Consider the following 130,002-nt stretch of genomic DNA (forward strand, 5'->3'; position numbering starts at 1 on the left):
TTAATCCTAACTGAGTTTCCAGCAGACACAGTCTCCTTAACTGATCTATTGTGTAACAAGATATTTCACAGAATACAAAGATCACCTGTGTGTGCAAACATGTTTAGTAGGACCAACTGTGCTCAATGTAATGCCTAATGTTTTGAAACCTGGATAATACTAGGGAATTCATTTTGCATATAGATACCTATGGAAATTTAAGGTAGTCCTTTTACAAGTGTGCAAGGAAGGAAGGGATTTTACTGCATCTGAAGCAAAGATTTCTCATATTCAGCAAAATTACATATGTGGTAATAGAAACATATCTCACAGCTAGGGAAGCCAGTTGAGATCCTAAAATAGTACCTGCAATGGGGTTCACTAAAATAGCAAAGGTATCAGATGTCTTAACTGCAATTTACTTAGAGATCAGAGATCAGCATCTCTATATGAATTTTGCAATATTTAACATTTCTTCTCTAGCTATTCACTAGGTCCCTGAGTGATAGCAGCCATTAGCACTTTCCAGCATAACAATATGACTCTAAATATATACATATTTACCTAATGTTTTTTATCCTGATATTTCACATGAAAGAGTTCTACTCCCATCCAAATTTTACAGCCCTTTCCTCTGCCTGATTTCTTACTGACTGGACTTCTAGTTCTACAGAGTTTGTTGGCTGAGAGAGACTTTGATTTTTCTGTCATAATATGGACCTTCTGTCCTAACAAGTAATTTATTACTGGGTCAACTCTTTCTGCTATGTTTGTGCAGCTTCAGCTACATAAGTTTTAAGAAGCTAACTATGCTCTCCTCCCCTTACTCTACCTTAAATGATCTTGAAACTAGTTGTATGGTAATAGTTAGACAGTACAGTCTATATGAGCAACAAAGGCTTGGTTTAGCCCCATGTAACTTTAGACATTTAAACAAAGATCCTACTCAATAAGAGTTCTCCCCAAAGCCATGTATAGGTTTATGGCCTAGGCTGACTGAATCAAAGTTTTACAGGTGCCTCTCTCTTTCCACTGATTACAGAGGAGAAAGTCACTAGACTGATGGATTCTGTGCTTAAATTTAAGCAGATGGAATTTGGGAAAAAGTATAGTTGGGAAATAATTTGGGGAAAAAAAATAGTCTGAAAATTAGGTTATTTTACATATATGTCCCAAAGGTACTCACTATAAAATTTTATTTGTCTAAGTTCTTTTTACATAACATTTATTTTAGCACACTGAACAAATCCATTGTTCATTCCATCATTTAAAAATATATTTTTTTCCCTCTGGAGGTTCACTTTCCCTAACCTTGATGCCATCAAGGTTAGGGAAAGTGAACCTCCAGAGGGAAAAAAAAAAAAGTTATTCTATTCATAACATTGTGAGTCTTAAATAAGTATGTGGAAGTGGCTGGTCTATAGTCAGATTTCATACATAATTGTTGCCTGAGTAAAATAAAACACTCAAAGATTCAATATTTTTATTGTATTTTGCACTTTTAATGCAAGGAAATCTGTCTTGGCGCAGATACTAGGACTCAGTATGGTGAAAGAAAGGGGATTATTAACCAAAGAGTGATCTCAGTTGAATTTATTGGCATTTTCAAGTCTTTTATCACTTCAGGTGGTTGCCATGTATTTCTCACTTTCTACATCTTTATATTTCAACACGATTCTATGGCTGATATAATTATAAGATCTGGTGAATGTAAGGCTGATTCACTGCTGTCATTCTCCAGCTCTTCAGTGGCATAACCCAAAGGAAACTGAGCCATATTTAGAATATCAACAGTTGTGTTGTGGTAGATTTCCACTCTCAGGAAATACTGAGTAGCAAGAATTCTTGAATCCCTTAGAGAAAGATAAGTGCTTCTCCTCAATACAAATTATATATATATATATATATATATATATATAAACCTTTAATTTATTTTTCCTTTTCTTAAAAAAAGGAAGAAAAAAATCAATAATTATCAAAAAATTCTAGAAGAATAGATGGGCTGGACAGAAATTATATTTAGTGAGCCAGTAGCCTCCAAACAGCTCCATGTAATATTCCTGCTCCCAAAGTGTTGTCAAGATGCTTGTTCTGAAATGAAAATTATTGAAATTGACATTAGAAGAACCAGCAGCACAAAATAATAACCAACAGCTAAGCTACTGAATTCTGAATTCGAACTTCTAATTCTCCATAAGCTCTTCTCAAATTCCTTTCAATATGGCCAAAGACATGCATAAATTGAAAAAACTTCAGCCAATGGAACATGGCTTATGGGCTTAGTTTGTGAAAGAGTCAGCACAGCTTCACAAAGCTCCCTCAGTGCTCTCTGAAGAGTGACCAAAGTGACCAAAGACAGTGGTTTCTCAGATACTCTTGTCTTAATAAGTAAATTCAATATTACTTCATCATCCCTTTAAGAGTGTTTGTGAATCCTCTAGCAACCATATTGCTCAAAAAGCTCAGGATTTTTGAAGCAAAGTGGATTTCTAATGGAAGCATATATTAGAAAGGCTTCAACAATTTGAATGTGAAAAAAATTATTTTCTCAGACGTGGAGAGAATAAATAACAAATTCTATACATCATGGGCACAGGATATGTGGAATTTTGGATGGCTCTAAATGTCCTTGCAGAGACTAGTTTCAGTTTGACAGCTGTGTAGCTCCATTGTCAAGAGAACTATTGTGCTTCTATTGTTATAAAATTTAATTATTCAATCCAGATTAGGTATTATACTGTAATGAGGCCTTTTACACAGATAGGGTCATTATATTATATAAATGGTAGCAGTAATTTCTGCCTGTGAGGCACTTACATCATGCAAGTTATTGCATTGTCACGGGATTAAGTACGTTTTCTGTTCCAAATCACTGGCCAATATAATTTATGACATGGAGGCTCCCTTTTGCTATATTCAGCATCTTCAAAACACATTAACTTTTCAGAAGATGCTGGCATTTTTTCTTCTGTACAGTGTTCCTCCCTCCTAGTTTTACTAATTTTGCTTGTCATGTAATTCACATCAATAATTTCAATATAAATAAAAGGAGAAGAAAAAAACAAATCTGTGCGAAGCAAAAAAAAAAAATTTAAGTAATTCTAATGATTTCTACAGAATAGAGTACTTGTGGCTCTGCTTTTTTTTGTGTGGAAATCTTCAGCATCATCTGGCATCAGATACCATCCTGAACTACCACCTACTGTCTCATAGTTTTGTGCTTTGTTTTAAAACATTCATTGTGGTAAGCATAATTTTTCATGTGAGGCCTTGATCCTCTTGAGAGTTGTTTTGACAATGAGTTATCCAGAATTCCCTGTAGAGCAGGAAGCTAACCCCTGAACCTACAAAAGGGACATGAAGGTGTGTGTACAGTTGTCATGTGTATTCCTGCTGTTTCAATGGAGTACTCATATGCTCTAAAGGTACAGACAAAATTGAATCGGATGAGCAAGCTGGAGTCAAGCTGGTAGGCAATGTGAACCATGTATAAACCAACATAATACCTTCTTGTGTCTACAGATGGCTTGAAAAAAAAGTCTTAGTGTGGGATGAACCACCTTGCTCACCTCAGTTAACAAGTAAGACGTTATTACCTGTGTAATCTTCCTGTATCTCTGCTAGGAGGGATTCAGCTCTCTATGGTTCAAGGCTTAGCTCCAGTACAGCCCAGCTACATGACCTTGGCCTAAACATCTGAGAAAACTGTTTCATTGTGAGAAAGAGCAGTGAGGAAGTGCATAAAGGCATGCAAGGTATGAAAGGTAAAGCTGCAAACTGATAGTTAGCACCTTGAGGGTTCAAGAGGAAAAATATCAATGTGGAGAGGCATAAAATCCTAAAAGAAAAAACAGGGATCCAGGACACAGCACTTTAATAACATGAAGGGTCAGCCTGTTCCAAAGAGCAATGGGGACTGACACGTTGCCACCTTGTTGATGACTGCCTGGCCAGCAAAGACTGATAGGGTTTCTTACTGGAGGTGGTGAGCATATTAATGCTTAGACTACCTGGGTAAGTGTAGCTGTCCATTATGAGGGTTAGCAAATAAATCATTTCTTTGTACTTCTAAGCTGTGTATGAAGCTTTGAGTACCTGGTAAAAGTTGCCTGAACAAAATGACCCAGAGAGAGTTACAACAATTACATTGCAAAGAACTTTGTAATTTGTAGTTTATTTTCTCCAGCTCAATGAATGGTGTTAGCTTGTAATTGTGATTCGGGAGGTCACTATGAGCTTTTGTATTCTACACTAACCGTTGACTGGTTAGATGGAAGCAGAAAAAAAATAAAGAATCAACCTTTTCAACTAAAAGACTTCACTATAGTCTTTTATTTTGTGCTGTTTCCTACAGTACTCTTCTCACCATATCTGCAACTTCCTATATTTATGACATAGTTTTCATTGTCATTATCTGTATCTACAACTCTTAAACTTGATGTAGAGTTCACAGATATGAACAAAGGTTCTAACATGGAAGTGCATACTCTATGCAGAAATAGGGGAAATATAAATGAAATTATACCTACAAAGATCTCCTTCCCGAGCCTGTGTGTGTGTGGGGGGGGGGGGGGTTAATGCTTATTTCTTGGTCTTGCTGGCCATTTCTGAAAAGTCTAAGAAGTTCAAAAGAAAATAGTTATTTGAAGCATAATTTCTATCTGTATAACCTTAAAGAAATGGTGAGAGAAGTAAAGCCCAGTCTTATTTAACTATCAGAAGCCCTTTAGAAAGACAACAGCTAAGCTCTGAGGAACTTATTTAACATTCAGACTGTTTTCTTTTTAAAAGATTTTTATTTATTTATTTGCTCAGAAAAGAGAAAGATGGCATAGGGAGGAGAAGGTGGGAGACAGAGGGAAAAAGTCATATTGTTTGGATGAACCTTTAAAACTTCTTAAGCTGAGTTGTGGAAGGAAACAAAAATGCTGCTTCAGGTGTAAGACATAAAGCACACCATGTGTCGTTTAGTTTAATGCAGTAGAAAATATGACAGAGGAGTTAAAGCTGCATATTATCTGCTTTGAGTACAGGTAATACCAACGGAAATATTAAAATGCAATAATGCCTTTATTGAAAAGTCAGATGAGAGAAGAGCTGTCTGCTGCTATTTTGCTCTCAGACCATTATGCGGTCTGACATTCCAGCCAGACTAGCAGGAAGCAGCTGCACAATGCTGGGAGATACGCTAACAACAATTGCTCTCCTGTAGAGCTGAGCTGTCAGGACAAGCTTCTTAATATTTCTGACGTGAAACGGAGACCTTTCCTAAGATTCCTCTAGAGCCTAGACACAGAAGAAGCTGACACCATGCAGCCTTCCTTTAAACAATTTTGAAGTACACTGCACTCACCTGTCTTTGGGCTTTAACACCATAAACAATGCACTTATGTCTTCAATTTTAACACCTCTGATACTCTAGGCCTGGTTACGATACATCCGCCTCTGATAACAGGTCGCACAGCTCCCCTCAGAGCCGCTTCTCTTTTGTCTTCTGTGTCCCCCCATGCCCAGGAGCCTTTCAAATGCTGTCTTCGAACTATCATGAAACCTTTATGTGGTTCAGCTGGGCAGTATAGCAAACACGTCTTGGTGAATTCCTCAATAAAAAGATACCGAGCAGTGTAACTCTACTGTGGTTATCCAACTTGCAAAAAAGGCATGTTACAGGGTGGATTCTTGGGTTTGATATGGTCACTGTGACCCATGCAATGAATAAAATCTAGTTCTAGAGACAGGCACACGCTGTATGGGAAAATCGCCTCACTATTACGAAGCCTATATCAGTATGGGGAGGGCATAGCAACCCCGTTTTTAACATAATTTTCCTGCCAGCGTCTAGAGTGTGACTGGAATTAAGGGAGTCTCTTTATGCTCAGCCAATGCCCAGAAGTATTTCCAGCTCATTTGGTCTGTTAGGGGTCAGGGTGACTTAACCTCCCAGACAGCATCCCAGGGACGGAACAGCTTTACAAAGTCCCCCTGACAGGTACAGTGTGCTTCTCAGTGATAATCAATAACCAGGTCTTACAGAGATTGCCCTGTTTGCATGACTCCTGCCCTGTAAATCTTACACACTTCAACATAACCATTTTTAAAGTAGGAGCCTTTTAGAAATTTTGGGGGAACTGTAATTTGTTTCCATTCTGTATTTGCACCCTTCTACCCCTTTACAAAAATAACTCTGTTGAAAAGGGACTTACAAGAGAAACCTTTCCCTTGCATGTCAAGAAAGACAATTCAAACTGTTTGTTTCATGAACTTAAAGATATCAACACAACAGCATTCTCTTATCATTTGCAAATAACATATGATGATGTAACTATGAGATTTAAGATAAATCTGGAATAAGATAAGTTTGTCTTCCTTAGAAATGATTCTAGAGATTTGAAGGAAAAACTGAATATGAGCTTGGGGTCATTTCACTGATACAATATTCTGCATCACTCATTCATAGTCAGATGAGTATTTTGTAGAATTTTCTTTCTGCAGATGGTGTATATCCTGAGATTGTTTTAAGATGCTTTGTTGTCAGATTTTTAAACAGATATGTACAGAGAAAACACTTTTTGAAAACAATACATTGTATATTTAAAATCAATGTTTTCCTTGATTGCATATCTACCCAGGAGAGAAGTTCAGGTTCAAAACAGAAATCACTGGATGAAATTCAGTGAGTCAGATGAAGTGGGAAGTCAGAATAGATAGTGCTTATGGCTTAAAATCTATTCAACTGTCTAGGAGAAATAAAAGTAATCTAGATAGATTTGTAACATGCAGTTGTTTATTTTGTTTTTTGAAGGGAAAGAGGGAAAGTTCAAGTCTAGAAACATAAGCTTCCTTTGGAGCTCTGTTCAGCTTATCAAGTTAACAGTACAGTTCTACATATTTTTGAAGGCCAAGAATAGGAGCTGAAAATTTGAGCACTGATTCAACAAGGTACTTAAGAATGAGCTCAGCCTTAAAATTGGTCTTATCAAAGACAACATTCCTGGTTCTACCGCCTGGTTTTAGAAAGCAAATTTAGCACTAATAAAAAGATGCCAGAATGAAACCAGTGAAGGCTGTCGTGCACAGAAGATAAGTCACAGGAAAGAGCAAGACAAGCTTCTTCAAGCTTTTTTTCCCACCTCATCTCCCCTGCCCGCATATGTTTAAAGTTCATTTTCTTTCTGATGCAGTCCTCAAGATGCTCAGCAAAAATTTTAAATAGTGCCGACAATAGTAATGCTTTATTGACACTGATTCAAACTAATAATGTAAAAGGCTGCTTGCAGCTCTAGCCAGTCCTGTCAACTAGCCAGTCCCGTCAACTAGCCAGTCCCCTTAATAGTTCAGCATCTTTTTTCTTCTCCTTGTCACAAATTCACTGCTTGAACTTGTTGCCCACAGTTCCAACATTAGCAACACCTCAGCACGATGTCGGCTACCTTTTCTCTCACTTAGAACATGTCAAGATATTTGCCTGACTGATGGGTTTAATTATGATTAGCTGGAGCAAGATAGGATCAAGGGCACAAAGGTGAAAAAGAGAAATGAGATTCGGGGTGTGTTATTGGAGGCCTTCAGAAGTAAGCTTCCAAAGGTGTCAGGCTGTGAAACCAAGGTTTTCTTGGTTTCATTTCATTCAAAATTTTCAGAAGAGGTGTTCTGGTTTCCTGGCTGGCAAATTGTTTTCATAAATAACACAGAGTTGCTTAACTGAGAAATAAGCTTTTATTTCTGCACAGTTCCTAGATCTTGGCAGTGAAAAACTTCTCATCAGTACCAATTATCACTTTCTCCCTGACGCACCATTAAAATGAAAATTCTTCTTTGTTTTATAGTATGGGAAAGAATTTTGTGTTTCAGAGCATGTCTTTTATAGTATTTTGCTGTGGTGAACAAGAAGTGTCCAACTACCAGCAAAATCTTTCCAGATCTTCATTAAGACTTCCTTCATATTGTCATGCAGCAGCAGTGGAGGACTAAGATTCCCCCATGACTTGCATGGGACACAGGAAGGCTGTCCTGAATTACAGTCCCTAACTAGAGAGGGGGCAGAAATACTACAGAAGTTCCACAGTCTCCTCAGAAATCAGTTCCCACAGGGAGAGTATAGAAAGATTCAGGGAAGGGAGGGATAAGAATGAGAGCCAGGCCCAGCTCTTCTAATGCAGCTGGAAAGATGTATAGTGAAAAACATAGCAGCAAAGCAAAGATAGAAAGATTCTTCTTTCATACAGTTTTCTTGTTTTCTTCTTTTATTCAGTGGCATTGTGATAATTTCTACTTTTTCTAATAATTCTGAGCTTTCTGTTTGGTCACACCTTTTTTTTTTTTTTTTTTGAGCTTATAGCTGTGTGTGTATTTATATATTTGTTTTTCTATGTCCATGTATATTACTTTGCATTTGTCAACATCGAATTTCATTTCGCTTTTTATATCTCTGTAACTCAATGTCATAGATCATTCTGAAAAACTCTAAACAGCTTTGACTTTTATTATTATGTCTAATTTTGTGTCAACAGTAAATTTTATCACTTCACCAATTTCTCCTTCTTTCAGGTCCTTTATAAATACACAGAATAACACAGGTTCCAGAAAAAGATTCTTGGGTGAAAACACCACTGGTAAACCATTTCCCATTGTCAAAAATGGATTTTCATTCTTGTTAATCTCATTTTACACCAGAAGAATTTGATGATGAATCTTTACAATAACTTTTTGAAAATCAAATAATGCAATATTTACCAGATCCCTTTTATCCCCTTGCTTTTTGACTGTTCTAAAGTCTCTAATAGGCATGACTTCTTCTATGAAAGCCATGCTGATTCTTTCCCAATATTTGATATTTGTACATAGGAAACTCTTTCTATTCTGTTACAATTTCTACCAGTTTTCATACTAGAGAAATCAGATGTACTGAGGTGTACTTATCTGAAACCCCTCTTAAAAACTGGCCTAGCATTCTCTGTCTTCTGGTACAAAGGCTGACTTAAAAAGTTAGATATATGCCTTAATAAGTAATTTTAGTAGTTTTTAGTAATTTTATAAGTTTGTTCTAAATATCTCTTCTGCTAATCTTTCACTTTGTAAAAGGTTTTCAGTCTTGTCTCGTGAATGTGGGAAACTCTTTGAACTTCTCCACAGTGAAAACCTGTGCATAACAACAAAATTTAACTTTCTGGTTTTTTTTGTTTTTTCTTTTACATATTGATAATTTTCTATCCTGACTGACTCTCTGGTAGACTTCCTGCTGTCGGTGCATTTGGAAAAATCCCATTAAGAGTTTTCATGTCTTTGCAAGTTTCTTGTGAAGGAAGACGATTTATTGTGCAGACCTGCCTCTTCGCCATTCTATGTTTCACATGCCAGTTTCTGTTCTTTCCTGTTTTCCTCATTTAGGCAATAAAGGGAACACAAATACTTACTTTTCCTTTGAGCATCTGTCAGTAGGAACTGTTGTGTGGCAGTACAGCAAGGGGAATACTCTGTCCTCTTGGAAGAAATCTCATAGAAAAGGTAGGGAAACTTGAGAGACTGTGTTTCTTTGAGGCAAAAGTAGTTTCTCCAGGAGTCAGCTGTCACCTCTAAAAGAGTACAAATCCACACAATTCCCAGCACTGCAACACATTTGGAAATATAGTTTATTTTAAACAGTAGGTTTAACCTTTGAGTAGAGATATTAAATACTGCATGAAATATGAGCTGCTGAGTGACATTTGCCTAAAATGTCACCTTTTAAAACTCTTGCGTTACGACTGAATCCTTAAAGAGAGCACAGAAAGCTCTCCATCAAACTGACATTCACATTTGCTACTGGTGGTGAGAGTCACTGCCAAAAAATACTTCAACTGGACACAGTGGCATCAGAAAGAACAGACCTACCTAGGGGGAAAGGACAGGTTCCTCATCACTCCTCAGACCTATCACAGTGGACACTACATGGCTCCTGTCCAATATAGTCAAGATCTTTTCAACTTACTTCACTTGCTGAATCTTCTCCTTCTTCTGAAACTAATCCTATCTTACACCTCCAGGGCTGGATGAAATTACTCTTTTCTCAGATTTCAATGTCATGTAATCCATATCCAATAAAATGCCAGAATAGTGCTTCATATTCTTGAAAACATTTTGCAAGCACTTTGCTCAAGTTATAAAATATGTTCATACTTAGTTGTATGTGGAAAATTGTTATCCTAACCTGAGAAACTCTGGTAATTACAGAAGTATCTCCTACAATGCATGAGGATAAAACCAAGATCTTCACAATGATTCCATGGTAAACAAACAAGCAAGAGAGCATGGTGACTAGAATATAACATTTGCAAAAGATATGGGAGACATGCCTTGAGGTTTGAAACTAGATCTTACATGTTTCTAGTGAGTCCTTTGGTATTCTAGAAATTTTATTCTACAGTAGATCTCTCGCCTTCATTTTAATCAAGCATTCCATCTTGATCCTTCCCAGAGGAAAAAAGTTTCTTAAAAGGACCCCAAACAACTCTGCAATATTCCTGACAAACTACTGGTTGCTGTCTCTGCCACAAGAATAGGAAACCTATGCTCAGGAATAAAGACTCTGGCTTGATCTCATGAAATTCTACAATAGCTTGTGTAAATGATGCTACTCTTTGCTTCAGTAAGGCAGGCTTTTGTGCCTTACACCAATTGAATGATATAGCTTTCACAGTCACAGCAATACGGACTGAAAATCCATTAGGAACGACAGGTTTTAAACTGTGCAAGTATCCACAGTGCCATTTCTGCTTTGTCTTTTGCTACCACAACCTGTGCAATTAACCAAACCAACTCACCATGATAAATCTCTCAAATCTGATGTACAGATCACATTTCAAAGAGGCATTTTTGCATCTGACTCGCTTTGCTTTTGGAAGCAGCACAAATTGATAGAAATCAAAGCACTTAATATTTTAGATCGCTTGGTGAATATTATTTTATTTGCACTGGGTCTTTCCCCATTTCAAAGCCAGAAAACAACCACATGCATTTTTTCCCCAAATTATACAGAACTCTTCAAATATGTGCTCTCAGAAATTCACAGATCATCTCACTGTTTCTTCAACACAATTTGCTGAACAGATGAATAAAACAGTCAGTGCAAAAAAGAACTGAATTTCCATCTCCATATACTCATTATCTCAGGTTAATGCAAATCACAGCCTATGAGGTCATGGCCACATTTCAGAGGCTGATGGATCACCTCCTGAGACTTACACTCAATACAAAGCTGCCTACTTAGATGATATAAGTCATCTGTGATGAAGACTGGAAATGTCACCTGCAGAGACTGATGGCTGTTCTGTAATCACTGCAAAACATAGACCTCACTGTTAACTTGACCAGCATCTGGACATTAAAGCATCTGGACTTTCTAAGAGATACTCTACATAGTCTATATTACAGAGGACACATTTTCAAAGAGGCTTTTTTCCTCTAATGAGATATGTCAGAGTTGGGAATTTGTATAATCTACTGCAAAACTTTCAGTGAGTAACAGATGGTCTCTTCCCTGGGGAGCTGGTTCCTCCTTTCCCATCCCATTCAAGATGACAAGCTAAATGATACCAGAAGAGAGAATGCGCAGGAGCAAAATGGGCTATATAGTCACTAAAATAATATCATCCTGGTGACAAGTGCATACATGAAAGAGATCACGTGTCACTTTAGTGGCATGTGGTTCAGAAATCAAATACCAAGACAGTGAAATAGAGTTTTCTCTGGGTCAAGCTACTGCTTCAGTGTAATGCTGGATGGGAAAAAATACAAAGTGCAGATTTCCTTCAGGGGAAATAATCTTTATAACTATCTTCAAGGTAAGCAAGAGGAAACCCCCACAGGAAATTTAGTGAAGGATGAAGAACTGGGATAGGGTGAATATGGCTAAAGAGCTCAAGGAGGAATTTTATGCTGACCCTGACTAAGCTTAATACTGGGACCTGACCTGATCAAGAAGTTGCAGTTAGGATGAGAGGGAAAATGGCAAGATCACCAGCCATGCTTCTGATAACACTGCTATACTCTAACCCTTTCTACAAAATCTAACAAATCCATTTTCAAATAATAGCTCTCTTTTATTTAAAGCAATATCTGAAAGAGTTTTGCAAACTGAGCTGCAGTTGATTGGATATGCTGACAGATTTGGATCTTTTGAAGGAGACCTGTTGCATTCTGAATACACTCTGACTCATTTTCTTTTGGCAGGCAAAGCAGCTTCCTTCTGTAGTTGCCTCTGTATGGGAAGCAGTACAACTGTTTGCTTTTCTACATGGACCCAGCCATGTAATTTCAGCAAGGAGATTGTACCTAGGGATACCTTGCATTGTAAAGTTGCAATGTTTTAGACAAATACAAAATTTATAGCATTCTAAATGCATTTCTTCTCCATGTTTCCTTATCTTGTCTAATACTGGCCCCTTTGTTAACATATTAATATAAACTTAGTTCTTGAATCTCCATCCACACTCACAGTGGTTGGCTGCCCTAAATCCTAAACAAATAGTGGACTTCTGAAGACTTAAAACTGTTAATTTGCTACTAGAAATACAATGACCTTGTATATAGATTATTCATTGTTGAACCTGAATGAAAAAAAAAAAAAGAGAGAGAATGTGCTGGAGGAAAGGTACTTCCAGCAGCTTTATCCATTAGAAGGAGAAGCGCCAAAGGTGATCCATTGTTGGGGCCCTTGCGGTGCTTCAGAACAATAATCTATATGAGATATAGAGCATGGAACTAACACTGTTTAGGATTAATTGCTTAGCACAACTTGCTTAGCATTAGTAGCTAAATTTGCTGAAGCCTTAGGCCTCAGGCTACAGCCACTGCTACGTGCTTTGAAGTAGTCCAGCAAGGACACTGGTGCAGCTGGAAATGATACATCCTGAGAAAGTACAGATAAACTAGCAGAAGCCAGTGGGAACCAAGGTTAAGGGTAAGATAGCTTTGCTAAATAAGTAGCAAGGTACAAGGCATGATCGCTGCGTGCGTGATCGGTGCCATGATTGGCTACCTGTGACATAATCTGCATGGTGACTGGCCTAGCAAAGTGTACGACTGCACAAACATATATAAGATGGGCAAATTGCTGAATAAAGTTGGAATTGAACCTGCATTCTGTGAATGCGTATGATTCTTTCCCGTCACTCCCGCGGACCGCGACAATCCATGTGTTACAGAGGCTGAAGAATTTCTAATAAAATGCAAGGGAAATTAGATTTGGATCCTTCTGGAAGAAAATGATAAAAAGCACATTTAGAAATCTGAAGGGAATAAACACAAGAGATGTTGCAAGGCTAGATGACTGTCAGACGACATGGAAACATAAACTACCATTCTAATAGAGCAGAATTAAACTTACAATGAAATGGGTTTATTTTGTAGAACATAAACATTAGCATAAAATATTAATAGTGATATAACAAGAGGGTTAGTTTTTTTAAAAAAAGACAAATATGCAAAGGGAAAAAAAAGTCCACAGGTTTACAAAGGAACCCTAAGAAATGTGGTAACAGATAGGGTCTAGCCTTTTGGTTTCAGTCATCTTCCAATATTCTGGAGCAGTACACAAGAGCACATTCATGGGATAACTTCTTTGAAAAAGTCAAGGTAAATGATGCATTGCATCTAGTTGTTTTGTGTATTACAGGTTTCCGGTGCGTAAGTGTAATTGTTGTTTTACTCCTGCTGAATACCTGCACAGTTTCTCTGCCCTTAGCTCTCTCAGTGAGAGCTGTAAGAATAAACAGCGTGAGTTTCAGTGGTGATCCTAACAAACATCATACTTGCTCCATGAATCCATTTCATTTGGAAACCGGTCTGTGACCCTCTATAGTGGGTGCCTTTTAAGAAAAGACCTGAACATTAAGACAATCAGAACTGAAGAGAGTGTAAGATTTGTGCTTTTTAAAAAGCCAAATTTTCACGATGATCTGGCATTACTTCTTCAGAGTACTGTCAATATAATGGGACATGCTTCATTTTATTCAGAAGACTTAATTCATCACTAAGTTCCTGAACTGCAAAGGAAAGAAAAGGAGAAATGCTCAGTTTCTTACTCTTATAAACATTAGCATAATCTGGGTCCAGTGGAAAATTCCTAAAATAAGTCTTTCCAGGAAGGTCAAGAAACTCTTGTATCAAGTTACAGCTATACAGCTTTTAAACTTTGAGACGATAGCACTGACAGAAGGAGAAACTGGTTAAAGTGAGTTTATTGTTTATCACCTGCAGTATGCCTTAAATCCAATCTTCCTGGAAACAAATAGGAAAGAATGTCTTTGTTTAGAAAGAAAACTCTACTTTGGCTTTCTCTCAAAGTGATGCTAACACTTGCTGCTCCTATTTTTGCCATGTACAAACATGCACACAACCTTCCATAATCCATTAGTACTCCATTGTCGGCATGGGCAGCCAGCCCCCAAAGACCCCCTCATCTATATTGTTTACCTTCTGCTCAACCTTATACTTCCCAGCGCTTCTGCCAGTGGCCTCTATTGCGCCAATGGCCTCTATTGCACCAGCTGAATGACCAAATGCAAATTTACACAGGGCTGGATGAATTTTGGGTCCCCAGACCCATTTGTGACAGCTGCTCTGGCATGTGCTGTGTTCAGTCATATGGGACGGCTGCTCAGCACCTCCCCTTAGGATGGGACTGCACCTCTCCCTGCCTACCCAAATGGTTAATTGTTCCTTTACCCTGAAAGGAGAATATTTATTTTATCTGTTGGCTTGGATTTAGCTTGGAACATCAAACAAGGAAGTTTGCTTTGTATTTGTATTTGTATTTTTATTTGTATTTATATTTATATATTTTTTGTGAAACTGTGGCTTGGGACTGCTCAGCAGTGTTTGATAAATTGAAATTTGGGGATTTAGGCACTTGGAAGAAGCCTACAGAGTTAATTGCTTAAGTTTCTCCTAAGCACTAAGCTCTCTAGTACTCCTAGGATGCCAATGATATTTTGAGATCCCTCAATGGTCAGTCCTGTACCGGTACCTTATAAACAACAAGGCTTAAAAAATCCTTGTGAGGCAGAAATCATTATATCTTTTAAATAGTTATATAAACTGGACAGCAAAGGGATCAACTGCCTTGTTCAGTGTTGTGCTGTGAATCAGTGATAGACTCAGCAATAGACCTGAGATGACCTACAGCAGTTTCTTTTGCTTTAACTGACAGGCTGTATTTTCTCAGATAAGGAATTATGAGATACACAGATCTTTTTTCTTTTCCTCTATAGAATACAAATTATCAGTACTTGGAGTTAGACAGCAGCTCTTTTTTTATAGGGTAGTATAATGTACATTTAGGCAGATTCCTGATGGGAAACTTCTTGTTTTTGCATCACTCAGTAAAAGCAATTATCAAGGAAGTTTCTAGACTCCATGGACCATTGGCCTATTCTGTCTTTTTAGTTCTTATTTTTTCTAAAAAAGCAGCAGAATTTGTGAGCTTCTGTGCTCATTTGTTTTGCCTCCCTACTTTAAAGACCTGGCCTAGAAAATTAAAATATAAGGGAATCTTCAAACATGCTCTTTTTCAAAGGTAGTGATTATGAACAAATTGGTTTGGGAGAAGAAGACAGAATAGTGATTCATTATAAGGACTTCAGAAGGGGAAACTGCTGCCTCAGAAAAAGTGAACGCAATTGTTTATTTCCGTCATTGTTAATATAATGAAAGTAATGTTTTACAGAACTGAAGGAAAAGAAGTACTGTCAGAAACCTGTCTTTACTTGAGACATCAATATAATGCATTAAAACAAATTTCTCATTCAGACCCCATCCTTTTCCCCCATTAGGATCAGCACTATTTTTAGATACAAACTTCTTCAGCAAGCACTTATTGACAGGGAAATAGCTGTTACAAAATGAGAGGCGAAGACCAGTGTCTCAACAAAGTATCGCACAATCTGTTCTGCAATAATGGTGAAGAATCTCCTTCACCTCATAACAAAGAAGCCAAATTTGTGGGAAAAAAAGCTTTATCACTGAAGTTGCTCAGCTTCTTAAGCACAGAGTGTTTGTTTCATATCCTTCAGTGGTATTTGTCAACCAAATTCATTTGTAAATTTTTACTAATAAATAGAAAAAAACACTGTTTTTACATAGCAGACTCAAGCTGTCTTGCAGCTCCAGTGACCATGAGCTATAAATACAATGGCTCCTCATTGCCTTCCATCTCATATCTCCTGCACATTTCCTAACTGATTGCTAACTTTATCGTCAAACAAACACACACTAACTCCCAATTGCTGTGAGAAGTATGTTCAGCACATCTGTAAGCTGTATTAGGATGATTCCCAGGCACATCCTCATGATGTGATGCCTTTTCCCCAACTGTCATTAGACTGCAAGTGCTGTCTATAGGCGTTTGCTAGTCCTCCACTGGACAAGAGGTATGATGGCTTTATTAACACATGGTCAGCTGCCTCTTTTGAGTATCCCTTTACTCCATCATTCACCGTCAAATAAAGAACCCAAGTTAACAAGTTAGCTTTTGTCCATATGATGCACGGTAATCCTGTTTAGTGATCAGATCAGTGTGAGATCACAGCTGCAAAAAGCTTACTGTTTACTAAGCCAGGAGAACTACTGTACAATGTTAAAAGCAAGCCTTAACCCTCATAGTACTGCTTGGCCTTGGCCTACACATCATTGCTTTAAGATACTCCAGTGATCAGTCAGGTTGCAGTCAGATGCAGGTATGCACAACTACATATCCTTAACTTTGGTTATTCCCCGGAGAAGGGAAAACAAATTCAATATACATTACCAGAGCCATTCCTTAAACTGCGGTTCAAAACTAGTGACCCTTTAATAGGTAATCAGATGCTTTGTTGGACTACAGCATTGTTTTGTCTGGGAATGTATCATCTCTTCATAAAGCCCTCAGTTTAGGCTTTTAAAAGATGACATTGCTTAGCCAGGTACCCTGTCTCAGTAACCCAATTTGTCATCTATTCTGCTCCAGAAACAGGACAGGACTGGAAACAGGAAGGAGAAGGGATTAACTCCCTGCCTCACTGTTCTGGGCTGCTTTGAGGCCTGTATGTGAGTTCTCAGTGGTGCTGGCAGACCTAGAGGATATGCCTACATTGTGCAAAGATATGCCTAAAAAACCCCAGTAACACTAGCTGCATAGCATTGCATCATGCACTTAGCTCATCTGGTGCTCTATTAGCTCATCTGAAGATAGACAGTCATGCACAGTGGTCGAGGCATATGCACAGAGGTTGGGATCTTAAAAGCACCACTTGGTACCTTTTGCTGCATGTGACTGACCTCTTTTTTACAGCAAACATCAATTCCTTTGTCTAAATCTTGCAGGTTGTCAAAGCTCCAAAAAATTCAAAGTATTTTGGTATAACACAGAAAGCTATACATTTCCCACATATACCCACTCCACAGTTCAAAAGAGTGATTGAAGGAAACTTGTCAAGGTATACCACAAATGGTATTAAGGCATTTAATATATATTTTAAAAACCCTGAATTTCAGCTAAGAGTTTTGGAGGAAAACACAGGCTCCTGAGTATTTAATGATAGTTTTCAAAAGGTCTGAGCGACTTAGGAGTCCAAGTCCCATTGATTTGCAATGAAAATTATGCACTCAAATATCTTGGAGGTTTTTAAAAATTAAGACATATGTTCCCAAATTTCTGGGGCACCTTTGGAAAGTTTTTCCTAAATCACTGTCTTGGAAAATTGCACATGTATCAGATCAATATTATTTTTCACATGTTTGCTTCTCCCGAATAAGAAAAAGATTTTACCTTTGTTTCTTCACTGCTATAAAAATAATGTGTCAGTGTAACTTATAGACGACAGATTTTTATTCTTACAGTTAACCTGTGGTTTAAGTGACTTATAAAGGAGGAAAATGTTGGCAATAATTCAGTTCACAGACCGCCTAGAGTTGCCCTATGTGGCATTTTAAACCTAGCATTAAAGCAAATAGTCTAGCTTTTATAAAAGAAAGATTATGGACCTTATAGTACATGAATTATTGAGGGAAAATATTCCAGCAAAGATAAATCAGAGCAATACTGGAAATCATCCTCTTATTCTACTTCTATCTGTTAAGTCAGCTTAGATCAAATAAGGTGATTTTAGGCTTTGATCAAAGATTTGTTTCTTCTAAGATATTTTTGCTGAAATATTAACAAAACCATACCTAGCCTTTCAAGCTAGATAACACAGAAGGCATCACAAACAATGAGGATTCCACACACTCCTGCTGTGCAGCTACATCTAGGGTTAAAATGGCACTCTTTCTGCTGATCATCATCTAACAGAGGAAAGGCTAGATTTCTCTTCTTAGTCATGCTGGTACCCCAGACTGAAATCTCAACTGACTCCAACAGGAAACATTAGCCTTGACAGTGTTGTTAAAGGGGAAAAGCAAAGTCCAACAAAATCAGGCCTTTTTGATCTAAAAATTAGGCTATTTGTTTGGATCCAAATCCTATCACTTTTGTGCATGTGGAACATTCTTGCCACACAATACCACAGATTTCATGGACTTCTTGGGAAGTACACTGCTACCCAATAAAGGTAGGAAAGCCTGTACGTGGCCAGTGCCTCATGCCTCAGTTTACCCATCTGGAAAAGTAATATCAGTAACATCTGCATCCCAGGTCTGATTACACTAAAATTTTGATAATACTTAGAGATCTTGAGAGGCAAAGATTCAAATAAACACAAGATATCATTACACTTTCCCATTTCTGCCATTTAGTTAAGTTTTCTAATTTCTGGTTCCAATAAGGGCAAGTAGGTAGAGCAAACAGAACAGAAAAATGAACTAGCTAGTCTTCTTCAAGCTACACAAAGAAGACAGGCCTCTGAAATCATAAATTTCTAATTTAGCTAAGGAAAAGACTCAGTCATGGAGATATTTGCTTTAAGTCAGACTTTCCCAATCTCTTTTTCCCTACACTGCAGTCCCGAAAGTGCACTCCTGTCTGTACCTCCTGCCTTATTAGCACAGTTGCAGCCCTGTGTCTGTGTAGCTATACTGCTCTGTGGCTTTAGGTGTCAGCACCTCCCCTACTGCCTCACAGCAGGGGTAATGTAAGTGCCTGGCTGAGTGGGTACCTTAGCAGTTGTGGCTGAATTTTCAGTTTCATAAAATGGTAGGTTTTCCCAGCATTATTTATTCATTATGAAAAGAGATCAGTTCTCTGAAAAGCCGACAACATTTAAAATAAAAATAGGTTTATTTTCAATGGAAATCTACCATGTCATTATCTTAATTCAGCAGTAAAATATTTTAAACTGCTTTTCGGTGAAAATAAATTTGTGTTAAAAATACATATCAGACATTTTCAAGAACAAAAGTTCAGGTGAGCTATGGATTTTCTTCTTTCTAATAAGGTACTTGCATGATCCCTCTCTGGAAACTGCATAATGAAGAAATGATTTGGCCAGACCCCAAAAGGATGGCTTGATTCTTGTTTGCAATTTTACTTCATACATTTGTATGTATATATTTTTGCCTTTTGCCTGAATGTCATGGTTTGACATATCTCCATAAACACAGATAGTGTGTGCCCTGTCTGGTCCATACACCCAGCACAGTGTTGTTCTTGAGTGCAAGGTGTAAAGTCCCCGCCAGCTTAAGGACAAGCTCTGTCTGACTGAAATGTCAGATACTATATTAAAAAGGTAGCAGATTGTGATGATAATGAAGTGCTGCAGCCCGTCGCTATGTTACCAACTGCTCTGAACTGACATGTCAGGAGGAATAGCAAGGAAAATGCCTAGAATCCCTGTTTGGATCCACTTCCCATACCGACTGCCGACAGAACCATTTAAAATATTTACAGATATAACCAGCATGTTTGTTTATCAACAAGGCCTAAAATAATAAATATCTAAATATATTACCCCAGTGAGTGTGCTGTCTAAAATCCTCTTCGCTCTCCAGCTTGCCTCAGACCACATCCTGCATCCTCCAACAGCGAAAGATTGTTTTGGGAATGGATACTTCTCTGGCCATTCTGTCACTCAAAGAGGCCAAACTCCCCCTGACTGATGCACTATGTTTAAAAGTAGATTGGAACAGGAGGGGAGATGTTTTCACGCTGGCCAAGGATGAGGTGAGGGCCGTGGTTACTCTTTAAGGGGAGGGGGGACATTCTCCCTCCCCTCAGCCTGCTGATTCTACCTATTATTGTCATATATTGTGTTGGCGTCACCATCCTAGACAAGGGACCTTGCTGGGTAATAAAGCCGGCTGCAGCCAACCCATAGAGGGGTGGGGGCAGGAGTGAGGAAGGTGGGCACAAGGGCACAGAGAAAACTATTGCTTTCATCCTGCACAGAGCAGTGCTCACAGCAGGCTTAAACCCTTCCCTTCCTCAGTAAACCTACCACTGTGCAAAGCAGAAAGAGCTCACAATCAAAACACTTTTGCCCTCGTAGAAATTTTGCCTAAACAAAGAGAAAAAAAAACAGCATCCTTATCATGATGCTAGGGCTGTACTGTGATTTGTCTGGTGATTTTGATATGACATAGGTCTTCATCACAGGGCATGTTTGCTGAGGTGAGATTGCACATGGAAGTGCATTGGATCTGGATGCGATTCTGTGCTCACAGAAGCCAGTGTCATTTTTAACACTGTCTGTCTAGTTAGGCAGGCAAACAGACTGGTTGGAGGTGATTGTTTCCTGCTACACACTCTCCAGAAATAGAATTCTTAATTATTTTACCAATCCATAGCAGTTGTAGCTGAATTTTCAGTTTCATAAAATGGTAGGTTTTCCTAGCATTATTTATTCATTATGAAAAGAGATCAGTTCTCTGAAAAGCCTACAACATTTAAAATAAAAATAGGTTTATTTTTGGTGGAAATCTACCATGTCATTATCTTAATTCAGCAGTAAAATATTTTAAACTGCCTTTCAGTGAAAATAAATTTGTGTTAAAAATACATATCAGATGCATTTTCAAGAACAAAATTAGGAAAGTAATTCCACTGTTTGTGAAAAATCACACTTGCATGCCAGAGGCTGCTAGCTGTTTAATTTCAGTGGAAACTTTTTCAAGATGATATGAAACTGAGTTTCAAAAGGAGATTGTCTGGATTTGTGCGGCATGTTACTACGAAGCTCTAGGTACCAGCTGAAATGGAGGAACCAGTGTGGTATGAAGTATGTTCTATTACCTGACTGGGTGCTCTGCAGCTAATGGAAAGCAGAGTTAAAAACAAAAATCCACCTATTTCTGAATGAGTTTGAAAACAAATTGCTCAGAGTGCAACCACAGCCCTAGACACACCGGAGAATCTTACTTAACAGCTGGTCCAGTCCTACTTCTGTCCCTCTCCTCCCGGTGGTAAGGCACATGGCAGTGACTGCCTCTCTGTTGTGAAGGAGCGGAAAACAGACATTTAACCTACTTTCTGGTTTAACAGTGTTTCATGCCCTGTGACACTCAATCTAATATGTATATCCTCATGCCACTTCCGAGTGTTTGTCATCAGCCTTGCCATAGGACTCAGCAAAAAATTGGCAGAGCTTATGCAGCAAATACAGGGCACACTAGTATCTTACAGATGCCAGCTTTCCTCCTATTTCAGCTTCATTTTCTGTTCCTCCCTTTCTCACCCACACTTTTGGATGGACAGTCTCTAGATCTAGCAGAAACAAATATCTGAGAAATATCTTCAGGCCACACTGCCCTACAGGCAGCTATCAGCTGGTACATATGACTAGTTTTATATTATATATAACGGAGAGAGAGTGATTGAGAGGACTAACTCCAGATTTTTTTTCTGCGTACCATGGTCCACAGTACCTTCTAGCTGCACTGAAAAGTCTATTTTTGAGTAGACCTGGGACAGGGCTTCAGGTAAAAAAAGTGTGTGCTTTCGCATCAGAGATATATTATTAATAGGGACAGTGAATAGACAGCCCAAAAAGGCTGTGGGATTGCCACTGCTAAAGGTTTTCCAGGTATCTGTCAGGAATATTTGGGGTATGAAGTGACAACATGATCCTGATGATTAACCTAGGTCCCTTCCAGGCCTATTTTCTATGACTGTATAATTCTGATGTACTTTTTTAAAATATATTTGCTGCCTCCTGGTTCTCTATAAGAAAGAAGAAATGTTGCTGTACAGTTTCTTTAACAGTGTTTGGAGTTATACTTTTATTGACATCAAGGCCCCCGGAGCCCAAGATGTCAGATCTTTTTTAATGTGCTGATTCAAATATAAATAATTGAAAAAATTTTTTTCTCCTCCATTAATTCTGCCCAGCCCTTTACTCCCATCCTCCAGATTCCTGATTAACTTAATTGGATGGAGAGCTTTGTCTCTCACTTTTCAGTAGAAAGTTTTGTTCTTTCTTCCCCCCACAGAAATCCAGTGCATGAGCTTGACAACATCAGCCCAGTTGATTGAAATGTGCCTTTTAACTGAGTCTTAAGAGAAAACCTGGAGGAAGTAGAACACTCTAAATGAAGAGTACAAGACAGCTACTGCTCCACAGCTCTTTCCAGCTCCTCTGCTGAATGGATCAACAAAGGGTCTGCCTGCACCAGGGAGACTTGTAATGGATGAAATTGTTATGGGGCTTCAGCCAGTTTAGTTGTAATGAGCAAAACTCTTGTGTGGTCAAGGCTCTTGGCTCTGGCCTTTTCTATCCATTTGCTAGTGGCGCATGTTTTATAGATGAAACATTATTGGCAGGATGTAAGCAAGCACGTGTGCACTCAATTTAACACCCAGGAGCCTCAGCAAATACTGAGATTATCTGTAATAAGCACAAATGAAGCATCATCAAGATAATTTTTGACTATAGCAAAATTGGTAAAGCATCAGTCTGTCATATCCAAATGGTTAATGATCATACATTACTGTGTACTTAGGAGGTGATACATATATGTTCTCTGTTTTCCTGAGACTGAGATGTGCTTTGCATTACTACAATTACTGGGGGCATTCTGAGTTGCTGGCAGATGAGAAGAAGCTTCATGGTTGTATCCCCATTTTTCCTTTTCTTTTCATGATGAGAGACTTATATAATTTGTTTTCTAGCTCATAATCAATAGCTATGTGATACACTACAGTGAGAGATAATTTTTTAAAAGAATTTCATAAATATAATAATTTCATGAATGTCATCTTACACTGTGTGAATTCCTTTCACAAAGCCAATGCTGTAGGATATAGGAGCCTGTGAACATTTTCTGCTGTGCCCAGGTGCTGCAGAGACTTGCATTCCTCTCCAGATCTCAGGAATGCAGCTCTTACTGTATGCATGAGAGAAGGAGAACATTTCTGCTCCTTGCTGTTTTCACTGCTCAAGCGTTTTCTTGATTAGTGTGCTGCTCTCTTTTTAAGAGGAGAATTTCACTTATATGGTTAACAAGTTTTCTGTTTCTCCCCTTCTGCCTTTGAAGCATCCAGAACACACTCCAGGGAAACAATACAGTGTGTTACAAAGAGATAAAATGGAGAGATGATAAATCAGATGCAAAGTTGGCATGGCTGAGAGCTGCAATTCTTGTCCCTTTATGTCGCTGGTAAAACACTCATCTTTTTCAGTGGAGCTAACTCTTTTTTTTACATGTTTTCTGAATTAGAAGCATGGCTACTTCTCACTTAGATACAAAGTCTTTTGCATTGACCACTAGATGGTAATAAGGCCATTGAAATGAGTTGTAGCCAGCCAGCCAGTGAGCATGCCAAAGTGACTGTTTCAGAAAGGAAATGAAAGAGGGTGTTTTTGTCTTGAGAGTACAGACAAGCAACTGCAATGAACTGAGCAGGAATTTAGCAGAGCCCTAAGGACAACACCCTACCAAACAGGGCAAAACTGAATGGCTTCGAGTGAGCTCAGCCTCTGACTGCCAGGCCCAAATCTGTCTCTTACCCCAGACTGACTGACTCACTTGATGCAAGAAGGAGAATGCCACCCACAATGCCTCTACCGCCACCAGCCTATGGATTTTACTTGGCTGAAAGTCCTCAGTCTGCCTCTGATAGCTCAATGGTGGATTTAAAAATGAGAGTTTCTGATTATTTAACTTTGCACTGTCCCCATTAGATGTTGGGATCAAATTATGTCCTCTGAACATTTCATTTCAGTGCATCTTTTTTGTAATATTTCATCTAGAGAAGTCCCTTAAAGATAAAAAGTGATCTCCCCAGGAAAAAAAAAAAAGTACCTGAGAAGTTATGCTGTGCCTGACTTTCCACAGTAGTATGGAACCATTATGCTGCCATTTCTATTGAAATCTTAAATAATCATCCTCAAAAAGTGGATAAAAAAGTGATCTCAAGCAGAAGTACTGCTAGCAAATTTCTAATCAGTTCTGCCTCTTGAAATAACAGAGGATCAAATTAAGTAGCTGAGAAGTATAACAGGAAAACTAGAACAAATCTGATTTGTTATTCTCCAAATTAATAAGCAAGTTTATAGTGCTGGTACAAAACACTTGGTCACATAGTATCATCCCTGCCTCCTTCTCACCCATCATTTCATACTTAAATGTATTCCTGTGTGACTGGAACGATGTATTAGTCTTGAAGGAAAAAGTAACTCAGTGACTTGCATTCAGTACCTACTAATGTCATTATTTCTTTATAGTAGCCAATATGACTTTAATTTCCAGGGCCTGTGATAATGGACATGAACCTTTAAAGAAGAAGAAGAAAAAGAAGGAAAAAAAAAAACATTACATTTTCCTTTTGGGATAATTTTAGGCAAGCTAACCTTCAACTTACCTAAATGGATTTAATGAAAGGATAAGTTACATTTACAAAAGTAGCCAGTGTACCCACAGGCTGGTGTTGTCCTTTGCTATATTAAGGTATTTTGTAAAAACATGATGGTCAATAATCAAATATTATTATAAAAATTATACAAGTTGCATGTTCATTTATCAAAAAAGCCTATTTCAGATTCTGCGAGAATCCTGACAGAAACCTGGTTAGAGCTATTTAGGAGCATATAAACAAATTAGCAATTTGGAAGACAAGCTCAGATCAATAAATGTCAGATCAGTAGGGTCTCTTGAAAAAAAAAAAGAGAGAGAAGGCACAACAGAGATGTGTTTTCTAATGCATTACAAAGGTGAAAGTGATTAGAGACAAGATCATTCTGAATCCTCTTTGATAAGTTGCTCTATTCAATGCGTTCCTGAGAAAGTGATTACAAGAGCTGTGTGAATGGTATGAAATTATACTTTTGAACATCTCTAAAATACCTTCTAATATATGTGTTTGTATATATGTGTGCATATCTACATGTACATATGTATACTCACACAGACACATGCTCTTTATATGAGATAATGTTGCAGAAAACATTGGGTTGAATGCCCAGATTTCTGGATTGCATTTGCTGTTGTACTGTCAGACAGATGAATGACCTTGAATCAAATATTGTTACTTCTCCAGGCCTTAGTTTCCCCATTTGCAAAATGATGCTAATCATACTGTTCTCCTCATAAAGTGCATTGATATCTGCTGATGAAAAATATTTTGTGCAAATAAACTAAAAATCATTTACAGTTATTTCTCATTAAAATGAGTCAGTTAAAGTTATAGTCAGAAGCTTAGTTTCGAAAGAAAAGCCTGTGTCAATGGCAATGTTTTTACCTCCTAGTCTGCATGCTGCTTTTCACTGCAGTTATCTTTTCTTTCCATTGGCATTCTGTTACAATTTAGACGTCTTATCAGGTCACAGCACTCACACACATGGCGCACAGAAAGGTTTCATTGCCCCAAAGATCTTGAATACCTATAATGGGAGTTTTCAATACATTTGTGTCAACTGCATTTGTATCCTTCAGCATTGCTTTCTCTGCAACATTCACAGTATGGCTAACTTTCATGTTGTTAGTGTTTTTTTCTCTGAGGGTCAGAGTTACAAGGGGAAAGAAAAAGAAAAAAGAAAAGCTTTATCTCTCTAGTAAAGGCCTACTGACTGACACCTCTTCACACTCCCACTCTGGTAGGTCCAGAACAGCTCTGTGCCTGCCTGGCCTGACGATGGTCATGCTCATCATAAGCTCTTATTGCTGGATGGTTCTCTGGCACCTTTTTTAAATGTTGCCATCTCTCTCTCTTGAAACACCAATGAATCTGTATAATACCTGGCAGCCAACAGATGTGCAGTCTGTAGACACAAAGCCATTTTGAAATTCTATTACCAACAATTACCAACAACCTAACAACAGCACAACTCCTCTTTGTCACAAGGTATGAAAAGGGAACAGAGTGAGAATATATGCATGAAATGGAGCTTCTTTTCAATACCAAAATTTTCCAAGAAATGGAGAGCCTTTTATTTCCAGTAATGAGTTAAACTTTGCAATTGTGTGGCAGAGGGATGAACTCAGAAGTCTGATTTGGTAGCTTTCACACTTACTTTATCCCTTTGCGTTATCAAGGAATCAAGAAACAAGAGGTAGATTGATCCACTTGCTGTTAAATGTGAGAGCAACTGTACCTAACAGTGAAGTTCTGTGATAGTTTTAACCTTCATAATGTGGTACCATCTCTGTCTTCCTCCTGGCTGCACACTCCCACCCTTCTGATCCTCTGATGATCTAGTTCAGAGAATGAAAACTAACCCTAAAAGGAAAGCCTGATTTGTTTTTGCCCAGTTTAGTTTCTGAACAAGTTCACGGCAGGACCAAATGAATGGTAATACCAATGCAAAGGAGAGGGTGCAAACTTGAAGCTGAGATAAGACATAGCACCCCTAAGCTGTTCCTGTTTCCTTTAGTACCCTAAAGGAAACCACACAAAAGCACTCCTTCTAAAGGAAACCATTCAATCTTCTTGTTCCTATCTCCCCAGTAATTCATAGGTTACTGGGAAATGACCCCTAATTGCAACAAGCTTTTGAGCTCACATCTTAAAGTGTGTGTTGAAGAGCTTTGCTAGACTGCTGTGCTCATGACTGCAACTCTGTGGGATCCTCAGGAGTTTTTTTTCTGTTTCTTCTTTAAGTAATGATACATGGGTCTGCTTGAAAAAAGAACTGAAGGACCACAAAAAGAACAAAAAGCATCAGAGCCATACTGCCATCTGTGGGAAGAAAGCATTGCAAAGGCACTTTACCTGTATCTAGTTTGCTGTCTTCATTTGAAGAAACATATTCAAATACTAGGGAAGAATGGGCTTGTTTTGCATAGTCTTCAACCTGGGTTTTTCAGCAAAGACTCCTCTCAGAGTTTTTGAGTTTTGTTTTAGGGCTTAACCTGTGCCAGAGAGTAAAGGAGGTGGAAACATTGAAGTAGAAGAGTCAGGGCAAATTGTCCAGAGTTCTCATGCAGAGAGAATGGAGATAATGATGGAAGAGAAGTGCTTAACTGGAAGGGAGTCAAAGATAATTTATGAACAATGGCAAAGAAACCTTTTCTGCAAATAAGACTTTTTCTTCTTTTTCTGCTGTGTCTATGGGCCTTTTCATTTGAGGTGGAATGGGATGATGTCTCGAAATCACTTAGCTTCTCCTGCAGCTTTCACATCATGAATAATATACTGAATGCAAAATAATTACATCTTACACTGAAAAATTAGGGAGTACTAGGATTAAAGTGGCCCTTTCAACCTTACTTCTTTCCTTTGTGTAATTCTGCTTCTGCATAGTCACATTAGTTTTTATTTCATGCTTGCATACTGTTTTTCTCAGCAGGCACCCTTCCTCCTATAAAGATGGCTCAAGGCTCTCTGAAGACTGTGCTTAAGCATTCCTGCCTGGAGTTCAGGCTATCAACTCAATAGACCAAAATGAACTTGTTTTCTATGTTGCTGCACATCAACAGACTTAACAGGGCCATATGGGACTACACAGCTGTGCTCTTCTGAGTGTTTTAGACAGAAGGAAAATGAAACTCTTGAAACTCCAAAACAAGATTCCAGAGGGGAAAAAAAAAGATGCAGATGTGATATAACTTAAATAACAGGACAATGTGCTTAGAGAGGCTTCACTGATGCAGGGACACAGGAAGGCAAAGTGCTCTGTTTGGGAATACAGCTTCACCAGATGTGCTTCATACTGTAAAACTGTGCACACAACCACTGCAACCTGCAACTCATTGAAGTGCAGTTTTGCTGTCCATAACTGCTTCTGTCCTAGGGATTTCTGCCAGCGCAGCTACGTCACTCAGAGATCACACCTCTTCACACATTTGAGCAATGCAGGCAACAATTTGTAGTGTAAACTTGGTTTCTGTGGAACTTGTCAGTGATTTGGCCTGATAGTCTTTAGGGGCTAGTGCAAGAAGACGTGTGAGGGGAGAGGATTTTAATTCCATCTATCCCATTGTATCTTTAAAATATGACTTACAGTGTAGTATGAAAAACTCCTGAAGCACAGAAGGCTCCAGCTTAACACTTCTGTTGTTTCTTTGTTTCTTACTTTAAGCTTTGACTTAATTCTCTTCATTGTTCAGTCAATGTGAACCATAATAATAAGAGCGAGCTTTTGGAGCGACTTGCAAGGATAATTGCCTGGGTACCCTGTGTGTGAAGAGAGGACTATTAAGCTGTCTTAGTCTGTCAGCTCTGAGGGACTGGGTGCTCTGTGGTGTTTATCACAGCCTTGGGCCAGCAGCCTCACAGACCTGGCATGATTCTTTCTGGCCTGCATGCTAGGATTTTCTTTCCCTGAAATCAGGTTCTTGAGAGGAGAATGAGAGGAAGGACTATTGTATAAGCTGAAAAATATTCCAGGTTCCACAGCTGCAATACAGAAAAGTCGGAAAGGAGAAGGGGACCCATGCATTACTTTCTTTTTGTGTCCTCCCTAACACTAGGACTGCCTTTGCTCATTGCCAGTTGTGGCCTGCAGTTTTCTGTTCTTCTATGGATAGCTGGTATTTGCTGAAGGTTGCACTGAAGGAAGATCCTAAAAAGTGGAAGAGGGTTATATTTAGCCATCCTTCTTCATGACGAGTAAGTTGATTTTATATGCAAGTCAGCCACTCAGTGTAAATAAGGGACAGGCAGGGGAGAAGAATCTTACCTTTGCTTTTGCTAAACACTTTTGCTAGTTTTTACTAGAATGCTTCAGTAGCCTTAGAAAAATATTTGTTTACCCATGAGCTCTCACAGAAGCTCAGCCTCAGATATAAACATATTTTTAGTGTACAGGGTTGTGTATAGGGTTCTTAAACAAAAAGCACAGAGGAAAGTGTCCTGTCCCTAGGGTATTTAACAGGAGAACAGTGAACTGAGCCAAAGATCTGATATAATGGTTCAAATTAGGCACCATTTCTTCCTGCAGTTTTATTCAGGCTCTAAGGAATGTTTCTATTTGCTATAACATATGGAAGAAGCTGAATAGTTGAGGGTTAAATTTACATTGACTATTGGGTTAAGTTAAATCCTCAGCGGGGAACGAATGGTTACTAAGGCAACAGGAGCATGCATTCAATACCTGTTATTCAAGTCCATACCCTCATCCTCATTAACTATCACATTGTTTATTAATATTCACTTTAAAATGGATGTTGCCAGAACCTCTTTGCTTTGACAGTAGCAAGACATGAATTAATGTGAAAAGAGCTCACAACTACTAGCCACATATTAAAATGCTTCTTAAGAAGCACAAGTCTTTGTATCTCAGGAACAACTTCTGCTACCATGTAATAAAATATCAAAAAAGCATTTGTAAACAGAATTCTGAAGGGAACTCTACAAAGAAAACAGCAGGACTTATCATGATGGGGGTCACATTTTCTACTGAAATCAGTAGCATGAAATCAACAAAATGCTAGGCCAAAATACCCACTTATATGCTAAGCACCAATATGTAAGAATTACCATGCAGGATCTAATTACCATGCAGGATACTAAGAGTATTGAAGATCAATGATAGGTGTTTTAAGTGAAGCCAGGGTATTTTTGTCTCCCTATTTTTTTCCTCTATGTTGAATGAGAATAATATGTTCAGAAAATATACACTACAGTGTTGGCCTACAATAGTTTGCAGAGGTCAGGAACATTATGATGATCATTTGCAAGAATCAGTACACATTGTACGATATAATAGCACTTCACAAAGCTTTTAAGACAACTTCATCTAGCTTCCCACAAAAACACAGAATCAAATAAGCAAAGGAATTCATCCCTTAGTTTATTCATTCCTTTCCCATTCTGAAATCAAATATCAACAGCAACAGACACTCAAACTGAAACAAACAAACAAAAATATTTAAAATGTTTCCTTGGGTGTGAAAATTCCAAAGTCTTCCCATTCAGAGTCATGAAAACATGTTATTTCATTTCATTTAGTCTTTCATACAATGTTAAATTATACACAATATTGTATAAAGCTTACATGATAATAGTATAAGAATGTGGCATGTTATTTTAATAGTGTACATATATGACAGTCTGCCTAACAACGTCTGTTCATGGAAAGTATGAGTTGCCTTGCTATTTCTTGGAACACTACCAGGGAGAAGTTAGAGTCAGCCAGATCACCTCAGTTTGTTAGTTCAGTCACCTTTCAGAAGGCCAGGCATAACATTATTCTGTTTGTAAATTTGGCCCTAAATGCCTAATGCTTTTCATGATTTGGAATTAGGCTTTTAAGATACTTCATAATTTGGCAGTTCTGTTGCATTTCCTTACTCACAGAGTTCACAATATATGTAGCCTCAATGCTCTCAAGCATAACAGAGACATATCTGTCAGGCCATCTTAAAAAATTATGCTACAGAAGTGAAGGATCTCATTCTTCACATCTAAAGGAGTCTATGAAAGTGGGAGCACTCAGTTAACAAAACAGGATTAAAATGCCTGTTCCAAATGATGTATTGCAGACCAGTGTAGAGCACTGAATTGATCTTCCATTGATCAATCTGGCCAAAAAATAAATATTTTTGTTTAAGCTAGAGTCTCCTATCCTACTGGATCTTTGACTTTAGCTGTCTGACATCACAGTCATTTATATACTCCCTGCAACACTACATTGGGCTAAGCAGAAGAATCATTGAAAGGATTAAAAAAAATCATTGCAGGAGAAATTCTGTACAAAGTATGTTTCAGACTTCTTGTATCATTTTTATGAAATTCTTGTAAATTTTTTATGCTATAAGGGTAGCTGTCACAATGGGCCTGGCACACAATGGAGAGCTATAGAGGAGAGGTCAAGTTGTCCTGAGGTTGCTTTCGAAGATCCCATGGGATAAAAATAAGGATTATCAATCAAACATTATAATCTAACAGGAAAAAGTATTTCTTACAGTGGGATTTAAGAAGTGTCCGAGTTTTATATTTGGAGAAGTTTTTCCTTCTCTCTTTTTCCTGGCCTTAGACAGTGTCTCTCTCAGATACTCTAGGGATGAGAATAGCTGTTATACTAAATACCCTTGTACCCTAAATAAGGCTTGGGCCTTTCTACAATTAAGACCAGGACCTGAGACAGGCATCTGAAGTCATTTGTTTTTAACTACCAAAAATCCTCCTTAGACTCCTTTAAAATACTTAGCCCAAATCCCAAAGCTAAGAGAAGGTCCGAGCCTCTGTGGGTCTGGACTTCCTGGGCCGGAGGGCTCTGGGGCTCTGAATCCTGCCTCTAACAGCAGCAGGAGAGGGTCAGCTGGCAAAGAGCACTCCGAGAACTTGTGCTTCCTAGATCAGGGCATCTAGGTTGTCTTATTCAGTGAGGGAAATTCAGAAAGCACTAGCACAAAATTTGTTGGTAACTTGGTAACTGGAAGCATTTGAACTCTGATTGCATGCCAGTGAGTATTATAGTTATCAGAGAAAGTGAATATCAAATAACTGTAATCAGGTAAGTGATGCGTGCAGGTTTTTCTTTTCCACTGTAAAAAGAGATACAAACAGGCCCAGTAAAAAGCATAACTATTGATCTTCTTGCACCAGAGATGGATTAAATACCTAGGGCCACAGTCCTCTGAAGGCATGAGTTCTGTGACTCGTCCTGCGAAGTCACCTGAACCTCTCCCAGTGCAAACATGGAAGTCTTTCTAGGACAGAAGTTTGCAATTGACTTTTGGACTTTGAGAGCGCTTTGAAAAAACTCCTCTTTGTGATATTGCTACTGTAAGGAGAACAGGTGGTAAAATGTTCTGACCCTACAATTGCTCTCCACATTCATTCAGATGATTTTAACAAATGGAAGAAATGGCTAAGAAAACAACACCAGATAATACTTTTTTTTCTTTTTCCTTTTTTTTTTTTGTAAAAAGCAAAACAAACAGCCTTATGATAGAAAGTGGAGAGCTAATTAGGCTGGGCAAATAATCTCATTCTTTCTGAAAAGCTCCTTGGCAAAGTTCAACACCATAATTAGATTATTCCACCAAGTTTAATGAAATGGCACAGTTAAACCAGGGTCTCTCTGTCTGTTATGAAATATAGTGAAAATCCAGAGTGACTTTTGGAAGGTAAAAAAGTGTCAGAAATCTAGTTTTTTTAATATATATTATCTTACTGTGGGATAAAAAGATCGAAAGAAGCTGATAATATTTTTGATACTTTGAAAATATTTCTTAAGTTCTTACTTGGGAAAACAGCACCATCTACTGATCATCACTGTGAAATCTTGATATAATATTTTCATTTATCAGGATTTTACTTATATACAACACCGTAACACTCATTGCAGAAGCTTTGGACAAATCTGGAACACATGCGTAAGAAAGATTACTTCTCTTCAGCTACCAGCTAACATCACCGTGATGTTTTACTCAAGAAAACCAAAAGCACCTCAGCAGCAGAAAGCATGCTTAAGAACTTCAGAAACTATGGTCATATTAATAAACCCATGTTACCACCAAAAGGATGGTCACATTATCCTACTACGGTTGCTTGTTACAGATGCCTGCTTCTTGCTGGCACAAGCAACTGTTTAGCCATGTGAAGAGCTAACCTAGGAAGGGGAAAGGTTGTTTTTTAAGCAGGACCTGTTTTTCAGCTGGCCCAAGGGGGAGAGGATGAGGACTGCGTTTCCCAGGCTGAGTACAGATTTATGACAAATTAAAGTATCCATTTAATATGGTCTTAAAAATGTACAGCTCTTCTACACTAAAGAGCATAGCAAGTTCTTGAATTCACCTCCAAAACTTTTTTAAACTTGCTTTTCTGACAGAGAACCAGCTGTGACAAAGAACATCACATTGAGAAGTACTCACCTGTGAGAGCAACATTCATGCAATGCCATAAACATCCTCTCAAGTTACACCCAGAAGACGTAGCTGTATTTAAATCACAGGTTATTATTCAGATGTTCTGCCAGACACATTCTAATTATATTCTTTTAATTGTATCACATACGTCTGCTTTTAATAGCTGCTCTGAATGCACTGACTTTTCTTCTGCAAAGGTTGCTCAGGCAAGTTCTTTTTTTTTTTTCTTTCTTTCTCTCTTAAGAAGAAATTATTACATTCTGGCTAGTTAGAACAAGATAACTGCCAGGGAGTAGCGGGGTCCATCTTTCCAGGGAACACAGGGTGGACCTCGGACACTGAGGGTGCCAGCTTGATGGTTACAGGGCAGAGACCTCGCAGACAAGGGCACCGGGCCATGATGGGGACCAGGCTCAGCAGCAGTCCTGCAAGGTGGGAGGTCGGGTGCTGGCACAACTGCAACCTTGCTCCAGTAGGGACTGAGGGCTGGAAAGCTGGTGTAGTCGCTGAGCCAAGGCACAAAATCCCCCAGGGAGGCTTCTCCCAGCTCTGTCTGGCTTTTTTCGCAGCAGTCTAACCCGAGGTCACAAATGCAACATATGAGAGTCGTCCTTGAGCACAGGCAGCCAAACCTCAGGGGCTGGGGAGATGGCAGTAGAGATAGCATAGCCTATTGGTGCACTCAGGGTGCAGGCAGTAGCAAACAAACATAGCTGTAAATATTGTTTTTTTTCCTTACTTAATTTCCTGTGCATTCTGTAGAACTTAAATTGTTAAAAAGCTCTAGTGCTATTCTGAAAAGCAATTCCAGAAAACTGGTGTGCTGGTGATTACTGTCATCCTATGAGTTAAGGGACTGTTTTTGCACTATCTTGCACCTGATGCGATTGTGACAATTGTCTCTAAACCAGCTGAACCAGGAGCTCCCACTGCTGCTGAACAGCTATTGCTTGAAACTTAAGACCTAAATCTTGGTGGCTGGCACTCCTGCCTTCTGCAGGTCCAGCACAGAGTGGAAATCATGGCACATGTCTATTATCAGCTCATGCTGTGGCAGAGCGCAATTACCCCCTCCTCCCAATCTCGGGCCCCAGCTGACAGCAAATAACTGACAGCACCCAGGGCTGACCAGAAGAAACTAAGTGATACTGGTTGCAACTGGTGAGGCCAGAAATGGGCATGAGATCAGCAAAAAGGTCTCTTTTCCCCAACAGGGCATGAGGTCAGCAAAAAAGGTACATCTCCACACCAAATATTATATGACCATGAGTCAAACTCTGTGCCCACAAATAGCGCTGCAGCCTATAGCCCATTGAGCTCTCCTGCACGGCAGCAGGCTGCACTGTGGTGAATCTCCCCTTCAGTTGGGATACATCTCAAGGTTACTCTCCGGGAGTTAAGAGAACCTCTGACAAAAAAACATTGGAGTGCTAAGAAACCAAGACTCGGGCAATAACAAGTGTGCAGTAAGATTCGCTTGCTATGACTACACTGTATAGTCATCTTCAATAAATCTGTTTGCAATAAACTCAGAGTTAATAATACCATAATACCTTCCCCCCTGCTACACATGCAGTTAAACATCACTGACCAGAGCAGAATTAAGGTCCTTCTCATACTACTCTTTTCTCAGGCCATAGCCCAGCAGGCAGAGCTAAAGGGTATCAGCGTTAAATAATTTACTGCTTGACTCAGCCTCTAATGTTCTTCTTGAATTCCAGATCCCAGGAGCACATGTCACAAAGTTGTCAGTCTTCATTTTGGGGGGGGTTTTCTTTCTTAACACACTGGGGTTTTTATTGGGGTGAGAAGTCTCTATTTTGCTTGGCAGGGTAGAGGGTTATTTCGTGATTTTTAGATGCAAGCTTTGGTGAGATTGAAAAATATGCTTCCTCCGTTAAAAGGAAGAAGAAAGGAGTGGCTGGATCTAAACAGAAAGCTAAGTGCATAGCTGAATCACAGGATAGGATAACTCAGGCTGGAATGGACCTCAGGAGGTCTCTTGCCCAACCTTCAGTTCAAAGCAGCAGCTCTGAGCTCAGATTAGGTGGCTCGGGGCTTTATCCAGTTGGGTCTTGAAAACCTCCAAAGATGGAAACAGCACAGCCTCTCTGGGCAACCTGTGACAGTGCATGACTATCCTCATGGTGAAACAGTTGAAATCTAGAGTGAGTCCAAGTCAGTATATAAATTACCTATACATACATCTGTGTAGAAAAAATGGGGAGAAAGGGATAAGGTAAAGTCCATCACATGTAGAAAGACAGAACCAGTGAGGTGAGAAGTCAGATGTTAGCCAGGTGAGCTAGAATAATCTGCAGGCTGGGCTAAGGATATATTACTGGGTAATGTAATCTGAGGATACATGGTAAATTCATAGATAGAACTTGCAGATTTTTTCTTATTTTTATGAGAAGGCAGAATTAAATGACAATGGTAGGGTAGAATGAATGGCAGAACTGACCAGGAAAAGCATCTTAATGCATCTACAGGAAAAAAAGGCAACTTTGAACTCTTCCCCCTCCTCCCCCCCCCCCCATTCAAAGTATTTCTTTGAAATTTGTATTTGTTTTAGAAGCATCTGATTATTATTTGTTTGACATAAAGAAGAGACAGCCGGTATTTTGGTTTAGTCAAGATACTTCCCAAGTCCCTCTGTGTTCCTCCATCCACCTTAGTGCCAAGCAACTTGGGGTGGCTCTAAAGAGGGGCAAGTCTTAGACTTTTAGGTTCACAGATTGAATCAGGACATCCAACAACCAAATCATGTTACCAGACTAAGGAGCAATTTTTATTTTAATGGAAAATGCAGAAACAATCAATTTTCAGCAAAGCTAGGCTCCACTCCTTGGTAGCTGTATCACCCCTAGAACTGAGACAGGTCCCTCAGCTCCCAGCTGGGAGTCGTGCTGCCCTTCTGTCCCTGCTGCTCAGAGACCTTCCTTCAAAGGGTTATATCCTCTTTGTTTCTCTTGGGGCTCACTCTCCTCATGCTCTGAAGTTTTCTTTTGTTCTGGTAAAGAGGACTTTTAAGACAAGGTCAGGCTCTGGAGTTCTCTCTAGAGATCCCCTTGACCAGATGTTGTCTGGAAATGTCTCTCTGTTTTAGCTGTGGCTCTGGTGATGGCCCGCTGCTGCTGGGGCAGTAGTGTGCAAGCAAACACTCACAGGTTTTGTGTGGACTCATTGGAACTAAGCTTCTCTTTCTGCCCATGAGAATTCATTCACTCAGGTTTGGGGAGACTCAGGTGTACTGTTAACATAAACCAGACTTCAGCACTTTCACATCCATTATGAGGAAAATTCCTTTTTTTCTTAAAAAAAAACCCCTTTTTAAAGTAAAGTAAATGGTCTGACTTTTTTTTTTTTTTTTTTTTTTTTTTTTTTTTTTTTTTTTTTTTTTTTTAAGTATTTGGCCTGTGTATTGAGCTAGGCCAATTGTCTGGGTTTTGTGGTGTCAGGAATTTTCTTTGTATTTCATAGTACTCTGTGCAAAAATTAGACCATAAAAGGGTCAGTATAAGCCACCATAAAACAATTACCTCTTATAGTTAATAAACACACTTGAAAATTTGACTGTAAACAACTTCAAACTCACATAGTGAGTCACTGATATCTCCTATTTTTCTGTGTGCATGAAAAATCTCCAAGGCCAACAACCTGAGACCTCTACAGAATCTATGGACTACATCTAAGAAGAGAGAGGACGTAATGGATGTTATTAAGAAAAACAGGTTTTCAACAGGTTTAAATTAACTTAACAATAGATGGAACCTCCACTGGAAAAGGTTTGAGGAGCTACAAACTGAAAGATAAAACCATTCTTTCACAGTGACCCAGGCAATTCTACTTGGTATATTTAAAGCTAGTAGGTTCTGATCAGTTTTTGATAAGATGATTGCCCTGCAATCCTGATTCCTTAGTTTATATATACATACATATATATATATATATATATATAATGTGTACAGTACACTACATTGTGTAGTAAAAATAAAGACATTAGAGAAAGAAATCTCTGGATAAGTAGAGTTCCTCAGGATGTGTTCAACCACATCACAGATCATATAAAAGATATTTTTCCATGGCAATGAAATCTGGCAGAACCGAAAACAAAATCTAAGAAATAAACATAACAAAATGTAAACAGAAATTTTAACATATGGTTGTCTGGCTCCATCTGGTGTTTATTTCACAGAATTTCTAGTGCAAGGAAATCTGATTTCCACTCTCTTTTTCAGCTGTACATTGAAAGTGAAGAATGGTCATTTAAAAGACTCTCAGATTTATGTATCCTGAGGTTTTGTAGTCACAGTTGTGTATAAGCTACAGTGAAGGTACATAAAGAATACTTTTTTATTAGTCTTTACATCCTATGACAAATCATATTCAGATCTGAAAAAGGGCTTCTGTGGCCAATAGCTTTTCATTTTCCCTCACGATGTCAATCAGACTGCCCAAATACTACTCCTCTCTATCAAACTTGCCTCACTTACATCCTCATCGTGGTTAAATCATCAATACTGCTGCTTTATTCAAATGAATGCTCAAACACTTGAAATACAATTAGCACAAGTATTCACATCAAATCTTTATTGTGATTGCTTTCAGGTCAGTTAGTATCATATTTACTGACTGTACAGCAAAAGCAAATTGGAAGGAAGAGTGACAAGACCACTGTTTGACCACAAATTGGGTCAGATGTTGGTGGAGAAATTAGCTGTACAGTCTGGGACATAAATCACTGAGTATAAACTCTTCTTTGTTAGAATTTCACATAATATAATGGCATAACACTCTCCTTTTTCTTCTGGGCCTAACATACAAAATTGTCTCATCCTGATATGTGCTATATTAGCAAGCTTATTTTTAAAAAGAAGTTAAATTAATTACTGTTCTTCTAGGAAAGGGATTCAGAAACACATTCCATAGAGTGGGCTATACATGCAAGCACATGAATGTAAAAAGCAACATTAAATAAACATGAATGCATTTTTAAATATGATTTTGCAACTGAGAATAGAGTAGCCAGCACTTCCTGACAAACAAGCTTTCTGGATATCTCGTGTGTTTGACCATACTCGTAGAGCACCTGGGTAAAGTAGCTAACATTGAGGATGTCTTATCCAGTAGCAAATGTATTTAAAATGATGCATTTTTTGTTCCTATCTAACTTAAAAAGATGGGTTTTCCAACCTTCTCATTTTAAGTAGCTTGCTCCTCAGGATTTTCAGTTACAAGGGGCCGTTCTAAAAGTAAGACATTGTTCACTACATGTACGGGTATTACTGTGGCCATTACAATTTGCCTGTGCATATGTATCATTCAAAATTATCGGACTGTTTGCATGTCTTGTCTGCAGCTGATTGAAGAACTGCACTCAATATTCAGCATTTCAGATTTGTTTTTGTCTGAACGCATGCAATAGCTCCCAGGATCTCACTTCTGCTCCCTGACTCTTACACTCTTGTTTACATTGCAGATATTGCCACTTATGGATTTGGACCAACTATCTTCCTGCATACAAGACCCCAATTCGTATAATGTGTGTGTGTGATGGCAAGGTGGAAAGAGATAAAAGAAAGATGCTGCAGATCAACTGTCAGTCTCACTGACTCCCGTTTTCCCTGCAGTAGTCAGCTGTGTGCACTCAGCTCTGTATCATACCAGCTGAATGTACTTCTCTTCGGACTGCTGCTCCTCACCCCCTCCTTATTCTCCACATCACTGTTACCAGTCTCTATGGCAACAGCTGGCAGCTACAAGAGAGGAAGCTACAACAGCTGCCTGAAAAAAAAAAAGATGACTGAGACAGCCTTAAGCCTGAGAAGGATTGTGAGTTGTATCATCCTCTGCCTGGACAGGTAGGGAATGAAATATGGGAAGCGAATGAAAAGCAGGTCATGTAACTGACCCATTTCTGAGCAGGGGAAACAAAACTGGTGTCACACAACATGATGGGCGCCTTCCACCCCGTATGGGAAAGCTGCCCAAAATGGCATCAGTGATGGTGGGGAAAGGGTCTCATGTGTCTCCTTCTCATTCCTTTCCTTCTGCAAGATTAAATAAACATGCTCTGACCAAGTTACAGCCAGTGCCAAGACTGCAGTGAGTGCTGCCTGCTTGTGAGACTCTCCAGTCTGAGGTGAAGGCAAATTTGGGGGGAGCTCAAAAAAGGAAGGTTTGACTCTGTTACTTTTTTTTTCCCTGCTACAAAAGCCTCATAGTTGCATTTATAGCTGTCAAAATGAGACTGAGCTTCTTTCAATAACATATGCCATCCACCATACCCACCCTCTACAGTCTCTAACTCAAAATGATTCAGCTTTGGCTGATGTAAATGCAATGGATTTACTTTAAAGGAAAAAATGATTTTTGGCTGCCCATTAAATATCACAGAGGAAATTCGTGGCATGTAGGAAAACAACTGTGTACAGCACTGTTGAGCCAAGGCTGTCTAACAGATGTTGTGCTCATTACATTATAGTCTGAGTGTAATAACAACATGTTTTAATGAGCAGAAAAGAGGAAGATCCTATCATCCGGCAGCAATGCTGTGGAGGCATTATTGTTATTAAAAGGGGACCTGTCTCCTCCTTCTGGTTCCTGTCATTTGCTCAGGCTGGAATCTGTAATATTTCCTCAGAGCTGTAGAAGGCCTCAGCATCAGGAAAATATTTATTACCAGATGATTCCTTCTGTTTCCAGAACCAAAGTCATTTTTACCATTTTGGGGAGTGCCATTCTAGAAGGCAGGCAAGAAATGTTTCAGGGAAGTAAGAAATCCTAACCCTGACTCTTGTGCCATAGCAATATGAGCTTGCCATTTCCAGATGTTAGGTTTGGCCCAGGGAGGGAAGAACAGTGCCAGTCTGAAACGCAGGAGAAAGCAGTTCCGCTTCCAGCTCCTTGCTACAGTGCCACCATGACCATAAAAGAAAGTCATTTAGTATATCTCTCTACTCCCTTTCATAAAATGGGTAGAAGATACTCCTTTACCTCACCAAGTAGACCTGGAAGGGGCAGGTAGCTTGATGTATGTATTCTAATTAGGTGGAGTTTTTGAGCTATCTGGGAACTGATACTCACATTTGAGTTAAACTTGATTTCAGGATAGAGTTGCCTGACAGTTCCATAATAGCCATGTCTTTTTCATCTGAAATGGGATGTGAAAATGAGATATCTAATATATTGCAATAAGAGGTTGGAGACTTTACTGACCTGCAGCAGGAACAATGTCTCTAACTGACATTTAGTACCCAAATCTCTTAACTGAATGCAGAAATTAAACCCAAACAGTGTTTCATAAAGAACAGCTGTTCTTCATTTTCTAATTGTGTTGGTAAAAAAGATAAGAAGAAAAAAAGAGAAACATAGGCTTATGGAAAGCTCTCACAGGATCATTGGATAATTTGGGTTGGAAAGGGCTCAGGACATCTCTGGTCCAACCTCCTGGTCAAAGCAGTGTCAGCTCTGAGCTCACACCATGGTGCTCGGGGTTTTACCCAGTCGGGGCTTGAAAACCTCCGAGAATGGAGACTGCCCAACCTCTCTGGGCAACCTGTGACATTGCCTGAAGGTCCAGTGAGTTTGTTCTTAAATCCAGTCCGAGCCTCTCTTGTTTTGACTTGTGCCCGTTGTTGCTCCCCCTCCCCCTTTTATTTTCTTCTTTTTTTGTTGGCTACCCCTTTGCTAACAGCCTGCACAGCCCCCTGGCCGCCCCGCGGTCAGCACTGACCCCTGCCCGGGGCGGCGAGGCCTCGGGGCCGCCCCGCTGCCTCGGGCGGGCCGCGCTCTGCCCGCCCCTCCCCGGCGGCGGCGGCGGCGGCGGCAGCAAGGGGGGGCCGGTCTGGCCCGCAGCCAGCGCCGCGGCGGCGAGGGCGGGCCGGGAGCCGGAAGAAGAGCGGCCGCCGCCCGCCCGACTTCCCCAGCAGGCAGGCAGGGAGGGAGGCAGGCAGGCAGGCAGCCGCCATGCTGCAGTTCTTGGTAAGACTCCGCGCGGCGGGCGGCGGCGGCGGCGCCATTTCGCGGCGGGGTGAGGCGGGGCCGTGGCGGCGTCATGGCACCTGCCCGGAGACCCCGCGGTTTGTACCGCCAACCTCCGCCGGCCTCCCGCCCTCAAACGCCCTTTTTGGCACCGCTGGGCTCCGGCTGGGCCTCGGGGGCGGCTCGGTGTGGGCTGGAGGCTGTGAGCCGGGCTGTGCCCAGCGTGCTCCCCCCTCGGGACCTTCCTTCTGCCCTATGTGTTGTTATCCCGGTTCTTGTTGCGGCTCTTAATGTTTTATTTTTTCAAGTTCTCCTGAGTCACCAAATACCTTGTTATTTGGTTCTGCCCCCTGCAGAACAGGTCTTCTTTTTAGGTATTCTGAAAACGTGAAGTTTCTGCCTTGTTTTTCCTCCACGTCGTGCCCTTAATGTGTCTTTAAGACTCAGTGTGTTTTCCTTGCTCACACTAATATCCTCTTGCGCCTTAAATTTATATTTATTAACAAATGTACCTGCCTCCTTTTGTAAGAGCAGTGGTTTTAGACTTTTCCATTCTGCACACCTCTAAAAATTTATCACCAGAGATCAGAATTATATATATATATATATGTGTGTGTGTGTACACACACACAAAGTATATGTATATATATAAATTAAGGCAAGTGATAATGTTTCATTACTGCCTTTCATAAATCCCTTTGAAACATCTTTGCCAACCCTTCTGCTGAAAATCAGTAAATGAAAGGTTTTTATACTTTTCTCATTTTTATTTTCCTTTCTGTATGTTCCCATAAACTCACTCATCTGGATGTTTGAAGTTAGATGCCTGGGTACTCCAATTAAATAATTTACCGGTGCTGGTATTTTTACTACGAGGTGTGAAATAAGTTACCCAACAGAAATGATCCTGTTTTGTGCTGTAGCAAAGCATGGCAACAGTCTCCCATTTTTCATTCTAACTTTGTGTAAATCTTTGAGGAATACTCTAGGTTTTTTAGCTGTGTTCAGATATGTTCCAGTACCTACAAACAATAAGTGCTATCCTTTGATCTTCTATTTTTGTTGGGGGAAGAATAAGTTAGCTAGCTAACATTTCATATTAAGTGTGCCAGATGAGATGATTAAGAGCCAGATGAGATAGCCTTTTGTAAGTTGGGAGAGACCTGTATGTTTTTATAAAATTAATAAATAGGTCCTGTTCTCTTATCCCAACTTAAAAACAAAGTGCAATAATAAATGAATGTCAAAGCCTCAGTTGTTTCTGTAGCTGTCTTTTATAATCTCCTTCCACTCCACTGAAAACAGTTACTCACTCTCAAAGTTTCCATGTCTCTCAACTCAGCTGCTTGCAGCTAATAGCATTTGGTTACAATTACTACATAAAATCACTTCTTAATTATGACTTCTTATTTAGTGTCTAAAAGTTAAAGAAAGGGCATATTGATTCTGGGTTTTCTTCCTCTTTGGGTGTAGGGAGGCTGTTTGACTCTTGCTCTCCCTTGTTTGGGCTGTAGCAGAGAGATAAAGGGATAATCTTGCAAACCTTGTATTTTTTGCTGTCCAGAGTTCAAATAAACACTTGCTTAAATGGAACTTGAAATGCTGGATAGCAATTGGAAAACCCTGAACTCTCATCAGCCCTTGTTTTCCTTAATTAACACGCATGTTTTAATTGGCTATATTTTCTGCTCTTCAAATAATTGAAATCTAAACAGTGAGATTTTTCTGTCTTCTTGAATTGTCAACTGACTGATCTTGAGTGGATTTTTCAATGGACTTTGAGTGGACTTCTCAATAAAGGAGTGTACTCAAAGGGAGTACTAGTGTTAGTACTCCATCTGTACAGAATAAGGTTTATGACAGTGGTATATAAGAAGTTGTCCCATTTTTGAAAATGGAATTTATTCTGGGCAAAAAACCTAGAAAACTGCTAGTAAACAAGGAGCTAGTCTGTCTTTTCAAGTGAATTCCCAGTTACTTGCAGTTGTGGTTCATGTGGCAGCGTTCAACCAATTTTAGTTTTCTGTAATTACTGGACAAACACCTTTTTTTCACCACTGGTGCTTATGGAGTCTGAGTCACTGAAAAGATGAGCTGTACTGTGTTCTGCTTTGGGCATGGAAAAAATGTCTAGTGGCAAAGTTCTTATTGTGGACAGTGGTTTTATTTTTTTATAAAATATTTTTATTTTGCCATCAGTGATGACAATTTTCTTAGAATTGGCCTCGACTACCATATGGAGTGATTTGTCCAGTGACAATGAATGAAGGCACAGTATTAGTAGTCTCCCCTTCCAAAACAGTCAAATGAGCTTCCATAGTATGTGTATACATATGAGCGTAACAATAAAAATAAGATCTAGGTTTTTGGGGAACTGCTGAGTAGAAATCACATCATTTGTCTTTGAAGAGAGGAATTTCTTTCCTTCCCGAAGTGACTTGACACTTGAAGATTTTCTCCATCCCACAAGCAGGGAATGAGACAGGAACTACACTTGCATTTTGCTCTTGCTCTCCTTGCAAGGTGCAGTTTCACAGACAGCTTTCAGCAAATACAAGTTTGAGCTGTTGTCAAAAGAAGTTGTGCCCTGTTTCCAACCAACAGTGTTTATCCTGTTCTTAGAGGAGCCCCTAGATCAGAGTGGATTTGGCTGAAAACTAATCTTTTGGGGATTGAGGGATTTGGAAGATGCTTGATTCTTAGTCCTTGCACAAAGAGGCAGCAGAAGTACAGAGCTGGGGGAGAGCAAGAGAGGGAGGAGCTGCCTGTCAGTGACAGTGCAGCTTTACATCAGTTTAGCTAGATGGGGGAGCTGTACCCTTAAACCTCCCAAGTGGAGGCTGAGATCTTTTGATAGTCAGGCCTCTGATCAAAGATTCAAACTTGTGATCCTTTTTGTTACTGTGTATTACTGTGTTGCATCTCTTTGTGCGTGCTTCCCCAGCGTGGAGTGTCCTTTTAGTGGAGTATTACTTTAGGCTTTCCATTCGTGGACCAACACCCCTGTGATATGTAGGTCCCTGCTGCTGTACAGTTGTATTCCCCCACTTTTATAGGAATTACTGCCTTTGTGGGTGTGCAAAGAATTTTACAGGCAAAGATGATCATGGCCTGACCCAAATATTTTTGGAGATGTAAACTTAAAACACAACTGTGCTATATTTTAGAAATGATGGTAAAGTTTTCCTGGTGATGAAGTTGAGTAAAATGTACTCCTCTCTGAGAAAAAGGATGCAAAATTAAGTATGACTAGAGTTGAAACTCTTTAGTTTTCCCATGACTTGCAATTTTTTATTTTTATTTTCTTTAGTTTTAATCAGAATACATTTGATGATGAGATGTAAACTATTTTTTTCTTCCTTTTTTCCTTTTTAGGTTGGCTTTACTCTTGGAAATGTGGTTGGGATGTATCTAGCTCAGAATTATGATGTAAGTATCTTTATATTCTGGGAATTGAACCTAATCTGAATGAAAATGCAAGGCTGTTTTCCCTCAGTCAGAATTGAATTAATCTTTATTTTGATGAGTTTTTGGGGGGATTTGGCTAAGATGCAAATTGTACTAACTTTAGTTACAGTTGAATTCAAATTTAAATGGAACCAAAATCTCTATCTGTCTGACTTCTTGTTTGTGGTACAGTAATGCTTAGATCTTCAGCTGATACTGGGGCCTTAGAGTACAAGTATTGTAACCAGATATCTACATAGTACAGCTCATGAGTACAAAAGTTATAAAGAGAGATACAGAAACAGGAGAAATAGAGTCGGTCTGGCAGTTGCTCATGAATTGTACCATCATTAAAATACTGATTTCTTGATTCTGATACCCTGCCTGCTTACAGTGATATCCAGTCAGTACACCCATTTATTACTTAAAAATCTTTCAAGGCATCTGAAATTTCTGTCTACTGTACCAGTCATGAAAATGAGTTTTGCCAACTATGTGGGAGAACTCAATATCTGCTGCCTGCTGGGAACAGGATATCAACTGTGATCTTTCTTTTCTTTTTGGAATGAGACTTTTCCTGGTGAGAGCTAGCGTAGAAGAAGAAGATTTGGAGTTGTGTTCAATACGAGCTTTTAAGTTCTGCAGAGTTAGCGGAATTCCATGTAAGAGCCATGCCACTTAGCTGTTTACAGGCTAGGGAAGTTAATGAAATGTAACATACAGTTATTTCCTTTCTTTTGCAATTTATACTAGCCTAAATTAAAAAAAAAAAAAATAGAGATGCTGATGCAGCTTTATCTCTGATATTATTTTTGTTTTTCTCACCTCTCATCTTGGGCATTAAGGTCATCTTGCTAGCAGAATTCTTATTTTTTGCTCCTTGCACACTTGTGAACTTCTGTGATGCTTCCTGTCCAGTCACTCCAGTAACAGGACTAATAGTAGTACTATTACTATTTGTTTTTAAAAGTTATGAAAATGTAGTTATAAGAACCTATTTGGGTGTATCAATACATGTGGTAAGCATAATACAGTGCTTTTCTGACAGCGCTAATAATGTATTGCCACAAGAGGGGGACTTCTGCTTTTGATTTGGAGGAAATGTTTCCCTGGTAATGTAACACTGACTTGCAGTATGAACCTGATATTTTTATTGTTGGTATCTAAGATGATTTGTCTTAAATGACATCTAAGATGACAAGTCATAGTTAGATCCTAATTCTTCAACTGTATGCTTAACTATAAGTACGTGAAGAATTCTGTTCACAGCAGTGGACTTCTCTTGGTTTAGTTTAAATGTGAGGTGTGTTACAGGCTGGGTTCTTAATTTCATTTTCTCAAAAGGAGGTTGACTTGTAAAGGGAAGGGAAGAAGAAACTTCTGATATTTCCTGTGCTATCAGCATCAAACTATCCAGTCAGAGGACTGCAGTCTTTTGGATTTACTCACTCTCTGCTCTATGGCTAGGGTACACCTAAAGTAAATGTCTATGATTTTCTTCACAAATACCAGTGAGAACTTTTCTTTGCTCTCGTTTAATCAGATAGCTTGTAAAATCCTGTGCTGCCACTTCCCAGTTTTAGTTGGAGTCATGGGTTTTCCTCCCTTGTGTTCCCAGCGACACTGACTTGACCTAGTTTTAAATATCTGCCTATTCCAAAATATTTCCTGAAGCATCCTGCGAGGTTCTTTCCTCTGCTATTTTCTTAGCGTTACTTTGTTTTTGACCTTTGTGAAAGGTAACAGATCCTGGAAGCAAGCATCTTTTAGAAACCACTTTAAACTTTGTAGAATTTGCTTCTGTGTTTATGGTATGGTCTCGTGTGCTGAGGCTCATCAGTTCATGTATCTTGTTTGTTTGTTTGTTTGTTTGTTTTCTTTTTATTTTAAAGATTCCTAACCTTGCAAAGAAGCTTGAGGACTTTAAGAAGGATGTAGAAGCTAAGAAGAAACCTCCCAATGACAAGTCCTAAGAGAGTGTGACCCAGATCACCTCTGTGCAAGCATCATGGATGCAGTTTACCCTTCAGACAACAAAGATCAAGTAACAGTTTGGCATGGGAGGTTCCTCCACGTTTAGTCTCCTGGAACTGGAATAGCCTTGTTTTGAAAGAGCAATCATGAACTTTTCCTAGGACTGATTTTAAGAGGTTTCAGTATTTTGGATTTGCAGCTTGTGTGTGACTGGAAAAAATCATTTGTATTTTTGTTATTGCTTTTCCTAATATTTTGTAACTCATTTTTACCTGATTCAACTGGAGAACATTTTAAGTCCTGTTACTACCCATACCTCACACTTTGTAATACCATAGTCTTAGAACATCGCAAAATAAATTAAATGCATCAAGAGGTAACTTTCAGGGTTTCTTGTCATTTGCTGTAAGCTCCACAACTTCACTGTCCTTAAGATCTGTGTTCCATTATTGGAGATGGGAACTTCCTGGGAACTGTATAAAGAGAGATGATACGAGGAGCTTGTACTTCTTTTTTCATTATGTTAAATAGTCACTTCCACCAGTGTAAAGTTAGTACAAACATGGCTGATTCAGAAAAGTGTAGATGATGATCAGCTTTAACCAGCATTTCAAGTTCATTGTTACATCTGTTACTGTCTCTTCCTCTTTTTTGCTTTCTCCTTGGTCACCTGAGGATGTCTCTTGGAATGGTGGGAGAGAGGATGGGAGAAAGCAGAGTCATCTTCCAGATGTGGTAACCAGGTCATGAGGAGGTCTGCAGTTACAGTATGAATCCAAACCACTTCCTCCATGTGGTTAGTGGCCCAGTTCATGTAATTATTCTAAATATGCTTTTTTACTGCCTTCTCATATAGAACAAAAGTTGGTGCCCAATATTTCTACCAAATATGTTTGGTATTCCCCTCTGCTTCCTCAGTCCTCTGCATGGTCTTCGGCCTTTTACCTTCGCATTTTGTTCATTTGCCTGCCATGCATTTTTTTAGGTTTAGAACCATTCCTCTTGATGTGCCCCTTATTGTTTGTCTGGTATGTTCTTCACCCTTTTCATCCACTAAAAACCCTGGTCTACAAGGAAAATATATATCATGCTGCAGTGCTGTCCTCTTCCACCTGAACTGAAAGCAAAATCTGCCTTTGGGAACCATTGCTTTGCCCAGATTCTATTGTAAATTCTTAAGAAAATACTGTAGTAATTAAGAATTTATATAGATCTAAGCTTTGTTGTTTGATGGACTATTGAATTAATATCATTTCCTTAGACCTTTTTTACTGTAAAATAGAAGAGTTCCTTCAACTCTGGAAGATGACTGCAATCGTTGAGTCCCATTGACAGTCTTTTGCAGGACTTGAAGGACAACGGTACTGAGTGATAGATAATTAGTCCTACTTTCACTACTAAATACACCAGTCACAATACGATTACTATGGACTATGCTTTCATCTGCTGTGCTGAAATTGGGGTGCTCTCTTTCTCTGTTCATTACTAACTTAGAGGGGTAGATACCAGAAAGATGTTCTCCTTGCTCTTAGTTACAGTGCCTGGTGAGCCAGCCCTTACTGGCAAGTAAGAGGAATAAATACAAAGAATGACCACCTCTACTCCATCAAGCTGTAGGTTAAAGAATAGCTAGAGTGTTTCTACATTAGTGTTTTAGTTAGGATAAGAAGTGTGCCTTCAAGGTGAATCTTTCTCTTACCATGCTTTCATTCTTATCATGGGACAACTGTAGAGCGTGTGGACTGGATTCCTTTTGGAAAAGACTAAACTGAAAGATGTGCTTTGATCTCTAATGGGTATTTAGTCCATGGGGCAGGACTAGAACTATTCAGAGGTAAAATATCACAAATTGTGGGCCCTCTGCACTAACAATTTTGCTCTGTAGACCTACTGGACAGCACTACTTACCTAAAAGCATTAAGGCTGTGTTTACCTTAAGTACAGGACTCCCCACCCAAGGCCTTTAACTTGGATGTGTCTGGGTGATTCCAAGTTCAGGAGTTCTCACAGAGTCAGTAAAAGACACATTTACAGAGCTGCATTACAGCAAACTTCCTTTTCCAAGGTTTGGTGATCCTCCACAATGCAGTCCTACCATTAAGGAAAACATAATTTCTACTCTTAAGATTCTCCTGCTTAAAGAATAGATGGTCAAGATATATTTTACTTGCAATTTCCCATCTTTCCCCTCCTTTCTTTTACCATCTGCCATGAAATGTGTAACTGAGATAAAAGCTCTCAACTTTCAGTCTTTACAAATGAATATTTGGTAAGATTAAAAGCCACTTCAAGTAGGAATTTGTCAGATAGTAGCTGTACTACCAGCTCTACCTATAGTAAACACTTAGCAAATCAAAGATGGAGAAATACTTTTGACCACCTAGACATTAGTTATCATAAATCTTATGGTAGCAGCAAATCTTGAAGATTTCAAGAGTGTGATTGGTGAAGGGAGTTCACAAATAAAGTACACCTATGTTTAACTGTTACTGAAATACTAGCATAGCCCAGTCTTTGAAAGTGGTTTCTATTAACTTTCACTGGCTTTAAGTTAGGCTGAAAGAATTATATGTTCCAGACTCAAATTTTTTTCCAGAGTGAGACTGCACTATGTTAGCCAACCTACTGTTGTTTTAATACTTTAGTGAATACAATGAAATTAATTTCCCCCAGCTTCTATATTTTGCTATTCTTTCTTTTCTATTCTTGAACCAAATATTCCAAAATTTTGACTGTAACCCCCTTTAGTTCTCATATAAAATTAATCAGTATTTAATGTTGAAATTAATTCTTCCCTCAGACATGCTTCATGCTCTTCCTACCCTTTACACAGAGATGAGAAGGGAAATAATATTCAAGATTTCTGTGTGTCTATTGCCAAACAGACCTGTGTGGCTCTAAAAGTGCAATTTGGCACTGAAACTTTCAGCTGAGCACACCAAGCAGATGTCAGAATTTTTTTTTCTATCAGATTATGAAGTGAACCAGCCACCGCTGTTGTACTGTAAAAACAATATATGTACTTTAATATTCAAGATAAGACTTAGACTTAAGCACTCCACAAGTTTTGCAACACTTCCAATTTTAGCTCAGTCTTTTTTGTCCCATATAGGAGGCTGGAGAGTTTGATAACATATTACAACACAGTTCTTGTCAACTTTGCAACTGCCGTATAATGCATTTAACCTAATTGATTCAGCCTGAGGCCATCCCAGATCATATGAATCGTTAGCCTTATGTTATTTCAAATGGCAGGAAGTACACATGGATTAATGACTGCTTGATGCAGATCTTATATCTGAGGGCTTAGAGGGACTTTGGATGCAGTGGTGTTGTAGCAAGGTACACAGATGAGATGAATACATCTTTAAGACATCCAGGAGCAAGTTTACCACTTACTGTGAGTACTGTTGATTTGTGCCCATATAAAAATGCCTACGTAGATAGCTGGAATCACCAGCTAGATGTGATCTACCTTTCTTTGCTAAAAGCTCTTAAGATAAATGCACTTATATACATTTTCTAGTGTTGATTCTTTCATGGCATGTCCTAAGAGCTGAAGGTTTGAGAAAGAAGGGGAGGAAAGAAGTATCTGAACTGCTAACAGAATGCTAAAATATTTAAACTGAATTGAGCCTATTACCTTGTAATGGAAAACGCTGATTCACCCTACCCTTAGGCTCTTGTGGACAATCTCTCATTAAATGTAGTCAAGGGTTAATACTGAAAATACACAAAATGATAGATAGCAAAGCTAGTTACTAGCTTACCAGGCTGCAGAGCTCAAATAAGGAAGATGGATTTTTAGAGAGAAATTTTGGCACTCAGAGAATTTTGCTAAAATGAATGCTCAGTGGTGCTATTTTATGTCTCAGAAACACTGAGGTTGGAAGGAACCTCTAGATGTCTCTAGTCCAACCCCCCTGCTCAAGGCAGAGTCGTCTATAGCAGGTTGCTCAGGACCATGTCCAGTCAGGTTTTGAGCATCTCCAAGGGTGGAGTCTCCACAACCTCTCTGAGCAACCTGTGACAGTGTCCAATCACCCTCACAGTAAAAAGTTTTAATATGTTTAAATGGAATTTCCTGTATTTTGGTTTGTGCCAGTTGCCTCTGATCCTTTCACTGGGTGCCACTGAAAAGCATCTGGGTCCGTCCTCTTTACTCTTCCCCCCATCAGGTATTTACATATAGGGATAAGAACCCCCCCCAAGTCTTTGCTTCACCAGGCTAAACAGTACCAGCTCTCTCTGCCTCTCCTCATATGAGAGAAAGAAATCAGTATTTTCAAAATTAAGAGAGTTGATTTTATGAGCCTAGATTATATTTGTATTCATAAAAAGATGGCTGGGAATTAGTATTTATATGTAAAATTTAATATCTGCTGTATGTGAGGCACAATTACTTTTGAATATTAGGAAGTGATGGCATATATTGCAGTGTAGACAGTACTATTATGCTACAGAGACAAATTTCCAATACAACTCTTTTTATTTTTGCCTCACAGGGACAGAAAATTGATACTTAGTTCTATTTGTTAACTTCTGAGTGGTATCTGCTAACCTTTACTTTATGAAGTTCCAACACAAGGCCCTTTTTATTGAATTTATACTGAGATGAAATAGCTATGGATGTTATTTCCTCTCTCACCTGAAATATGCATTAATCACAGACAGTCGAATTTACTTTCTTGAAAAATAAAGCAAATCTCATAAATCGCCTTCAAAATAGATGTCCCCAACAAACTCAACTCTAGCGTTAGTCGTTAATACATCTGGAAAATACCTAAATACTAAATACCCCCTCCTGTAGATCACTGACTGAAACCATAACTACACCAGTAACCTTCCTACCCTTTCCCTGACTTAGATGACATATCTGTCATAATGCTATTTTTTTTCTGTGTTCTGAGAGTTTTGGCAAACTTTTAATATGGATATGATCCTTGTGAAAAATAAACAAGATCATTCAGCCTGAGGGCAATTTCTAAGAATGAGATACTGCATAGATTCCTTCTCACTTATGCAGATTGCCTCAAGCTGAAGGAAGTTTGTTATTCTAGCTTATCCCTTCCCCGGGCTCCCTGAGATGGTCCCCCTCTGAGTCCAAATGCTAAAGTGGGACATACTGCTGTTTTTCTGTTTTTCACCTTGCCTCACACTGATTAGAGGCTTTCTCTGGAAACTGTATTCAAACTGTATTCAACTGTATTCTGGATTCAAAGGTGCAACACAGGAAGTAAGATACTGATCAATGTGTCAAAAAATATGAGGGACTTTTAAATTCTATTATTCACATTTTCTACAAGTCAGACGGAATCAAACAACCCCTATACAAGTATTAAAAACAGCTACCATGCTCTGCTTTTTTTTCCTGAGAAATAAAATATTACTCCCGTCAACTACAGAATGAAAAATTGCTCAGTATAAATCACCTCAGTTTACTTCAGTGAAATTATTCTGGTTTTATATCATTGTGAAAAAAATATATGTAACCCTAATAGGATTCTAGTAAAAGGTAATATAAAACTGTAAGATAAAATAGTATACTGCTGCTAGTTAATGTGATGGTACTTCTTGGATAGGAATCTTAAATATTAAGCCTGAGGCTGAAAACAGAATTTTTGTTTTAAGGGCTTGAGCTATGTGAATGTTCAAAGCATCTACAAAATCCCTTAATTTGATATCAGGCTTATTTCCCCTCTGAAGAAAAGACTTCAGTTTTGGTCAGTAGTAGAGACAAATCTGAAGTTCAATGATAGTATGTTATAAATAACCAGTGAAAGTTTCCTGCTTTTTTGTCCTCTGGTCATTTATTCTTATTTCAAAAAAACTCATGATGCAATCAGCACCCATTGCTGGTGCACTGTGGGCTGTGCAGTTTGCCTGACTCTAAGCTTGCAATTAATATGTTGCTATTTTTCTTTTTGAAACCCAAATTCTTCTGTTAAATACTTCCTCATGTGCTTTCTTATGTCTTCGATGAAATGAAAGAAATCATATATGTATATCTAAGGGCAGAATTTGGCTGTTGTGCATGCACTGACCTAATAAGGAAAAAGGGCTGGTACAGCACATCACCCTTCTGTGAACATCTGGTGGAACATGGCAGTGACAAGTGCCAACATCTGTGGACATCAAAATGTAATGAGAGCACTGATATAGTAGGGAAGGTAGCTGGGGAAACTCCTTGCTGGAGTTCACTCCAGATGTCTCTACACCAATCTTGTGAGATCCAAATTCTGCTGGAAACTCATGGAAATATTACTGCAGAAATGGAATTTTGCTTTGGATGTGCAACACAGCACCGAGCGATTTCCATTTACCTATTGCTGTACCAAAGAGTGTTGGTGGCTATTGGGTTTGATTTGTGAATAATCCTTGGTCTCCCTAAAGCTGTTGGCATGTCAGCTACCTGTCTCACAAATAAGAATATCCCATGTTCATGTCCCCTGGCTACTATGTAGGACCAGGATAGCAAGACTGGATGGAAGCTGAAGCTGAGCCGAGAAATAGGTATTAGGAGCATGAAGAGTGATTTGTAGCCAAAAAACTAGGCAGTTTGATGATAGTGGTGGATGAAGCATGAAGTGAAAAGGATTGGAATATGAGTGCACAGTAAAAGACTCAGTGTGACTAAAGTCTAGGGAAGAAAGCAAACAAGAAAGTTTCTTGGCAGGGGGGAATGGTCAAAAGTGCCTCTGGGGGATTGTGAACAAAGAAAGTGTCCTGTTTGTTGCCCATGGGGACAGGACTCTTCATACTGTAGACATCCCCCACCCATTGAAGTGCTGGCCGCAGAAGGAAGTTGCCCACTGTTGGTAGATAAGTGTTGCAGCCCTCTCTCCTGCTTCAGTGGCTTCAGTGCTGGGTGCAGCTCATGCTGGGAGGGAGGCCAAGGTGTGTCTGCTTTTAGCACCACGTGGGACTCTGTGCCTTGCTGCAGCTGCCTGCAGGGAAGCAGGAAGCCACTCAGATATTCATGAGCTGGAGTTGTGTGAAGGATCTGGATGCCAACACAGTTTTTGTATATTGTGGTGCCGAAGAGGAATAGGCTCACGATGAAGAAATACAGGAATCTAGGAGTTGAGAAGGGTTGGAAAAGATGGGCTGGGGTCTTGTTTTGTGAAACAGGGGGGCATGCCGATACACTGAACCATTGATTTACAGAAACACTGTTTTTTCAGAACCGCATTTACAGTACGTACTATGAATAGAAATTGCTTTGCCAAAAGATGCTGCCTCCTGCTTTTGTACAAGGGCGAAGAAGTGCTTGTGTGATTTTCCCCTGTTCTGCTACCCCTCTACCAACCTATGACCTCTTACTGTATCTGTTTATTTACAAAGCAAGTCTGTGAGATCCCTCTCTTTTGACAGAAGCAGAAAACCAACACCTCCTGCTGTCTCAGCACTGCCTCCCTAAGGGCTTGGTGGTTATGAGGTGAAAAGTATCATGTTTATATTCTTACAGAGCACAAAAATATGCAGTGGTGAATAATTTATTTTATTAACGTCTTATTTATGCAGCATAGGCATTCACACTAACATTTAGAGATCCTAGATTGTACGTAGGAAGCATAAGAATTCATTAAAGTACATATATCAAGAGTGTGATAACATGGGATCCAATTATCTTAATATACAGCTTAAAGACATTGATATTAAAGAAATGATTAAAACCAATAGATATTATAAGAGAAGGTTATCTGCGTTATCACAGGAATCTAGTCAGAAAAGCAGGGCATTCACTTTGCAGATGATAAAGAGATTGGCCTTTTGGTTTTTACTTATCTGCTGTATTTCACAGTTTGCTGTATTTGAAGTTCCTGTTCTCTGGGCTACTAGAGAGCAGGTGAGTATAACGTTAAACTGAGTTTGCATGGTGAGGAGATATGCCAGTGACACTCCATTTCAGCCCTCTCCCTTCTTACTCATGGAGCAGCACTGAGTACTACCTTGGAAGGAATTGCATGTTCTCTGTCAGGGGTTAGAGGTCTATATCTAATCATGAGCCAAAGGGAGAGGAAAGCAATGGGTCTGTTGGCCATATAAGGTTTCGCTGGTCACAGTTTCATCTGCTGAAAAAACCTCCCACATCAGTACAATAATACAGAAAGAAGATACTGACCAAAACTTTCTATCTGATTCTGAATCTCTTCTTTCCAAAGCAGAGAATGCAAATACTGCTATATGAGAAACTTGGTACTAGTGCTGTGGAAAAACCCCAATTCTCCTTCCCAGAAAAGTTGTCCTTCCTATCTGTTTGGTGGTGTCTACTGTCCCTTTCAACTGCTATAGCTGGTAGTTGGTAACTCTATTTCTTTACAGGCCATGTGGATTAGTTGAGAAAGTTGGCTTTCCAATATAGTGATGACTCACCTCAGAAAAAGAAGAATCTGCTTTTCTAAGTAGGCTTAGAAAACTGTGGGTTTGGCAATAAGTCACCCTTTATTTACTGCAGGAGTCAGAATGGTAGGAATGCATATCCTTTTACTGAGTATACACACTGGTGTGTGTATACTTGTCTTCTGTCATTGGAGTTTTATATCTCCCATTTTATAAGTCCTACATAATTGTTCTAGAGCTTGAAAAAACTATAGGCTAAGAATCTGGAGGAAAGGTTTTTTTCAGAATTATGGAATGACAGGAAAAGCAGCAATACATCAAGGCTAATCTCTGTTTTAATCTCATGTAGATTTTCAGAACTGAAAAGGTTATGCAGAAGATCCCCCTGTGAATTTTCTTCATGATTTTGCTCTGGATTCAGTCTCCTTATATACACAACTTTTCTCCTTTCTTTCAGATGTGCAATTTAGATTAAATATTTTGTCCCAACTCACTTTGGTCTTGCATGTTTTTTGTTTTTTTTTCATTAAAAATTACATTTGTCTAGTGATGTTACTGACCACTGCCCATTTTGGAAATGTATTCAGCTGGAAGAGTCTAATTCCCCATGTGTTGATTGCCACCATGACAACAGCTAGACCAATCAGATTTACACCCAGGCCAGCTTTCACCTGCAAAAACAAAACACAACAGACCATGACGGATGATGACTTGATCAAGATAGTCAATATGGAAGAAAGAAGGCAGAAGGGTGCATGGTGAAGAAAGGGCATGCACAAGCCCCTTTTGGCTTTTGTAGAATATATTTATATAAAGTATGTTTGTCTATTGATTTCTATGTACAGTGATAAAGTATATATACTGATTTCTAGAGCCATAAAAAGCCCAATGAATATTATGTATCAGAATGTATATTGTGGGAGACTTCAGGAGTGCTAATCAGAGGTATATGCAGCTCATCAGAAGACTTCTCAGTTTGTCACTTGGACATCTCAATCACACAGTCAGGATGGGGATTTAAGCCACACATAGCAGGGTGACTACATGATTAAGTATGGAGCTCTGTGGCAAATCTCATTTCTTGTAAACTCCCAGCTTCCTCAAGCACTCTACTCTTTAGACCATTATATTCATTTAAAAAAAAAAGAATGAAAAACATGCATATCCTAACATAGATGTTCTTAATCTGACAGCTCCTATAAAATAACAGCAGTGAAGATCAATATGACTTTATACTAACACGAATATCATTATTATTATTGGCTGCTGGATGTGGGGACAAGGTGTTGAGGTTGCATGAAGCATGGGAGGATATACCTGATTTCAAGACTCACCATATCTTTAATCTGGCAGTGCCCATAACTGAAGACAATGGCATTTGGAGGATTACCCACTGGCAACATCACCGCAAAGGAGATACACATGGTGACAGGAATCAGGGTATATAAAGGGTTGATAAGCAGGGTTTCTGACTGGAAGGAGAGAGGGGGGAGAGAAGTTTCACTTAACCATTAAAGGCCACTGCTTGTAATTAGGATGAAAGGACCCTCTCTGCTTTAAGTGACAATAACAAGATTCTGCAAATCTCAGTTCCCTAGCTTCTAAACCTAAGGGTAGAATCAATTTTTTTCTTGTATTTTAGAGTTGGGTAGTGGCAGGATTTGAAGCTGGTAACACTCCATGGATTTTTGTTGAGCCATTTCACACTGGAGGAGGGTGAAGGTTACTACTGTTAGACCTTCCTTGTTCTTTCTCCTGCTTGTTCTCCATGTCATTGTGTTGTTTCTTCTGGTTCTAATCACTGAGTGCTGCTTCAGTCTTCATCCAAGAGAGATCACAACAGATTGACATGAAGAACTTCTTTCAGCTGCTGAAGATACTGAAACCTTTCTCTAAAGTCCTTCTGAACTGTGATTAGGAAAATTGTTTGTGGTCCAAACTCAGATTGTGAGGAGACAATAATGTCAGAATATTCTTTAGAATAGTCCAAAGAATTGTTCTTCCACTACAGCCTTCAGCGGTGGTTAAACTTTGCATTTTAGTTTGCATTGCTATGAACTAGGTTTATGCTAGAATGAAAGGGAATACTAACTTCATTTCAGAGAGGGAACATCTGTAGGCTCCTTTTACAGTCAAAAAAGAGAGACTGCCTTAAGACAGCAGTTCAGCCACTAAAAGTAGATTACTGCTTTAAATTTCTCTTTAGGAGAGTCTCTTTCTGAGATGAGCAGGGGTGAATTTGAGCCCATAAGCCATTCTAATGTAATTACTTATTTTTATCTGACCGTATCTTCATATTACGCCACAGCTGTTCACTGTAGCATACTTTGGGACAACTCAGTACAATTACTTTAATAGGGAAACATGATTCATGACCTGCATTCTTGGTAGGTAAAGTTTCTCATTACATAAAAGAAAAGAAATTAAGACAGGTTTCTGTAACTGCTATTCCAGTATAGAATGTAACTTGTATCTCTTTCCTCTGCCTTTGTCATCAGTCTCCTGATTTTTTCTGTCCCTTACAAGCATCTCTGTTTGCTTTCCATGTTGGATGCCAGCATGCTTACCAGGCCGCCTCTTTGAACACATTTCAGTCTGATATAAAATTCACTCCTACAGCCTTTTCTTACAAGTAGTGAGTACGTGACTACTAACTAATGAAGAACACATTTAAAATAACATTGCAAAGAGTATCCCAACCCTCAAGCTTTGTATGGGTTTCACCAAGTATCTTGCTGCTTTTCTCATTTTCACCTTCCCTCATGTTTAGATTATGCACCCCTTAGGGCAGGAACTATATTTTTACTTTTCCTGAGAGGTGCTGAATACATTTCTTGGTGCTAACATATGCTTTCAGGCCTTTTGGCTGGCAGAATTCATTAATTCTGCTAAACCCAAGACAGCAGAACAATAGCTTGGGAACTGATGCTGGGCTCCATGTTCTCAGAGAGCCAGTACCTAACCTCCTAAAGCATTCCCGCAAGCCTGTCAGGAAACAACAGACTAAAAATGCCATTGTTTTTACTCACCATGCTGCATAAAATAGGCAGAAAGATAGTTATGGTTGCTGGATTACTAACAAACTCTGTTACCAGGGACACCAAAATGCAGGCCAGCAGCGTTATAGCCCAGTAGGGAAGGCTGCTCAAGGACAGCATTTGGCGTCCAATCCATGTGGAGAGGCCAGAGGTCTGGGGAAAGGACAGAAGTGCAAGAATTATTAAATACATTGGATATTTTTAAACCAGATTCTTCTCTCTGGAAGATGATTCTCTTGCAGCAGAGAATCCTACCAGCAAATAAACATCATTTAGGTCAATACTCTTTGCATTCCCTTTTGATGAGTAAACTAGATTTTAGTCCAGTGCCTAATAAACCATTGTCCATAATATAAAAGACACACATTTGGTAATAAATGGCACAAGGAGTTGATAGGCACAGTCAATAGGCAGAAGATCAGAGCTGAATAGGCATGAAGCCTGATCCTTCCTTTTACTTCAGCATGTAAACTAGAGTATTAAAAAGTCCAGGTTTATCTTTTTTTTTTTATAAGGTGGGATAAAAATCTAACTCAGTACCTTGCATCCAGCTGCTAAGGCATAACCACCTCCAACCAACACTACAATCTCCCAGGGCATGGTCTTCTGGAAGTCCTTCCAGGTAATGATCGGATCAACCGTGTTAATGTCTGTTGACCTTTCACCTTCTCCTATATCAAAATAAAACAAGTGTGTAACCAATATCACGCTGGCATTTTTGCAGAGATCTTTGCATGCTTCACACCAATAATAATAATGCAAAATTCCGTAGGACTTATCTTGAGAAATATCTATGAGATAGATGAGGAAGATGATAGTAGCCTATTTATCTGGTTAGTGCAGCCTCAGGAAGTACAGCATATTGATTCCAAATGCTCTGACTTTCCCTTGGCTGCTCTGTTGATGCAAATAAAGCCCTAAGTTTTATAGTATAGGCATTTGAAGGACTGTCTTCTGTTACATATACTTGTGTCCTAACTATCTGTAGACTAGAAAGATGGAGTTACAATAGGATTATTTTCTCAGATAAAGGTGTTTTCTCTCTCCAGTAACCCATAATACTTGATAAAGCTAATTTATGTTGCCAGGTTTTATCTGAGAGTATTATTTTTAGATACCTGAGTTTTTTGTTGAAGTAAAATTTAGAGTTTTTTTTTCCCCCTAACTGCTGCATGCATTTCAGTAGAAGAAATAAACGTATCTCTATATATTTGTAATCTCTACATAAGACTTAAGGCAGGAAGCTGTATTTTCATGCATAATTGTTGAAAGCCTAACACAGCAAACTGATTGATACCTCAGAGTGCTACCAAAATGTGAATGTGAAATAGCAGTAATTGGTATTATCAAGAAGACTGTGAGAGCTACATTGGCAAAAATTTGAACTTTTCAGTCTACTGACATCTACTGACCTCTTTTACATCTACTTGATGAGATTACCAATGAGTTCTTCTATACAAGTAATGACTGAAATATTTACTAGAGTTTATCTTCAGTCAATCTTTCAAACCTCTCTGTTACAGTTCTCAATATGGAACTGCTTTTCAGCCTTTCGTAAACCTCTGTCCTAGGTTTTGATAACTCAGTGAACACAGAACAGTGAACAGATAACACAGAAGACATGGTGGCCATAAATGCAAGGTCTGTTTGTAATCTGCTGGATGAGAATACATGAGTTAAGGCACCAAAAAGGAGGTTTGATGTAGGAAGGGATGGCATCAGAGGATAAAGTGGACCTTGACCTTCCACAATAAAAAAATCTGTTCTTGGGCCATTTAACAGAGAGCAGAAAAATATCCTTAAAGGCACTGGAAAATGTGTCATATCTCATTCTTGCCACATCCTCCTCACCTTTTGCCCTTTTTCCAAAACATGGCTTCTTTGCTGGAATCAGGAAAAGGAGAAAACCAAGAAATACAGAGACAGTGGCATCAGTCCGGTAGCCTTTCCTAGGAAAGGAACAGTGGGTTGTCATAAAAACACACTAACAGAGACATTCCCCAACAAAGGACATGGCTCCAAACAAATAGTTACAGGTGAAGTTGTATTTCCACATCTGAAGTCTTAGTAACAGTCCTTGAGAAAGCTATGCCTCCATATCAAGGATTCAAAGTTATTTTTTTTTTCCATTTATTAAACTGTCTCTGTTCAGCAATTATTAGTATTGCAGTAGAAAAAAAGATCCCTTTTGGTTTATGAAACTATTAACTCAGAGATATAGAAAAATATTATGTTTACTAGAAGAAAGAAACAGTAAACACGTTCTGGGGAAAAAACCAAGTAATCCTCTATAAATAAATTAGAAATTGATTCTGAATATTAATTTTAAATAGTTATATTCAAAATTCAGTCTGAAAAAGTACTTTGAGGTGTGCTGAACTCCAAAGAGCATCAGAAAATCCCAATATTAGAAATTATTTTTCTATCTCAATTAGAATGAAAAATTAATATAATTTTTTACAGTAGAAACTGAAAGAAAATTTCACTTCAATTCATTTAACCTTTGATAGGTATTGTTTATTACAGTTACTTTTAATATAAGTTGTTTGAACCTTATTTGAAACAAAAAAGATAAAATTGTATGTCACTTTTCTGTCTAATATTTAATTGAAATGAAAATGTTTCTGATAAAGCTTATCTTCACAAAAATACATTTTCTGTCAAAAATTGTTCCTTCAAGATAACATTTAAAAAAAACTCGCAAGGTTTTAATTTGAATTATAATAGTAATCTATTCTGAAAAGCATCTTAGTGGCAGCTTCTCTATGAATGCATTAAAATGTTATTTGCTTTTAACTTCAGAATATGATCCTTTCATTTATTACCTTAGACATGTGGTTATTTTACCTTCTGTAATTAATTCACTCTGTCTTGCTAAGAAAGAAGAATACAGTTTACTGCTATGTGCACAGATGTAGTTTTAAAAGCAAAATTCCTTAATTTTGAATGAAGATTTTGTTTTTTACCACATCGTTAAAAGTGGCTAATGATATTTGGTAGCCAAAAGTTATTGCAAAAAGTCAGCACACCCAAGATCATATTCCTTTGCTACTGCTTAGGGAACTTCACTTACTTCTCAAAAAAAGATGACCATCCTGGTACAAAGCCAGGCTCACGAGTGAACCAAAGCAAGGTCATCAGAATGAAGAAAAACCCAGTCACGATCTCAGGATAGCTAGAAACAAAATGAAAAAAAGCTAGGAATCAAATCCAAGGTCAATTTGAAAACCCAAGAGCAAATTACAGAAGTAAGGAATTAGAAACTGGTTCCAACAAAAGGGGAAAAAAATCTGTAAGTAAAATAGAAAGGAAGATTAGTTTTAACTAGAGAATTCTACATTTAGGTCCCAGCTGATAACCAGCTAGACCCAGTAAAGAATAAAGATAAATATATCATTATCTGTATTCGCACTTCAATTGTTCATGGCCAATTCCTAAAGAAAGATATTTATATATGCTTTTTATGTATTTGCATCACTATCAGATGGAATACTGTAACAAGGTAAAGTTCATGTTACTGTTGCATTGTAAATATTTTCTACTGCATTTTTTAGAAGCCGGTAGAAAGCATAACAGCAGGTGATGATTAAATCAGCACAAATATTTTGAACTAGTGGAATAAGTACAAGATTAAAGATGGCTTGAGGGCACCGGGTTTTAATATGTGATAGATTTAAATTAAGTTTGGTTTCATAGTTTCATACTTAGAGACAGTGTGAGCAGAGGTCTAGATTCAGAGTTGATCATGCTAAAATTCAGTGAGTTCATCTGTTAAAATTTCAGCTAAACAGCACAAAAATCTTTTGAGAAGGGCTGATGTTATGAGATATCATCCTTTTGTAAAATGAAATTCTTGCAAAATAAGTTTTTCAACAGAGATTGCTTGCTACCACCAGTAAGGATTATCACTAACTGGGAGGACAGGACTTCTCATGATGGGAGATTAGCCTTTGCTAATAGTGAACTTAAGTCCGTCAAAATAAATATGTGACTGAATTGACACAGTGCTGACAGTTTAAATATAATCTAAATGAGCCAAAAGCAATGCAGAGGACAAAATGAAACCATGGTTCTACCCGGAGAGGCAAATTCCTGAAGAAGGAAGATCTGTTTTACCTAACATTTCCCAGTTTCTCATATTCTTCCTGAATTCTTCTCTCTGACATTTCTTCCCGTTTGGTCTTCTTCTTCTTGCTCACAGAACACGTCTCTTTAAAACTGAAGTAGATAGCGCAGTGAGATTAGAGAAGGCAGTCAAATGGAAAGAAGATGTTGTAAAAAATAACATCAACACAGCAAAATGAAAATTTCAGTCATCAAGGGCTGTTGGGAGAAGATGTGATTGGGGCAAGAACTGATGGTAATGGGAAGGGAAGTTATTGCATGTGATCTTTGTGCAATCTGGTTTCCAGGACTTGTGCGAAACCCTGCCAGAGGCAGTGTGAAGGCTGTGTGTCCCTGGGGTGCTCTGACTAATACTGACTGGTATCGCGGAGCCGGCCAGAGTCGTGGCTAGACGCCCTTTCCTTAGGCCTCCTCACACTGCCTGTGGAGGCCAAATCTTTCTGGTGCCAGAAATCTTCAAAGGCTATAACTAGTTTGCACCATCCCATGGAAAGACTGTGACACAGGTCATCTATGAATAGATTTTCTTGTGGTGGAGCTGTACGCTTTCCATGCGGAGCAGGGGTATTCAACACAGATGAGGCCCAGTCTGTCTTTTGAGCCCAAGTTTGTCTTGAATATTTGGGATTCACGCTAAGCAGTGGGTGAAAGCTGTCCTGGAAATCCCAGTAACTTTCATGAGTTGGCCGTGGGACTGACAAGGCCTCTTTTATTATTTCTAGCAGTTACTAAATCATACACAGTCAGTGCAGGACTGCACTGTCTCTGCCACAGATGCCAAGGCGATCAGCATAGTGTTTTGTCCTGGTGAAAAACATCTGTACTTCTATCAGGGAAATAGAAGCACAAGCCCCTTTTAGCATTGAATACATTTAAACTTTCATTACATTTATATGCAAATTACATGAAGACCTCAGTTTATGCAGATTGCCTTCAAAATATAACAAAGCCTGGACATTCCTAATTGAAATGAAGAAACTTGTGAGCTCACTTTAACTTGTTCCTTTTACTCTTTCCAGTAGTGTCATTTAGCTGTGCTTTGAGCCACAGCTCTCCGCTTTTCTGCTTCTGCTATACCATCTGTCACGCAGAAGAGTATGATGTAGGTTGGGAAACCTCTGCAGCTAAGCCATTCTGAAATAGGATGCAGCAGCTGGACTTCAGTGACAAAAGTACATTTGGAGCAGAACGGCCTGTTTTTAAAGTTCCTGCTATTTTAATATCTCATTTGTTAATCCACTAGAGTTCCATGCTATGTCACTGACTAACTGGTGGACTAATATCTCCTTCCCTCTGTCTGGTTCAGGCCAAATTTTCAAAGGGATTCAAGTAGTTAAAGATGCAGATAGACCCTGTCTGATCTACCAAATGTCTTAAGCAGGCTTTTCATTTCCCTTGTAATTGGGCATCTATGTAACAATGTTGTTTTTATCACACTTAGCATTGCCCTGCATGTCCAAGTATTTAATATCCTTGCAAACCTTCTTATTAGACTCCAGTAAAATCCACCAGCAGTAGCACTGCTGGAAGTGAAGAGCTATGCGTGTTTTTAATGGTCAGTTCTAAAGGGGTGACTCTAGCCTTCGTTCTGCTTTTCTGGAATAAATTATTTGGTAGGCCTGTTCTCCTTCTCCTTTGTTCTAGTCTAGAGCCTGCCCCAAGGCTTTCTAGGCTAAAAAGCAAGTCTGAGATATTGTTCCAGTGGGCCAAGTAACAGCAGAGTGATGACACCATACTTTCTAGGAAAAGAACATGCACCATGAACATTACCAGAATTCAATAAACATTTATACACATTAATTAGGTTGCTGTTTCGACATTTTATCAGTGTTGCTAGGCTTAGGAAGATGTGAAGGCAGAGCATTGTAGTCAAGCTCCTAACATAATATATTCTTTAATGAACTGCAGTGAACAGCAGTCAGAGATTAGAGAGTCTTGGAATCAACCAGCACTTCTCAAGAAGTCGATAATGCTTCAGTCTCTGGTATTCTTTAAAAAAAACGTTAATCAGCATGAGGTCTCAGATGCAATGTGGAATTTCAAGGATTATAATTTAAAAAAAAAAATGAGGATCATGTTAGAACCTGTTTTTTCTCAAGATTAAAAAAAAGAAAGCTTACTTCTGACTTCTCCTTTAGTTTGGAACTACAAGGCTCAGGGGACAGACTGAGAGAAGGACACAGATATTCACCTCTGAATTACCTCTTCAAATCTAGTCAAGGTCAGCAGCAAGCAGAAATCATTTTCATCTTATACATTGTCTTAGGTGATATAAATTAGTGACGTCAGGTCAACTTACTTTTTAGAGTAAACTAAATCAAATTAAGGCCACTTTAATTCTGAATAAGTGTCTGCACCACCGTTTAATGAAGATTAACTAATCCACTCTAAATGCACACATTTAGTCAATTTTCATTAACTTTGCTGAGTGCCTCTGCAAAGAGAAGACGTGGTATAAATGAACGAGGAGGCAGAGCCTTGTTCTTATTTTCTTCACTTGGTGATACCAAATGGTATTTGTTTCTTAGGCTGTGAGTCCTTTCCACTTTAAAGAAAAATATATATGAAGTCTGTTTACCTTTATTTTTAACTGGTTTTACATTAACTTTGTAGAGGTGGGGAGAGATCTGAGAAGTAACTTGCTCTCTTGCAGTTATTTTTTGATTGATCTTTTCAGTTGCACTTTTCCAAAAAGACTTTTAACAAGATTTTTGGTCCACACAGGGCCACTGTTATATGAGTCAAAAAATCAGTGATGTGTAGTGAGGATTTCTATCAGCAATATCTAGTTACTCCATTCACAAGCAGCAATACTGTATTCTGTTGCCTATACAGTTCTGATAAGGAACAAGATGGTCTCCTGTAATGGTTCTGGCACGGAGAAGAAAGTTACACTTTCGTTTTTGTAATTTGCGACTGGGAGCACCTTTATGAGACATGTTCTAATGGAGCCGCACAATGTTCTGCTTTTGTAATCCATACATTTCTAGTAACCTGCACTCACTTGCAACCCAAGAACAGCCAATGCATCCAGAACCAAGTCAGGACCAACATGATGAGGGAGATGGGGAAACTGAATAAAAACCAGGTCCCAAAATTCACCACTTCAGCATTTGGATAGTGACTGTAAAGGAAACAAAAGTTGCATGAGAAATTGGAAGGGTAAAAGGACAGACATGTCCAACATGCATGGACACACACACATATACACACACACACTTACTTATATACATATATAAATTTGTCATGGTACAGTGGAAAGGTTGTATCAGGATGTATTTGTGACCACTGCATTGCATGTGCATAGTGAAGCCCCTTTCCAAAGAATGTCAGTCATCTGACCATGTGCGACCAAGAGATGAGCCATATAGCACTTCACACCTTTAAGATCAGATGGCTGGGGTTGTCTAACCAGCTTAAAAAGCCCTTAGAGTTACCAGAAATTAAATCCTGGCCCACCTGAGATTATCATTAAAACTCATTTTATTGTCAGTAGAGGTAAGAATGATTTCGCCCAGAATCTCTGTATATCTTACCATGCACCTCACAAATAATGACTATAGTCTACTTGGCTCTAACAAAGATGTCTGATGTACATTTCATCAAAGTGTCATAACAGCAAGGTCTTCTTTGGAAATGCTGTGAAATCCAAACCTTTGGGCTAAGAATAGGTTCGAAATTTAGTTTCCTTTGCTATCACCATTTCAGAGAGAGAAAGGCTGGACACCGTGGCAGCAGTGGCTGCAATAGAAGATGAGAATTAGGTCTGAGCTTGGCTTCACATCTGTGCATGAGGAGATATACCACCAGTCCCACCTCTTTGTCTCTTCTGAAGGAGGCAGAATTCCTGTCTTTGAGAGTGCTGGGCACATATGATAAAGAAAATATTTAGCTGGTCACAGAGTTGCTTCCCATCTTTTCTGAAGCAAAGGTGAAAGGCCATGTTTCTAAATTTATTTATTTTTGCATTACTTGTTGAAGCAGCCCAAGTACCACTAATTGTGCCCCAGGTTCATCATCAGAACTGGCTTTCTAAGAATGCCTAGAGCATCCTGAAGTTGATTTTGTGACATTTTTTCTTTCACATGCATTTCCCTTTGTCTTCTTTGTTATGTTTGCATGATTTTAGTTAGTATTTAATTTTCTAGGGTGCCTGTTGCCTCCATGGTAGTCAATTTGCAATATCAAAAGTAGTTGCTGAAGAAACTATAGTGTTATCACATGCCGAGGAATGGGAGCAGGACATGAGCATGTATGAACTGAAGCTCCCAATTTCAGTCATTAGCCCTTAGTAATAACATTAGGTTAGAGAAGGAAGAAAGATTGCCGTCAAACAGACTATCTTACAAAGGTTCCCTAGGGTAATAACCCACTGACAAAGCCACAGAAGTGGTAATGACCCAGTTGCCATCCTCACACATGCACAATATCACTTACTTGTTGAAGTGCTCTAAGAATATGAGGCTAGTAGATGTCCCTATGATGGTTGTCAGTCCTCCAATGGTTGCAGCATAGGAGATGCTCAGTGAGAGGCATTTGCAGACCATATGGTCATGTCTGGATTGATACTGGTATTTAGTGCTCAAGTCCAGTTCTGTGGCCTTAGGAGGCAGAACCAGTATCTGAGCCTGTAAAGAGATACATTCACCAAAGAAAGCAGTAGATTGTAACAACAGCCCAGCCCACTCTAATGCCAAGGCACTAGTGGTTCCAGAGAAAAAAAGAGGTTTGCATAAGAGGGAGCAGGGTTTTTTTCTTCATGGGGATTAGCTGGGATCAGAACTAGAAACCTGCTCAGGAGCCTGAAATTGCTTGGTCTGTGGCAGAAATGTAGGACAAACAGTAATCAGACTTCTGATCACAGTTTGGCCCTGCTCCAGTTCTCACTGGAATCTCAGCTGGGTATGACGGCCTTTGAGAGCTGCAGGGTAGGATTCCAGTATTTCAGCAGTAGGAATCTATAATCCTTGAGGCTTATGAGCAGCCACCAAAAAAATGCTTGGTGAGCTTTTTACACTCATACTGGCTAAGAGCCTTTAGTTAGGAATGGAGTGCTAGGAATGGGGAAAGTGCATGATAACAGACTGGGAAATGGGAAGATGGGAGAAAAAGCTGCAAGAAAATGCTGCTCTAAAAGAAGCATCCCTAACAGTGACAGGAAAGGATCCATGTTGGTAAATCAACCTGTTATATTGGAAATAAAGGTACAACATCTCAGGCCAAAATCACATACAACCCAAGGCTGTAATTTAGGATCAGGAAAAAGGCAGCAAGTAAGACAGATTTTTTTCAATTTGTTAATTTGGACTTGGGTTTATGTGGTAAAATCAGTGATGCTGTAGGTCCATCATCCTCATGATGGTATCCCTGCTCAAATCTCCACAGGTTAAAAGTGAAGTGAGCTTATTAGCTGCAAAATAACCACTGAATGTTTATGGGAAATGGGTTGGGCATAAGAGGAAATTAGATATCAGGAGCAGAGCATTAGCCTTTTTTGGATTTATGAACTTAGATTCTTTCCAACTATGAATGCAAACATGTGTGTTGATTTTAGCCTAGTCTTTCCTGATCATCAGCTTATGCCATTAAGATACTGTGTAACTGTAGTCCAAACAGCAATCTCTCCTTGAACACACTCAAACACAGAAGAAGAAATATTGCAATGGACTGATGTACTGGAGGATTTTGAGGGGTATTGGACAAGACAGGAAGGAGCTGGATACTAACACTGCCAAACCCATTCTTTAGACAGTTGAGGGGTCTATGTCCACTGTTGGTTTAGTTCTGAGTAGGGTGTTGAGCACCAGAGATGATTGTTCATTTTGTGTTGACCTATTTCCTGGAGAAGCTTTGCAGAAACAAGTGGGTAGAATAGTCAAATAGAAGGGTAAACTTATGAATACATAGTTGAATGTGAAGCTAAATGAATATTATACTAGTCATTGGGAAATATCTTACTGAGAGAGGATCCTCTGAAAATACCCTTGATGGGGGAGTCTAAATGGGAACAGGAATTGGCACAGGACCAAGCCTTGACTGTTTTAAGGTGATGGACAATGATTCCATGTACAGCAGCTTACAAGGAAAACATGAAGCTGTGATGAGCAGATGATGTTCACCTCTGTCCTTTCCCTCACCCATCCTGTTTAACATCTTCTTACCTGAGGTAGGTGCTGCCCATTGCTTTTGGACTTCACCATTCCAATAGGGTTGGCTATCATGTGCATGCCATTCATATTCTATAGGGAAGCAAATGCCTTTAGATTAGCCTTTCTTCTGTTCCAAGAGACACTTAGGTTAGAACTGATTGTGCTTTGTAAATCTCATGGGTAGTAGGTTTTCTAAAGATCCATTACAATTTTAGTTGTAAACTTTATTCTGGAAAAACCTAAGATTTAAAAGAATAGGCCTTTTTTATTTTTAAATTATATTAAAATTTAGACTATGGTAAATTTAGGTCTTCTCCCTCTACCGTATAGTAGAATCTAACAGACCCCTTGCTAGAAGCTGTGATTTTTAAGATGTGTAGGTTGTTCTAACTGACTGATGAGCCGCAGCTGCAGAAGCTGGCAATACTTGAGCAGTAAAAGATCATATCTGAACTTGCTAGAAACCCAGAGTCTGTATGCAGTTGTTAGTCTGCTGACTGGATCTCAGGCTTTCCATTAATATATAAAGCAAACTTTACAGAGCCAGTGTTCCCCATCTTGATCTATGAAAGTAGGCTGATAGGATAAACACAAAGTAGGACATTCTGTGATATATACTCTTCGCCAACAATCACTACTTCTTGTTTGAAATAAAGGAACCACAGTATGCGCTGCAGAACTGTGTGGGCTCTTTTGATGGTTCTTGCTTTACAAGACAGTGTAGCTCAGAAGATACAGATATTACCTATGACAATACCTTAGTGTGCATCAAGGAGCTGAAGTCAGTGGTAGTAGCACTAAAAACAAAGAAAGGAAATATACTTTATTAAAGTAAGACTCCCTCCCTTTTCCTCCCTCAAAAGACACACACGACAGGTAGGAAGTGTAACATCTGTGGAAGAACTAGTATCTGTTGAAATAGCAAAGACTACCATTTTTTAGTACCTCTTATGTTGTATCTTGGCTAGATACATAGGAAGAGTCATTATATTCCATAGTTCTAGCTCTAGCTGTGTAGCAATGGGGGTTCTACCTCCTTGAAAGCAAAAATACTCATTCCTGATAGTATACTCCATTCTAAGAATGGACTTCATTCACAATGTACTGAACCACCAGGCAATGCAGCACTACTGCTGTCTTGTTCTACTCTCATTCTTCCTCCAACAGCCTCTTCAATGTTGTTTTTGAGTACCTTCCTGTACCGCATCAAAGCTTCCACTAAAATCTGTCCTATGAGGCTTGTGGACCATGCAAACAATTCGTTGAACTTTTACTTTGACATTGAAATCATATTTAATTACAGAAAACAGAATTAGCTATTTTTTTTCACCAAATTTCAAGCCCTCTTTCAAACAATACTATTTTAATAATAGTTCTGTTATGAAATATCCCTTACATACTTTTCAGTAGGGCTTAAATGGATTAATGGCAAAATGCCTGACTGAGAGTTTGATTCTATAATGCACAGAAAATATGTCTGGTATAAAAAGAGGTAACAACAGAGGGACTACAGGAGAACCCGTTAGTCTCCAGATAATAAGAAAACTATTCAGGGCTTCCAAGTTAACCTAAAACCATCAAGACATGCTGTTAGGATGAAAAGGCTTATTTTTAAGCAAATTTTGAAATATGTAATCTGAACTTGCTTCTCTTATTTTGAGCATTTGTGAATAAAATAGAAGGCACTCAAGGAAGGACTGCAATTTATTCTCACTCCTTGTAGCAATGTACTCCCTAGAAATTGTCCTACAGCATAGTCTGGGGACAATAGCTTTGTACATTCTCCCATGTATCCTGAAATGCTAGTTAATTTTCTAAATTAATTACTCATTTCTTTGATCACCCCTTTTCTCCCCCACTGGATTTTACCCAAAATAGAGACCCAGTTAAAACTGTTAGTGTTTCAAACTTCTAGAGAACTTTGGATTTATTAAAAGAAATATTTTATAGTTTTTCCCTCTGCTTTGACATCTGTCTCTTGAATGTTCTTGGCAGTTGAAACTTTCCTATGGAATCCTCTATAAGTGTCTTCCCCGAGATGTGTCCCATGGGCACTCCACACTGTGTTTGGATCCTCTTCCTCACTGTTTCTTCAGGGAACAGAAATAAAAATCTTCTGACAGGACTCTCTCATACAGCACAAACACAGACTTTAAAAAAAATGTCACTCAAAACCTGAGAAACATTTCCCTTCCCTCCAAAATGACGATATTGTTAAAAAATAAATGAATACCAGTGAGCTTGAGTGAGATCCAAACCATTACATTAATCCCATTTGTCATACAAGCCTTTGTTGTCAATCACATCTAAAACATTAATTTGTACACTTCTGTTTGCCCTTCCTGGCTCTAGTCTTGTGTCCATCTCATTGCAACCTGTGTAGGGCTCAAAACTCCAGTCGTGATGTACAGGATTCATTCTTACTCCTCATTGATGAAGATAAGCTCCAGTGAAGCTTGGCCATGCTTTTCGCTGAGACCTGCAATGAGAGAAGAGAAGCAGCTCTTGAGGTCACAGCTGAGCTGAGTCCCTGGGCTTCAGTCCAGAGGCACAGCATTGAACATAGAGAAGTTGCTGCAAACAAATCTAGGAAAAACCTTCTCAGATACTCTTGTGACTTCATGCAGCATTTTATTGTGCTGTATTGTCCTGTTCACATTCTTCTGGCAATTAAAAGACTATCATGCCTATGTGATCTGAAGCTTAGATGCCAGAAGTTAAGCAAGGTCAAATAACATCATTGCTCATCCTGGAAAAAAAAAGAAAAAAAAACAGAAGAAGAAAGAGATTTTTCCCTCTAAAATCTATCCTTTCTGGGAAGGAATCACAGAATCACAGAATGGTTGAGGTTGGAAGGGACCTCTGGAGATCATCTAGTCCAACCCCCCCTGCTCAAGCAGGGTCACCTAGAGCACATTGCACAGGATTGCGTCCAGGTGGGTTTTGAACATCTCCAGAGAAGGAGACTCCACTACCTCTCGGGGCAACCTGTTCCAGTGCTCTGTCACCCTCACAGTGAAGAAGTTTTTCCTCATGTTCAGATGGAAGCGTCTGTGTTTCAGTTTGTGCCCGTTGCCTTGCGTCCTGTTGCTGGGCACCATTGAAAAGAATCTGGCCCCACCCTCTTGACACCCTCCCTTCAGATACTTGAACACGTTGATAAGATCTCCTCTCAGCCTTCTCTTCTCCAAGCTAAACAGGCCCAGCTCTCTCAGCCTTTCCTCATAAGAGAGATGTTCCAGTCCCCTAATCATCTTTGTAGCCCTTCGCTGGACTTGCTCCAGTAGTGCCACATCCCTCTTGTACTGGGGAGCCCAGAACTGGACGCAGTACTCCAGATGTGGCCTCAGCAGGGCTGAGTAGAGGGGGAGGATCACCTCCCTCGACCTGCTGGCAACACTCTTCCTGATGCAGCCCAGGATCCCATTGGCCTTCTTGGCCACAAGGGCACGTTGCTGCCTCATGCTTAACTTGCTGCCCACCAGGACTCCCAGGTCCTTCTCGGCAGAGCTGCTTTCCAGCAGGTCAACCCCCAACCTGTACTGGTGCATGGGGTTATTCCTTCCTAGGTGCAGGACCCTGCACTTGCCTGTGTTGAACTTCATGAGGTTCCCCTCCGCCCACCTCTCCAGCTTGTCCAGGTCTCTCTGAATGGCAGCACAGCCTTCTGGTGTATCAGGCACTCCTCCCAGCTTTGTATCATCAGCAGACTTGCTGAGGGTGCGGTCTGTAAAACTCTCTGTTTTGAATGAACAAAATAAACCCTAGACACCTTATCTGTCCCAGAGAGAATTTTTTGGCACCTTCTCTGAACTGGGCAGCCCAGAAGGGCAGGAACGTGTTGGATTGTAACAGAGCACATGATGACCCTGGCAGCTCTAGGATCCAGAGCAGCCTGGTCTCTGTTACATTTCTTTCTCTTTCTTCCCAGAGATTTCCCAGTGCTTCTTCAGTCTCCAGACCAAACCCCCTCCTTCTGACCCATAGAAATTCTACAACATAAGAAATTATGACACGTGAACTCCAGTATACATGTCCTAATTCAATCTAAATAGTCTCCCAACTCCACTTCTCTAATCATATCTTAAAACTATGAAAGAAATCACCATGCAAAAAGAAACAGCACAAGCCAGCATCTTTTGCTGTACAAACCAGGCAGCTCTGACCTCAGTAGAATTTCAGTAATATACGTCAACAATTCTGGTCATTGATTAATGAAGGAGAAAAGAATGGGTAATATTGGGAAATACCTATTGGCTTGTTTTCTTCAATAATGTTGCTGCCTGCAGTACTGATGACCTCATGCTCCTCCTCAGCATTCACTAGCTCCTGGAGCACTGCCTCCACGATTGGCATCACCATGGCTGTGGTGGATGTGTTGGAAAGCCACATGGATAGCACCGTGGTGCAACACATAAAGCAAAGAAGCAACCTGCAGTACAACAGAATGAAACTTTCTTGAGGCACTTTCATAAATTTTATGATGCCCCCTTGCACAACATTTCCATTAGTCAACTAATAATTACATTGGAGCTTTTTTGCCAAAATACTGTGCTGTGTACAGATAAAATGCTGCCTGTGCTGAGAACCAGTACAAGACAATTCATCATTGGAAACCCATTGCTCCCCCCCTTGGAAATCACTGTGTGAGGTGAGAAGTAGTGATTTTCAGGACATTCAGGGTTACTATAAGAATACTTTTGGGTTTGTTAAACAACAGGGAATGAGGGAGCAGAGACTAGGAATAAGAGAATCAGCAGAAAACTGAAAATAATGGGACAAAAAGAATATGAGTTAGAGGTGGCAGAAAGAGGATGAGAAAATATGTAAGCTTTCAAACTCTGAAAGCAGTGATGAGTCAAAACAATTGCCCCAAAACACAGCCAGCTTCTCCTTGTGGAGGGGGGAGTTTGAGTTATTATTTGCTCTTTTAAGCTGCTGCTGTCAATCGCAAACTACCCTGAAGTCAAAGACACTCACATGCCTGGCTTTGCTCCAGCCATCATAACCATGCGTAGGGCTATTCGCTTGTGGAGATTCCATTTTTCTACAGAAGCTGCCACACAAATCACACCCATGAGGAGCAAAGTTGTGTTCTTGAAATATTCGGCAGCCACCTGCATTAAGGGCAAGTGGGAAACAATCAATTAAACAGCAGTAATTACCCTACACAGAGGGTATTGAACAGAATTTTGCTGTATGAGTAGAAATCTGGTGTTGTGGACTTTTTTCTCCCTACAGAAAGAATAACAGGGAGCTGGAGAAACTGAAGAATTCATTAGTCAAAATGCTCTCTTTAATCTATTTAATTTTGTGTTTACAAATAACAGTGCTTTTTACCCACTTGTTAGTGGGTTTCTCAGCTTTGAAGAGATTGAGAGAGCTCTTATTTCTTTGAGCAGGATGTTCATTGCATGGGGTTAATCATATCCAGCTAGGCCCAAACTCTAACAGTCACAAAGAAACTGCACTGAGGGCAGCTAATGATGTGCTTTTTCATTCTGGAAATGTCATTGCCTATCTTGTTTATATGTCTTATGTCTTGCTTAACTGTGGGGCAAATTGTGGCTACTCTAGAACTTACAGTTTCAAAAAAAAAAACACCTTTGGGACATGTTCACTAAACCCAATAATGAAAGGTTGGGATATTGCTGTGATGACCCACAAACCATGTGCCAGAACTTTTCACAGTGGAAATCTATTTGCATTATGCTAGGCAAATAGGGCAAAGTTTCAGAGAAGAAAAGGGATGAGAAGAAATCAGCAACTGACTTGGGGAAAAAATTCAGAGACCGTGCATGGTCCTCCAAGGCAGCGTTCTTGAACATGAAACTTGCTAAGACATCAGCAGATGTTCTGTGAAGGGACTACAAAAGTAACAAATGAAACATGAAAACATACATACACACACACACACATGTGCACACTTTCATGTGAAAGCAAACTAAATGGGAGAAAATAAAAGTAATAAATGAACATTCAGAGTCTAGCTGAATTTTGTATTTGGTTCTAATGAAATCCTTCACAAGCTGCTTCTGGCATATTTTTCCAAGAACATTGGTTCTTCAGATTAAAACTATTCTTCTGACTAAATGTGGGCTCCATCAAATAAACACAATTAAAATCAGTAGGAGTAGAATTTCTTCCATTGTCCTTAGTCATTCTGCAATGCCTCCATAAAAGTGCAAGAATGACACTAATGGTGTTTTGTGAATGCTGCAGTAAGTGTTAAGCATTTATTTATATTTAAGAAAATCCCATGGTGACCTAAATAGACTTGGCTGTCATGGCTGTGTGCCAGAACTTTTAAATATCAGTTTTCTGGCTTTCTTCCACTAGTGTCTGTTTTATTAACTTTCTTTATTTTCCTGCTGCCTTATTATAAAAAAAATCTTGAACTGAATGAAAGGAATCTTTTGAGCCAGCAGCACAAAGAATCTGTTGTTTCCCTTTATCCCCTTCACAGTCATTTTGGAGAAACAGGTGAATACAAATGTTCTTATAAACACTCACGTACACACACACAGAGCATGCAGACTCATGTACTCAAGCCCCTCTAAGTTATGTCTGGCTTAAACTGCAAGGCAAGAACCCTGGATTTCTATGGCACTCCAGAGCAGCAGACTGGAAATACTACAGCATCATCAGACTTGCTTATTTTAAAATATAAATTTTTATTTCTGTTCCTAAAGCAAATAATACATTGTCTGCAGCAGTTCCACTGTCATTTAATTTGATATTACATTGAATTTCTGTCAGGATGCCCCTAAATTTTGCATCTTCAACATACTGCAGAGTTTTGTAATGAAAATGTCTAAGTACTTTACCTTTATGTTAAGGGAAAAAAAATCCTGAAAATATTTTAACTGTGTTGTTATGGAAATGTACCTAGTTATATTACATAGTAGTTACACCATTGGGAGGAATAAGACAGGCCATAAAACTCTTGGTTCGTGCTTGACTCCATTCGTTTATGGACATGCCCTGAGCTAGATTGTGTTAGAAATACAACAACTTTATGGTTTCTATATATTATACTGTGTTCTTATCTGCATTTCCAGTCCCTATAAAATAAGTGTGACACTCCCCTCCCAAAAAAGAGGAAAAAAACAGGAAAAAAATCTGTGGACAGAATCAAAGGAACTTCTCCACATATTATGAAAGAAAAAGACATTCAACAAAAACTGAAGCTAGCAAATCCAGAACTTATCTGTACAATTACTCCTTTCACCTTAGAACTTACAGCTACAAGGCAGTGCCAAGGTTAAGGTGTGGAAAAAGGATTAGACTTTCACCTGGGTAATAAAATTATTAGACATTCATCTAACCTCACTGGACTTCATGACTCCAAAAAGTGGGTATAGGAAAGCAGGAACTAAGGCTGCTGCACCAAGAGGTACTGCTTCAGATACCCAGTACACAGCCGTCACAATCAGCACGTAGGCACATGAGGCTTCCTGTAGGGAGAAATCATTGTGGTTACATATTATTACCATAAACCTGTTGTGGAAGATTTTGTAAATCCATTCACAGAACTGATCCAGCTAAGAACCAAAAGTGCTTGACAAGGACCAGGTAAGGACCTCCTGAAGTGCATTTATCTGGACCTGAAATCTAGGCTACCATCCTGAAGGCCAGTTACAGAAGATGATGTTAATGAAAGGTTTTGCACATGAGCTAGGGAAAAACATTGGATAAACTTATTTATAAGGAAAATAATGGTTCCAAGTGCATTGTCCAATTTGTTTGATTTCCATAATCTAATATTTACCAAACATTCAACTGTGATTCCTTGGATTGAGCCTATGGAGCTGTTATTTCTACACAGCTTTCTCTCCAATACTGGACAAGCCCAAGAACATGGAATTTTCAGGATCAGATAGGAACATTGTCAGTCACCATAGCATGTCTAAAGTTGTATGGTGGCTGCTTTGAGAAATAATCTGAAAGGCTGCTCTTTTTAGATAGTGTACAAATCTAAATTGTTTGTTAGTAGGTTTTATTTGCTCAATTAATTTCTGAAGACATTAGGAGAAGTTCAGGGACCCAAAGGGCTTAGAGGCCACGGGCTAAAAACCACCAAGCTAATCAAACAAATTTGCTGCTGTCCAAGGTCCTGGGACAGAAAGCCTTGACAACACCATTCTGAGCATTCATAGTGGACCAGTTTGTGAAAGAGAAAGGTGGTATCTGCTTCATATGTTATAGGAAAAAACAGCTAGCCCACTAAAGTCTTCTGGCTCATTTTTCAGATAGATATGTCTTTATTTATGGCATTCGCTAGAGCTCTCCTTAGGCTCAGTCTGTTATGCTTAGAATTCTAGGAACATTTCCTCTATCCAGTGGAGTAAATTGGCAGGTCTATGGAAGCTAATAGATCTACACTGATTTACACCAGCTAAAAATCTATCCATTCTTCATTAATCAGTGGATGTTTCATATGAACATAGCAAGCCTATGGATTCTCAACTCACAATGGCTATTGTTTAGAAAATTTACTATTCATAGATGACTATTTGAATTGTGGTCAAATATAATTTCATTATGTTTGTTTCTTGATTGGATGACTTCCAAATCAAGCAGCTTTCAAGACGTCACATGAGCAATTACAACAGATCCTTGTGCAAATCAGTGAGCCTGTGTGACTCTCCATTTGTTTGGAATCAGCTTTGTAAACAAGGTGGCAAAGTCTAAACTAAGACTATACAGTGGTCTGAATTCATTGGAATGAATCAGTAGCTTTTATCTAAACCAATGTTTATAAATGTTATGTTATGTTATGTAATGAAGGGCTGTGTTCTGTTCCTGTTTCTTAGTACAGTTCATAGTAATAACAGCCAGAGCACAGCCCAGAGAAAAGGTTAAGACAGATTTCTATGTGTCATTTCCTCTATTTGCTTGAAAATTATAGCCAGGCTTATTCAGAAACCTGGGTTTAGATTAGCTGCCAGGTCCTTGTCTGACCCCTATTTTGGAAACATGTAACATTAAACACTTCTGATTCAAGTAACTAGGCCCACAAAAATAAGTGAAACAGGGATATCAGGAAAAATAACTTTCTTGCATCAGATAAACTCTAATGACTTTAGAGACTGTAAAGAGTCTCTGAAGTGCTATTGGACAAGTAGACAAACTAAGCTGTGGATTGTTCCCTCATAACTGGAAAAGCACATTTGAAATTCCAGACCACACAGAAACACGTGCATATTTGTTTCTCCTCCTTAACATTTAGGGAAGAGCTGTTTATGTTTTAAGCTCCCTGGTACGTGTTTCACTAGTCCTCTGTGATTGGGTCCTTTAGCAAAATACACTAAAAGAGTGTATTGCAGTTGGAGCTTCATTGTTACCAAGAAAAAACAGCAGGACAAGCTAGAAAAGACTAGGTTAGAATGGATAAGACCAAAGTTTTGGGTTTTCTTTTTTGGATTAGTGGATTATGGAGCAAGCATTTTATGAAATGGAATTTCTGTACTGTTTGAAACTCCAAGAACTGGTGTTAAGTTGATAGCAGCTTCAGGTGACCACTCAATAAAAACAGACAAATGATTTTGACTTAAAAATGGAAATCATTTAAAAAGATTAGAGATTGTTTTATAATCTGCAATAGGAAAACAAAATTATTTTAGGTGAGGATCACAAGCCTTACTGGCTCAAAAACATTAGCCAACTCACTGCTTAGTAACCTTTAACTGCATTAGATTTCATGTTTAATATTCCATAGAGAGCAGAATTAGGGTCATTTTTGTGATTATATAACACATTTTTTATTGGTTAACTCATCAGCTCCTGCTAACAAACTTCAGTGTTTGTATGGACTCTGTATGACATCCAGGATGTGTCTAAAGAGAAAAAATGCTTTTAATGAAAACAATGATTTTCGTTTTAAAGGAGTACAGATGTACCCAAGAGAAACAATTTTCCAAAACGCATAAAATTAATTTCATCCTAGCCTAATCCCAAACTATTTTTTCTTCCATTCAGTAATTCTCTGTAATGTCTTTGAACTCTCTGTTGCCCTCTATGTGTAGTGATAAAGTAGAGTAACAGTGGTAATGGGATAGGACAAAGAAAAAGTTGTATCTCTATCAAAACCTGGCTGGAATGGGCACTGAGTCTTTGTGTATCCTATACACTGGTCTGTGATCAATTTACAACCAAAACTAAAAGAAAATACATTTTTAAATGGCATAAAACTGGATAGCAAATATTAGGGAAGCAAAGTTTGATAATCTCTGCTAAAAGCTTAATCAGCTTCTCTAGCAATTTTCACTATTTATTCTCCGAGTTCTTTAAACCAGTTTGCTTCCAGGAGAAACCATACTAATCTCTTCTATTCCATTGAACTGAATTTATATATTTAATTAATGGTTACCAGATCTACTAAGTACTGGACAGTAGTATTGACTGTATAATATTAACTGTTTTCACCCTTCTCCCTTCTTGTTGTGCAGTTGAAAATGACTGTTAACCCAACCTAAGGCCTGAAGCAGGGAATAGGAAAACACAGTGCAGTGAGCTGGGATGGGATGGCTGGAGGACCTACAACCTATCTTCAGTCAGTCACTTAGGGGAAAAGAAAAGAGGAGCTGAAAGTAAGCCATGGCTAAAATATTCCATAGTAAAGATCATGCATATAACTTTTGTCACTAAAACACCTGAGGATCTCAGGGTGGTTAAAAAGAAGAATAAACTCTGGGTTGAAGATTTGCCCAGTTATAGATGTGCTTTGCATATCTTGCATGCAGGTATGTGGTTAATCAGTGCAAAGAATCAAGCAGACTTCAGACTACCATCTCTGAACGGATGGGATCACACTGTGATTCCCTCCCTTCAGCTTGTGTGAATTAAAACTAGGGTGAATTAAAGCATGCCATCCATGGCTGTTTAGAGCATGTTTTGTGCCTTAGAGTTCATCCCGCTGACATTGCATTTCGAGGTGTCAGCATCACCTGATGCTGCATGTCTGCCACCTTTCAATATCTCCTGCTGGCTCTTGAGGAGCCATCCATGTGCCTTCAGATGGGCTCAGGTTGGCCACAGGATCAGCTGTCTCAAGAGATTGCCCATAGCTCACTCAATTTTCATGTCACGCTTTATGATATCACAGGTGGCTTTATGAAGAGGGAGGATAAAGATGAAAAATGAGGTAGAAATGCTCCCTCATCACTGCTAACAATGAGGAAATAAGGACAGAATAAAAAAGACCCAGAATTTGGAAAGCATGCCTTCTTTTTTCCTCTATGTGCCAAAGATTGAAAGGTGCTTATGGGTGTCCCGAACCTTCTGTACAAGCCTCAGTTCAGGTACAAACTTTAGAAAGGGAAGAAGAAAGCAAGCGAAGCTCTCAGGTTTATTTTTTACCTGACCATTTCTTGTCATAAAATATTAGAAAGGAAGCTGTGGACTTTATCCCTATAAGGCTTATCCACAAGCAGTACTGAGTCCTCATGCTCCCTTTGATGGCTCTTGCCACTACATATGTCATGGTCCTTTGTCATTTCCAGAGTTGTGCTGACATCATCAAAGAAGCTGCAAGCTTGTTTCCTGCAGAAATGCACATATTAACCACCTGGTAATTCTGATCTCTAAAAGACAGGAAACTAATATAATTGTCTGATAAATGAAAATTTAAGTAAGTCAGCAGCTGAGGAATTTAATCTTCAGGTTTAAGTAGTAATCATAGTCAATGGGTTGTAACAAAGTAAATACTACACCAGAACACTTGAATAGTGTCCTGTCAACTGAGTTTATTAGGTTTAGATATTTTCTTAATGGCATTATTAGTACTTGTCCTTCTTTGTAAGACTCTGGGTCAGGTTCATGGTTATTTTTTACCATCTGTGATGATTCACACATATGCAAAGTGGATATAAAATATCATCTGATAACTTTTTATATCACTTTGCAGAAGAGCAACATGAAGTACAGAGTGATAATGCAGAGGAAACTATACTGTATAACAGCAGTTCTTGCAGCAATACTGTCACTGAACTTCTGTTTCGAAATATGTATGATGATATTACAGTTCCCCTGGTTATTAAAGGGTTTCCTTATTGCATCGTGTTCCTCTGAATCCAGTAGGGAGCCAACATGAGTAACATATTTTAGTACAGTAAGTCTCATGCTGTCTAATGGAGAATCTCAAGGAATATAGAGCATGCTATAGTTACAGTGCTCTATGGACACATCAGAGAGAATCTATTCTTATGTCACCGTTCCAGTGAGATGGGGGGATGAAAGATTTTTTTAAAACAAGCTTCTATAAATAGGTGGGCCTTGCTGTTCTCTGGAGAGAAGTGTGACCCTCTGCAAGAACTGGCAGAATGGAAGTCAGAGATTCAGGCAAGACTGCTAAAGGAGCCTCAGGTCATGTTGTTACAGTCATTCAAACCCTCTCAATGCAGAAAAAATGGAAAACCACTGTAACAGCATAGCCAAGAGATATGCATTGAGGTTCAGAGTAGGAAAACTCACTCTAAAGTGGAACATACAATTCATTAGTGTTGGAACATTTCCTTTCTGTGAATCTTGTTTCTCTTTCCAAACAAAACCCTACAGTTTTGTTTTTGAAAAGTGCTATACAATTTCTAATCCTTTGCACTTCTATTTGATAAAGCAGTAGTATTCATAAATCCTCTGGTACCGGAAGGAAGAATTAATCTTTAGCAGGGTACAGAAAGGAATGGAAATCACTGCACCATTTGGTCAGATTTATGGCTAGCTCTATAGAATCCACAGCTGCTGAATTTTTAATACCTTGCAAATGCTGACAAATTAAACCTCACCATCTCTATGAGGTAGAAAAACACTGTTATCTTATGCTTTGCAACTGCAAAAACAGGCATAAAGAAGGGTTAAGAACACTCAGAAGCTCCTAAACAGTGTCAGGAATACAACCACGTTCACTCCTATTTCCTGGTCTGCATGTTAAGCACAGACTATTTCCCACTTTGTATTGTTATGTATGTCTCTGAGCCATTGTCTGCTAGCCACTGCCAGAGCTGCAATGTTGCAGAGGTGTCTACATCTGATTTAGGCTAGTGGAGTCTGTGTATGGTCCTACGTTCCTCTTACAGAGACCTAGCTCCCTGCTGCGCTTTCTTGAATTGCTGTCCTTTAAACCCATCCTAAATTGAAAATACCTCCACACAGGCTTACAAAAAAGACCCCAAGAACACTTAAAGTATTCCTTTTAAATACTTTTTCTGAAAGAAAATTTTATTTGGCATGTTTGTTCTGTTCCCCCCCTCACACAAACACACTACTGCAAAGAAAGAATAGAAACAATATCTTTGCCTTAAAATAGTGCTTTACTAGCTTTACCCATGGTTCTTCAACTTTGCTTCTGCCATGACTCAAGATAGCTCTGGTGATAACAGTTATGAATTCTCTATGACTTGTATTTCATAGTTCTTCAGATTTGAGTTCTTGTTACTTCTAAGAGCAATGTTTACTTAGGTCCTCACCTTTCTTTTTACCCACTCCAGACTTATGCAGCATGACTACCTGCTGCACTCAGAGGCTTTGTTAAGAAAGAAAATGAAAAGGTACTTACACTGCTGGGGTATAAGAGTGGCAAAGGAAGCAGTAGAAGTGGAATGAGAACAACCATCAAGAGATTTCTGCATCTGAGAATTTCCTTCACCATTGCCATACTCCTTTACTTTAGTTGCTTTCTTCTTGGATTTCTTCTCTAGTTTGTCATATACTCCAGCTTCCACGCCACGTTCTCCTTCACTTTTTCCTGGATTTCCCTGAAAGGGCTCTCTCTGTCTTATTTCCTTTCCCCAACCAGTCACAGAAAATGGCTTTCTTAATTTCTTTATTCTTCAATTTGTTGTTTTGAAAATGAACTTGAATGATTTTTCTATTAAAAATACATTCAGTTTAGGTAGGGCTCACCAGGTCATCCAAATGATTGTCACAACATAACATGCAGAAGTTTGCAGGCTGGAGCATAGTGATCTTTTGACAATTTTTATTTTTAATTCAGAATCACAAGTGTAGCTGTGTTGCCTTCGCATCCCCATGTTTTAGGAGATTCTTCTCTTCCATCGTCTGATCTGCAGTAATTTAGTTCCTGTTTTCATAAACCAGGTCGAATATTTCTATGGATGCTTCTAGTATTTTTTGATGTTGCTTTTTCTCCTGTTTGCTAGTCTGAAAGTCTCAAATCCAGATTTCTTTTCTGCTAGAAAATGATTAATACCAACAACTTATAGTTCAAAGCACACAAACAAACCTGCAGGCGTTCTTCTTTAAAACAAGTTAAAACATCCCCTGCTCTTTATATTTTGCTCTATTCAGATTTTGTCTCTCTGCTATAGGTTTGACTTCTACTTTGAATCTACCTTTACCCTACTTTTGTCCTGAGCTTGGAATTCACAGGGCAGTAATTCCAACACAGATTAGACTTGTTCTCAAAATAAAAACTTGTTAAAAAGCTTCATGCAAATCTAAATCACCAATGAGGAATGTAGAAAGTAGTAGTTGCTCCACCCATTATCCAAAACCCAGTCAGAATATTTGAGAAAATTAGCAGCCTCCTCTTTCTTACATACACACACACACACACACACACACACACAAATATACAAAAAGACCTTTTTTTAGTTACTGAACAATTTGTTATTATTTCAGGGTCCCAGTACTGATGATAAATAGATAACCATTGCCTTCCAGACAGTACCTATTATTCTCTCATGATCATTCCATCCTGATCCATGAAAGCTATTTATTCATAAGGCTATTCTCTGCGCTGATACATGTGCCATCAGTAACAGCAGGATTCAGACTCAAATTCAGAATTTTTAGGCCTTCTACTCTGGTCTTCTAGTGGAGGTGAAAACTTCTCTGCAACTCTTCTGTTACTAGTGCTCTTTGTGGGGCAGAAAATACAGGAGATTTAGTACTGAATCCCTTAGCCTGTTACATGCACAGCTTGTGGATATCAGTTTGCCCTGTATCTCATAGGAAGCCACACATCTAAGATTTCCCATGCTCCCAAACCTGCTCAGCTCGCCTATCATCTCCCCACATTCAGCTCGTCAGACAGAAGATGAGCGTCCCAGGCTGAGCTGAGATGCTGCTATGACACTGAGTACTGGAGAAATGGCAAAGAATGTTTACAAAACCTCAACAAGTTATAAAACATTTATTGTACATGAACAAAATAATGTTTAGTTATACCTTTTTACATGATCTGCAAGGTAAAAAACATTTAGAGGCAATGGCTGTTTATCCCATGAGAGAAGCACTGTCTATAAACATTACCTCTGTTTGAGGTAATGAAAGGCAAATGGAGCTAGGGAAAGCCAGCAATCTGTTTTTCTTTTCTTTAGGAGCAGATGACTTACCTCTGTATTTTGAGCAATTCTGGGGGAGGGAAGCTGTACTAAGCACGGAGAAATGCCCTGAGGCAGAGCACTCCCTCACACCCGAGCTTTCTGGGGAAAGGAGGCTTTCTCATTCTTATGTATAGCCTCCTCCTCTCTGTCAGAGGGAAGGATTGTGCCCCCTTCTCTCCTGTACCCTTGCTCCCACAAACAGTTTCACAGACTGAGATATCCTATTATCCATGTTGCAAGTCATTTTATAGCAAATCTGCTGCTGAAATCAATACACTGGAAAAAACAAGTAGTTTTATGTAGAATGTTTTTATTATTACATTAACAGCTCTCTGTTAAATTAACCTGGGCAGCCCAAACACAGTCCCAAGAAATAAATCTCTTTTCTTACTTTACACTCAGTAATGGGAGGAAGAAAACAAATGCAAGAAGACTTTATTTGCTGCTGAGGAAATAAATGTTTCAATTACCAATCTGTGAGGTACAATGTGCCATAGGGAATGACAGGATGTTCAAAATTATCTCTAATTCTTTTCTGCAGAGCCTGTGGTACCTACTGATGAATAAACTCTGACTGCTAGACAATTCTGTTGTTGGGTGAGGAGGATGGCTGGGGAGGGATTTCTCTGGGCAGTGAGTGCTAGTAATACTTGCTCTCTCCTTTTATCCTTGCAGATTTGGAGTCACTGGCTGTAAAGGGATTTATGAATTGCCCCAGTTGCAGACTCTTCCAGCAAGAGGTATTTTAGGGAGCAGAAGAAGCAAAGCCTGAAAGGGGATACCTGCTCAATGGCATTTCCCCTCCTACTGAGTTCCTGTGTTAATAAAGCATGGTGTGTGGGAGGAAAACATGAACAGATCATTGGTGGTTATGCTGAAGGCTCAAAGCACACACAGGCAGTAGGGCAACGCTGCTTTGCAGGTGCCGAGCTGTGCGTGCAAGCAGAGGAGATGGAGGTATTTGTTGCTCATAGCTTCATGGGTGAGGTTTTCAGTTTGCTGTGCCATATGTCCGCCAGACTTTGAAGATGGCCAGCAAAGTGCTCTGGGTAAGAATGTGCACCTGCACATATGTACCTATACATGCAAACACATCACACCCGTGCATACTCATGCAGAAGCTGCTAGGGAGACACACGGTTCACTTTCTTTTACAAAGGCTTTGTCCAGTTGCTTATGCCATTGCCAGCCTGCCCTGGAGGCTGCCACAGGCCCGCATGCCCACCAGCGACTGCCAAAGCCCAGTGCTCTGACCTGACTGCTTGCATTTTGCTGCAGTCAGGGGGTGCCGGATCACCCATTTCAGCTCCAGGCTTTGGAGTATCCCTTTTCAAGGACATGGGGGATTTTACTGTTTCTTTTGCCCAAGTGATACAGAAGGAGGCTAATGTGGCTCAGAACTGGGGCTGGGGTCTTCAGTTGTCCTTTAGAGCCTCAGGGATTTTGGATTTAGGCCTGTCTCTTTAACATATTATGTAAATAGAGAGACAGAGAGTGCTGGTATGCAAAGAAGAAATAGATATTCAGCTGTTTTCTCACACTCTGGAAGTAGAAACACTTCTAATATCAATGAGAAAAAGCATTTATATAACTCATTCACAAAAATTAGGGGACTGGCTTTAGAAGAGTGTTTCTTTTTCCATTGCTGGTCACCTGTCTGACAAGATATATCTCCTTTTTCTGTTCACTAAGGCCACATCTTCCATGATTTTTTCACAATTCATAATAATCTGTTGCACTATTTCTGCAAGAAATTTTTGCTATAAACCAGCAGCTTCCCTTCTGCCCCCATATTCACAGTTTCTGCCATTAGACTGGTGAATGGCCTTTTCTAGCAAGTGGTGTGATATGATTGTTCCCTGACTAAATGATTTAGGATTCGTTCATGCACACACACACACGCACATGCACATGCACATGCACACATGCAGTATAATTTACAATTAAGGATGAACCACATTGCAAACTTCAGCACCAGGTATGATTTAGTTTACTTTCTTCCCTTGCCTCAGGGGGATTCTGAAGCACAGTCTGAGATGATCTATGTTCAAGTGATAGAACCAGAAAAAATGTATTATTGTTAAATAAAACAGGGCCTTTGTCTTGCCTTTGACTTCACTGAGGACAAATCCATTTTCCTTTTAAGAAATAGGAGCAGAAGCAAAGTCATGTGCAAATAATGAAAGGATCGTTACACACTGTTTGGAAGAACTCTTCCGGGGAGCAGGGAATTGTTTGCTGCTGGTGTTCACAATGCCTTTGTCTTCTGCAAATGTTATTGTGATTAAAAACTGGCTCAGCCAAATGACTATGAAGTGAGTCAGACAGTGCTTATTTTCAAGAATATTTGGAATGAATATATTTGCCATGATTTCTGAACGCTCACAGTTATGACTCCGCTTTCTTTTACAGAGAGCCTTTTCATCTCTTTATAACAATCTCTGACTGGACACCACTGGACACTTTTTTTCCCTGATAGGAAAGCAGCATTCTCCAGCACATACATATTGGTATGTGAATATCAGCGTCATACACTTATGTATGTGTTTATAGGAATTCCACAGGATGAAATAAAGGCATATCTATACGGTGCGTAAACCCTTCTTCCCCCTGTCACAGAACATACCTCCCAGCCAGCGCAAAAATGAATTCCAGGGACTGAAGATAACATTTTTCACCATTTAACATGTATCTATAAAGTGGATTCCACGAGGGGGAGCTAGAAAACAAATAATCTTTCACTAAGCAGGCTATTAAACTGTTTACAGAATAAAGTGGTGGACATGTTACATGTGTCCCTTATCAACCAGAAGAGATGGATGAGTTGCCGGTATATTAAGTCTTCCACTATGATGACTCTTTGTTGTATGGGAACATCAAGTCGTGCTCCAGGGCCTTGTAAAGATTGACAAAAGATTCAGCCCAAGTGTCCTTCTGGTGCCCCTTGGATTGAGCAGCCCTGTAGGCTGTATAGACCATGGTCAGCACTGTCCTTTCAAAGTCTTCTTTCTTGAGGACCCTTGGGTAGGCGGACAGCCTGCTACTCAGCCTGCGGATCTCTGTGATGCTCTTGGGGATAACCTCATTGCAGATGGCGTCAAACTCAGCAGCCTTCCTCAGCGAAGCCAGCTCCTCATCTTTGATGGAGATTCTCTGACTTTTGTCAATGTCAAGCTCAGCTAAAAGAAACTGGTACAAAATCAGAACACAGAAAGCTATTTATCTTCTCCAAGAGAGTCTGGGCAGATTAAATGTGAATTCACAACATGTCCTTAGGTCTTTGCTTTAGGTCAAAAGTAGACAAACCTCTCATAGCACTAGCTGGATGTGGGGCAGACCAGAAAGTCTCTATGTAAATGTTGCACTCAGTTCTGTGTTACCTACCTGGGAAAATCAGAGACAGGCCATGGGCAGGGGAGGAAGAGGGAAGAGCAGGCATTCTTCTGTTGTCCAGAACAGGCAGGGATTGCTGTTGGTGCCACGTGGGGATTAGAGAGATCCAGGATAGCAGCATAGCTGGGAAAGGCCATTCCCCACCCCATCCTCCACCCCTGCCCCCGCTCAGGAACAGCAGCAGTGGCCTGCCTCTGTGTGAGAGCACACAGTAGGTGGCATTTGGCTTCTCAGCAGACATTCCCTGCTTGGACATCCAATTCCAGTCTCCTCAGTGTGGGGAATAGATAGATTTGGCCCAGGTACCTTCTTCAGGTGGGCCACCTTCCCTTAGCTAATATTGTGCAACTATTCCAGATTGTGCAATACACCTGCAGTCTCTACTGGCATGGAAGCAGGGACCTGAATAATTTTGAAGTGAAACTGTCATGCCCTAGAAATTACTTTGCAGTGACTGATATTGGTGGCTTTGATAGTTTGGTCAATTTATTTTGGACTGAAACTCAGATCAAAGAATTTAAATGCATTATGTTGTTAATACATAATTGTTCTGGAAGGAAGTTACTTCCAATGGAGAGCCATTGGCTCTGGTTTTCACTTTGCCTGTTGATCAGCTAGAGCTCACATTTGAAGTATGCCAGGCTGCTGCCTGCTTTACAAGACAAAAGAGGTGAGTTTGGCACATATATGACCAGTCTTTCCCTTCTGATGAACTACTAAACAGTCAGCAATGGGTTTATGGCTGGAATAAGTAAAGATGACATGGAAAGAGATAATGGATAACCCCAGTACAGACAATAACCCCAGTCTTGGCTAGGGATTGAGGTACCATTTGCTCCCATATACTGAACCTCATAAAGCAGGACTACGTCTTCCAGTGAGTTTTGTAGCACTGGGTTAAGAAAGGTGGCTGAGGACCTCTTCAGTCGCTGAGCAGCTGGGAAAAGCATAGCTGGAAAACAATAATGGGAAAAGAGAAGTTTCATAGTGTGGCCAACACTGAAAATGGGAAGGACTTTTCAGTAGTAGCTTTAACCAAATAACTGCCTGATGTAAAAACTTACTGTAAAACATGACTTCTCATTGTAAATAAAATGGACCACATGGACTGCTTTGACAGTAATCTGCTAGGGAGAGAGATCAGCTGTTTGCCCTCTACCTATATCGTGTCTAACACAGCAAGGTTATAATCCAGGCCTGGGACTCTGAGATGCAGCCACAGTGTAATGAATAATAATTGTAACTGCAATAACAACAGAGCCTGACATGCACGTTTTACTCCTGACTCAGGACCAGGGGAGAGAATCTGCAAGGGAAACCAGTACTGACCCTACATGCAGCCTGTGTTTTTCAGGCCAGTCTGCTATTGCTACACTTCTAAGACCCTACATTTCTCCTAATTACAGCTGTCTAAAAGTTGATCTCTCATTAGCTGATAGAGAGACCTCTCCTCCAGGGAGTAGATCACCTCACTTATCCTGGTCGTATATATCTGGAAAGAGTGACTCACTCTTAGGGGATGCCTATGTCTCTTCACTGACTGTCGAGTGAGCCTGTGACCAGCTTAGGACAGACAGCTAAAGTAGGTGAGGTGAATCCCAGCCTATTATGACTTAAATGCTGCACAGTCTCATAGCTAAATGTTACTCAGTCTACCACAATCAGGTATTTATTCACTGTTACCTCAGTGAAGTGGAGTATTTGTGGTACCATGGGCCTGCACAGTCAAGAGTGTAGAAAGCATCTGATGATGCATAGCAGATCATCTAAATGTTTTGAGTTACTACAATTACTCCTTAGGAGGTGTAAATTCCTTTTGGAGTAGAGAAAAAAAAATGTTTTGTTTCATGTTATGTTTATATGAACTGGATGTTGATAGTCTAGAGTTGTTTTTTTCCCCCTCTAATGTCTGGGAACAGGAACTTTTTAAAAGCTGTGCTTATGTGATTTTTGGTACATTTTCTCTTAAACTTCACTTCTCCACCCCTATCATTGTTCAACATTGCAGAAATTTGGAAACCAGTCTAAAAAGAGGAAAAAAATTCAGAATTCTACAATTATGAGTAACATTTAACTGAACATGTAGGTTATTTCTGAATTTCTGAAAAATTTCATGCCACTCTTTTTCTACCAGATTTGTTTTCCATTAAATATTTCTGACCAGCTCAATTTTGCTTTGTTTTTCTGAAGTTCTTGTGATGAATTTTGCATATTGCCTGTAGAAAACATGAAGGTCATTTAAAAGTCTCTCTATCAGGTAGGCAAAAATTTTCTGGAGCACCTGTAATTATTTTATAGAAAAGTTGTCCCTGCTCCATGACCACACAGTTCCTCAGACAATTTTTATCTTTGATTATCCAAGCAGATCACAAATATGTAGTTCCCTTTAGACTCTGTTGCCTCAATGTAGTCCTGTTTCCTGGGCCATTGCCAACTGTTGACTTTATTAAAGTTTGACTTGTTAATGATATTTAACTTCTAATGATGCAAGGAGAAGGAAACCAGGCCCCAAGAGATTTAGTTAATTAGGATCTTTACTATTTGGCATAAGAAAAATTAATTGTGATAATACCAGGTATAAAGTAATTCAGGCTTGACCCAGCAAAGGGTATTTTGGCCTTAATTAATTAGGGAACATAATATAGGTAGAATAGCTTGTTAAATTGCAATATACATATTGGAATTGGATACTGCTAACTGCAAGTGGGTACTTCAGTAATGGGTGCCAGGCATTTTGGTATGACACCTACAGAGCTAGGTTTTTCATGTTGGATCCATATGATTTTAGATTAATATTTGTTTAAACAATGGAATAATATTTGCAGGGTATGTGACTAAGAGCCTGAAGGACTGAATGCATCAAATAAAGGACCTGAGGTGCTGAAAAGGACTTGCTTTCTGCTGTAGCTTTTCTCCAGCTTGATGTCTTTACCATCTGATCATCTTGTCTGGCCAAGCTGAGGAGGTGGTGAGTTTGGAAAGGTCACAAGCTGCCTGCAGGCTCTGCTCTGTGAGAGTGCTCAGCTTCGCGCCATCAGTGAAGATGTTAAGTCAGATCTTGTCCATTTGCACCTAGGTAATAAATGTTCATAGGACCACCAGAGGGATGAGCTGATCAAAGGGACAGTCATCTCCATTTCTCAGCATGCCCTGTCTCAGTAACACCCGCCCTGGTCTTTCTAGTGCCCTTCCTATCACCTTCCTGCTCTTGGAGAAGGGGAACTCAGCTCTGCTACAGCCTGGTTTTGACCCAGACAAACATGGCTGGTCACCAGCAAGCAGAGGCCATCCCTGTTTTGTGCTGCTGCTCCTTCACCAGCGTTCATCCCTCTTGCTCAGAGCTTTGCCAACGCACCCTGGAGCTATTCCATCTTTTGCTCTTGGTAGTTGGAAATACAGTTGAGTGCATGTGTAGCACTTGAAACTTCAAGCACTAATTGCTGAGTAATTTAAATTTTTATTACTGGGCAATTAAAGCTCTAATTACTAAGCAGCTGGCAGAAATCCAGTCCATAATGATGACAATTCATTTTTATCTCTTTTAGATGCCCTTTCGATAGAAACAGCCCCAGGGTGCAGAGTACCTATACATATGCAGATGGTTTACATCTCAAAACTTCCCTGAGCCATGGAAAAGGTGTCTGTGGTGTCTTGCGTCACTTCTGTCATGCTTATTGCCAACATACTGATCACTCTTAGGTTTTTGGCCAGGTGCAAATTATTACCATGGAGCTGAACTAGGAGTTATCAGATTCAGCTGATCACCACTCATCCAGAAAAGCCTCACCAAAGGATTTCTCCTTCCCTGAAGGGAAGTTATAGTATTGACTTAGTACTGATCCACTTGCTGAATTACAGGTAACAGTTTTGGAGGGCAGCTGGATTTTCCTATCCAGCTTTTACCAGGTTGGCAGGGATTAGGTTAGGGAATTTAAAGAGACAATTTTGCTATATTGTGAGAAAGAGCTTTGTGTGCATGTCAGAAGCTTATCATCCTCTGTAGGGACCAGGCCAGCACTGACTCCCTGAACTCATTATCTTGTTCCTGAAACATATGAAACTTTGTTATGGCTCTTACAAACTCTACTCAGAAACTCTTTCTGAGCTCAATTCTTATTTGTCATGGTGATCGGATTTTCCTGCTCCACATTTTATCTCAATCCTTCCCTTTCTCTCTCTTCTTGCACAGTATTCAAATCCTTCCACCATCGCCTCCGCTGCAATGGTCTCCATGAAATCCCATGTTCCTCAGAGACTTTGTGAGCATTCAGAAAAAGCACACTCTGATTTTTGTTGCAATAACTTACCAGACATGTAAATTTAGCACAAAAGCTGAGACAGAGAAGGGTTTTCAGCCAGTCTCTGCATTTGGAAATCATAAATTCTGCTTGAAACTTTTCTGCTGAACTGACCTCCTCCCACATTTACTTCTAGCTCTGACGTGAGCTAACTGTGCAATATCAAAAAATAGCACAGGAGTATTACTGTGGCTTACCATCTCTTTACCGTTTTCTTCCCCAAAGGAATTTCCTGTAACACTATTGATAAATTATTTCATAGGAAGATGTGAAGCAAGTTCCGTATTTTTAGTGATGATGCAGTCGATACATTTCAATGGAAGTAATTGTTAATGTCTGAGGAGAGCAGATCCCTAATCCATACTGACAGAGAAGGTCCAATCCAGTGCTCACTGAAGTCAATGGAGGTACTCCTATTGACTTATTGTTTTTACTTCTGTTACAGAAGTTTCAAGAGACCCCTAACTGAGATCTGGTGCTTTCTTGCTAAGAGCTGAGCAGCTACATAATAAAAAGCTTATGATTTACAGAGATGAGGTAGAAAAAGTAAGGCTTTCTTTACTCTAATTGAAAACAATTTCTATTATATGTCTGTGCATTACTGGGTTCATCATCCTCCAAATCCCTTCTTTAGAGAAACCCTAGGAGCACTCCCTGATCTGACTGCCCTTGCTGCCCACCGAGGTGTCAGGATGGGAGGCAGATGGGCATAGTGTGCCTGAGCACGCTGGCCTGCATCCTGGCCACCTGCCTGACCCAGGACGGCCACGGCTTGGGTACTCTTGAGCACACTACATCTGCCTGAAGCTGCTGATCAGCCAAGGCGTCCCGTCCTGAGAGTGGCTAAAAAGTGCCCCTCAAAATGCAGTAAAAGATGTAGCTCTCTCCTTCACTGCTGGATTGCTTCCTTCTAGAGCCTGGCCACTCTCACAAGTCTCTGCTGACTCAATTCTGTTTCTCTTTCAGGACTATCCAGGTTTTTAAATGAAAGCTGCAGCAGCCTTTGCCAACTTATTGGCTTGCTTCTAACTGTTTAGGTCTTCTAACTATTTAGGTCATAACAGCTTAGAAATTGCTTTATTGTTTAAATGTAATGTCAATTCTGAAGCTGACAATAGCTTTATTTGAAAGCTGTTTTCATCTTTCTGAAGAACTGAGCCAGAATTTTCTGGACCTCATTAGCCACATGATAAATGTTCATCATCCTCTTCCAGATTTTCCATGTAGTTTCACTGGTGAGGAGATGGATGTTTGGTTTTGCTTTCCAGTCCACACTCCTGCTCCTGACGTATAATTCCCAACTGATGACTGCGATTTGCTTGCTCAATAAGCACAGAGCATAGTTGCAGAAGTACTGAATTATCTGTGTATCATCAATGCTCTTTCCTTCTCCTATGCCTAGGTATCAAGCCAAGAGCATGAATCAGGTCCTGTGCTGACCATCACTCCAAAGCATGTACTTCTGCTGTCGGAATGTGGCAACAACTTCCTGAGGCTTCAGGACAGAAACTCGATTTAACTGGGACCATGACTCAGTAAAAATTGTTTTGTTTCACTTCAGGGCCGTGGAAAAGGGCTATCTCATGGCTTCAGTGGACCCCTTTCATGAAGGACAGGAGGGGCAGAGGAGCCCAAGTGGCTTGTGGATATGAACTCCTGACTCCCTGAAAGCAGAGCAAAGGACATTCGCCTGTTGGGGCAGGGAAAAGGCAGTGAGCCAGCTGGAGTTGTCCTATGAGCCAGATTCAGTCTGCAGGCTGCCAGTTGTGTCACTCTGTCTTAGATTATTAGGGCCTGACTCTGAAGAAGCTAATGAAAATCATTTCTTTGGACCTCACTGGCTTTTTGAGACAAGCCTCTTACTTCTGAGACTATGAAGCAGGGAATTGTTGCACAGGCAGCAACAGTTCCCATTCAGTAAACTCCTTTACGTACTTGCTGTAGGTCTAGCTGGAATTCATAGGGCTCTGCAAAACCATATCCTCTCAAATCACCATAACCATCTTTTTACAGCAAGCTCACAATCACCCCGTCCATAGTGGTAAGAAACAGCTATGGGCTCAGTAGTATGTCTAGCTCAGTCTTTCATAGTAAAAGTTTCTCTTTCTTTCCCAAGACTTTTTAAGTTAACACTCCTAAACCTCAATAGAAGGACGTTTATGCATCCCAAATTATAATGAGAACAATTTTTCCCTATTGGCTTTATTTTAGTACTAAAGTAGAGAATAAAAATGATTACTACAAAGTAGATGCTCACTGCTGTGAGTGTATTTGTATGGATGGAAAGGAATATGCATGCTGCCTTCTACGTGAGAGGAAATGAAAATGTAAAACTTCATAGTTTATTGTTCACGAAGGCATGATAACATATGTAAAACATTTTTTATAAACACATTGGCTATTTTTTTGTTCTGTCCTATAACAAACCCAGAGAAACAGAGGATTTGAATTTTACTCTAAGTGGTGTGAATTTTTTCCTGAGCTAAAAATTACATGGCTAGAAAAGCCAATAACAAAATTCTATGGTCATCCTCCACCTTTTTTTAAGCCAGCTTCTTCAAGACTCAAAAAACCTAACTCCTAGGCCAGATGCAGACCCCTTTTATACTTGCTTTTAATCAGTTTGGAGCATATGCTGGTTTCATTAGTAAGCTGGAAATTTTTCTGGTGTCATGAAATTTCTCTCTCTAACTGCCTAGAATTTGCACTAAATGGATCTCAGCATACCCCAAGGATCCTGTCAAAAGAAGACATTAACTGATAACCTGATAACACATTTTCTCATTAACAGTGCCTTTTTTATTCCAGATGAAGTCAAGCATTTGCCATAGCAGATGAACAGAATGCTGCCCATTAAGTGATTGTATAGGCAAACATAGCAGCCATTATAATGCCCTGTAAAAACTATGATTAATCTAGGCTGGTTGAGCCTATTTTGTTGAGGAGGCTGTCAGGCAGTTCCCAAAGGAAACTGTTGCCATTGGAACTTCAGGCAAATGCCAGAAAAGTTCACAAGAGAATTTTCTTTAATAGCTTATGTGAGGTGTTTTTCTGGCTTCAGACCCTATGTTTCTCCCTGACCATGCACTGCAGAAGAGAGGAGGATGTAAGTCTCAGAGCTAGCATACCCCTGAGGAAACTTTTTTGTTTCATATTCCTCTTTGATTGCCTTACTTATGAGGATTTTCTATCAAACCAGGAATATATTATATGTAAAGAGCTTTATTGCTGCCAGATGACTCTTCAGTGGGTCTTTTTGTTGAGTTGCTCCATTGCTAGAGTAACAACTCACTATCCTGGATTTACTGTCTCTGGCTAATTGTGAAATACCTGTCCTTACCAGTCCTACAGTCACTCAAAGTCACTAAAAGTTTTGCTGCCCTGAGCAACTACCTGCTTTGCACCTGTGGCAGAGGTTGGTATCAGAAGCACTGCTTCCTGCAGAGTAGAGTGGTGCTGGCCTACGAGAGTTGTGTGTTGGGCAATGAAAGCATAACACAATCCACAAAGAGTATAGTGTTAATAGGTGATGAGCAAGTTTACACATAATAATCCCACCCTTCTTTCTTTTTGTCCTGCACTTGCCTTGTCCCCAGAAAGATGCATGACTGGCAGTCCTGCAAGGTGTTTATACTCCTCTGTGTTGCAATTGCTGTCATGTCTAGGTGTGAACTTGGCCTGAGGCACTGAAATGGAGTGCTGTCAGCCATAGCTTCTTTTTACTTCCTGACATTTTGCCTTCTGTAACAAAACTGCTATATTTGAAAGCACTGAACACTTTACTGTAGCACAAAAGAAATGGAAGGGGACAGAAGCTGGAGGAAGAACAAGAGGAATAGAAATAAGGGAAACTTGCATAAAAATCTAGAAGGACAAGGAAAAAAAAACCCATCACAGTGTTATAGACTAGCTTCTGTAACCTTTATACTGAGCTGTAGTTATTCACAGAAGCAGCTCCCATGACAACAAGTGCTATGCAAAGCCTTGTGCATTCCAGCTTTAATACATTAAAATCTTTATTACTGGGAGATGAAATCTCAATGCTCTTTAAGAGAGCACAGAAATGAGATGGAAAAGACATTTTAATTACCAACCAACATGAACTAGCACATTTTTAAAAGCTGCTACCAAGAGAATTTGCCTCTTTGTACTTTTATCCCCATATCCTTGATATCTTAGCACCTAAATGTAAAATTAATAGTGTCAGTGATCTCTCTTTATTCCTACCTGATGGCTAGAAGTGAGAATAGGCACTTGTTTCTTCTTTAGTCATAAAAGGAATGGTTAAATAAAATGGTTTGGGAAGATATGACTAGCATCAACCAACTAAAATGGTCTCAGAATTTATTGGTCACATGAAATTTCCATCATGTGACATTTTTACCTGGTCCCAGCTTGGAGAAAAGTGTGCTATGTTATTTATTCTTCTTTGGCCATAAAGAGGGAATCCCTACCTGGAAATATTTATGCTTACAAAAAAGTTAAGACTACCAAGAGGGGGCTTTAACATGCTGAAGTAAAGTTGCCACATCAGTTATGGAAAGAAAAAAACACAGAGAAACTGAAGGGAAGGAGAAGTGAAATATATTGCTGTCCTTCAACTTAATGCCATATTATCAGGAACTGGGGATAGTCTATGGTGGTCACTGTATGAGTAAAGTGCAGCAGTAATGAAAGGAAATATCATCCCTATTCCTCACATCTAACACAGAAGTACTAAGCAATTTTAGTAGCACAGAAAATTTCAGACAGAGGTGGGAACTGAACCAACATTTTAGATCCCTGCCTTCAGTGCAGGGCTACCTTCCCTATCTTTGTCAAATTGCTCATGAGAACTTCTCTCCAAGAGCTCTTAACATTGGAAGACACAAAGCAGTCTTAAAATAGTTAAACACATCTGAGAATGTTTCTTACAACTAAACAAATGAAGGGATATAATGATGATCCAATCTTCTTCCATTTTTCCCAGGAATGAGCAGAGAAGGGAGGAGGGCAGGAAGAAATGCAGCTTGGTGTTGGTGTTTCGGTACAGGTTCATCACCAAGCTGATGGGAAGGACCCTCAAAGCAGAACTAGGAGGGTGATTCTTCTAATGAACAATGGAGAGGGAACAATGGAAATCAGAGCTGTGCCACATAGGAAAAGGACAGAGTTGCAGCAGCTCAAAAAGCTGTATGCATCGTGCTATTGTTCCTCTGAAAGGAAAATCCTTCTAAATTACTCTCTTCTTCCAGTTCTCTGCCTTTTTCATATTAACACCACAGAGCTCTCACTCAGTTTCAGGCAGCAAATCTCTCCCCTTTGGGGAGCAAAAAGGGGTGGCCTTGAGCCCTGCACCAGTTCTCAGGTATGTATTTATACAGGGCTGAGACAGTGAGTGCAGAGGAGAGGCATGGAGTAGTGAGAAGGATCATTTTATATTTCATTGTGCTTTCTTTTTCACACAGGTTTCCTTGTTCTCCTAGCAGACAAAGGTGACTACGTAGCTAGGATTTTGCTGAAGCTGACCTAATCAGAGCTGCAGCTGCAATAGGAAGTCCCATGCCTGCCCCCCAGTCATGTTTTCCCTCCTTTCCTTTGCTTCGACCCTGCTTTATGGGGCCATATGGTGAGCCAAGCCAGGGATCTGGCTGGTCATGAATGAAGGGAAAAAAACAAACCAAAAAAGCACAGTAGATTTCAGCTGCCTCATTCCCCACCACAGTTACTATGCCAGTAGCCTTCATCTATATGAGCAACTCCCAGTGCAAGTGTCGTCCAATTACTCTTAGGACATTTGGTGATGATTCCAGGTCTTGGATGACATAATGATGGATTGCAGCCCTGGTTAGGAAAAAAGCTGAAGCCATTCTTCATGGTAACACGCCCTTTGACCTAACCACCAAGCTCATGGTCTCACTTCTGCAGATGGCCACCTGAACTACTGTGGTTCCTGCTGAAGCTAAAGGTGAGCATACGCTACAGATACCCCTAACTGCCAACCATTTCTTTGCATTTTATGTTTGCACCCCTTGAACTTTTAACAGAATAAATTCAGCTGGCACAAAGAATATCTAAAATTTATTCCAAGACTGAATGCTGAAAAATAAATCAAAGGTCAAGTCTGAACCACAGACCTAGCAGGGAGCAGTATGGATTTTCTTTTGTAAATTCCAAATGGTATTTCACATTCTTCAGTGCAAATATGTACTGTTGTTGTTGACAAGTTCCATAAAATATCTTTTCAGAGAATAGGAACAATGCCATGTGCATTAAACTAAACAACCAATATTATATAGATTCAGAAGGTCTCTTTGAAATTAGCCTGCATTTTAACCTGGGGGAGAGACAGGCCCCTACTACTTGCTAACAAGGAAGTTAGTGGATTTCCATCTCTTGACATTGTGCCTTTTCAGAAGATATGGATCAGTGAAACACAATGTATGGGATCTGTTCAAAGGGACACTGTGTGAAATTCTATGCAGGTGGCCAAACTGAAGGATATATGGGTTTTCTAACTTTAAATCTATGGCCATAAAACCTGCAGATTATGAGAAATAATGGAAGATTCTTACTACTGCTGATTGAACTGTCCTGTGGTGAGTTATCCTGTGAGAACTGTCCCACTGAGATTGTGGAGTTATTAGCTGAGGTCAGGAAAAACAGAAGAAATGATGGGAGCTCTGAAATTATTCACTTAAGCCTTTTGTGAATAGTTTCAACTAGCAAATAAAGTAAAGGGTTTGCCAGTAGATCTAGGAACTGTTATTAAACTGATAACAAACCATATCTTATTTCAGTTGTGTATGAACTACTCATCCGCATGTAGCTGCATGCATGGGAAATGACAAACTGTTCCTCTGACTAATTAGTTATCAATACTTTCAGCTCAAAGCTGAGGAGGGATAAACATTATATTGTTCATTTTTTCTCCCTCAGATTAGGAAGGACCAAAATTGTCCTCATCTTCCTTCTAAATTCCCATGCAAATTCAAACAAATTGGTAAGAGGAGAATACACAAGTCCCACTCCCCTGCTTCCTCTGCTCTGAGATTTCACTTGTTCTTCAGAAATAAGGAAACTCCAGCTGCCTTTCCAGCTGTTCATTGAGCTCCAAATGTTGGTGCACCTGCTACTAGTTTTCTTAATGACATGAAGATGTGCTGGACGGAGAAAGTGTATAAATCATCCTTGTCCAATAAGCAAAAAGCAAGGGGATACTGAGTCCTTTTTTGTGAGGAAATGAATTACTTCTGGAAGCAGTGTCTTTTCAAAGCATTGCATATTTCCAAATAGTGAAGATAAAGGCAAGAAGTCTGAGAGAGTAACTAAGAGCTGAGGACAGATTCAGATATGTTTCTGAACTGGACTTGTACAGCTGTTTGGTTAAGTGAGGAGAAAATCCCTATTGTATCCCTGAGTAAGAGGCGGGGGATCCACACGCCTCTCCTGGAATGGTGAGGGAGATCCATAAGAAGGTGTCTATTCTGCCAAGTTTTCGTCAAAACTGAGTGAATGACTAGGCCCCATTGTGTTAGGTTCTACATTTGCATGAAAATGTTATTAATAAATTAACAGATCTCAAATATAACTGTCCACTAAACTAACTGGCAGATTTCAATGTGTGCAGATGTAATGATGGGCCAAAGGAATCTCATCAATCTTTGTGATATTGCCAGAAACCTTGCAAAGCAGCCTGAAGGTTAAATGCAGAATGGATTATTTTTACAGCTGCCTCCCTCTGCTCCACACAAACACATGGGATTTCCATTTTACAGACTCTTTTCCCCACTATTCCTTGATATTGCACACTCTCTTAAAATTTGAATATACTAGATCTTTCAGGTTTCACAATCTGCTGGAGTAAAGCTGAGACTGATGTACAACTGGATTCCCCATTAAATACAGAAAGCCCTGCCAGAATTTTTAATACTGCAAACTGCTAAAGGCAGCTGGACTCTGTAGATGAGGTCCTCAAATGACCTGAGCTGGCATCACCAGCCCCATGATGCTGCTCTGCAGGCAGCCAGGTCACAGAGATCCCCTGTGCTGTGAAATGCAAGCTCAGGATCAGAGGGAAAAGAAAGTGGTTAGATTCAGGCTTCCCAAAATCTTCAGTCAACAATATAACTCAAATGCTTTGTCTCCTAAGGGACAGATCCTGAAAAGTGTGAAATGCTGACAACTGCTACTGACACTGATGGAAACTCAAGACTCAGTGTCTTTCATTCCTCCAGTTCCTGTCCCCTACGGATGCCATCTCACAATGGCTTGCAGCCCAGGAGGACTCTGCCAATTTATACTAATGTGTTTGGTGCAGCGCTGTTCTTCCTTTCTATACAGTTGCCTCTCCTGGAGTCTTTGAGCTGAGCTTGTAAAATGGATTTTGGCTTCTAGGAAAATAGCCTAAGTAAATATTTAGGGAAAAAATGCTAATGACATCATATCCTAAACTTAGGAAAACTGAATTTGGAGAAAGGGAGGTAGGCTTGATTTCCAATGAAAACCTGTAGCATGTAGCTGACTGAAAGCAGCTGGCAATTTATTCTTTGATTTAACTCCTTCATGTGTCAGGACTGATAAAGAGGAAGCCATTATGACTGTGCAGAAGCACTTTAGATAAACTGCTGTAATACACTGTAAAAAGAAACCTGTCTTTTCCTGAATTTGGGCTTTCTTCTCACAAATTTGAACACCTTTCACCTTTCATAGTGAAATATGCTTACTTAGAAAAGGCTTTGCCGGTATATAGACACTCAGTGGGTTGTCATTATAGGCTGCTAATGAAAAATCTTTAGGTCAGTCCGGCATCTGTTTTCTTGCACCTAGAAAAAATATTCTTTCCAAAAACTAGACTTCATAGTGTGATAAATTTGCATGGGGCTTCTTTCTCAGCTTGGTGGTGATGATGATCTTCCAGCAAAGTAGGCAGAGATCACCTAGCTATACAACAAACTGACCGTATTTAGGGGTAGACTGACGTTTATTGTGTGGCCACAAAATGAGGTAGAGACTACTTGTCCCCATACTGGCTCATGGTAGTAATCTTTAAGTTCTGTTTTGGCCTCTGAGTACTACACAGATAATGAGTGCGAAGCATTAATCAAACTAGTTTGCCATGGCTGAGCTTCTCAGACACAAAGGGTTGCAGAAAGATGCTGGTCTGAGCACTGTAGCTTTTTGTGAAAAGGTCACTCAGAAGATGATCTATAACTTCTTCTTACTTTTAAATAATGTATGCAGTATTTTGTCAACAAAAGCACCCATAAGGAAATGCACTGGGTTTTGCAAACAGAGAAGTAAAATGGAATATATCCAAATAGCTGCTCCCAGTTGAATTGTGCTTAGAAAAGATAACTCTTTGCCAGTCCATCAGGCACAGGAGGCATTCAGTTGGTGCTGAGTTCCAACCTCAGGTTCAACAGCATTCGTACGCAGAGGTGTTAGGGGAGGTACATTTGTTTCTGTGACAGTTTCCAACTTCTTTGGCAACTTCTTTTCCAAGGGGAAATCATGCCTAACCAATCTGATAGCCTTCTATGATGGAATGACTGGCTGGGTAGATGAGGGGAGAGCAGTGGATGTTGTCTACCTAGACTTCAGCAAGGCTTTTGACACTGTCTCCCATAGCATCCTCATAGGGAAGCTCAGAAAGTGTGGGCTAGATGAGTGGACAGTGAGGTGGATTGAGAACTGGCTGAGTGGCAGAGCTCAGAGAGTTGTGATCAGTGGCACAGAGTCTAGTTGGAGGCCTGTAGCTAGCGGTGTCCCCCAGGGGTCAGTAGTGGGTCCAGTCTTGTTCAACTTCTTCATCAATGACCTGGATGAAGGAACAGAGTGCACCCTCAGCAAGTTTGCTGACGATACAAAACTGGGAGGAGTGGCTGATACGCCAGAGGGCTGTGCTGCCATTCAAAGAGACTTGGACAGGCTGGAGAGGTGGGCAGAGAGGAACCTCATGAAGTTCAACACAGGCAAGTGCAGGGTCCTGCACCTGGGGAAGAATAACCCCATGCACCAGTACAGGTTGGGGGTTGACCTGCTGGAAAGCAGCTCTGCTGAGAAGGACCTGGGAGTGCTGGTGGACACCAAGTTAAGCATGAGGCAGCAATGTGCCCTTGTGGCCGAGAAGGCCAATGGGATCCTGGGCTGCATCAGGAAGAGTGTTGCCAGCAGGTCGAGGGAGGTGATCCTCCCCCTCTACTCAGCCCTGCTGAGGCCACATCTGGAGTACTGCGTCCAGTTCTGGGCTCCCCAGCACAAGAGGGATGTGGCACTACTGGAGCAAGTCCAGCGAAGGGCCACAAAGATGATTAGGGGACTGGAACATCTCTCTTATGAGGAAAGGCTGAGAGAGCTGGGCCTGTTCAGCCTGGAGAAGAGAAGGCTGAGAGGGGATCTTATCAACGTGTACAAGTATCTGAAGGGAGGGTGTCGAGAGGATGGGACCAGACTCTTTTCAGTGGTGCCGAGCGACAGGACGCGAGGCAATGGGCACAAACTGAAACACAGACAGTTCCATCTGAACATGAGGAAAAACTTCTTCACTGTGAGGGTGACAGAGCACTGGAACAGGTTGCCCCGAGAGGTAGTGGAGTCTCCTTCTCTGGAGATATTCAAAACGCGCCTGGATGCAATCCTGTGCAATGTGCTCTAGGTGACCCTGCTTGAGCAGGGGGGTTGGACTAGATGATCTCCAGAGGTCCCTTCCAACCTCAGCGATTCTGTGATTCTGTGATTCTATGAACTCAGTCAGGAGTGAAAAGCACAGGACATCATGGATGGGACTGAAAAGCCAGCTGGACATGATACAAACATCCATTTTGATGGTGTAAATAGAAAGGAGGGAAGGATACAGCATTTAACACACATGACCAGTGGGTTGCATTTGCCTCACTGACAAATTTATGTTAGTAGACTGGGTTGTTCACACCGATGGTGCTGCCCATATTTTCATTTGGGGGATATATATGCATGTGTTATTCTGCTTTGGACTTCATCTCAGCTGGGCCACGCTGGCTGTGGAAACCATGTAAGAAGATTATGGCTTAAAAGGATAAAGGGTGTGTGCTGGATTGATGGTCTGTGGCACATGCAACTAGTGATTCAGGATCTGAAGGGCATCCAGAAATTCCCAGCAAAATTCCAACAGCCTGCTGCCTCAAAACAATTTCTGTCTAGAAAAGGAGAGTATTTCTAGAGAAATATATTTTCTTAGGGTATCCCTAAATGTTAGTTATTTACTAGACAGCTTCTCTAAAGACTGACTTCTTCAAAATTTGGAGCCCACAGCATTTCCCTGCAGTGAAGATGAGAAATACACCATGACAAGACAAGCCCTGACCCATGTGATTGCCAGCTTGTGACTGTCTCATCATGCTAGACCCATTGATAAACACCAAAAACCCCTCTCAGATGCCATTTGTGCTCCCTGTGTTCCTGGAGGAGTCCCTCCATTTGCCCTGTGTTGCAATGCCAGACCTCAGCGAAGCAGCTGCTGCCTTCCCCCTATGCAGCAAGGCTGGTTTTAGGGAGAGACAGGGCACAGTGGGAGAGACAAGGAATTTGCATGAGAAGACAGGAGGGTTAGATAAGGCAGGCAAGAGCACCCAGCCTGGGCCTGTAAGCAGGTTTTGGCTGTTCATTGATCTTGATGGTGGACAGAAGACAGCTGATATCTGTGGTTCTCTCATCAAAACCAGGACCCTCTGAGCTGAGCTTGGACACCATGTTGACTGTTTATTTCACCCTGGCTTCTCTCAGGCAGCCTGTGTGGAAGTGGGCCCATGCAATCTCCTTTTTTCTGCTGGAAGCTTCAACCTGAAAGCCACCTACTGTTTGTGGTGGCTTGAGCCGAAGTGCCGCTTGTATCTAATTCCTGTTTTAGGGCAACCGAGTGGGGAAAAAAATCTATCCTTTTGCATCTCTGTAAGAACTCAAATATACTTTAGACTTGTTAAGCTAAATAGAAAGCAAACTAAGTCAGTCTCTTTGAGCTTTGTTTATTAAAAACCCAACCCTGGTGACAGAAAGAAATAAAACAAGCTGCATATTTGTTTTTATCATAACTGGACTTATCACCTTCCAGAACTTTCTGCCCAATTGGCATGGCAATCCACAAAATCAGAAGTTGCTGTGACTATAATAAATGAATGGTTTCGCTTAAAACATGTTGTACCGTATTAGGATGTCTACAAGTAGTTTTTAACTGGAAATGAAGTCTGTTCTTTGCCAAGCCATGAAAAATACCAGTAAATAAAAATGAAGCATGCATTAAATACTGTTTATTTTAGAAGGGGGCTTAAGACAGAAACAGTTCCCTCAGACATAAAATCTGTATTTAATAAATAAACAAATTCAAGAAACAATTACTTTGTGTCTCTTCAGAATCAGGCATAAACAAAAATGTAATGTCATGGCCATGAGCATTACAAAAAACAGGGAGGAAACTGAGGGCTTGCAGAACTTGATCCATTCCCTCCTAGGACTGAACTGGGGAAAAAGAGAGACCTGTGCAGCTGTGGCACTGCTACTGTGACTGATGTTAATAGGAAGGGATGATTGGTATTAATGGGGAATGCTGTAGTCCTATAGCAATGTAAAAGTGCTAGTTTCTTGCAACTTCAGTGGAAAAAAAAACAGGCTGTTTCCTGGGCAGTGGGAAGAATCTTTTTTTGTACCTACATACTTTAGAGAAGTCAAGGGGAAGGAAGAAAAGAGATGGGCAGAAAACTGGACACTTTCTGATTCAGTAGCAGTAACTTTACACTGTGACCATTGGTGAATTGCCGAGACTAGTGTATCTCAATATCCTGGTGCGTTGAGAGGCTGATGGGGACAGGAAATAGGAGTCCTGCTTACATGATAAATAGGTGGGAACTGACACTACCAGCTCCAGAGAAATTCAGCCATCCCATGAGCCTGAGAAACAGATGGCTAGGATGAAGACCAGCTTTGACAGATGGACATCTTCTGAACAGCAGGTTCAAATGGGGTTGCGTAACACAGTGACAAGGGGATGAATGCTATCCTAACCTTAAACCTATGCGTGCTTTAATCTTTCTGATCCACATTAATCATTTTTTGTCTCTGTCTCTCAACTTTTTCTTTTTCCTCCTCTTTTCCTCTCATTCATTCTACTTGCTTTTATTTGCTGTCTTTGCCTCCACTTTTTCCTCTACTCTTTCTTAGCATCTCTGCCTTTTACTTTTGTCTCTCTTGTTTCCCTCTCTGTGGCTCAAATAAGCACTACCAGATTGAAAAGACTGTACTCTTTTCAAGACAGAGAAGAGACTGGAAGTGTTGGCTCTATTTGGGGCATGCCAACACCTGCCAAATGGATGGAAACAATGAGATCCTGATGTTTTAGCTCTCAGCAGATTTCCACATCCAGTTTGGTTCAGTTTACTCTCGACACAGCTAGCCAAATCTAACCTAATTCTGCCCCCTCAGTACAATGCAAGCAGTGGAGGTACTACAGATGTTACAGAAGACCTTGTGCATTTGCGTCTCCAACCTGAGACTGCAGCAAGGGGGCAGAGAATCTCCCTTCCAGTGCCCCATTTCCTCCCAAATAACCTCTGAGCTCTGAAGAACTCATTTTTCTCTTTCTCAGCAACTTTTTTTTCAGCTACCCACCTGGCTCCTCCTGAGTTGAGAGAGACTCATTGAGTTTGGAGGCTCCTGGCAGGAGACCTGGTTCGCTGTGGCTGGGAAGGAATTTCCAAAGGACGAGTGGAATGTGTGCCGATTGCAGGGGAACTGTGAGCTGCCAAGCGTAACCGGCAAACCAGGCCAAGAAAGGCCCCACATATGCTTTCACCAGAAGAAAGGAATGCTTGTGGAAACTGGGAATAGTGGCTCTTATTTAACTCCGTTCTTTTCTTCTTCACATGCTTCTTCTTTGTCTCAAGTCCAGCACTGAATTCTCCCTGCCACAAGTGCAGTGATAGCGAGGCAGGAAAAGCAGGGCTATTGCAGCAGCCATGAGAACCTCAGAGGGTACAGAAAAAGCTACTTGCTAAGGATTAAGTCATTGAGTAGACAAGTAAGCACCATGACATGTAATGTAGACTGAGGCTAGTTTACTGTCTCTGAATGAGCAAGTATGCTGTGGGGGACATACCATAAAGCTACCATAGCAATAACAGAATAAAACAGGATTTCAGGATAATGAGAGACACAGGGAGAATGGAAGCATACAGGCTCCCTTCATCTGTTTTCTTTCCCTCTGGTGAGAGTGAAAACACCACAGGTGCCTGGCACCCTGGGGACTTTTTCTGTGTATCTCCCCCGAAAAGTGTTATCTGCAGCTTATCCTCAACTTAATGTTATATCACTTTTTTCTTTCATTTTCAGATGCCCTGATACATTTTCTCTTCTCCTTCCCACCATCAGCTGTCCATAAACCTGACCCTCATGAACTTCACCCACACCAGTGCCACTTTGTTGGAAAACAGTTTTACCAACAAATAACATGTCTGGGCTGGAAGATTTAACACTCAGGGTTACTACAAGAAACCAAGTTATAGAGAATAACTCATATCCTGGCCTCACTCAAGAGAGTGGCAAAACTCCTGTTAACCTCAGTGGCACCAGTTTGCATGTTTCAGTGCTTTTAAAGTATAAGCAAGAAACAGAGCTGGTTTGCACACTTCAGACCCAGACCAAGACACCTGTACAGCTGGTGCATGTAAGGCTCCCTGGTTTTGCTGTACGCAGGGTCCATGTATCCAGCTAGCTTCTCTGCGTCTCAGTAGACTCAGCTGCCTCCTATAGGGCTGTCTTGGTGCAGAGAGATAGTACATGGTTTTCAGGAGCCCTGGTTCAGAGTGGATGTAGGCTGTCCATGCAGGCAAGCGCCAGTATTCACCTCCGCTACTGTAATCTAGCGTTTGGGTCCTGCCCTGTCATGAACCTTAGAACTGGCACTGCATGCAAAGTTAATTGCTCCACTGGCCTGTGATGTACCTCAGCGATTTACATCTTGCCCATCACAATTTCAGCAATCAGAGCTTCTGCAGTCTGGTGATGTTCATTAAGAGCTGCTGACTTTTCTTTCAGTGACACTGTTCTGTTCAGTGCCTCTGACAGGATTTCATTCTGCCTGAAAAGTCATTACCCTCCTTTACAGAACAAAATCACCACTGCTACCAACATACATGATGACGTGTATGCAGTCATCCTGAAGAGGTCTGGGACAAGTGACTTAATTACTCCATGCCTCACAATGAAAAGGGATGTTAATATTTTCTTTCCTTAATTACACTAAAAGTTCTTTGGAGAAAGAAAGATCTTTTTATGCAGTCATCCTGAAGAGGTCTGGGACGAGTGACTTGATTACTCCATGCCTCACAATGAAAAGGGATGTTAACATTTTCTTTCCTTAATTACACTGAAAGTTCTCTGGAGAAAGAAAGATCTTTTTTTTTTTTTTTTTTTTTACTGTGTGCATTTGTACAATGCCAGGTACAAGTGAGGACTCTGGACACAGCAGTCAAGCAAACGATAATCAGGAGAGGACTCAGAGTGCTCTACAGTCTTTACATGTGCGCATGAGTTATTTCATTCATAACTGAACCTCTTCTCTTGTGAAGGGAACACTGGTTTAACAGCATGCATTAACAGCAGTGAGTCAGTTGTTAAAGGTGAGGTGGAGAACTACTTCAATTTGAAACTGTAAGGAGAGATTTGAATAGCAGGAAGTACTTCTGAGTTGAAATTTGGCTGGGATATAAGTACCGTTGTGTGAAGTGATCAGGATCCCATGATCATTCAATACTTGGGACTAAGGCAAATACAAAGGATATTATGTCCTGCAGGATCTTAAAACAATACCAAAATAGCAGAGAGTGCCTTACTGAATCACCAGTCCTCATGATATTGGGATCTACTGATTCTACTTTCAATTCATACTTTTTAATTAGTCTAGTCCATATCGAAAAGAAAGCTGTTTCACCTTATGTCTGCCCCTTGTTCTAATGTTGCTTACCCAGCTCTCATGAAAATTATCTAGATCTTTTCTTTTTTTAATTTTTAATTCCGTCAACCCATTTATGACCATGTTGGCTGTAAGCTTTAGCCGTTTGTGGCTGTTTCCTGTGGTGAAAAGAGCTTCGGAATCACTCAGATCCTTCCTTGCTAACAGCATGACTACTTTTATAGAGTGCAATATCCACCTGTGATCTAAACTAAAACAAGAGAACTTCTATAGTCTATCCTCCCTCTGTTCTCATCACAGTTTACCACCATTTCCCTTTAAAAGATTAAACTTTGATTTTTTTAAATATTCTTTTTATGTCTTTCATATCTACTGTGGATTCTGATTCATGGATCATCCTCTGTTCAGATTAAATTGATTAATTGTGCCCCTAAAGGAGTATTTGGGGAGTCAGGACATGCTAGAAAGGATTTTGATTACAATCACAGCCCTACCATATTGGGTATTTATCTTATGCAGGTTAATTCCATTCAAGGATATTGATATTCCAGCTACCTTATGAGACAATGAGCAGGTTTAACAGGCACCAATATTTAATCCCTTTTCAAGGCCTTCTTCAGTCCCTTCCCTGGTCTTCCTACAATAGCTCCTTGCTTTATCAGACTTCCACTACTGCTGATGCCCGAGAGGTCTGCCACATGGAGCAGGAGGGCCATGTCTATACCACGCACTGAAGCATAGGACAGAGGTAGCAGAGCAGAAGCAGTATGACCACATCCATGCAGCTCCAGGCCAACTCAGCCCTGCTGAGAGGCAGCGCTTATTCCCTTGGACTTATGCCATGCTTACATGACTGTCACCATGCTGGGACTCCAGCTAGAGCCCGGGTCCTGCTCTGTGCTGTACTGCACAGATAGCTTGCCTTGGCACTGGCTGCATCATCTTGGCACTGCACTCCATTGTGTCATGCAGATATCCTAGTTACTTCCTTAGCTCATTAATTCTCAATTCTTTTCTAGACCTGCCTGAAAACAAATCTTTGTTTGCTTTGTTCTTTTTTTTTTTTCTAAAGCCTCCTTCCTACTTCTTACAGTTGCTGGGCAATTTGTTTTTTAGGGCTTTATTGTCTAGGTCTATGAAGTACATTTATTCTCCTCTTACACAGCTCTTTACAAAGGAATTCAGGAAATAAAAGCATAGGCATATAAGCTGTCTTCTTCAGGCCATCCTGAGGGTAATACCCCTGAGTTTCAATCCCAGTCAATTTCAGGCAATGCTTTTTTCTCTTTACAAGTACAGTTGCAATATATAGTACAGTAATAACTTGCACCATACAAATGAACCCGCAAACCAGGAGACTCCAGCCTACAAACATGCATTCTCAAGAACTGGTGCAGAAGAGACTCAAGGAAGATGGGAACAACCTCCACAGCAGATCAAATGTTTTGCTAGTGCAGTTCCCGTGATGTCAGTGGAATGGATTCAACAAACAGGGAAGTTAGGGCAGCTGAGGTAATTTTCCAAGTGATTGTGTAGGAGTCAGTTAGCAGGAAAACCTTGTATTTTCTCCATAAGAAGAAACATGCTTTACACAGCCAGACATAGACAGAGCTGGCTCTGTTTCATAATATTTCATATCTTTCATAGTTTTATGTGCAATACATATTTTACGACTTGGATAACAATGACTTTATGGAAATGGAAGTTAAGTAGATGTTGCATTTTAAAAAGTTCTTGTACCAGTCCAGCTGGTGTAATTTGTTTTTATTCTTGAGTCAGACCTTTGAAAAGCATGTCCTTGATAAGCCAAAACTGTGACTTGGTATCCTAGAGGCCAGCCGTGTGTATGAGTTTGACCACTTGTGGAGTAATTACATGCTGGGTTCAAACCATATTCCCTTCACTCACACCATCCAAAACAAAAGTGTTAAGTAAGCAATACTGTCAGCAGTGAATCCTAGAAGTTGCTAAAGAAGGGAGTGCCTGGGTGCAACAGTGCAATACGTGATAAGGTGCAAAAGAAGCAAATAATGTAAAAAAGTGTGGGGATGCAGTGCATACCCTAACCTTCAAGGAACTCATCCTTTGTCCACACCAGCAGTCTGGTATGTAGCAAATGATGAGAGATAGAAAATATTAAACACTGCTTCCTCATAAAATGATTGGCTGGTTTTCCAGCATCAGCCAGTCTGATTTTTTTCTCTTATCCATAGTCCTCCCTCCCATGGCACTGAAGAGCTATCAGCTTTCTATAGCTGAGCCCATGAACAGCAACAACCTGCAGAGTTTGTGGCTCATGTAGCAGCTGCTCCACCAAATTCACAAGCTCTGTTGCCGCAACACTAGAGCGAATACTGAAGATTCACACTTCTGTGGGGAAATCTAGGAGGATAAGCATCCTGTCTGCCCAAGGAATTCCTTCTGCAGAGATGCTCTAAAGAGAATAAAATATTCCCTTGACATCATGGAATGACAACCTGACTTTCACTGAGCACTGCAGAATAGGTACAAAGTAAGGTATGTGGACAAGATAGGTCTGGATGTGACTGCAATAAAACTGGAGGACTGGAAGGCCCAGCACAGCCATTCCCCAAAAGTGTGAATCCTTGGTGGTGCTAATACAGTGGCTACATTACCTTTTTCCCCCTTACTTCTCTCACAGCTGGGTGAGAAGAGTTTTACCTTCTCCTTTTGTGCCTTCCAACCTTTCCTTCTCCAGCCCCCACTGACAGGTGAACATACAGTTGCATCTGCTTCTCCGCTCTCCAAGAAGCTGCAGCCACAAGGAATCATATTGCATATTCACTCTCCAAGCAGCCACATAACAAGCATGCTCCTGTTTGTGTGCCACTTATTGGAATCCAGAAGCTCATAAAGCAAATAAACTACAGCCAGCAGAGATGAAATGCGCTAAACAAGTCTTGTCTTAGTGTTTCCGCACAGGGAACAAGCAATTCCTAGAATGCGGATCTGAAGCTAACTTTTCTCTTCATTAAGCCAGTTCTTGTCAGAGTAGTTTGATGAAAGCAACTGGATGGCAAGCAGTGACATTGGTTCAGGTTACCACAGCAGTGGTTGTTTGTTTTTATTTTTTTATTAAAGAATAGGATTTGTCCCTTGTTTTCTACAGGACAAACATCTATAAAGGTCTGGAATTCTTATTTGGGCCCTTCAGAATAAATATCACCTCACCTGTACCTGGCGCATGGAGATGCCACTCATTAGAGACCTAATATTATATTTTATCCCAAGACTTCTGTTTCACAAAATCGAGGAGGATAAATCTGTGCAGTTAAGGCTACAGGAGGCTTGAGGAAAACAGAGATGGTAAACAAAATAATTTAATCACCACTCAGGATCTTTCCTGTATTATTTTGAATAAGTCTATTCCTAAGGCCCAAGCTTTGCCTGTGACATTTGGATCGATGACCACAGCTGGATCTAAGCAGGTTGAGGAGTCTGTGTGATTTTTAACACAAATTGCTGTGTCTTAGGAAGGGATAAAAAAGGAAGTGCTTCATTTTCCTGCTAGAAATGCTTTTTCTCCATTTACTGATGTTCATAAAAGCAAGAGGAGGTGGCACATTGGAGTTCCCATTCACTATTCAGCACATGCATGTTCATCTTTCTTCAGGTCTGACTTTATTCAGTTTAAACAACTGTTGGTAATTAAAATGGGCCCTTTTGTCCCACTTTTTTGTAAACAGCCTGGACTACTAGTTAACATGGAGATGATATGGAGATTTATATTTCATTTCCATCAGACCAGATGCTGACCTGTCTTTGCTATTCCAGTGCCAAACTCAGATCAGGACCTGGATAAGACTTAATTGACCTAGTTTTAATGCAGCCACAAGTCACTTGTTGCTTGAGGGTGGAGGGAAGAGCTCTGAGTATGCAGAAGGGTGTGTCGTGCCTCAGAACTCAAATTTCCTACTGGGTTTCTAAGCAATTCATAAATGAGGATGGTGCTTTTGCCCTCTAAATGCTGCAGAATAGGATGGGGTTGGTTGGGCTGGCACGTGGGTATTTCAGGGAAGTGGAGGTACTCTGAAGTAGCTATTGTTGGAGAAGTCATGCATCTAAGACAGCAGCTGAAGAGTCCAAGTAGCTGTGTAGAGGAAGTTCTGCTTCCCCCTCAGCAGATCGCTCTGCATAATATTTGTGGGAACTGAACTCCTTATCACAACAGAGAATGAATCTCCTTTTCCCTCTGAAGTCCCCCAAGACAAGCTCTAGAGTTTCCATTTTTAAAACAATCTGCTATCCCAAAGGGAAGAACAGTGTTCTGATGTTTTCCTTTAAATGTTCACAGTGATTAAAATTAGACTTTAATAGTTACATGGATTTCTTTTAGGGTTGTGTTGTTGTTTAATTAAAATGAGTAACTTAGCAAAAACAAAGAACATCCTTAATTGCGTGGTGATAATTTCATGAAAATAGAACCCTTTCTGTTTTTCCTACTTTATAGATAAGATGTCCTCATTCTCCCAAAAGGTAGGATTTTTATCAGATATACAGATCTAGTTATGATTTCCTCCCTTTTTTAAGTGTTAGCACTGGAAAGACAAGCTCTTATCTACAGAATTAAAGGGTTTTACAAAGGTGATTAGTGCTGCTACCCCTATTATATAGTCACAGAAAACTAAAGTACATGCAGGTATGTATACTCGTCCAGTATCATCCAAGCAGCTGATGGAAAAACTGGAGAAAGAGCCTGCCGTTCTGATCCCCAGGTCAGTATCCCAGCAGCAATCCCCCACTAACTGTAAAGAACAGTTAAACATCGTTACAACCACAGCATTACTCCATGCAGTCATTACTTCCCCCTACAAAATCCAACCCAAATCTAAAGCACAAATTAGAGAGGAACTAGCCATAATGAGTAAGAAATGGGAGATTCTCTGTGTGTGTGTGTGTGTGGGGGGGGTGATTTAATAGACTCCAGTTCCTTTGAAAATTTGTGAATTTCAGTATTAGTCCCAAAGAAATCTTTTGGGAGATATTTCATTTCTCCATTTCCAGCAGCTCTACCCAGCAGCTACAGAACCTGTGCCAAATACCAGAGGAGAGAAAAAAAAAAAGAAAAGGGAAAGGACATCATCACTAGCTTTTAAGCAAGCATCTCCTATGCAATCCAGTTGTCCCAAACTGTTTCATAGGTTGCTGCCACCGACTTGAATACAAATATATCACCACCACGTATTGTCATATTGGCAGCTGAAACCTGATAATTACGTGGTAGCTTTCTCTATGTTGCATGTGCAAGTCCATCAGGGTAGGGTCTTAGGTTTGCTAGGCACCCCGCACACTCTAGGTATTGTCATATTTATGATTAACAGAAATCTGCCCGGTGGAGCTGAAAATCATGCCACCTGTGACTGCAAAGAGTTTTGCTTTGAGATTTCATGGCCTGGATTTTTATTAACACAGGAAAATTATAAGAAGGAGTGAGAAAAGAAAAAGTGAGAAAAGAACAGAATTTTGGTTCTTGGGATTTTGTTCCTATATATTGGTATTATGATTTTATTTTTATGCATTTATGCACATATATTTTTCTGTTTGTCTATATAATTATTTAACTAACCTCATGTTTAATAGAGAAAAAGAATTCCATAGTTGGGAGGGACAAATCAAAGTATAATGAAATATAGCTTCAGTCCAATTCTACAGACTCAAAGTTTTCCCTAAAGCAGGTTTTCATGTTTAAATCTTACCTCTGCTCCATTTGTAGGTCATAGTGGCATGAACACTGTAATAGAACAGCAGCAGCAGCAAAGTCTTCCAATGCATCCTTCTCTTTAAAATAAGTATGTCTAGCTATATACTAGCTGTTATTTCCTACCTCTCTTCTTTTCAGTAATATAAATGACTTTTCCTCTCCCCCTCCCCTTTTGAAAGAGGAACCTGTCTGTTCTTCTGAGTACAGCTGAAGTCAATGTGCAGCTCCTCTCCCAAATCAAGTCTCCTTGGGATCAGGAAACTTACTTTCACAGACAGACTTTGTTTTTATCCACATCTGGAATGACTCATGGTGCATGTGAGTTTGCTGGCAGCTGTGCGAATAAATATCATTACATTTTTGTAGTTGAGTTTCATTTGTTACATGGGCCAGCTGGAATTTATTTTTGTCCAATAAACAGCCACAAGCAATTAAAGAATGCACTTGAATGCTAGGTCATTGGCTACACCTCTGTAACACAGGGAGCTATAGACTAACCTGCGTCTAAGCCGAAAGCCTCTTCTGGAATGATGTGCAGCTACTCTTGGATGCCTAAGACAGGGAGTGGGGCATATGCACTGAAAGAACATTTTGCTACTGTGATTCATATAATCACTCCTTTATTAGGAACATATAATGCAGCACTTGGACTTCAGCTCTGAGAGACAAGGGCCGGCCTTTTCCTCTGTTTGGCCAGGCACAGCACTGGGAGGTCCAAATCCCTAACTGGCTCTCTTCAGTGGTAATATGGGGAAAACTTAACAATCCTAAGGATAATCTACAATAGCCAGGCTGAATGTGAAGAGGTGATGTTGAGCAAAAGGGCTACTGATAAACATCTCCTTGCTGACACTGTCCCCAGGAAGATGATGCTGGAAGTCCTTATGCCAGAGAGACCCAGCACAGAGGAAGCTGCAGGTATGTGTGGTCCATGGTGCAGCTCCAACAGTGATTTCAGGACAGGGCTGAAGAGTACCGTGAAGTGCTTTGTGGGAATAATGCACTGGAATAACAGCAGTTTGCTGTGCGTTGGAACAGATGGATGAAAAATAGGGATACAAAGAGCATTTACCAGAACGAAGGGACAAGGGATACTCCATTTGGTGCCTAGAAACTTGTGCTGAATCTCTCTTCTTCTATAGGTGAATGTAAAGCAGAAACAAATCCACTGGCATCAGTGAATCTATACTAGTGTAAAATTGGCATATATGAGAGGACAGTCCATCTCAGAAGGTATAAATAGCAAAATTGAGAGGAAAGACCAGGAACTGGAATGACATAGGGCACTATGGCTCAGGATTAATGGGGACTGGCAGGAATGCATGGAGGAAACCTGTTCAGCTCCTGTCTGCCTTGTGCCAAGTTCTAGCCTACGCTACAGCCCTTTCATTCTTCTGAGTACGAGCTTCAGGCAACACCATCTATAAAGGAAGGAGAAGGGTCAAATAAGGTAGTCTTGCCTGAGGCGACTCCGCTTCTTTTCCTACATATACAGATTTTTCTATAGTCAGTCTGCCTTAGCTTACTCTCACATGAATGGCACATGAATGTGACAGAGGACTTTACATGCCAAGGATAAGGCAAAAAGTATAATTAAAGCAGAGGGTGGATAACTAATTCTCTATCTATACACTTTTCTTGCTACCATAGGGGTGGGTCTGAATACAAGGTTAAAACTTAGGGTGGAACTGATCTCACTCAAATGTATCGGTCCAGAAGTTACAGAGCTGGAGTAAATTAGCTTTTAGGTTCCCTAGAGAGGGGGAGAGAGAAAGAGAGAGAGTCCTTATTCCTACTTAGAAAAGAGCCATTAGTCCTACTTAGCTCAGATGCGTCACTTAGGATGGGATGAGTTGCTCTCTGGAGGAGGTTGATCAAGTCATCAACAAGGTCAGTTCTGAGATGACATGTATGCGTTGAGGAGGTGTAAGCTGCACAGTAGTAAGGGGGTAGGGGTCCGCCAACTGCTGAAGAAAAAACTCTTACTGGAAACACTTCTACTAGTAGGGTTTGAGGAGTTTACTTTTTAGTTTTGTAAACCACCTTAATGCAAGCTCTCTAGCAAGCCAACACAGTGGATATACATGGCTTTGTTATCCTAACTACATCAGCCTAGCTATTCTTGCATGAAGGTCTTCAATGTCAGCGGGGTTTGCGAAGAAGATCTTTCAAAGCCAGGTAGACCAGGGAGAAGTAGTGCTTAGAATGTGCATTGCAGACTTGGGAAATGAAAGAAATAATGAAAAAAACTCAAAAACCTGCAGGGTAACTAAGGAAAACATTTTTAGTGGTGCTTGGGGGATAGAAGGGGAACCTTTTGCGAGGCTGTATCACTTCATTGTTTACATCTCGGGAAAGAGCAGGCGATAAGAGAGGACGAAGGAGACCAAAACAGCTCTGTCCCCTCTAAACCAGAGTCAAAACTGTTCTGCAGAAAGATCCCTGCCGGATGGCTCGGCTCCTCTCCTGGCTGTGTGCAACAGCACAATTCCACTGCTTAGTCATTGCCATTGCTTTGCCATACATCCTGCCTAGAAAGGAAGAGGAGAAAAATACCAGTAATTTCCTTCCTAACCTTCGCTTCCACCTCCCATCCAGGAGTAAGCACTGCAGGAGCAACAGAGGGGCAACAGCTGAGGGGACAGCAGGGACGGGATAGGGCTGTCACAGAATCACAGAGTTGTTGAGGTTGGAAGGGACCTCCGGAGATCATCTAGTCCAACCCCCCCTTGCTCAAGCAGGGTCACCTAGAGCACATTGCCCAGGAAGGGCATAAAGATCAAGGGGATATGAAGGCATGAAGTGATGCCAGACCTCTCATTTTTTAAGACCCTGGAGGTGCTGCTCTGAAGTTACATTATTTGCACTTTTTTTCTGGATTTCTCTATGTTTCCTTAATCTGAGCCTACAGAAGCCTCACTAGCAGATTTTTGTTGTCTGAGCTCAAATGCAAACTCTCCCCAGCTGTGGTTCAAGGCTTCACTCCCCAGTGCAGCTTTCAGGCACTCTAGCTTTGCTTGCCTCTCTGTGTGTACCACAACTGCAGAGCAAATTTGACATTAAGACTGTGAATGATGTACTAACATCTGTTTTCTTACAGGAAATGCAGCTATAAATATAACAGGCCCATGTAAAATAAGGAATGTTTCCACTGTGGCATCTCCTCAAGAAGTGTAAATGCCCCTCCATGGATGCATACACACACAAAGTCATATCCTCCCTATTAAAAAAACAAAACAAAACAAAAGACTCCAGAAGAAGTCAGGAGATAAAACTTTCAGACATGCTCAGGGCACTTCACTATTCAGCTTCTATTCATCTAATGACTGTATTTTATTACACAGTAGCCCAATTCTAGCTCAAGGCAAATTCTGCCTTAGCTGGAGGTTTGAATCATTGTAAGCACAATGAAGGTTGAAACTGTGTAGAAACTCCCACTGTTTATTAATATTAAACACTCCTAAATTGCTTTGAAAGTATCAAGCAGAGGAGTTTTATGGTGAAGTATTCATCCTGAAGATGTGTCTGCTGAGAAAACATACCATGCTGCTGAAGCCAGGAGGCTGAGAGCTGGTCTGCAGGCTGGGCAATATACAAGTTTTAAAGCAGTATAATGCTGGACACTGTCACAGTCATCTGAAGGTGAATATTTATGTTTTGCCGATTCTTGGAAATTTAGAGCTGAAAACTAACTACAGGATTTATTCATGTGGGCCAGTCAGACATTGGCGCTGAAAGTTTTCCAAAACATGTGAAATCTGTCAGGCACAGGAAAGGGGTGACTAACTTCTGCCTTTGGCAGGTTGTTTGAGGTGAAATTGGACATTTATGTGACTCTCAGCGGTATGACTAGGCTCCACAGGAGCGACTTTCTGTTTGGTCCTGCATACCAATGTCCATGCTGTCAATAAGTATCTATATACACTGCTACTCCAACAGAGTCTTTTTAAGAAATGTGGAAATGGGGCAGACAGGAGAAGAGCTGATGAAGACTGAATAAGGAAGGTGCCAGCTGCCTTTCTGTGGTCCATGCACAGTGAGGGCAGAGAGCTGGTGGTGACGCTCAGGAGCTGTCATTCCTCCCCATCATGGATACTCTCATACAGAAAAGACAACTTTTGCCATCCGGCTATTTCCCAGCAGGCTGGGCATGTAGAAATTCTGCATTTCCCAGGGCATGCTGCAGAGTGACTTAGGCTTCAGGTGAATTGCTCCTATATGTCATCTTTTAGTAGTTCATTGTGTAGAATAACTTATGGTCTAAAAAGATAAAAGGGAAAATGGAAGCTGTGGTGTCAGTTCAGTTCTAGCTTTGAAGAGCTTTTGCCAAACCCAAAGAGGGGTCCAGTCTGCCTTGACGCCTCGGACTGTGCAAGAGCCTTTTACAAATCTTCTGTCAAACAGACAGACATCTTTTAAATTTGTCTTGGTTCTGTTTGAAAAGAAAGTTTGTGGGGGGGCAAGCTCCTCTGAACCAGAAACGCTGCCCTAGAGACAGCTGCCTGCCCTGTTGAAGAGGCCACGCTGCATCTGCCTGCTCATATTCAAGCCCAGTGCAACAGTATCTATGCATGACACAGACATTGGTCTCCTTCCCACTATAAAGATGGGTAAATTGAGACATACGCATGAATTGATTCACTCTCAGAATGAGTTAATGGTAAAGCTGGAACTAGAAAACAAGAGCTGGTCCTTCCACTCCTCTGCCCAAAACATGAGGCCTCAGTTTGACACTGTGCCGGGTCATATAGCAACAGTGCCATATACCAAGAAGAGAAAGTACCTTCCACAAGAGCCCAAGTAGTACCCACATAATTAGGAGCACAAAATGAACAAAACAAACAAAAAATTATCTATACACAAGCTTCTGGGAGAAGAAAAGAAGCTCCTTCAAAATCAGACTACTGACAGTTGAATCTCATTATTTGTGATGACTCTTGCTAGCCTCTCAGCTGCAGTTTACAGCTTCCTGCAATAGTGGTTTGGATGACAGAGTGCCACTGAACCTCACAAGAGGACAGTATGAACCCTGCATTGCCATACAGTGCTGGTCTGGAATTGTAAATTGGAAGGGACCTTGAAGCATTTTTCAGTTGCCTTCCTGCCCCAGAGCTCTCTCTCTACCTTGATCTAGCTGCCTGGACTCACATTCACAAGGGCACTTAGATGCTGAACTGATTTTTACAGACTTACATTTAAATATCCAAGATTCAAATTCTGCCCATGCAGTTTTGCAGGTGTCTGAATTCCTTGTGTGCCTAAGCTTTTCCTGTGAAATTCCTTAAATGCTTGTGTCATTGTCTCTATTCTAGAAACATGGAACAGCTCCCTTCCTATTTCATATTTCGATCAAAATGTTTACTAAAATAGAGGACTGTAAATGTCCCTTCTCAAGTCTCATGTCGCACATCTCAGTTTTTTTCTACATAAAATAAGTCAGGGAGCAGAGGGCACACATCTTTTGCTCTGTGACTTGATTGTTTGAAAACTCACCTGCTTTATAAGGTACCTTGGTTCAGATCCTTTCTCTGCCTGAGGGGATGCGAATATGTATCATAGAAAAGGACTCTAAACCTTAAATTACAGCATCTTCCGGGATGGAGCTTTTCAGCTCTGTTGTTGAATCTCTTACTTCTGCAGGAGGTAACTACATATTCACTGCAGCAGAGAGAAGGAAAGTGAAGATGACTCTTCAGCCAGTGGTCATGGCACTCACACAGGAGGTGCAGGTCTTACCACTTGCTCTGATATTCCATCTTTTTTACTTGGAAGCAGAATTCATTCGGTTGAAAGAATAACATTATAGACACCTGGCTCATATACAGAAGATGAAAATTCAAGCTGCCCCAGGAAGAAGAGGCATTTGAATAAAGGTTTTTTGCATCCTAGTCAAGTACACTAGCTAACTAACTAAGAAGAAATCCCCCTCCTGTTTTAGAAGCCAAAAGTCAGGAGAAGATTCATGTTTATGAACCTGAACAGAGACAAATAACTTCCACCAGCCTGAAGCTCCAAAGAGATACCAAATTTAATATGCCCTTTTCTCCTCAGTATTTGCTCTTGACTAGCTTGAATAGTTTCTGTGTTTCAGCCTGGATTTATGTGAATCACATTCTCAGACATCAGACTCTCTGCACTGTACAGATAGCCTAGATACAAAAACTGGGGTTGTGAATACTGTTCAGAGCTGAGTTAAGCATGCTCACAGTAAGCGTAGCAAAGCTGACCCAGGGCCTCTCCTGAATCAAGTCTTCATAAAACTGGTGTGCTAGTATGACTGTTTTGGTTCAGTGAGTGTAACACTATATGAAAACTGAGGATTACAATTTTTTGCCCAAAATTTTCAAGAGAAAAATGAAAGTTTGTTACTGTCCTATTTCTTTATCTGTATTTTTTAGTTCAGTTCCTTAAGTATCAGTCGAGGAGGTGGTACTCACACCAGCCTGCAGAGAAAGGAGAATGGAGATGCAGCAGTCAGTATAGGTTATCATGGAAAGTGACTGATGATGGGAGTCTGACTTCTTTCTCTCCCTGTGCCTTATAAAATACAGACTGTTAATTTTCATTTGTGCTGCTGGGGCAGTTGCTGATGTAACCACCAGAGCTGCACCAATTGAGAGAAGCTATGACGATTTACATCAGCCGATGAGGATGTAGTCCTTACTGGGTAGTGCATTATAATCCTTTCAGTAAATTAAATTTTTTAAAGATTCCAGGAAATCTACTTCTTTGCAACTTTTTGGCCCTCAGTGTAAGCTCCGCTGGCATGAAGCCAGCGCAAACACCTAAGCCATGACTTGCAGTTTAGCAAGAGAAAATGTTGTTAGCAGTGCTACTGTAAGAAGATGCCCGAAATGAAGGAGACAAGAACTCTGTGTCACAAATCACTGCTAAAATCATAAAATAAGGTCAACTATTCAGAGAATTTCCTGCCTTTCAGCCTATAAAGTCAATAAAGTCACAGCAGTGAACATTCACAAGAGACGATTTATGATTAATTCCTCAGAACAGCAGAAAAAAGTCTCTTCAGTAAATACAGCCATGAAATGTTAAATTTAAAACAAAATAAAAAAGAGGTTGACAATACAAAATCAGAATGCCTGGTGCCATCTTTGGAGCAGAGAGAAACACCAAATGATAAATACAGACTCATTAGCACGAGTCATTACCAAGAACTGTCAGACCAGAGCTTTCTGCAAATTTTCTATTTTAGTTGAGAACATGGCCCCAGATTCATTACAGTTTGTTGAAATTGTGGAAGTATCCTGAGGAAAAGAGTGAAGAAAATGCTCTGGCTGATGATTTTAAGACTATTAGACCAGAGACAGAGTGAAGATGTATTATGTGGTGACAGTGTTAGAGGTGGAGAGTAATGCAGCTGTATTGGGTAAAGAGAAAGCCAAATGGGAGTGGGATGAGGCTGAATTATATATAGGATGAGATTGGATTATATAAAGAGGATGAAAAAATAGGGGTGAAATTAAGAATGAGAGGCCAGATGCAGATAAGGTTATGAAATCTTGATACACAGCGCAGATCGGGATAAAAGGCCTTTGATAAAATTCAAACCAATTGGAAGCACAGAATGACAGATCTCAGCTTTTCCTGCTGTGAAAACTTCCTCTGCTCAATGGTTGTGTGGGACACCACACTCACGTTCCCACTTGTTTATTCCAGCTTAGCGTTAGTGTGACTCCAACTCTTTCTCTACACACTGAAAAAGGAGAGCGTTCCAGCTCTTCCTTTCCCCTCCAGCAGCCACGGGAGTGAAGCAATAAGGTGCATAACAGGTGACCTGCAAAGCAAAATACGAACCTAGAGATAAACCCCTACTCTGTAGACTGAGCATTCGCCACTGAGATATGATCTTTCCTCAACCCCACCAAGCTTCTTCACATTCAGAAATTACAAAGCAATTGTATTACTGCTGCAAAACGAAATATTGCTCGTTTCTAGTTGCCTAAATAAGCTCCTTAAAGCAAGGTGGCAGTTTGCAGGTGGGGGGGATGCAGGATGTCAAAAAATCCAAAAGTTTGGGAGTCCTGATGTGTGTCTGGCACTGCAGAACCACAGCGCATGTGCAGACCTTTAGGGATGCAATAGTTACTTTTCTATGCTGCCAGTATTCTTGGCTGTCAGGCCTCCAGAGAAGCAATAAATCATTTTCTGAAGCAGTAAGGTTTTCCAATATGAGAACAACTTTGTGGCCAAGGCCTTTGAGAGGATTTCCAGGACCCTTCAGTTTCTTTCTCTGCAGGATGCAGGTTTCAGGCAAAAGGCAAACTTTGAGTAAATCACCAGCTTTTCTCTGTCTTGGTTCCCTGTGTGCAGAAAAGGGAAGGCAATGCAGCCTTTGTTCCTCCTCTGTTTATCTCTTTAGACTGTAAAATCTTTTGCCCAGAGACTGTCTGTGCCATACCAAACACGTGATCTGAAATCTCTGCTGGGATTCTGGGGTGCTTCAGGTGTCCAACCAATCCATCATACCTTGTCTCTGATTGTAGTGAGCCACAAAGCCAAAGGAAGAAGATAAAGGAATTTTTACTTCATTTTATTCAAAGAGGTCACATCTCAATTCATTGGCAAATGACCTAATCAGCAGGGATATTTAGCACACAGATTTGTTTAGCAGCCTTAGAGGGTGAAGAAGCGACCAGATCCTTCAAGCTAAAAATCAAGAAATCTGTTTCAGTGTTGGGTGCAAGGACAGGCGAAAGGCAGCAGGTACCAGCTCCTCGCTTCTCTAGGCCTTTCCTCAGCTCCATTTTGGGAATCAGCAACTTGATCATAATGATTAGAGCTGAGACGCACAGTTTTACTGACAGCACAGAAAATAACACACTCAGGCTGGAAATGGAAAGGAGGTCAGGACCAATTAAATCGCTCAGGCTGTACAGACTAAACTAGAAATCAATACCCTGTACACATGAAGTGTTGAGTGACAGTTCAAGACATACTTTTCCCCCCACATGCACTACGATTTTTCTTGATAAACAGTAAAAACTGAGTAGCACCTTAAGGCCCTAGACTGCCTCTTTTGCTCCCAGAGGGAGGACAGCTTGTGGATTTAACAGCTCATGATTGAAAGAACAAAGGTGAGTTGAAATCATGGCTACAAAAGAGCTCTTACAAATGCTTTAAACTATTGAAGCTTTCAAGAGGCTTTCTTTCTCTCTGTGATCCCTCTGTCTACTCAGGCTCCCAGGACATCCTCTCTCCTTGTGTGCATAAATGCGGTGTGGGGAGAGGCAGATGGAAACTTCCTGGCCGTTCTGCACAGCCCAAGAAGCCCTTCAATGCTGAGGATTTGTCCTCCTCCTCCCCAGCAGTCTGCAGCTGCCCAGTGCCACGCTGCTCCACGAACTGAAGTGCTACACCATGGTGATGAAACTGGCTCAGCACCTTTATGAAACTGTTTTCAATAATGCCAGTTTCCTAAAAAACAAAAGAAAAGAAAAGAGAAAAGAAAAGAAAACCAAGCAAACAAAATCTGTGAGTGAATAATAGGCACAAAACAGAGTCCCTTCTCCTTCTCCAGAAAAATAATGGATACACATAGCAGGCTATTCCCTCACTTGAGATGTCCATAATCTCTCAAATTAATGTATATTCCAGTTAATAGGGATTGTAATCATTGGCACCAGGCCCACATTTAGCTCAGTACCAGCCCCAGCACAAGGGAGGCATTCAGGAGTAGCTCACATGCAAAGGCAGGAGAAATGAGCTGCCAATTGTGTCAGACGTATTGCCTCAGGGGAAAATCTAGTTTGTGTTGCCGCAGCCTGCTGCGTTTCTCTGACCCGTTAAAGAACTGGCTGCTTCTCTTGTGCCTAGCACCCACAAAGTGCCAAAATTAATAGCATATGGTTCTTATTATCTGCCAAGCTTTCTTGACTGTGTACTGCAGAGTACATGGGTGACAACACACCCAAATTACCTTTTGCAACGCTAGGAAGGGCGTGGGCAACTTTCTTTTTGAAGCGCTCTCACTTTCTTCTTCAACTTGGCGAAAAATCTTGAAAGCAAATGTAATGGAAAAAACACCAAACTCCCAACTCCTTTTTTTCCTTGAAGAATTAGACATATGTGTATATGAATGCAATGCATGTGTATGCGTGTGTATACATATGGAGAAAGACAGTATATTGCTTAGAGGAGCACCCTCCGTGAGAGGGAAAGATGTCTTTCATACCTGCAAAGCACAGTAATATGGAATATCTTGCAGTGCAGAGATCTTACATCTCTTAATTTTGCACTTGTCATCCATCAAAATTTGTATCAGCTGCTCCTTGTGTCCTGGGCTGAGCTATCAAGTGCCAAGAGACCTAAAGAACAGTCTAATTATCTCTAGACTTGCACAAAATCTCCTGTGAACTAATGGTACTGGCCACAGTGAGAGATTTAGCTCATATTTGCAAGCTGAACAACTCCCTATTGCTAAGTTGCTTTACTTCAGTGGAGCTTGAACCATTATCATTGTCCCCAATTGTTTCTGTAGCACACAACAGCAAAAACCATAATGGAGGCCAGACTGACCCTATTTTTTTTTATATCAATCACCTGTGACTAAAACAAAGAGAATTGTGTACAGATGGTGATTGTTGTATTGCAATGAGAGGGAGAAAGGACTGTCTCCCTTCTGTAAGCAAGAAAATCAATGAGATTAAGTGAACCTAGAGGTAGTAAGGAATAATATGACGAATATATTTCTTCTTGGAAAACATCAGTTAAATGAAACTGAAGTTTTCAGGGGTAGGGGAGAATGTGTGTACCTATTGTGGGAGGAAACGTTTCTAAACCCAACTAGAATTGTTGGTCAAGCCTGAAAGAGCATCCAGTATTCAATGGATAAATTAAATCTTATAATGCCTTGCTCCAAGATATGGAAAACCTGGATTCAATCCCTTGTAACTCCCACATCTGAGATAAGAGCTCTATCTGTCTATTGACTACATGAGAGTGAGTATTCCTCTGGCTCCTCTGTTGTCAGCACTCCATTTTCTACAAGTAAACTAATTTTAACTGAGGCGGGGACCCAAACTTGGCTCTTCCACATCCCATGTGAATGTTAGATTCCTGGATAACACCCTCATTACTCTTCTGATGAATAATTATTTACACAAAGTGAAACCCATTTAACAAAAGAAGAGAAATGAAGTAAAATCTCTTTCTCTGAAAGTTATTAGATTTGTCTTGACACAGACAGAACACTTTTGATGCTGGAAAAAGTTTTGCAGGGCAGGAAGCCTGGTTTCCACTCAGCATTAATTGTGCTCCTGTAACATGAGATATGATGAGCAAAGCTAAGCTTAACAAACTTCATTAAGTGGGGTTTGAGTACTAAAATCCAAAATAAGTTTGGACTGGATTTAATACTTCTGTTAGTTGAGCCCACAAAGCTCAAAGGAATTATGCAGACAGTTCAAAAAATGGTTCCAGTTTGGCTTCTCTTGGAGCCAAATTGTTATGTTAGGCTCCACAGAAAGCGGTAGTGAATTTTTATCTATAGATACAGGTTTTATGAATATCCTCTTTGGAGAAACATGCAAATTAATGCAAAACAAGATGTCTGTCTGCCTGTCTCTCTTTCACATGTCTATATTCACACACCTGTGACATCCTGTCTTTAAACCAGGCTTCATATATCAGGTTCCCTCAAGCAGAATTTACAAGATGGCTCTGCCTGGAAGAGCTCAGCATTGAGAGGGTGCAGAGGTTTTGCTATCCAGAGTACAGGAAGAACAAATGCATCAGGCCTAGAGGCTGGAGAGGCCAGGTACCATCAACAGAGTTGAAGGAAGGTATGTTGGGAGCTGGGCAAGAAGACACCAGCTCTATCCCCCTCTTTGCACCAGGGCTGGTGACAACTGTCCTACACCACTGGCATAGGAGGACTAACTGTTGCAGCAGAGGTTGGAAAGCTCCTACACTGCTCTCATGCAGAAGTAAGGTGGTCAGGAAAGCGTGCAGTGGTGTAACGGGAGATAAGGAATAGTCCCGCTGCTGCAGTGCTGTAGGCCAGACAGTAAAAGGGAGAATAGAGCACAGCAAAGGAAATGTGGAAGAAGAAAGATGTTACCTCCTAGCAAATGCATGTGTATTTGTAATATGGAAGAAAAGGTTTGAGCCAGAGTGCAGAGCATGGCTGGAGTTGAGAAAAAAAATCTAGAAATTCTCTTTTAGCATAAAGTGCTAAGCACAGTAGTCCTGATGTTTGGTGACACTGACCCTTGCTTGCCCGGAGGACCCACTCTCTGCTTTAGCCTCAGTAAAACTCTATGGTCAGAGACTCAAGTGGTTGAAGTGGCTGTTCACTGACTACTCAAGGAATGGAGACAGCTTGATCATATATACATTTCTACTTAGAGATCCCTAAAGTTGAGTGAAGTGAAACCCATCTTTCCCACTCCACCCCTATGCTCCTCTCTCTGGTCTCATCTCAGTGCTTGCTCTGGACTCTGATCCCTGGCACCTGCCCAAGCCAAAAGCAGGAATGAAGATTCACCCATTTAAAGCAGAATAATAGCAGCACCAAATTACACATGTGTAAAAAATCTGCTCTTCATTCCCCGCCTGACGTTTCCACTGACTATTACAGGAGCAGATTTGCCGGGGGGGCTCACTGGGCCGTGACCATCCCCATTCCCCCAGACACTGGGGGAAGCCTCTGGTACATGTTAGGGGATGAGGACAGGGCTCACCCAGCATGGCTTCCTCCACTTTTGTATCCTCATTAAATCCCTGGGCTCCTAATTGATCTCCTTTCCTGGCTCTTCATCTGGTCAGGCTGTCTCAGCTGGGAACTTCTTGGACTCACTGGCCTGGAGTTGGCTCCCTTCCAGGACAGATCTCATGCCTGTTGCCCACTAAGGGTGCAGGGTTTGTTGGATATAGAAATAATGTAAGGCAATTTTTGCCTAAGCACAGGTTGATGCCACTGCAGTGATAATAACTGTTGTATGCACTGTGGGCTCGCAGGCAGTTTAGAAACCAAACAGCACTTTAAGAAAAGTAGGAAAAAACATCATGACACAATCCCCCCTGAGACCATGTTTATGCCCAAGCAGTCTCTGAATGTACAGTGTATATCACTATTCAGTTCATTACTGTGTAACCTCCTTTTGTGACCTATATAATGTCTTGAATATTAAAATAAAACAGCAGCACTGAATGTGTGGAGGGTTACAAAATGATATACATTTCCCTTCTAAAATGTCCTGCTGCCTGCTGGCACAATACTGGCATTTGCCAGCATAATCAAGGGAAAAGCAAAATGTGACACTGTATCTTTAACAGCTGGTTCTAACTGTTGTGCCGTATTTTAGTAAAACTGGGGGAAAGAGAGAAGGAGAAAAATTATGCTAAAGCAGATGCTGGCAAGTATGAAAGTGAGTTTAAATGTAAATGTTAGCAAATGAAGAAGCATAAAAAAGGAATTTAACATAATACTTTTTGAAATTATAAATTAAAGATAGTTGATCCCTTCTCTTTTCCCTCTCTCTTTCAGCCACATCTTCCCTTTTTATTTTTATTTTGACAGTAAGCCTAATGGAAAACACCAATAGCTGAGCTAAGTATCTGAAGCACTGGACAGCAAAAGGAGAGAGGAAGGCAGCTTTACAGATTTTGCAGGTTACTGCCTCTATGACAATAACCTCTTTCATTCCCTCCACCCGCTCCCTCCGGGGATGTGCATGTCCTGCTGTCTTTAGTTGGAAAGCAAAAAGAAATTTAGGAGATAAATGGGTTCAAGCATGTGTCCCAGGGAGACAATAGCTCTGATGTCATTCTAATTTTCTCCTAATAAACTAGGTCTTCGTCCTGAAATACTCTCTCAGGCAAGGAGCCCTTACATATAAGAGGAATCCCATTTTCATCACAGAATAAGATTTGCAAGAGAGCTGTTAGGTCTTTATGGATAATTGAATGGGGAGGAACTTTTTGTCTGGTGTTTGACTGCCAGAAAGGAGGTAGGGCATTCAGATGCTAAAGCAGAGACTGCTTCCCTGTGTGTCCACCAGCTAGCAGCCACAAAGCAGGAAGGATTTAAATTCTCTCCAGCAGCTATGGTTGCTCTGCATGTTGTTTTTAGCTCTTTCTACTTCCTTGTCCTACAGTCTCCTCTTTTAGTGACCCAATGTCTTGCTTCCTCCTGATATCAGCCCCTAAGGTAAGGTGAATGGCAGGAGCATAGCAGTCTTGGGAGCCAAGTGTAGAATGCCAAGTTTGTGGCTTTGAACTGTTTACTTGTGGTTGTTTACTGTGCCTTCCTCCTTGCCCAAATGCAAGCCTCATTAGTTTACTCAAAATTATAATATCTGCAAGTGCCTACTCTCTGTGGTTCCCTGTGGCTTGCTAAACAGTCTGCTGAGGCATTACTGAATTCCAGGACAGGCAGCGAAGAGATATGTGCCAATGTCTCATATTGCCATCTCTCTCCTGCATGCACACGCATTCACGCAGAGGAAGCAGCTGGCCCCTTGGCAGAAGAAGGTAACCAAAATGTCCAAGACCCCACCCAAGATTATTGAAGTCATTAGGAAGACGCCCAACAGACTCTTGGTCAGGTTTATAATGAACACATACTTTTAAATTTAGTGTTCACCACTGTGACAAGGAAAGGAAAAATGTGTTTTATTTAGCTTGTGGCTGTGTCTCGGTCTGAACATTCTCTGCACAGTTAAAACAGGCTTCTGTGCAGAGCAGCCTCTGACCTGGATTAGAGGTGTTTTAAGAGTGGAGGTTATAGCCCAGTCTCTGCTTGGACTTGGGCTGGTATCTGTTTTCCTTGCACTGAGGAGACACATACGAAGGGCATCCGCAGCCTCAATCCTCTTTCCACAGTTCTCTTTCCACTCCCATCCCCACAAAGGGCAAAAGTTTTCCTGCAACTAGTTGGGAAGGAGCTCTAGACTATCCCACTATAGCAGACATGTAAGACCATGGGCTCTTTTGTGGGGTGCTGACACCAGCATTAGGCTAAGCCAGTACTGCAGACTAGGGAGTTGAAAAGAGTCAAAAAATATTTGCTGTCCTGGCACACTATAGGCCATCTCAGCTGGTGCAATGCAAGTACACGGTGATGGAAGGAGAGGTGTAGTTCTTCAGTGGTAGAACCAAAGGGCCCAAAAGACATACTGGATGCCTGCCATTCTGTACATATGCAATTTATCCTATTGCTTTCTGCTTTTCAAAGTTTCTTCCCCCCTAACAGGGAGGGAAGACAGGGGACAGGAGGTACAGAAACTCCTTGTAGAAGTGAGCTGTGCACTGGTGCTCTGCAGTGGCAATGATACCTGGAAAGGGAACACACAGCATATGTTGTTACCATCTCCATGGCAGGTCATCTAAGAGACCACAGACAGACGTCTCACAGTGGTTTGGAGGCCCCCTTTTTAAAACAGGAAAAGCTGTGTTTAGGCAAGAAAAAAGCACACTTCTTCCTCCTGCAGAGAAATTAAATTTTCAAGACCTCAGACTTGGCAGGAAGGCTAGAAATCCTATTTAAATGCACTGTTTGTTCTTAATGAGGGAGCATTATATAGATTTTTTTTTAAATTAGCAATTTGTGGTGAGCAAATGAGACCATTGATGTTTAGTGTCTGTGCCAGCTAGGAAGGGATGTTGTTGTTTGATATGCATTGCATTTTGTTTAAATTGTCTCAGGAAAATTAATATTATATTCTTTACAGCCTTATAACCATTAGCCTGGGCCTGGAGCTATTTCTGTGTAGATTGTTACAAAGCAAAAAGATGACAAGGAAAACACCACTGTAATACACTTGGGAGGTTCATTTTTAGCCTAGCTGTTGATTTTTATATATTACTATATTTAAAATGCTTTGCCCAACAAATGAGGGCAAAGAATTCCTGATTTCAGGAAGAAAAGTTTCAATATATGACTGATTGAAAGACTAAAATTATGCCTACAGGGTGAAAGTTCTTCTGTAAATGCCCATATACATGAAAGCTACATATAATCAGAAGAACGAAAGTACTTGTTGCATACAGATCAATATTTGGAGAAACAGTGGAAAAGGTTAAGAAATAAGGAACTAACCTACACTATGAATAATCTGTAAAAGCAAGTTTTAAATTGTGTGGTAGGAAGATAATAACATTTTTTAGTGTAACTCAAGTGAGCATGCACTGAACAGTGAAGATATTTCCTGAATGCCTCAATGGGAAAGATATTTGCTACCAAAAAAAAGGGTGAACTCCTGGTGTTGCTATGTAAATACCACCTTTGGTAGCCTCCCCTAAGATTTCACATCTGAGCTTGATCAGCAGAGACATGAATCTGATGCAGCCATCCTGTCCCCAGGATTGGAGCTCAAGTGCAAACCAGCTTTCTCTCATGGAAAGCTGTGTGGCTCACTCCAGATTAGATGCAGAGAGCTGCATCTTGGCAGTATCGAGGACAAAGCTAAAACAGACATAGTTTCAGCTAAAAAGGCCAGGATTTCAGTCTGAGCGTTCACTGACACTAGAAGAGGAGGAAAAATCCTTTGAAACTGTTCTTGATGCCAGGGCCCGGAGCACACCCACGGGCTCTGCAACCTCTCTCCTGGGGCTCCAGCTGCCCATATCCATGATCTGATATGGCACAAGGGTAACGTGGCTACGTGCTGACCTCCCGGCTGGGTCTGGAGACTGCCTGGTGGCCACAGGGCCACGGCTGAGCCTGGTCACCATCACGGCCTGGTGGCCTGGGCAGTGAGGTCTCTGCCCTGCTGTGGCTCTGGGCAGCCGGCCCCCGCTGCTCCCTGGTGCTCAGTCAGCTATAGAATTTAACCAGGAATATACTGTAAATAGTAAAGCGAACCTTTAATAGTAAACCTTTAGTAGACCTAATAGTAGAACCTTTAGTATTAAAGTGAAGCAAATTTATACCAACCTTCTACTTACCCCAAAATGGAGAAAAAGACAACGGGAATGTTTTGTCCACTTTTTCTTGTTGTTTTCTGAAATTTCAAAGCCTGATGAAAATGAAGAAAGAGATTGGACCTCACATTTAAGCACAGATACAGCTAAAATTTAAATTTCATTTGAAAGCTGCTTTTCATATCTACTGATGGTTCTATACTTTAAGACTTAAAGTTTATTTTAGTTTTGGTATCGAGATTTTTTTTTTTTTTTTTTTTTGC

The 130,002-nt window shown here is 40.2% G+C and overlaps 3 protein-coding genes across 3 annotated transcripts; 1 reads left to right on the top strand and 2 right to left on the bottom strand.

Moving 5' to 3' along the window:
- Positions 1 to 40,994: 40,994 nt before the first annotated feature.
- On the top strand, positions 40,995 to 46,901 carry STMP1 (short transmembrane mitochondrial protein 1). Its single transcript, XM_026090260.1, has 3 exons — positions 40,995 to 41,100; positions 44,476 to 44,529; positions 46,440 to 46,901. Exons 1-3 carry the CDS (start codon positions 41,086 to 41,088, stop codon positions 46,518 to 46,520), a joined length of 150 nt encoding a protein of 49 aa, XP_025946045.1. The 5' UTR covers positions 40,995 to 41,085; the 3' UTR covers positions 46,521 to 46,901.
- An 8,496-nt stretch (positions 46,902 to 55,397) lies between these two features.
- On the bottom strand, positions 55,398 to 81,830 carry SLC13A4 (solute carrier family 13 member 4). The gene is made up of 16 exons (XM_026090258.1): positions 81,732 to 81,830; positions 75,505 to 75,633; positions 73,157 to 73,293; positions 72,427 to 72,608; positions 70,601 to 70,655; positions 68,934 to 68,973; positions 68,189 to 68,266; positions 66,465 to 66,655; positions 65,032 to 65,151; positions 62,019 to 62,120; positions 60,976 to 61,077; positions 59,754 to 59,851; positions 58,443 to 58,573; positions 57,894 to 58,055; positions 56,199 to 56,336; positions 55,398 to 55,535 (listed from the first exon to the last, which is right to left on the bottom strand). The coding sequence occupies exons 1-16, from the start codon at positions 81,828 to 81,830 to the stop codon at positions 55,398 to 55,400; spliced, it is 1,902 nt and encodes a 633-aa protein (XP_025946043.1).
- A 4,465-nt stretch (positions 81,831 to 86,295) lies between these two features.
- Positions 86,296 to 113,022, bottom strand: FAM180A (family with sequence similarity 180 member A). The gene is made up of 3 exons (XM_026090261.1): positions 112,851 to 113,022; positions 87,768 to 87,868; positions 86,296 to 86,712 (listed from the first exon to the last, which is right to left on the bottom strand). The coding sequence occupies exons 1-3, from the start codon at positions 112,924 to 112,926 to the stop codon at positions 86,371 to 86,373; spliced, it is 519 nt and encodes a 172-aa protein (XP_025946046.1). The 5' UTR covers positions 112,927 to 113,022; the 3' UTR covers positions 86,296 to 86,370.
- Positions 113,023 to 130,002: the final 16,980 nt, after the last annotated feature.

Source organism: Apteryx rowi, unplaced genomic scaffold (assembly GCF_003343035.1).
Source record: "Apteryx rowi isolate R43461 unplaced genomic scaffold, aptRow1 scaffold_854, whole genome shotgun sequence".
In the NCBI taxonomy this organism is placed as follows: domain Eukaryota; kingdom Metazoa; phylum Chordata; class Aves; order Apterygiformes; family Apterygidae; genus Apteryx; species Apteryx rowi.

Excerpts from the sequence above, each read along its gene's own strand:
- FAM180A (XM_026090261.1), bottom strand. The coding sequence starts at position 112,926 with ATGCATTGGAAGACTTTGCTGCTGCTGCTGTTCTATTACAGTGTTCAT. Across the intron at positions 87,869-112,850 it reads GACCTACAAATGGAGCAGAG|CTATGCTTTTCCCAGCTGCT; the intron begins GTAAGATTTAAA and ends ATTGTTTTCCAG. Across the intron at positions 86,713-87,767 it reads ACGTAGTCCTGCTTTATGAG|TTTCTTTTAGCTGAGCTTGA; the intron begins GTTCAGTATATG and ends ATTTTGTACCAG.
- SLC13A4 (XM_026090258.1), bottom strand. The coding sequence starts at position 81,830 with ATGGCAATGGTGAAGGAAATTCTCAGATGCAGAAATCTCTTGATGGTT. Across the intron at positions 75,634-81,731 it reads CACTCTTATACCCCAGCAGT|GAAGCCTCATGTGCCTACGT; the intron begins GTAAGTACCTTT and ends TTCTCCCTACAG. Across the intron at positions 56,337-57,893 it reads TGCCTATTTTATGCAGCATG|TCAGAAACCCTGCTTATCAA; the intron begins GTGAGTAAAAAC and ends CTCTCCTTCCAG.
- STMP1 (XM_026090260.1), top strand. Across the intron at positions 44,530-46,439 it reads ATCTAGCTCAGAATTATGAT|ATTCCTAACCTTGCAAAGAA; the intron begins GTAAGTATCTTT and ends TTTATTTTAAAG.